The sequence below is a fragment of the Apis laboriosa genome, unplaced genomic scaffold (genome assembly GCF_014066325.1).
Source record: "Apis laboriosa isolate Shangri-la unplaced genomic scaffold, ASM1406632v1 scaffold64_cov150, whole genome shotgun sequence".
NCBI lineage: Eukaryota > Metazoa > Arthropoda > Insecta > Hymenoptera > Apidae > Apis > Apis laboriosa.
Window position 1 is genome coordinate 1,412,464 of NW_025224011.1, and position 144,179 is coordinate 1,556,642.

The following is a 144,179-nucleotide window of genomic DNA, read 5'->3' on the forward strand; positions in this document are numbered from 1 at the left end:
CGATGGTTCGATGAGATCGGCCATCTTCTTGAATGTGGACGTTGAAGTGGAGGGGAAAAAAGAGAAACTTTGATTATGGTTAATTGCGTGAAAATGTTTAAGTGTTTAAATTAAGAAAAACAATTTGTAAATGTATTAAAGAACAATGTGTATATGAAATATTTAATATATTTGAATATTTGAATTTTCAAAAGTGATCAAGTATTAGATATTGAAATAGTTGAATAATTAAATATTGCAAATTTTAACTACTTTTTTCTTGCATTTAGGAAGAATAACGTTGACTTTTGCTTCGTTAATTCTTTTTTTGTTAAAATTAAAATAATAAGGCTTAACAATAGGAAATTTTTCTATCTGTTAATTAAGATAATAATTTAAATTGAATTAAAAGCGGGATAAGGAATGTCAGAAAAGAGTTATAAAGAACTAGAAATTTCCTAATAAACGATACGATCAGCCGTTTTATTTATCAACAGTGGCAACAGGTTGCTCCTGGGTTGCTTCTGACATAAATATATTTACTATTCGTTTATTACCAGAAGTAGCTTGTTATCTATCGAATAACGAGCGAAGAATTTAATTACACGCGAAACTTTTATTTATCGAGTGCATATTTCAGTAACAAAATAGAATGGAATATTGCGAATAAATGCAAGTTATGTTGGATTAACAATTAGATGAAAAAAATTTTTTCTAATTCAATCATAATACATAATACACGTTTCAATCTATCTGTTATTTTATATAATATGTATTTAAAAGATACATTTTAACTGAATTATGAACGTATGAACAAATAACATCGTAAATTAATTTCCAATATATTATTTTTTAATTGGACTTTTGAGTTTATCCGATCAATCGCAACAATTGAGAAATAATTTCACTCGACATGTAACGATGCGTGTGATACACGTATTTAAAAATCTTAACAGCATTTACAAAAATTTGCAATATCAAACGTTTATAATAAATAAATCTCCGCGAAATATTATATAGTATTAAATATTCATATCGCAAATGGAATAAATAAATAAAATAACAACATTAAAATTTTAAAATATACGCGTTGAAAAATTATTCGATTTTAAAAATTTCCAATATATTTATACATTATTCGTGATATATAAATGTTTATTTACAGATATATTTATATATTACGCGTTATAAAATATTACACGCGTTGCAATGACGATATTTTTTTTTCTTATCTTCGAAGAAAGATAAAAAAGAAGGAATAAATGTCTTGGGAAGACTTTAAATTCACAATGGAGGGAACGATGGCGGCTTTTAAAACGTAGTAACATGCCTGAAACTAGGTTTACGGTCCAGATCGAGGCCACTCGGTATATTATATTTTCACGTGACGTACAGTTATGATATTTCTCCATTTTTTCCATTTCACTCTCTCTCTCTCTTCCTCTCTCCTTTTTTTTTAAACGTACGAGTGGTTCTAGCTTATCACACCACGGCGGTACTTCCACCATTTTCTCTGGCTTGTACCGCGTTTGTAGGAGATCTAGCTTTTATCTAACGGGTGTCCGGAAGAAACGCGATACCACGATTAAAAACTGTCTCGATAATGCAGTTATGAAACTCGGAAATGTGTGAAAGACAGTGAACGTCTGTGAAAATGAGTTTCCAAGATTTCGTTCGAGCACTTGTCTGTTCTTTCGTGTATGTAAATTAGGGTAAGTTCAATGAAATGAATATTCCAGATTGAATATTTATTTACAACGAATTATTGAGAAAGTTAATTTTCAGGTTGATAAAAAAAATTGAATTTTTCTTGTAAATAGTTTTTCCTCAATGAAATTTTATAAATAAAACATTGTAAATATCAATGATGCTTCGTTTTGAAAAATTTTCGAAATCGAAGATTTAAAGAAGATTTTAGAAGAAGAATTTGCAGAAATATTTGCAGAAATATTTCTATTTGTGAGATAAAGATAAATTGAACGATAAGAATACTTTGAAACAGAAAATTTATTTGTGAGAGATCTTTGGGGAAGATTTAATCATAAATTATGGATAAAACAACAATTTGTAAAGGAGCTATTCGGTGTCAGGAAGATAAAGCGGTTTAAACACCGGGGAGGAGAAAATCATTTTGTCCCTCCAGTTGAACAAATGAATAATAATTTCTCCTCTCAAACTTAACAAATTTAAAATAATATTATTCAGTATATCAATATATATATATATACCAATATATCTGACTATTATATAATATAAAGATATATAACATACGTGTATTATTATTCTTTCTTTTTTCATAAAATAGAAATTTTCTCGAAATATTAAAAAGTTCGACGAATTCTTATCTTTTCTTTTCGAAAAAAAAATTACTTTTCTTAGAGTGATTTAGAATCCCATCATTCTTACTCTTTCATTCGGTAGAAGATGAATAATAATTCCTCCGTGTCAGACAAATAAACGTTTCTCAAACGTTATATCATCATCGATCAATCACGATTATAAATTTTGTAAATTGTGAGAATTAAATATGAATACAATACGTATTATAATTTTATATAACTTCATAACTTAATTAATTTGTAATGTTTGACATTACATTAAAAATATTATTTTTTAAACACCCTATATCGTTCCAAAATGAACTTCTACTTCTAGAAATTCCACATTGCCCGTATTTCATCCTCTCCATCATTAATCAGTGACATCACACAGTTCCACGTTCTCGATCCCTGAAATTTATCCTTTTTTCCAAAACTCGATTATTTTTAGATATAAAAATAAGAATTCTATTTTGCACGTATCGAGAATGAATATTCGTAAAATTAATGAAAATACTGATAAATAATTATAATTATAATAACAACATAAAAAAAGAATATTTCACAATTGCTGTAATGATAAAATAATTTTTCATATCATATCAGTACCATAAAAATCTTCGTTAAATTACATATAATTTGTATTCTTATCTTACTTGATTATTTATTATTATTATTATTAATCGTAGATCGATTTATATAATATTTTGCTGGAAGTTTATTTTGTTGGACAAGCATAGGTAAAAATAATAAAAAAAGAAAAAAACAATAAAAAAAAAAAGACGATTAAAGGAAAAATCAACGATTCACCGTTTGACAACGATGATGACATTGTGTCTCGTACTTTTAACAGCTCAATTACAACGCGAATAAATTCGTTTTTGCTTCTGCTTCAGCTTTTTATAAATATTTGCACAAGCCGTTTGTTGTTTCGCGAGCTATCCACCAGACATAACGTTTTACCTCGTGGCCAAATATCGGCCCGTCAAAAAAACCAACGATTTTCGCAACAATTTTATAAATGCCATTACTGACAATCGAAACATTTTCGTTTTAGCCGAATTAAAACGCGAATGGAATCGATGCCGAGGGATAGAAATCTCTCGATCACGCGTAATCTACAATCAAAAATAAAAGTAATAAATATCGAATATATTTATTTATTATAGATTTTAATTATAAATGGTGGAAGAAAAATTCCCTCCAAAATTTCATCGAATTGAGAAACAATTATTGAAAATTCGACAATGTTATATTAATTAAATCGATAAATGTTTACTCAGAGGCTAAATATCCGATATGTTGCTTATGAAATTCAGTTACTTCGAAATGATCCTGCATCTAATCCATCAAACTGCGTATTATCGTTAATACCCTTCAATCGCGCATATTGTTATCTTCCATCAAATTTGCTCAAACCTGCATCATTAAATCGCTATTAATTACTACTCGGTCAGGAACAAATATTATATAAATGACTGTTTCACATTGACAGTTTTATCGCATTCTTACCTAAATAGAATAGAAGAAGCAAAGAGCCTTCATCAGGGCAAGTTTTGGAAAAAATCTATCTCAAAAAAATAACATAGGAACGATCACGTATTCAGTATCAGATTTTATTTTGTTCTATACTTCAAAAAACATAAAGTTAACATCAATACAGAATATGAAAAATTATACAGGTAACTATGCTTCATAAAAAAATCTCAGTAAAAATAAGAAAAAAATTAAGAAAAAACGTCAGTACAAAAATTAATAACTACACGTGAATAATAATCGCGTGAATCAGTACATGTTCACAATCGATTTCACCTCATTCCACCCTCCGTCTGCCCAGACAAAAAGTCTCAAGAGAGAGGAAGAAAGAGAGAGAGAGAGGAAAAAATAAATAAATCAGGGAAGAGGCTACAAAAATGAAGAATTACACGTAACACTCGGATAGAAAAAGGAATCTCGTTGCTCCTTACACCCCGTGACGCTGCGCGACTATTAATAATTTGCCGAGAGAGAGAGAGAGAGAGAGAGAGAGAGAGAAAGAGGGAGGAAAACTCGTGTTCCGAGGGAACATTAATTTCCCCGAGCGAATGAAAATGTACAGGTGCGGAATGAACTTGAAAAGGAAGAAGAAGAAAAAAAAAATGAAAGACTTGCCGCCAACCCTTGGAGATAAAATAATACGATAAAATAAATAACGAAGGTCGAAGAAGTGAGAAGTGAAGAAAAAGAAAAGGAAAGGGAAAAAGAAAAGGGTTATAAGAAGAAGAAAAAGGAAGGGATAAATAAATAAATAAGAGAAAAAAAGGAAGGGAGGGGGAGAGAAAGACAAGTTTTGGCGGGTGTCTAATATCGAAGATATATGAAAAGGCCAGAGCCGTATAGAAGTGGTGACGATCCGGCAAAACGAGCATCTGGAAACTGGCATTCTGGGTGTTGGCCAATTGCCTGGGCCCTGTGGCCTATCGTTTATTAATTAACCGACTTAATTAATAATTCAATAACCGCCAACGCCATCCGCAACACGGTGGAACGGGCACACCCCTTCCATGATTCTGGCGCTGCGTGTTTGTATAGGAGGAACGTACGAGTAAACGGGAGCTGGCAAAGCTCGAGGATATTCATCGACAAGCCTACATTATGTTATGACGATATAGGTGGTTCGGTTGGTACAAGCAACGTGTTATGTGATTCGAGGATGAAGGGTGAGGAGTTCGGTGACCTGGATAGCTCGTTATTCTTTTTTCTTTTCGTTTCTCTTTTTGATGGAAAACGTGGATAATGCTGACGGGGGATGGATATTATTATATAGTAATAAATAGGCGGTGGATGTTTATGCATTCGGAGGAAATGTAAAAAATGCGTGAGATGTAATGCGCAGAAATGTAGAAAAAAATGTCCGTAGTGAGATATATCATCGCGTTCAGAGGGTGAAGATAAATTTGTACAAAGTACAAGGGGATGATAGAAATCGACGTAGGAAAAATTGTTCGAAGTAAAATATTATTGAAAGTGAAATAATTTTATAGTGCATAATAGGAGGAGAATTAGTATTAAATATTGGATATAATATTCAGAGAGTAAAATAAGTTTCTATTTGTTATTATTAGATTTCAGAATTATTAGAATATTATGTTTATGAAAAGTATGAATTTGCTTAATAATTCTAAAATTTGAAAGAAATAAAATTAAACTGTTTATCAAAGGTTGCAATGAACGAAATCGAATATTTGAAATTAACGCTATTGCAGACAACACATTTCATATATCTTAAATTATTCGTTAATCGACACACGCGTGTATAATACACGCGTATTCTGTCATAGATGATCAGACTTTAATTACAACGAATCTGTTGAATTAGAAGCTTTCTCTCAATTGCACGTTGAATACATTAATTAAATCACGCTCTAGGATATCGTGCCGATCATATTATAGAACTATTGAATTAATATCGATCCTTTTAACACCGTATTAATCAAAACCTAAATACATTTCATGTCATTCGCAAAACAAATCTTCTGTACGTGATATTAATAATGGATGTATTAAAACTTCATTTAGACGGGATGAAATGATGGAGATGTATTGACTGTGGTGTTACAGTACATCGTCAAGCGTTCGGAATTCGATATAATTTTAAACGATAAACATTATCGTAATTTGAACGTTGAACGTGACATATTTTGCATAACAATTTAGAATTGATTTGAAAAACGAAAGATATATATACTTTTCTGTTTACGTGTTGCAGAGATTCGTGCAAACTTTAAAAAAAAAAAACACGTGATATTTAAAATAATAATAATCAAATCAAAGTTATTAAATAAAATTAAATTAAATTAACTTGACGAGAAGAAGTACAGAAGTACAATGACAATAACAGAAAAAAAAAAAATATTTTAAAATAATTATTCAATGATTTCTTTCGCAAAAATTCATAATTATTAATAACCGAGGAATTTCCTATTAAAAAATAAACTTTCCTTTCTAATTAAAAATAATAAGTATTCTGAAATAAATAAAGAAGAAGTTTCTAATAAATGGAACTAAGCAGAGAATTATCCCTTCCCTCGATTTGGTAGATATCTCTGCAGGATATACGCAACATTGGCCGTAATCTTTCCCGCACCAATCCTCGTCTGATCGACTGTAACCAATTCGTGTGTCTGCTGATGACGTACGAACTGGTACGTGCACATCCTCGACACTCGATACCGAATGGTTTGACACTGGTAGCCAGTGTAAATCGACAGCGGAAATCATGTGTAAAACGCACGAAGAGGGTGGAAGTGATCGTGAGATTTTTTTTTTCTTTTTTAATATTTTTTAAATTCTTTGTTGATTTTTCACTTTGAAATCGTGGAAAAGATCTCTCTATTTTTCGAGAAAAAGGATTTCGAAGTGGATTATCCGATGTTCCAATTGAATTTCCCCGAACAGCACAAAGATTTTATACGGAGTGCATCCAAGATCTTCTTTTTCTTTTTTTTTTTATAAAATTTCATTTGGGCAAAAAAGTAAAATCGTAAAATTTTGATTTGTCGATAGTTCGTAACCGTAGATTTTATAAAAATAAGCTTTCAAAATCTCCCAAATCTCTTGAATCGTTCTATAAATTTCAAGTAAAATACGTAACTTCGATACAAGGATACACTTTCGAACTTCTATTTCTTGTACTATAAAAAATCCTTTTGGTAAAGAATTTCAAGTGAAAAAAAAAAAAAAACAAATTTTCATACGATGAAACACCTTTAATATTCTATGAATAAATGCATCGTCACACGTCGTACTTCTTTTCATTCTGAAATCTATCTAAAATTCACCGAATCACGATCGAGGATAGATTAAAGGTATTAGATTGGTGAAATGGCAAGGTCATAAAAGTAATGGGCGAAATAATTTGTTCGCGTGGTTCTGGTATAATAGATTGTCCATTCATCGGATTCGAATCCACTTATCGCGGGATCGATGACTGTGTAAATTTTGCCGCTGCTCGTGTTTCGAATCGAATATTCGTAAGAATCATAACGAAGCGCGAGAATATAACCAGGCTTGCCCTCGTAATTAGAAAACAAGACCCCGTTTGTAGCTTTTATCGTTATCCGGCCGGCGATTTATGCTAATGGAAGATTGCTCGTGCACAGTCTATTGTGCTTCAGCTTTTGTTTTTGTTTTCTGGTTAAATGGATATAAATTTTGCCGGTTGGTTGTTTCGTCGATATTATTTACAAATGTTTGTTGTTTGAAATTCGATTTAACCCGATGAAAGAAGTGAATGAAAATAATTCTTTATTTAAAATTATTTCTATATATTTTGAACGATTCGATGTTTTTTTTTTTTTTATTTTGAAAAAAAGTTAATCTCGTGACGATAAAAATTGAAAAATATTAGAATTTGTATAGATCCATTTGGCGCTCTTTTTGGGGATAAAATTCGATTTTTATTTGTTGTAACATATTTTTCCTTTCATCATATATAAAATTATAGTACCATCAATTTTCGTATTCAATGAATTATACAATTTCCCAAAGAGATAATACAAATTATCTAACATTATGTCAATTATTATTACTTTTTAATAAACCAATCAAAGTCTTCATATTTTTCTACATTTTAAATTAATACAAAGTCTTCTATATTTTAAAATAATAAACTTAAAACAAAACAAACTAAAATTTCATTTTTCATCATTCGATAAATATTTATCTTTATGAATTGCTACAGATAAATGTAATTTGTTTCTTCTTTTCAAATTAATTCACGCAAAGTCGGACGATTAATGCGAGGAAGGAACACGATTATTTCGCTGTTACATTTTAATGAAACCACCTCGAAGCGCTATCGATTCAGTCTTTCACATCTGCGATAGCCACGCGAACCGGAAGCGATTCAAACCGTATCAACCCTTGCCGAGGATCCACACGCGCGGTCATTAAGTGTGAAATACGGTTAAATAAAAATCACGGGGACACGGACACTTTCCAAGTTCGAAAATGGGAAAAATCCGTATTAAATCTGGCCCCGAAACGAATCTGGCTTGTAAAGGGTAACAAAAAAATAAAATACTCGAAAACATTCGAAATCTCTCGAATCGATGGACGATTTGCAAGTGATCTAATGAGATCTAGGCGCCAATGGAAGAATGACAACCTCTTGTTCCTTTTTCCATTTAAAGATGGAAAAGGAATTTTTGATCTTTGTGATTATGGAATAGGAGGAAGTATTGGTTTTTTGGAATTATTTATTAGGCAAATTGTAAAATAGATTTAGTGTTACCGTTAGTGTATATAGTTTTGTATTTGAAGTTAGGAATATTTACACAAGAAATCGAGTTGTTTCTCGTTTTTCCAGGAGGAATTTTTATAGATAAGTTGATAGGTTAGAATGGTATATTTTCATTTTAACAATGTAGGAGAAAGATGAAATTGAGAAACATAGTGGAAAATAGACACGTTTATATTTTCATGGAGGATTGCGATATAGAATTTCTTTGATACGATTCCATACAATGAAATATACATAATGTTACAGTTAAGAGATAGTGGAACGAGAAAACGAAATAACGATAAAGAAAAGATCGTAATTAATACAAATATTGAACGTATATTATCCTAGTTTTATTATTTTATATATGACGATCTCGAATACTTTTGCCGTAAAAAGATTTTGTATTATCAAATGAGGTAATTAGAAACACGAAAATAATTAAAATTTAAATTTTTCATTCGATCATCGAACTCGAATAAATATTTACACGTGTTATTAGCAGAACGAACGTATTGATATGCATATGATATAGAAACGGCTTTTGGATGTTACTATTACTATGCATATTAAGTGCAAATTGTAGAATACATTTTAGAGTTACTAAATCTAAATGGGATTACGAACCGAGCTACTCCGGTTCTGAAAGTTCTGTAAGTCCCCGACATTGCATCAGCGAGAAGGAGTTATGGGTGATTAGTACACCGAGTTTGTGTATATGAAATGTCGTTTTCTCGAAAGAAACTTTCACGCTATAGTTTCTTCCACTTGTCAAAACAATTTCCACATCCACAGAGACTGTGTACATTTTCCATCGCCGATTAACCAATTTCATTGTTTCAAATTTCGTTGAAGAAAAAAAAAAAAAAAAAAAAAAGAAAGAAAGAAAATGAAACCATTATTACCATTTATATTTATACATCTCCTTCTTCTCCCCTTTCTCCCTTCTCATCTGTTAATTGAAACCGTGCCAACAAAAAAAAACTATCGACACCAGTCGATAATTCCTGGCCAACCTTTTTCATTTACGGAACGAAGTTAATCATCGGCCGTTTTTAACGCGAAAAACCGTTCGAATAAACGGTGTAGCGCGGATACATCTGGTCGGGCAGAAGTTAAAAACACAAGATCGTCGTTTAAAACGATTGAAACCGGAATTTTCACGGATCAATTTGCCGTTACCGTTAGGCGGTGGAAAAAAATAAGAAATTTGTTGGCGAAGGCGCGTAGTAATTCGCGCGACACGACAAGACAGAGAACAATGAAAGAGAGAGGGACGGTCGATTGCTCGGTGACGAAACGTGGAGAAAGAATTGAGAATGAAATTTTTTTTCGCGCGAACCCTCGTTTTCGAGGAAAACGGGTCCGGGAAAAATCGGTCGAGTAGCGCGCCACTTTCTGACTCTCGAGCATCAGTGGTTCTCAACCGCCGTATATTCTATGGGTCAACGAGAGCTCCATGGGTGGTGGTGGGAGGGGGGGAGGGATAATTGATCAATTAGACGCGCGTAAATAAACTCGTGAACTCGAGTTTTGTTTGTAATCGCTTTCATAATTCTCTTTGTTCGCGTTTCGTAACAAAGGGCCGCGTGATACGCGTGGAGAACCATACGCCGAGGTACCATTTTTCCGGTACGCGAGTAACCAAAGGATCTTTGAAGTCGATTTTCCGTGGGGAAGCGAGCACAAGGGAAGTGTATTTCGCAAATTTTGATGCAATTTTTTTTGCCAAGAATTATCACGGCTCTTTATTGAAACGTGAAACGTGCTCTCGTTCATTAACGAGTATGCGTGCAAAACGAACTTTTCGAGATTTTGAACTCTGGTTCTTTTTTTTTTTTTTTTTTTTATTAAAGATGGTGTTTAAAGAGAGAGAGAGAGAGAGGAATTTCTCGGTTAATATAAACGAAAAATATGTAGCTTTCCTTTCATGCTTTCTTTGTACGCTATATCAAAGAATGAATTTTTAAATAACTGTCCTCTTTAAAAAAAATTTACATATTCGCGTTCAACGAATTTCTGAAACTTTAAAGTCATATTTTTTAAAAACAAATTATATACGAAATAGTAGTAGTAGTAATTCGTACGTTTGAATTTATTTTTTCTCGTATGGTCAAGCTTTCTAGCTTTTCAATATTTACAACACGTAGGAATTTAAAGTTGGACAAAAATAAAATATCGGTTTAAGAGAAATGTAAGCAATATTTCCAAAATTTACAACGCATAATCGCACAATCGATCTTACCTCTATTTCTTGCTAGAATAACATTTAAAGTTCCAATTAAAAGAATTAAAAAAGAATTTCGACGAGTGAATTTGCAAATATGGCATAATTAACATTTCCGACGTATTTTATCACGAAGAATCATCTTCCGGAGGGGGAGAGTGCGAATTATAACGCCCATTATCAAGGGCCGAACTTCAAGAGCCGACGAACTTGAAGCCATCCCGGTTAAACTTTCCGGAGAACAAAAGATCTCGGGGCGGCAATTGATTTCGCGTTATCTTCTCGATCCTTAGCACAAAGAATACGTCTTCCGGTATCCACGGTGTTCGACCAATGTCGGTTCCCGTTCTCCGCTGGAACAATACGTTCGAATTACAGTTCGACAAACGAGGAGAAAGGATACTTATTACGGGCTTTAAAGATCCATCCAGCGTGGCATCTGGACAAACTTTTGCGCCCCCTAGCACTCGATAAATAACAATTTGCGCGAAAGATTGACGCGGGAAGATTTACGTGGCGCAGCATCCGCTTCCGTTGCGGAAAGAATATATGGTGGAACGTGTCAAACCTTGGATGGATATTTGATTAAAGGAATTAACGTGAATGTGGGCTGACAAACGACGGTGAGTAAGAATGATCGATGGTTTTCATTGGTTTTGGATCATCGCGATCCAATTTCGTTTTGAAATTCGCGCCTTCATTAATCCTCGTTTCGAAATATTCGCGGGAAATTTGAAGCTGTTGCGTTGCGGAAAAAGGTGCGTATTTTTAACGTTATTAAATTTTATCTATTTGGAGTTAATAATTGTTGATAAATATTCCTTTTGTTTTTGAACACGTGATAATACAAATATTGGTATTATATCAAAGCGCGATCTGCGAGCTTTAAAACGAAAATAGAGTAAAAGAGTAAAAGATTGTATTGATGAAATATAAGAAGCGGGATATAAATATATATGGAATGAAATTTTTATGCGAACGAAAGTGGAAAAACCCGAGAATGCATAAATTCGATTGGAAAATTGTAATATTCATTTGTGATATTGAATTATGATACAGAATCGTAATATTGTATTTGTTTTTTTTTTACTTATATAATGAAAATGTATTCCGTTCGCGTTGCAAGCAAAATAATATATAAAAGTTTAAAAATCATTGATTCCTAAATTTTTAATTCAACTTCTTAATTTTTTTTGTTCAGATTTAATTAATTCAGAATTAATTTAATAATTTTTTATTCAGATTTTATTACAATTTCATTCTTTCAAATTTTTTTTTTTTATATACAAAGATATTATGTTATTCTCTCCATTATAAAAGTGGAAGGATTAAAATAAATTATAGAATATCATTTTTATGACAATAAGGGAATAATAAATTCGTATCAATTGGAAAAATATATAAATTTAACTAGATTGTGAGGGGGATTATGAAATAACAGCAAAATGGAAATATGGTATGGTTTCATTGATATTTGCAATGATACAATGAATGTTTCCCTCTGAAAAGAATCCACATGCACGTATATTATACCAAACGAAACTTTATTAACTTTTATACAATGATGCTCTTTTCAAAACATTCGTGCCCTATATTTCGCAAAATTTCATTCTCTAGAACGTATACGAATAAATCATACGTACATATCTCTCAAAGCATCGACGTCAAGGATTGGTGAAATGAATATGAAAATATTGAACATAAAGAACACGTTTAATTTATATTCCTCAATTTAATTTAAATTAATCCAATTTTACGTTTCTTTCATCTTCGATAATTCAAGCAGTCCTTTCTTATGGTGTTTTTAATATTTCAACTAAAACTCATTGTGCAATATTACTACATATCACAAATTCAATTCGAAGCAATTTTCTCAGTATAATTTTTTTAAATATTTCATTTCCCTTCATTTTTTGACACGATAGAAATTTTTACTGCAATCACACATAATTAAATATGTAATATATCTCTTATCCAACTTTATCATATTTCCCGTCAAACTCACTTTAATTCTTTTATCTTCTTGTCAAATTTAATTCAATTTTTTTCTGAATTTTAATTTCAATCTTTCCCAAAATCTGTTTCATACTTTACTTGGCTTCGATAATTTTCCTATAAGTATCTTATCAATACTACTAATCTTCTATTAACTCCTCAAATCCTTCCTCAAACTCGATTCAACCTCGTCAAGCACGAATATACACAAATTGTATATAAATTCTTTTTTAATTAATCATCCAATAATTTTTTTAATTAATCATTCCAATTTTTTTCTTCCTCCAATTCTTTTCCTTCTAATGGCCATCGAACAAGCTCAACTTTATTCTTTTCCCCTCAAAACAACGAAATAGAGAAATCGTGGGAAAAATAATTCGCACTGGGATAACATAGATTGATCTGTCCCGCGTGGTCCATTAACTGCGACTACGACGCTCCTCTGGATTAGACAAGGTCGTTGTGTTTCTCTTGCGTGGAATGAGCTTTTATTGGACAACTGTGGGTCACAGGGATCATCTTGGAAATAGGAGAATAGGTGATTCGAGCTCGAAGACGATTCCGTCTGTAAAATGATAGCAGTTTCGTATCACTCTCTCGAACATAGTCGCATTTTCTCATCGTGATAACTATCGACTGACGATAAAAAACTGCTCGTCTGAAGAGAAATCGTTTTAGAAGGAACGTTTCTGTTCTTGCACGATAGAAAGAGAGATTACGTTTCACGGAAATGATTCGTGAATGTTATGACGATGGGAAGAGATTATGATAAAGATTTAAATATATTGAGATGTTTCTTTTTTTTTTTTAGAAGATGAAGTTGACTTATGATTGAAACTTTAAAGAATTAATAATTTTATTTGGAAGATTGGACTGTAAAAAATCTATATATTTAAAATTATGGTTAAATAAATGGTTAAATAATAAATGGTTGATTTTTTGATTTGAAAAATACGAATAATTGTAAAATAATGCAAAGTACAAGTAAAGTATTAATTATAAAAATAGAATGATAAAATTTTAAAGCAAGTTGGGAAAGTTTGCGAAATTGTTACACCAGATAACATAGTTTCGATTTGATAAGGGGTATAGAATTAATCGTTCCACTTTATGCATGCGAAACATTGGGGAAACTCGTTCAACGTCTGCTGCAGTTCTATTTGCATTTGTAAGTATTTCTTTCGCCTCATTTACTGAATTGCAAATTTGAACTCTGAACTTTCGCAATGAGCGATCAACAGACAACTTAAATGGCAACGGTACAAAGTAATTTACAAGGTAGCTTAAAAATAAAAAAAAAATAAATTAATTAATTAATTAATATAACATTATATATAATTATATTATATAAATGTAATTTATATTTATACAATATTAAAAACAACCCTTTAGTTTCAAAAGTTTTTTCCTATCTCTTTTTTTCAATCCTTTTTTTAAAAAAAAATCAATTCTACTAATGTCTGATCAAAGTGCGGCTATACTACTTACGCTCAAATTGATTTCCTCTTATACATATTTGCTATTCACAAAAATCTTTATATACAAAAAGATTACATTCGATGCAAAGTAAACTTTGTAACTATAAATTACAATTAATTAATAAATTACGATAATATAAATTAAACATGTGTAAATGAATAAAATGAAAACAAATTAATGTCGCGTAATAATTTAATAAATAAATTAATTTTGTAGAACAATATATTATGTACTGAGATATAAAATACTACAATCTTTTTCTTTTTAATATCTGTCTTCAAATAACGAGTACTTTTTCTTTGAGGACAATTTCCTTCAGAGATGTCCACGCTTTTATAAATAATATTTCGATAGAAAAACCTGTTTCTGTAAAAATATTTCTGTAAAATTATACATTATTCTGAATTTTCATGCAGCCAATTTTTCCCCCCAAATAAATTATATCATTCTAATAAATTGTCCCATATTATTCGCGATAAAATTGCTTTTCCAAAATTATCACAGATTCGAATCGATAAAAAATTAAAACGCATTTGACCAATCATTCCGTTTTCCAGCTCCGCGATTCGAATCGATCTAATCCCGCGAACGAGCGGGAACGGGAACAATTTTATTGCTCTAATTATCATCGTCATCATATTAATCAATTATTAATTTCAACCGATATTGTCCCTCAAAAGGGGATCGTAATTTACTTTCGAGTCTCGTCGCATTATAACGCAACGTTACGAATATACACTTTATTAACTCCCTTTCCCATGTAAGCCATCGAGGTAATTCAAAGAACAATATGATAATAAACGAGCGGCCGTTGCTCGATACCAGCACGAGCTCGTAAAATGTTCGTATTTAAATATTCGTTCGCTGTATTTGCCCGCATTCATTGTTCCTTCCCTCAGAAGACTCATATTCTATAACGTTTTCAACGCGATAACTTTGCTTATTGTGCAAATTCGATAAGCGTGAAATATTTTCGACCTTAATTCCGCTTCGTATTGATAAAAGGTGGTTGTTTCAATAATTATTAAAACGTGAATCGTCATGCAAATGATTAAAAAGATTTTGCAAGGTTTGGGATCGATGATCAAGAGATTGACGTTTATTGGACCTGTTATGTTCATGTTAACCTTTGAAGAGTGGAAAGGTCAATCGCTATTTTGTCCTTTAAGATGATGGACGATTTAAAATGATTTCAATGGCTTTCAACTTTATGAAACTTCATAAAGGTTGATGAAAAAAAAAAGAGTTTACATGTCGTGTAAATCTAAGACAGAAATTATTCAATTTACGATTTCATTAATTTTCTAAGGTAATAAAAATTTTGGAACTCGAAGAAATTGATAGAAAATATATTGGACAACGATGAACCATTCGATTCGAAAATTTTAATTTTATTAAGCTTAAATAAAAGCTTACCTAAATATTAACACTATTTAATTATAAAAATCATCGAGATTCAATCTCCGTTAAATTTATTCTTTTTAATTATCTTTGTTAAAAATGTAAAATATCGAATAACGATAGCTTGTGATATATATTGAAGTATTTAAACCTCAAGAATCGCGTTGGTGATAATTATGGTAGCGATTTTTAGTGTAGTATCGTTTGAAGCGGTTTCTGTTGACATTCAGAGAAACTGCTGTATGGTAGAAGCTTAATTATGCGAAATAATTAATGGTCCTTTCCACAGGTGCGTCCAAGGAAGTTTTCGGTTTGTACATGTTGATATTTGACGAGACTCTTAGGCAACGGAATAGAGATCATAAATACTAAATGAAACATACCACAGTCGAGATATAGAAGTGCTGTGATTTTGTATTCAATTATAATTAGAGCATACGATGAACGAGGTGTGAATTTCTGTTAGAAACGTTTAAATACTCATTATTTAACAGATTTTAATACAAATATAAATTGAAATTTTTACGAAAAATATTACTTCCTCTTTAATCTGATATCAGAGAGAAGAAATTTTTTTCTAATACTTTTAAAAAAAGAATCGATTTTTGAACATTTTCTGTTTGTAATAATAAATAATCATAAAGATGTTCCTTATTAAAGAAATTATTCTTCCAACAATCACAAGAATATTTTTACTACATTGTAAAATGTATATTTTTTTGAATCGTCATTTTTAGAAGAAAGATGCAATAAATCTCTCTTAACATTCTATTATAAAATTATAGTATTAAATTATACTCAAACAAAATTTTTATAAAAATTCATTACCATCGTATATATAATTAAAATCCACGGTATACAGATATATCATATCTGTATATATAATATCCTTTTTTTCCAGAACAACTTTATCATCTCAACGCTATAATAAAATTACAGTTTGGCTGCCGGAAGCATCTGGCAGTAACTGCATGATTTTATTCACGGTTTCTCTATATTTTTCCCCCGGCATTTTACATTTTTCTCGTATTTTTTAATACATTTACTTTTTTATATCATACCATCCATAATTGCAAAAACGTGATGCTCGGAATAATTCCCGACCGAAGATTACATTCCAACCCTCCGTAACTAATTTAAATACATCATAATTGCATTCGAAATAAACTTCGAATATTACCATTAATTTGCCACGTGAACAGCTCATATTTCAAACACCTGGGTAAAATCAACATCGACGAGATCCACCGATCGATCTCTCTCTCTCTCCTCCCTTCCTTCCTCCTCCTCCTTCTCCTCCTCCTCCTCCTCCTCCTCCTCCTCTTCTAAAAAAAAAAAAAAATTAAAACCGTGAAATCGAATTCCAGCAATAAGTTCTATTTGCTCGACTCGATTTTATTAAATTTCCTGTATTTCGTTTGCGCGCGATACCGATACGCCTTCAAATAAAAGGCTTTCCACGGCCGGAATCGTATCGATTTGTTGTTTTTTCTTCTTTCTCTTTTTTTTTCCCTCTTCTTTTTTTTTTTCCTCCCCCTCCCCAGAGCACGACACGATACACCAGATACCGAATCGATGGTGAAATGCGCGAGGCCGTACAAGAGTCTTCGCACAGGGAGAACGACTTAATTTATAATCGTTGATTTTAAATTCAACGCGGGCCCAAACCCCACCACCCTCTCCCTCCTACCACGCGCAATTCGCCACGCTGATGAATATTAATCGACGTTTAATCGATATTCCAAGGGGAGGTTGACTGCTTTCGTAGAGCCAGCTTATACTATTCGCCTTCTCTCTCTCTCTCGTCCGTGGAATATTGTTTTTCTATTTTACACGTTTCGCACCTTGGTGCAAACGTTTTGCGTGTGGATAATGAATAAAGGAGAGTGGCGAAATAGGAAGCGAATAAAAATTGGATACTGCGCGGTTCTTCTCAGTTCTATGTTAAAGAGTGCTTCACCATTCGTTTTCTGTCGAGTTTTGCATGGTTTGTTCTTCTTTCTTTTATCCTTTTTTTTAATATTTCAGTTTTCTTTTTCTCTTTTCGTTTTGAGAGAATAAGAAAGAGTTCGAAAGAGTTACTTTTTCTTTTCTTTTCTTTTTTTTTTTTAAATGAAGAAAGGAAAGGAATTTTATTTATAATCAAATTGAATTAAATAAATGTTAATTGAATCATGAACGAAGATATTTGTATAAAATTGTTGTTTAATTTGGAAAGAGATGATATGATGATATATTGTCATGATAAAATATTGTAAATAAAATATTATTCGATTGTCGAAAACATAAATCATTTGTTAATTGTAATATGATTGTTATGTTAAAAACAATTTTTTTGTCATATTATTATGTCGTTGTTTTTTCCGGACTTTATAATTTATAAATATTAATTATATACGTGTATTTTGAAGAGCAATTATGTCTTTACATTGTGTAGCGTCCTAGTTGAAAAATGATGCTTACGGTTAATATGATATTATATTATCATCCTACATCTTTATCATGTTCATTTTTTATCGTGAAAATGTATTCTCTTGAAAAAAAAAAGGATGATTATCAATGCAAATCTTTTTACCAGAGCTATATTTTTTTGGCGACAGATTGTTTGCATGACAATAACACGTTATTTAAATCTTCTGCACAAAAAGTTACATATCAGTATGCAGTTTAATTAATCTAAATCAGTTAATCCAATCAGAATTAATGCGATATCCACGTACTGAGAGAAAGAAAAAACAAGTATATTGATACTCATATACGGTATAAAATAAATTCATCCCTATTGATTTTCTTCTGATTCAAAAGGAAGTACTTTGATGTGAGTGAATAATTATTTAGGATAAAAGATAGTTTTTTGAAATATAAATTCACAAAGTATTATGAAATGGAACACGATACAAGGAAATTAATATTCCTGAAATATTTTAAAATGCAAAAATACATATTTAATCTCAAAATTAAATAAATAATTTCTATTATATAAATATGAAATGGATAATAAATATTTTAATATATATATATAACAATTTATCATGATTTTTCTGTAAAATTGTTCGTTTCAAAATTTTTGATTGAAAAAATATCAAATATATTTTACAAAATGAAAATCTCATTTCCAAAAATTTTTTATATATCGTAGATGATAAATTGAGTGGAATTTAAAAATTGTAATATTTGTACGAAATTTTCACAATTTTATTACAAGAATAAAAACGCGCCTTCTATAACGATCAAGTAAATCTTCTTAAAATTTACCTAAGGTAAAGTCTCTCATCCAATAACCAAACTTTCGTTTTAATCTCTTCAATATTCTTCGCAATTTGCAGCAATCTTCGAACGTTTCAAAAATATTGAAAATCCTTAAAAATTCTGAAAATGAGACTAATCATCGCGCAGATCTACGAATAGCTTACGTACACCACGATTTAACCTACTTATTCAAAACTGACCAAGATTTATCCTTCTTGTTCCATCTCATCTTTTATCCCTGGTTCTTTTTCTCTCTCTCTTTTTTTTTTTACCGAAATTTTGCCAGGGAAAAGGTTGGTTAATGCTGTTTCCTTCAAAAGACTGCAACGTGAGCGAATTTTTTTCAATTAGCTTTATACAGTGGCCGTTGGATAACTGGACAAAGTGGTGCAGGATAGTACCATGTCATCAAAGTGTGAGTAAAGGACTTTTATCTAGCCTGTGTGATTTAAATTATCGAATCTTATCGAGTTTGAGATTGTTCATCCATTTATTTGCTCGTATAAATATTATTTGTCAATTCTATTCAATCCAAATGTGAACATACATAATTGGAAACAGGTATTTCCAGAATGTTGATCAATGTTATATGATACTATAGTTTACTGTACTATGCATATGTTGAAGATGAGAGTGAGGGACAGTGAGATAGAATAATTAATTGTTTAATTTTTGTATAGGTATTATTTTGATATTTTGATATATTTAAAATTAATAAAAAAATATTGTACTATTATCTTCATGATAATAAGAATCTCGATAATATAATTGTCGAAATGCACGATGTCACCTCGATATGATCTTGCAATGATAAAATAAAATATAAAAAAAAGGAAAATTTATAAAATTATGGAATTATTGTCAATCGTGCAACTACTTTCAGACAAATGGTCGAATGAAACGAAAAAGTTAAAAGATCTATTGTTTCTCCACGATATACGATATACATAGTACGTACATAGTTTGGAGTAAAAACAGAGTCTTGGAATAACTGGAGTTTGGAACAATTTCGATTAAAAGACTGCAAAGTGCACACGGCAGGAGGAAGAGATAAATTAAAAGGAATTTGTCGTGAAACGAATAATCGTGACACCATTAAAAATTTAATTTACATAATGGCAGTTTTCCGATGCCAGTTATGAATAATCGACGATTCGACTATGTTGGCCGAATAGAGGGCGCTGTTACACGGCTATTTGATACACGTTCTATTACAGATTATCGACTTCGTACCCCCTACGTGACTTGATTAATCGTCCAGCCTGTATATTTAATTTCTTGGAGCACAATCGATAGTGATTCGCGTAGTCAGGACCGGAACAATTATCCGTGAAGCAATACTCGAGCGTACGTGCTATGAATTGCCGAGTTGACGGCCGATTTGAATAGAATAGTTCGATCTGTCCCAAGGAGATCGTTGTTATCGGAGTTCCAGCGAAACGTGAGGGAGCTCAAATGAGCTTCGTGAGCTTGAAATTGAAAACGAGCTTCTGGAACGCTTATGTTCGAATTCTTCAACTTTTACTAGGATTAGATTTGGATTTGATTTGAAAATTCGTTAGATTGCGTTCAATTTTGAATAAAAATAGTCTATTTCTATGCATGATTATAGATCATATTTAAATTTGATACGATACTTAAGATTTTAATCGAAAATGGTGTTTAAAATATTTACAATTTCAAAAAAATCTAAAAAATATTTAAACAAATATTACATAAATATAAAATTCAATTAATATCAAACAAGTCTGAATACTCACTAAAAAAACATTAACATCCCTGGGTATCATCCTCTCGAGCATTGACGTTCCAACGCAATACGGATCCGATCTCTAACTTACTTCTCACATTAATTGGTTTATGGAATAGCCGGGCGCGGCGAAGCACGTGCCATCGAATCGAAACAATAGTGGGGAGAGTCCGTGATCGACGAAGGCAATGAACAAATGTGAGAGGGAGGGTTGAAAACGGAAAGAAAACGCGTTTAAACAAAACAAGAAACGTGAGGCCGACAAGGAACGAAAAGTGAGATGCGTATACAAGAATGGGTCGAGCAAAGGGCGAGGTAAGGAGCGGAGAGAGAGAGAGGCCCAATGAAAGCATAAGCGCGATGTAGAGGGCACGAGGTTCGGAGTGGAGGAGCATGCGCGGGTGGGAGTGGCACCTTATTCGTCGTGCAGCTCCCGCCAAGGCTTTCTGTCAACTACGAACTCTCGTACCGAAAAGATACACCACCGGTCGCCTGTCAACGCGTATCGCGATGCGCACGATCGACATTGTGATTATTCTGTGGTGAAATCATTTTCGAGTTAACAATGTGACACGAGATTATTCGACATTACGTACCTTGTTTTTTACGCTTCATTTCCCTTTGTGTACACGTTGGATAATGATTCTTCAGTGACGAGTGTTTCTCTCTCTCTCTCTCTCTCTCTCCCTCTCTCTGTTTATTACCATCAATGGCAATTGGAGGGTTAATTTGTCGTGTGTAATTACGTGGTGATTGAGGGATATCGATTTGGTCATCGAGGAATAGGATAATTACACTGGTTTACGGATCAAAAGTGATTGGATATGTGCATAGTGAAGTAAGGATGCAGTGCGATGCAGTGATGTCGATCGGTAATATCGATCGAGATTTGGAGAAAGGGGGCAGCAGCGACAATTAACTTCGTAGACAGTGTCACGTGGTGTGCGGGCTAAGTGACACGTGACCGTGTCGCGTTCAAATGCGTTTTGGAGATTTTCTACAAGTTATTGGAAGTTTGTGTTTATAATATCGTTAAATAGTGCAACAGAAGATTGAAAAAAATAACATGTAATACAGTGTATCGCATGTACGTAGTGTACCAATGTATACGGATTATTATAAAATATCTCTGATTCATCTATCCTTCTATTCGGTATCTTAACCTCTAATTACTATTTTAGAAGAACAAACGAGGAACACAAAGATGCGACAGGAATGCATTGATGCTGAATAACGTGTCTTTGAGGAAAGATACTACCACTGTGGATAATTAATCTGGATACTAATTAATCGTGAGCCAAAGAGACAAATGCAGACGGCTTACTGGTTCAACGAATTTGCTGATTAAACTCGCCATCGGACGAGCGACTAGTATCCGGATGAAAGGGCAGGTTAATGAGACCGGGGAGACGCCTCGAAAGCTTCTCGTAAGAACACGATACTGGAGAAACGGACTCCGCGGTCCGAAAGTGCAGAGAAAATTGGCAATTTCCATCGAGAGAAGATAAGAAAAAGAATGTGGGTCACTTAAATATAACAAGCTTTTTTTTTTTTTTTATCTAGCTTCTGTCGAGTGATCCACGAGCGTCTTCACGAGTGCATTTGGTTGAGAAAAATATTCGTAATTCGATGATTTTCATGAATTTCGTTTTGATCAAGATTATTTGTGTGTATTAGAAATAAAAAAATTTAAAGATATATTTTAGTTTTTAATAAGCGAGCTATTTTCTTTATTTTTTGAAAATTGTAACGTTATGAGATGATAAAAGTTTTAAGTATATCTTCCTCCATTAAATTGGATTATCGAAGACATATTAATCTTTTATATACTATAAAGATTCAAGAAATGATATTGGAAAAGAATTATTGTCCAATTTTTGAAATTTTTAAGAAGTTTAATAAATTCTATTGCGTAAAGATGTAAAAAAATGATCGAAAAGACATTTCGTTCGTACCAGATCGGAAAGATATATGAATAAAATATCAATCTCGGATACTACTTTCCCAACTTTTTAATGAAAGAATCATTCGATTTAATGTTCCGCAAAACTTCATCATCGAGAAAATTTCGAGTATCTTATTCCTCGATCTTTGGACTAGAATCAAACTATCCGAAATAAAGAACGAAAGAAAGGGTTCGTTCGGGAAAGGAAGTTCCGAAACGATCTTCAGCATTTCGTCACCTTGATCCAAACGATCTCGGCGGTCCCCGCCCATCGAACGTTCGAGCCACACGGAGGAATTGATCGAGGAATCCCGAACAAAATTCTTTCGTATTTCTCTAACCACGAGAACCAGTAGGCGGGGAAATAAAAGGAACGAGCCGTAATCTACCAAGGTGGAAACTCGCCAAGTTAAGTTAAAGACGTCCTCGATCGAGGGTATCCAGGTGTCTCCCCAATTCTTTGGATTAACAGTCGCAAGGGTGCAAATTACACGGAGTGAGCGATTTCCTCGAGGGACGATCGGTCTACGCCGGAGAGACATTTCTCAGATGTCGAGCGAACGATGAAGCACTCGAGGCGAGCGAGTGGCTCGAGTGCCACTTCGATCGCGAACGATTCGTGTTCCAGGTGCGAGGGAAAGTGTCCGACGAAAATGCGGCTCGCACTACTGCTGCTCTTCTCTTTGTTCGGGACAGGTGAGAGAACATTTTACCTTTCCGCCTTTTTCGCGTTCGCTCCATGATATTAGATATCCTTCGACTTTTGGACTTGATCCAAAGTTTCTTCAACATTTTGGATTATATCTCTGGATGAAATTTAATAGGTTTGTACTACTTACATCGAAAATCCGATTTTAAGGAATAGAAATTAGATAAAAAGTGCTGCTTTTGTTAAATTCAAAAATATCGAAATGATAATGTTAATTTGGGATTCGGTTGAGTTTCTTTAACGCTTTGGATGGATGAAATTTCTTGTATTTATATTATACTCTATATCTGAAAGTAATACAAATATATGAAATTTTATAAAATTACTTTTTTTATTTTTTACAAAATATTTCTATAATATAATTAAAGAATTTAATACTGGAACAATTCTTCAATATTGTTAAGCTAAAAATCAGATAAGAATTGTTCTTTTAAACTAATAAAGAAATTAGAATTATTAATTCAAGTAGTTATTAAATCTTCCAAATTTTATCAACTTCACAATAAAGTATTACATTTACTAAATTGTAAAATTAAGAGTTACAATAAAAATCCCTCAAACCAAAGAAAAAATTTTTCATTAAGCAAAGAAGGATATTTGAAAGGAAAATTAAAGTTTTAAGAATTTATTTCAAGATTTACTTCTCTCTCACGTGTCCTTTTATTTCAAATTTTCGTTGAATTAATTTCAATTTCTTCACAGCGCAAAATTTTTTAATTAGAAACTTTCAACATGAAAAAAAATTACGTAATAGAAAATTTTCTATATTTTCAAGTAAATTAGGAAATTCCTTGATGTTTGAGAAATTATTTCAACGCCTCGCATTTCTTTCTTTCTATTAAATATATAAAAGTCAGTTAAGAAAAATTAAAGGACAAATTCATCAAGGAACGTAAATTTCCGTTTCTCCTTAACGCTTTAATCTCTGATTCTCGGCTAGGAATTTAATCTTTGCCCGGGATAATTGAAACTTTTTCACGGATTTTCACGTCCTGTTTACGCATCTGACTGGCTAGTCGAACAGCTCTGTAAATTGAATTGCGTTTTTTCTTTAGACTTTCGACTTCAAGATCATTTAATTGTTACAAATCGACTAATTTAATTTAATAAGAATATACATTTCGTGCTCGTTTATTCGTACGACTTTCTAACTTTTTTTAAATATTAAATATAATAAATATAAATATTAAATATAATACATTAAATACTTTTAGAAGGAACGAAATAATTTTTTTTTTTAACCAATTGTATTGATGACAGAAATGTATTTCTTTTGTCAATTTTTACAGAAAAAATATATAATTTATAGAAATTCGATTTAATTATTTAACGAATAACTAAAATATGTGTTGTGCATTGAGGAAGGACTAATCAAAAGTTAAATTAAAATTTTCCTCAAGAGAAATTAAATTAAAATTATTAGTCACGTCTATACTATAATTTTTAATTAATAATTCAATTAATAGTTACAACTGGAAAAATAAATAATAAATAAAATTTTTTTCTTGATCCCTTGGCTCTTTCTCTGTTAGGGTATTCGTTTTATTATAGGGTGAATAGTAAGTAAGGGATGAAAGTTATTAATGAATATAGGCACAGGGATGATTCAGGAAACAAGATTCTTCCATTTGGCGAGCCATCTGTTAGATTCTGTAGGGGATGGTTTTGAACCATTCATTGGAATATTGGAAGTAAAGGTATTAAGTTTGGAAATATGTAAAATTGGTGAATGCTGGATGTTCCTGCCTGTTCATCTGTATAACATGTGGATACTTTTATAAAGATATATTGAATTTTTAGTCTATTAGTTATGTTTGATGATGATAGGTTGATAAGATGATAGGTGGACATTTTGAAAGAAAAAGAAAAAAAATATCAAGATTCTGTTATCTGTTAATCAGATAATAATTAATACATCGTCGTTTAATCCTGTCGAGATTAATAGAAAAATTAATAAAATAATGTAAAGGAATGTAAAATTACGTTACAAATAATATTAATATTCATGGAAATTCTATAATGAAATGTAACAATCGAACAAAACGAATATCGAGAGATCGATACAAAATATAAAATAATATAAAATATTTTAACTATTCCACGATTTCTGAATGAATCATAATCGTTCATAATCATTATATTTCGCAGAAAGATAACAATATTGATCATAAAATTATAATAATTCAGTGAACGTGTACGAAATTTGTATCGGATCGCTCAATGTGAAATATTTATTGAAATATTTTGCAATTGCAACTCGTCAAAGACGTTTATTTTTCACGGATTTCAGAGACAAAGTTGGAGAAATTGATAATTATCAACGCGTTAACCATATGTTCACAACGAGTTCATTAGCGTTTGTCGACACGCATCGCTCGAATTTAATTAAATAATGCGTCAAAGCGAAATTTTGACGTGAAAATTTTGACATGGATTCCGACACTTGGAGGATCCATCGGGATAACATCGACATTAAGGGTGTTCGAGTATCAGAGCAATATTTTATCGCGTTATTTTGATGAACGACACTTGGCTTTTCGTATCTCTACATATTCATACAGCCCATTTGATTCCAATCGTATTTCTTTTTTTCCTTTTTTTTTTTTTTATTTAACTAGAACATTTTACACGTTTTTCATGAATTTTTCCGATATAAAAAAGTATCACTTGAAATGACGTTTATCGAACCTGTCAATGATTGCTGCAAAATGTTCAAAAAATTATATGTATGTTCGTGTATATTGAATAAGATAAAAAAGTAAAATATGGTGTAAAATATCAATCCAATAAAATTAACGAATTATTTTTTAAGGATTGTTAAAACTTATCATTTTACGTTTCAATTTTCATAGTGTTTTCGCGAAATCTCTTCAAATTTCGTAACTTTTTAATACTTATGATACCGATTCTTGCCTAACTTTTATAAAACTTATAACACAGTGTTTCTCAATCTTTGCGTTCCCTCGAAACACTTGAAATCACGAAGATGACGTATTATTTAGAATTTTTGCGTAATCTAAAGAAAAAAAAAATCCTCTTAAATTGTTTTATGCTATAATCGTTATAAATTCTCTGTGCCACAATATTATACAGAAATATTTTGCTCGTTCGCATTTCCATGTTTCCGCGATCGTGATAATTTTAATGTTTCACAAAAAAAAAAAAATACACAACTTTTAAAAGATCCACCGATTCCATCTCGAACAACGCATATCTGAAATAATCACAGGAAGCGGTGCGATTAAAGCGAAGAACTTTTCTAATTCGACCCAACGAGACGCGCTTGTTGTCTCCTCTCGACGCGTGAAAAGCACGAGTTGAAAATTGCGAGCGAGGCTTTTTAAAAAAAAAAAAAAGCGTGGACCAGTCGCGATACTTATACACGCATCGAGCTCGGTAATCGACGTTTTTAACCGTTTCGGTTGGTTGAACGAGGTTTCTGTAATTTTCATTCACGGTTCACGGTAAATACGAATGCAAATGCGCAAGCGAATCGACCGTTGGGAGGAGGGGAGGAAGGGAGGAAGAGGAGGAGGAGGAGGAGGAGGAAGGTGAACGGATGATTGAAATCGCGTGTAATGAATATTTCAGCGGGCCGAATTTTTTAATATATTTCAACTCGGTTATTCCCAGTGTTTTGAGGAAACGTGGTGTAAACGGGGTGAAATTTCAATATTCGAAACAACGTTTATTACACGTGGTGAAAAAAAAAAAAAAAGAAAGAAAAAGGAAAAAAAGAAGAAAGAAACGGGCAACGATGGGATTTTTATTGAAATTATAAATGAAAGTTAAAGTAAGAATTCGAGAAATTTGATTGAAGCTACGAGATTTATGACGAGAAATATAAAGTGGTTTATCGTTTCAAGATTAAATATTTATTTATTCCAAGTGAGAAATGCAAAGTTTAGAATTGATAACGTGAATTTAATAAAGAGAAAAAAAGTAGATATTTATTTGATCTAAAAATCGAAATATCTAAAGTAAATTATATCGAATATAATGAGATTTATTAAACGTTAAATAAGTATTTATAACTTTTGCGTTTGATTCATAAGGAAAATGTTAGTATTTATACTTGTAGTAGTTATTCTCGAGAAAATAAAGTATATAGTTTGAATTTGAATTAAGCTTCGAAGCTTTTCTCTTTGCAACCTTTGCATTTCCTTATCTTATGTTTTCAAGGTCAAATATTTTGTCTTACCTCTCGTAGAGTACCTCGGAAGAATCAAATATTTATTTAAGAGCTTTTATTTTGATTCTAAACTTCCAAGGCTGTTTATTCGAGCTATGAATAAAAAAAAAAAATGAGGATTTCGATTTGACTCTAATTTCTTGAGATCAAATATTTATTTAAGAACTGTGAAAAAATATAACTTTCACCTTGAATTTTTCAAGGTCAAACAATTTTCAGCTTTCATCTTCTTCCGTTTCTTTCATCTTTCGTTCAAGTTTGCGATGTTTAATATTCATATATTTGATTAAATATAAATCTTTCTCTTTTATTTTTCTCTTTTATTATTTATTACAACGACTTGTGAATAATATACATATCCATATTTCCGCGTTGTCACGCGTTTCGAAACACAAACACGTTTCATCATCTGCCGTAATTGTTTACACTTTGTTTCCTATCATTTCCACGAATATCCGTTTATCTTAACTATCATTTCCACCAAACCAGTTATCAATTGTTCGAATCAACGTGACACGTGTACACTCACACGTACATCTTTTTCATTCTATATTTTCATTAATATTTGCACGTTAGATTCATATCCCTTCGTTTATTATTATTATTTATTTTACATTCAATATTATTTCGTAATTATCTTCATACATTGTTATCCGAAATTCCAAAAATTCCTATAACCCCCCCCCCATGAAATATTAATTTTAACGCAATAAATTATACGATGTATATTTATTTTCGTTCAATTTCACGAATACCATAGTAATCATCAATCACTCTCATCAATCTTGCGAAGAGAGGAAAACAAGAGTTAATAACTCGGTAACTTTACACTCGAATCAAATTCAAATTAAACGCAACTTCTAGCGTTCGTTCGACAAAGCGAATTCGAAAACAAGGATTAATGACCTAGAAATGCAAAACTGCCCTCCCCCTTCTCGATATCGTCACGGATCATCAAAGTAAAATGCACTTCGATGCTCGAACGTTTCGCAATTATACGCGAATCGTTCGTGGCAAATTGGAGATCGTGTATCCATTGCGACCGAATATCAGAAACGTTGCAATATCGAGTCATGGAGGAGGAGAACAAAGGGCGTGTTGCGAATAAATTTGGAAAACGTGTCGCGATGTAAAAAAGAAAAAAAAACCGGATAAAGGTAAAAAAGGGAAGAAGAGAGGAGGGGGGATGGAAAAAGGGAGGAAAAAGAAAAAAATCGGGGAAACAACGAACGATGGAAATGAAGGTAACGTGTATACGAACGTTGAAACGGAAGAGCGAAATCAATTTGCAGGGGGCTTAATGTGGGAGAGGGGGGAGGGGGGGCTGTGAAGTTGACAAACAAGTTTCAAAACTCGTTATTGAACTCATTAGTAGCTTAATTAAGGAAGAAAATCCATCGTGGTTTTTTCTCTCCCCCCTTTTCATTTATAATTAAAAACAGGAAGGAAAAAACGATATCCCATGTTTTATTTTATTTATAGAGAGAATGGAAATCGTGGGGTTTAATATTGTAATAAAATATGTGATTAATATTTTTATATTTGATATTAATATACGGGAGATAAATATTTAAGATAAAATATACGTCTGCATACCTCTTTCAAGTTTGTATAGACAATTAAAATCACTACAATTTATTTGATTTTAATAATGACGATCAATTTATTCAATCTTCGTCCATCGTGTATTTGTTCGAGCCAATATTTGCAAAAGTCAACTCCTCTTATATCATATTTTTCGTATGACTTGGTTTTTTAAAATTTATTCTTACAAATATGATTAATAATGTATAAAAAATAATATCTAGAGGAGAAATCTACCTTAAAGTTTCCTCAAACATTGAGGAATAATAATAATAATTGCTTAAAATAATGCAATTCCAATTAAAAAAATAGAGATGGACGAATTTTTCATCTTTTCAATATTATCAATTCTCTTGCTTTACTTAATTCGTTTAATTTGCTTTATCAAATTGCTTTATCATTGTAGAATTTAAAATGTATCTTTATATCTCAATATTACATAAAAATTAAAAAAAAAAAAAATGTTGATATTTAATGGATTAATTTAAAGACAAGGAAAAAGTCAATACGTATATAAAAGCTAATATAAAATTAATAGTTCGTCACATATTAGAAAGATATCTTTTATACGTATCGAAGCAAAAATCGTTTTCCGGACGGAAAACTGTTGCACCGCTTGATTTTATTCGTTTATAGTCTGCCCTTTCGAGGGGAAATCGCGAGAAATTTTTGTTTGAAAATGTAGAATTGTAGAATCTCGTGGAGCAGAGCTAGGATTCATGGCCGTTTCCGCCATTTCTCTTTTCTATCGGTTGAAATGTGAACTGCTTAGCTGGCGTTCCACCCCCAGCAAAAGGAAGAGATTAAGCGGCGCTGGATCGGAAGAGCGAGGATTCTGATTTCCTATCGAAATTCGTTGCTCGGATCTATTTCGATAAAACATATGTACTCTCGTGCGTAATAAAACAGCTCGAATATTTGCACATCATTCTATTTATTACAGCATTTAAGTACTGATTGATTACATCAGAAATTTTCAGTGTGTCGGCTGTGACAAATATTAAGATCATCAACGTACTTTGTGTATTTATTAACAAGATTATATTGTCTACGAATATATCTTTTTATTCCAATTCCTCTTCCTTTCAAAATACAAGCCCGTCGATCGCGAGAAATAATCGTTTTCAAAAATCATCTAAATTAGATCAAAGTATATCTCGTATTTTTTTGAAAATATTATAAATTTAAATAAGAATTTTATATTATGAAAATTCAAAGTAGAACGTTTCTATTGAATTAATGAAAAATGTTTAAATTTAACCGAATTATGAATATGTTAATACCTGTGTTATTACCTCTTAATTTTAAGAAAAATAAATCAAATACGTAATAAATCCCAACAGAATCGCATCCTCTAAATTAGAATACTTATTCATCATCCAATATGAGCTCGATGTTACTCGAATAAGGTGTAATTAACCATCTATTATGAATAGATATAGTGAAACATTTAATTATAAAAATCTAAATTCCCTAATTTCTCTTGTAATTCCCATTCTATTATTATAAAAATGGTGTCAACGATTGTTTTCGTTTGTTTGAGATATTCTCGATAAAAAACTAAGCTCATAAATAAGCGCGATTCTAATCAAATCCGACAGTTCAATCGATTTCTCGAAAGTAAATAAAGCCACGTGATCAAAATCTAAAAATAGAGAAGAGATGATTCACGGGACTTGATATAACTTCGAAAATTAAAATTCATAAGTATGACCATGATACTTCGTTCCCTTAAAGTTTTGATCTTTGCACTTTTAAAGTTTCTGAGACGAATCACGGTTAGTTTTGCCCCGCAAACGTTCGAGGTACTCGTCGTTAGTCACCTTCAATGCAAATCTGGTGAATGTAAATCAGGCAATATATCAAGCAGATAGGTGACCAGATTGATTTATCGGTCTACTGTTATTGAGCTCCCTAAGGAGAGGAAGTAATGACGTCTTCTTAGACAAGACATCGCAATTTCTCTTACACGCTTCCTTCGACATACAAATTTGGCTATATCGTCAAATTTAACCATTTTTGCCTCGTGGAATCTTAAAAATTTCAAAATTTCGAAAAGTCGCTCGAAAAGATTCGAGATTCCAAAAAGAAATTCAACGATTTATCCCTTATTACCTCTGAAATTAAAAATCTAAACTCTTTCAAAATTAATCTTCCGAATTTCATCTTCGAGCGAAGAAATCCGAAATTTCAATGATGTATATAATCATATACATATATACATATTTCGAAAGATTCCAAGAACTCTCTCTGACAGGAAAAACAACCCCACCACTTCCGTAATTACCGTATTCGCACAAATGGCGAGGTAACGCGCGAACGATCGGCAAGGAAACGATCTTGCCACGGCAAGAGGGAATCGATGCCTCCTTAGGAGATAAGTCGAGAGCCGGTTGGGATAAATCAGGGAGAGGCATTTGCTCGTAAACATTTCTCGTGGAAGGGGGGAACCGCGAAACGTTTTCACCGGGGAGGGAGGAGGTTGCCAGAGGGAGGTTGTGTGCACGGCGGAAAAGGGAGTCGATGGGTGGAGGGAGGGAAAGGCGACGGTGAGAAACGTGAAAGAAGCTGCGCCGAATAAGGACGAATGGGCGGTTGTGCACACGTAAAGTAAGCCTGGAGATTATGCAAACGGCAGCCAATTCGATTGAAGTGCACCGCAAACAACCGCAGTTTTAACCCATTCGGCTAAACGCGGCCATAGGGTTGCCACCCATTAGAATATATCCAGCGTAGGAACAGCGTAGGGGGTGTTTCATTAAGTTTGCATTATCGGCTCCAACCTGTGATTCATGGATTACCTTCTTTGAGCATCGTCACCGGCCGGTCGTTTTAATTCGCGCGTAATCCCTCGTGCATACTCGTCGATCGAATATAACGAGTGTTTGATAAGCTTTTAAGTCGTTTCTCTTTGTTGATTTTCGGGAGTTGATTGTTGGTGTATTGATTAAGAAACGTTCGAGTGTTGGAAGTGTTAAGTAATTAGGATCGCTGAGCGATGGAAATAGTTAATGCGAGTAAACTAAGTTGAAGAGAGTTGTATCAGTGGTGGGTAATATTACAGCAGCGGAAAATCGAGAAATGTGCAATGGGATGGTTGGTAACGAACGAATGTATAATATTATACAGCAACGAAACTTGAAGAATCAAATAATACATTTCCCAGTAATCAAACGAAATCTAATTTTATCCATCCGGATAGCATGGATTCTCGATCATGAGTGATCGTGCTTCGTAACGAGTACGGGATAATTTTTCACGTCCGAATGTACCGCAAGAAAAATTACCGCGGATCCTCTCGGAAATCGATCAGAGTAAGCTGACCGGCGGATTCGCGACAGAACGCGATCAATCACCTCGAATCCGCAAGGTAAATGAGCTTTTTTTCTCCTTCTTTTCTCCTCGATGATCATGCAAGAAAATAAAAGCCGAATGATAAGCATACGATCGTTTAAATTCATCGTTAAATTTGCGCCATCCACTTTTGATTTTTTTTCTTTTTCATTTTGCGAAGAATTATTTTGTAGTTTTCATTTTGTAGATATCTTTTACTTATGGTCCTCGATATTTAAGAAATGATATATTCGATTCGTTATTTTTTATTCGTATATTATTTTTTTTTTTTCGTATATTTTTATCGTTTTAATTAATTCTCGCTGCAATTTTGTAAAGTATGAGAAAAAAATAATGAGCTTTTAATTATACATCTGAAAAACGAATAAAATTAATTCATTCCTTTCTTTTTTTCTCTCTCTCATAAATATTTCCCCTTATAAATATAATTACGCACCTCTTCGGAGAATAAAACATCCTATTTATCGCTAAATCAATTTTCCACTCGAGTGGAAGCGTCAAACGCATCGCTCTCCATTGTCTTCCCACTCTTAATATATTTTTCACGACATTTGTTCGCAACGTTTGATCCAGAAATGTAGAGAAACGTTTCACGAAGAAGAAGTGGTACTCACTTTCGCACCAATAGAGGTTGGCTGAAAAAAAAAAAAATGGCGCGACAATCGTTGGAACGACTATGTTTACCGCATCGAAATTACGTTTTCAGACGCGCTCGTGCATAGATACGACAATCACGAACGAAAACTCGGTGAAAGAGAGCGGGTATTAATAAAGACCGCAATATTTCGACCTTATGCCGCGGATAATTCTCAAGCTTTTATCGTTTTCATAAACGTGGTTCAGGTTCAACCACCCCTAATCTCGTCTCTTTCTCTCATTTCCTCCCTTTCATTGACGCTTTCGAAAAATTCTTCACAGGTGAACGATAAGCCTCTTTCTACATCCTGCTTTTATCCTGTCCTTTAGAGTGATTATTTTTTCCAAAGATTAAAGTTTCCTTCTTCTTTAAATATACATGAATACGTTTTACATATATGAATTGCCATTTTATGAATATTTTCATTCAAATAGTAGCTTTCTTTTCAATTTTGACAATGTTGTTTTATTTCTTTTTCATTAAGATTTCAATCTAGGAGACGTTTAAACAATATATTTTTATTTCATTTTGCGATTTTTCTTCTTTGCAAATGTTATACGAAAATGTATATAAAATAAATAGATATTTTAATATCCTTTATCCTTCATCTTGGATGTTTGACAAATAAAATTTTGTTTCTAAGAATTTTTATACGTTGAGTATGTAAATGCAGTTATATATTTTAATATATTAACAATATATCTTTTCAAATTCCTTCAAGATTGAAATCTTGTCATGATGATGATCCAACTTGAAAATCTTTTAGGTTCTGAAAGCTTTTTTGAAAATAAAGAAATAAATAAAGGGATATTATAATTATTAGAGATTTAAATTATTAAACTAGACACTTATCAAGTAATGTTTTAATAATTACGATTATTCCTTATTTCCATTTCATTTGGATTGTTAGCCAATAGACTTGAAAGTCGTATCCTGTTTCTTTTTTAACAAGAAAACGTTAGCTGTACATCGAGTCGGTGTACAATGTTTTATTAAAGGGTGTCAGTTCGGGTGAAAAGTTCCTCGTTCTTAGACTTTAATAAAAACATATAGGGCGAGTGCCAAGTTGTCGTCGAATAATCCGCGTTCTTATGAATTTCTCAGCTTGCCTCGAAAGAAGTTCAAAGTGCACTGTCGTTCAAAGACGTTTCGGGACGAACAGTTCTGTCTCCGCTTGCTCGAAATTCCCTTCTGATGTCTGGATACGACAGGCAAGGCTTTGAGGATCATAGATTTACTAGGAACCGTCACGCTGAATAATCCTTTGTCACTGTAGAAATTGAAGATTTCTTTCTAGAATTTCTCAGATTTTCCACACATTTTGGGAGAAATTATTTCTCGAGGAACGAAAATCTTTGATCTTTTTCCTCCGTTGAGAAAAATCTCAAGAGAGGAATTAGGAATCTCTTGGTCTATCAAAATTTTCCTTTCTTCCTAATTTTCGATTCGAAAAGTTATTGAAATTTTGAAAAGAAGGAGCAACTTTGAAGAGAAGTGGTCGATTAATCCTAGATTTTATTCACGTAAATAATGATCGTTTCTATTCCGCCATCTTGCAACAAGATACGCAGCCAGAGCTTCTTAGCATCTCAGTAAAAATGTAGATCTCTTCCAAGTCACATTTTCCAAGTACAATTGATTCTGTAACATTGCACACAGTATTTTTAATATTATGCGAAATCATCTTGAATATTATGAAATTATTCAAACGATGAGAATAATTCAAGCTTATTCAAAAACAGAGCATTAAGTTAATGTCTATATTCTTGGTAGATGGTCTTGTAGATTAACCTTAATGGTCTAGACTGGAATAGAATAATTTAAGAGTTTTTTTTTTTAGAAAATAATAATTCTATCAATATCAAGAATATGTTTTGAAATATTTTAACCATTAAAAAAAAAAAGATAAATTTAAATAAATTCATTCTTCTCCTCGTATTATCTTTTTCATCAAGTGTCAAAGTAATATTACTACGATTAAACGGTCATAAAAGCTTCTTCTGCTTCTTATGAAAGATTGCTAATGAACTTTTTCTCTAAAGTACTTCATCTTTCTCTTTATTATCAGGTAGTATCGAAGTCCATTATCCGATGAATTAGTAATTATTTTTTTACATCACTCACTGCTTTGGGAAAATTATCACGGAATTTTAAACTTTTTTTTTTTAATAAAGGGATAGCAATTTGCTCAAAATTATATCAGTAGTTATGATAAGAAAAGATATATAAATTATCTTTTCTGTCTTGTTTTGACAATTCATTCGCGTCGTGAGAATTTCTTCCAAGAAACGTAAAAAGTTCAAAAGAATTTGTACGAAATTAATCGGATATCGATGAAAAAATATTTTCGATCATTTTCTCTTTTCTCTCCCAATAATTCCTGTGTTAAACAAGGAATGTCGTTTACTTTAATCAGGAAATTTCTTATTTTTCTTTCTATTATCCAAATTCCTTGCTCGAATCATCTTGTTTTTGCTCGATCCATGAGCGAAACGTCATACTATTCTGCAGTTCCTGTTCGTGCAGGATTAAGTTCTGCCTAGCGGAAATCCTCTCGTCCAGGTCACGATTCAAAATCCTGTGCACTTTAATCGCGTCTAACGGAAAATAAACGGAAAAAAATAAAAAAAAAAAAAAAGAAAAAAGAGTAAAAAAGTAAAATGGAAAAACTGTCACTTCACGTATAATATCAGAATTATTATTGTAAATTATTAAATTTTAAGTGTTCCTACATTTCCCCTCTAATCGTCAATTAAACAATTTTAACTCGAAGAATATTATATAAAACATTTCTAAAATTGCAACAGATACAGATCTTTCTGATTAAAATCCTAAACAAAAATAATAAATTTTAACTCCAACGAAAAAAAAGTTTTTAATACGTCGAATTATTTGAAACGCGACACAGAAGAAAGCAGAGTACGCTTGCATAAAAAAAAAAAAAAAAAAAATTGCTATTTTAATCTTTCCAACATAAATTTCCAACCGAATATATTATTCGCTCTTATTTCTTAATCCATCGCCCAATCATATGGATTAAAATAATATAAAATTTTCATCCCCCCTAATTGCAACGTTTCGACAATATAAAGGGAGGGATTCGATTCAATTACAATAAATAAACACGGCCATTAAAACCGTATGATACGATCCAAATATCGAATCGATCGACCGTGGAAAAGCCATCGAGCGCGGAAACAATCAGTCCTCTTGTAAAATTTTATTTTTTGTCAGGAGGGCAGAGAGAGTAGTATCGATATATCGGGAGGGGATTACGCGCAGAGAATTAATCGCGATTCGATATCGATTGATCTTTTGTCGAGGGCGTCGCTTCGACGCTCGTCAAACAGGGAGGATTTTCAGGAAGAATCTGTCCCGGCCATTAAACGGGGAGCCGGGGGAGGAATCTCGATTCGATGCGCGGATTACAGCCGAGGCGAGTAACGCGCCCCAACCAACCGACGTGAAAACGCCACTCGACCATCTTATTGGCCGTGTGTCACCGCTTTGCACACGTGTAAAGGATCGGACACGTTACGACGAATTCTCTCTCTCTCTCTCTCTCTCTCTTTTCGTTCGAATGGACGAGTATCGAAAGCACCGATTTGAAGAAGCGTATGAAAGATCGGAGAGGACTGTGTTCACGTGGAGATTTAACGTGCGTGGGTAAAAAATATGCTGCGGATAGAGATGGAATTTGGAGAAATGGGGGAGGGAGATTTACGAGAGAAGTTATTGACGTTTGGAAATTTCGATAAAAGGAAAGGAAAGGAAGTTTGGACGGGGAAGCTTTGAGAATTCTGAAAATATTGTACTTATAAATTTAAAATATCTGATAATCTATAAGTATAGAAATATGTTTCGATAAAGAGGGTGGATTTGGAGATAAAGGTGGAGAGAGAGAAAGAGAGTGAATGTTTGAGAATTCTGAGAATATTTTATTCATAAATTTAAAATATCTAATAATTTATAAATATTGAAATATGTTTCGATAAAGGGGAGGTGGATTTAGTAGGAGTAGGGAAAGAAAGAGAGTATTTATTTATAGATTTGTTAAAATCTGTTATGTTGTAATGTTATTTCTGTATTATTTAGTAGATATATGCATAGAATTTAACTAAAAGGATTAAGTTTTAGAAAATGCATAACTAAATGCATAATTATTTATAAATATATTTTATACAAGGTGTTGTTCGAAGAATTTTTTGGAAAGAAATTTGGAAATATTTTGAATTCAAATAACAACGAATGATATTTATAAACGATATTGATTTAATTAATCTGAATCGAATCTCTTTTTTTCTTTTCATTGCTAAAAATATTTCGCGATAAAAATTTCTCTACTATATTATCTTTCGTTTAAATTTAAAATTTTCCTCGATGAAAAATGAAAATTTGGAGAAAAAAAATTTCAGGGGAAAAATTTTGCTTGTTTAACTACAAAGGGTTAAATAATATGAATTCTCTTCGTTAAATAATTCCCTGTTAGAAAAAAAAAAACAGAAAGAGAAACGAATAAACTCTCATCCAACTGAAAATTTTTTTGCTTTCTCTTTATAGTAGACCAGTCTGTTGTCAACGACACCAGCTATTCCCACAAATTGTGTAATTTTCGATCCATTACATTTCCATGAAGTCCTTTCGTTCCATTAAATGGGATAAAAAAAAAAAATCCATTCCACGTCGAGAATGGTTTTCAACGCGAATCACTTTTTCAACGTGATTTTTCTTCAAATGAAATCTCTCATGAAATACATTAATCACGTTCATCAGAACGTTTGATGCCATTTAAAGCAATGACTGGAAAATCGAAAAAGATTGATTCCACATTTTTTTTTTTTTTCGAATTTCAAACAAAGAAAATTTCAGTGGTGTAATTCCAAATGTTTCGAGTTTCCAAAGAATATAAATAGAGTTTGTTTTATATATATATTATGTAATCTTTAATATTTAATTAATTTGGAGAATTTGGCGAATTCGATCATCGAAATTGGAACGTAGGAGAAAATTCACCGATGCGTTATAATAGGCTCCATCATTGGGATATTAAAGGGAAACGATTCTTTAACTCTTTTGCCCCGGCGAAATCCAGCGCAGAGCGCACATCGTGAATAACAGAAATTCAACTGTGCAATCAATGAATGTCGAATGAATGTTTTAAGGTGTCATAGGAACGAGAAAGATAACGAGGATCTTGAATTGATTTGAAAAAAGAGATTCTCGCGATTTATCATTTTTCTACATCGATTGCAAAGATGATACATTTGATGATGAAAAGTTTCATATTTCGAAAATTATGAAATGTATTCTAAAAAATCAGAATCGTTGCCAATCTCTTATTCATATCACGCGATAATCCTCGAATATTGAGCAGTGATTTACGAATTTCAATGCGCGTATAGAAGAAATAAAAAGTAAATAATCATAGCTTTCAAATATTCGACATTTTATCAGCCGTTTCATATTTTTGTTGTTGTTTTTCCTTCACTTCACAATTGTTTTTACGTTTAGAAAAATTAATATCCATTCCTTTCAATTTTTTGGTCGGTCGCTTTGAATTTTGTTAACGAAACAAGGTGGAGGCAAGATGAGAGATACCGGCCATCAAAACTCGAGGCTTCAAGCCATGAAATTTGAAAAAACGGACGATGAAGCTCGCCTGTCTCGCGCATTATGTAGAATTGCTGGTCTTCCATGAAAAGCTTGTAAAAATACATGCGCGCGTACACGTGTATAAGGTTCAGAGGCGAATAAAAGTGAATTTTTTCGCTCGCGGCGTTGCGAAAATAAAGGAGAATTCTCGTGAATTGTCCAATTCGGGAAATAGTGACATTCTTGCTCGAAGCGATGCTTGTTTTAATCCAAGAGAGGATCGTGGCAATTCTTTGAAGACGAGGCTCCACGAGGTTTTTAAGGTCGTGCTCATTTGTTTTTTTTTTTTTTCCTCTTTGAAATATTAAATCTTCCTTACGAGATCTTTTCTTTTTTTTTTTTTTTTTTGGATTCTTGGATAGTTCAAGACGTATCTGCGAATGCAGTCCACGAAACGGGCCAAGAGTATTTTTGCCCGGAATTAATTATGATGTCGCGTCGTTTTCTTCTCTCTCTCTCTCTCTCTCTCTTTCTTCAATCTTTCCGCTTCTTTTTTAGACGAACATAAATATTTCACGTTCGCGAAGATCAAATTAACGTAGCTCTTCGATGTAATCGAGTTTTATCGCGTTATAATTATTTATTATTATTCAATATAATTATGAGATTACGAATATTAATATTAATTACCTCGCTGCTTAGTTCTCTGAGACGAAACGAACCATATATAATAAATTGAATGTATTAAAATTAAAGCATTAACATTATAATTATCCAACGTGACCACCACTTAATTAGAGTCCAACGATTCACATTCAACGTGTTTGACACGCGTACGATCCTAGCCATCAACTCTTTCAAAGAATTTACTTTCGAAATTTTCTCTCGTATTATCACGAATCTTAAAAAAAATCAATTTTTCCCGACACCATTCCCCCCTTTTCTTTCTTCGAAAATAATTCTTCCCCCGAATACCTCTACCAATAACCTTCTGTTCCGACAAACTTGCTCGACACGCCATCCTCCCTCCCCTCCAAATTCCTCTAAATCCGATTAACCTTTCCATACACGATTATCACAAATACCCCCCCTCCTACTATTCCTCCTCCCAGTTGTTCGAAAACGTTCGCGAATTGTATCGACAACACGGGCATTTAACGTTTAACACGCGGAGGTGTTAACGGACTTTATAAATCAGTTAGGAAACCGTCGTCCACCGCGACAATCTCCCCGAAAGTTTTCGAGCACGGTTAGCCGTTTTCAACCACGTCTTGGCTCGTGATCGTGGCCAGAAATAAGAGAAGCGAGGGAAAAACGAATCCCTTCGTTGCTGGGTTAATGGATTAAGTTGGAAGTTATTCTTTCTGCTCGTTCCACAATCTCTGTGTGTATGTATGTGTATATGTATATATATATATATAATCTAGTTTGGACAAGGAGAGAGTGAGGAGGGAGGTGGAGAGAGGAGCAAAGAGTCATGGTTTACGACCGGTGAAAAATTGCAGGGCGAATTTGAATGGGTGCTTGAGGGGGAGGGGGTGGTTGGGTCTGGTCTTAATTACACGGAACGGGGGGGAGGACAAGGGATGCGTTGGATTTTCTCGAGATGTTAATGCGTTACGTTAACTAAGGGGTTGGAGAGATGTTGAAATTTTCGAGAGGGCGGGGGTTTTGAATTTTTCCTCCCTCGCGTTAAGGAGGAGGGGAGTGTTGTCGGTTCTAATTTTAAATTTAATTTTCACATACGTGTACAAGATGATTTTCTTGTTCGTGTTTCTTGTTTTCAATTCATCGTGTGCTGTTTCGTGTAAATGCAGGTGGCTTTTAGGGAAAAGATATATAGTGTGTCTCTTTCGTATTGCAGTCTTTAATGTAGAGTTTGTTTGCCAGTTATATAGTAACTGTAATACTTTGTTGGAAATTATGGAAAATTAGAAACCAGATGGTGTAAATTCAAGTAGGAGGGAAAATTGGGAGTAGAATTGGGAAATAAGGAGTGCGTAGGACAGGTTTGGAAGAGTGATTTTGATGTATCTGCATTAGAATAATAAAGTAGGATGATCGAAGAGGGAGAAGGCACAGTTGGTAGAAATTGAAAAGGCTGCAAGCCTTTTGAAACAATTTTTAATACCTAAAATTTCTCACAACGATGTACCAAATATTAATAACAAATAATTCAACGATTCGTTTCAATGATCAAAAGTGTCGGTATGGGAAAATTTGGGGTCAAAATCTTTAACGAACGAAAATTCTAAATCGATCTAAAATTTCGATAACGAATTTTCTTTCACGCTAGAACATCGATTTTAACAACGGATATACCTGGCTACATTCTCAACGCTATCACGAAAACTTCAAATAACCACCACCTTCATTGATATCCCACCGTCTAATCTCGTTACCTCAATAAATCTCGCCACCGGTCCAGGTGTTTCCAACAGAAAAAGGGAAGAAAGCGGCCAAAAGCAATCAGTGTAGGGTACACGTAGTCGGTCTGGTAATCCTCGAGTCGTCAAACTCTAATCCGACGAAAGAAGTTTCGCCAAATCCGCCCTTTTCCTCCTTTTTTCAGGGGGGTGAACGATACGTGCCTCGCTACGAATCGTTCCTCCCGCTTCGAGATTCCATCTTGTTTCGGTGTAAAATGCTTCCGTTTTAAAATAATAGTATAATAGATTCTACATGGCAAAGGTTGAAGGAAATCTCGGAATAAATCTCTTTTGTCGTATATATTTTTGAATATTTCTTATATAAAAAGTTTCTTGATTTTTTTTTCAGCATGAATCGTTTAATTAATATTTCCATACATCTACAAAAATTTTATATCGTAAAAATAAAATCTAGAATTTGATAAACATTTTTCGTCGCAGTGAGTGTGTATGCCAATAACGTTGTAATTCATAATATAGCGTTATATCATAAATTTCAAATATTTATTTTTACGATTTTTAATAAACAATGCGGTATAAAAATATGGACAAAAATCTTTTTTCGAGAGATTTTATCATTTACCTTTTATCAGACATCCAACATAAACCGGCAATGAGATGAGAGGACGAAATATTCATTTCCTTGCCTACGTAGATCAACACGAAATAACATTTCGTGTCACGAAACATAAGAACAATCATAATAACCAGGCTCCCGTAACGTGTGACAATCGAGCCAGCGCAATTCCATTAAATTCCTGTACCGAGCTGAATTAAACGAAAACTTCCGCCGCCGGTGTCCGCATTACTCATCCCTCAAACAAACAAACGAACCTACCGAAATTTCAATCTCGCCCGTCTCTCCAATCCCCCATCCTCTCCTCCCCATTTTCTTCTTCGCTCAAGGATCGCCCTCAAACCTGCCTAATCGTTGTCAATCCATTCTCCACCCCTCCCCCTAAAAATAAACGCAACATCGAGACGGGTGGGGTTGAGGGTGGGAAACTGGGTCACGAGGAACGAGGGCTTAATTACGCGAGTCCCATGAAATCTGATTAGCGGGAAGCAATTTGCTCTCCCGGTTATTCCGCAAAGGCTCACGGTCCGAATGATTTCCGGATGTAATAATACCGTGGTAACGAACGTATGCGCGCGTGGAATACCGTTGTCGCGGCCAAAAATAGAGATACAGTGGGGGACGAGACAAAGGGAAACGGAGATAGGGATCGAAAGAGAGGGGAGGGATGGAAATTCTCCGAGACCGGAAACACGAGTAAAACTGGAGGAGGAGGAGGAGGAGGAGGAGGAGGAACGGTAGAGAGTCGAGAGCGTGCGTCTACCTGGGGCGCATCATTTTCATACGTAAACATGTTGGAATAAAGAGGAAAGGGGGCGGAACTGGTGGATACGGCAATAAGACGAATGGCCGCCGCTGTTATCCCGAGGGCTGTTTCGCCAACCTTCAGGATTTCTACTCTGTTTGCATTGCCTCAAAGATAATCCCGCTTGTCGAAAATTCAATTTCGCGCGGGCTATTAATTTGAACCGGTCGAAAGGTGGCGCCTCCTCGCGTCGAATTTTATTACTACTGATTCACGCTCTGTGACTTTTGTGGATTATTTGTAGAATCTGTTAGAGATATGCGTGTTCCTCGATTTTTTCATCGTTCACGAAAAATTAACTGGGTGTATTGTTTCCTCAGTCGCGTTATGTGTCCATTCTTCAAAAATTTTTCGAAGGATATTAATATTTAAGGATTCGTATTAATTTCGTAACTCTCTGTTATATGAATTTCTCATTTTTTAGTATTTGTCAGTTCGGGTAATGACATGATTGGTTAATTCAATCGTTAAAATCGTTTGTTCCACATCTTATTCCCAAAAAAAAAAAAAACCATGCTTTCAACACCATCACATTGGTTATTATACAATTCTTGTATTCCTCAATCTTTTGAAATTATTTTAATTATATCATTCCCATTTACATACTAACATCCTCGTCGCGATAATAAACTCTTCGAAATTTCAACAATAATTACACGAAATCCTTTCTAGTTCTAATAACCGGAAGCGTTGGCGTACGGGAAACTTCTCGAGGAGCCGCCATTACGGTTCTCATTGAAGTCAGCGCGATTAAAACGCGGCCATCGTACCGGAAACAGTCCTGCAATTTCACTTATCCGTAAACTCGAAATGCTGTTTCTTCTCTACCTCGAAGCGTCTTCTTGCGAAATTCTCCAGAAGATCAAAGGAGTTCTCTTGACTTGTTCGAGGAAATGGGGGCGTTTCGCAGGATAAATGGAACTTTTATGATAATTATTCGCTCGCTTGGGGATCCAGTGTTGAATCCAGATACTTCGGCAAATCGATGAACGCCGATGTTTTTAATTAGTAAACCTTCCTCTCTAATGCGGTTCTCCGGAGGGATTCCTGATAAGAAGGAAACACAAATTCCTTAGGGTGAATTCATTGTGGAAACTGGCTCTAGCTTCGTTATCTTTTTTTTGTGAGTTTTTAAAGGAAGGATAAAGGAGAGGGATTGAAATTATTTCCCCTTTTTAATCCAATTATAGGATTATTAAAAAAAATAAGATAAATATTTTATCTTGTTCCTTTAATCTTGTTTTAATCGGGATTTAAGGATTATTTTGTTTCGTTATTTTGATTAAAAAAAAAAAAAAATGTTCAGAGTTTAAGAATTATTAGGCATTTGAAATGGAGCCATTTAATATTAAGATTATTTATATTTTATTATTTTAATTACGAATTTTTAAATAATAAGATATTTTTAAGATGATTTCTTGTTTTTTCAAATTTCTTTGAGCGAGGAATTATGATATAATTTAAATGCAAAATTATTAATGTCTTAATTTTTAATGATAATTAAAATTTATTAAACATTATCGAAATTATTATTTTATTTTATAGAGTGAATTTTAATCATGAATTTTAATGACTTTTCTCCTTTAATGGAACACATCTCATCAACATTAATATTTTTGAATATTAATTATACTTCGATTATGGAGGGGCTTCAAATTCGTACAGCGAAAATAAATCAATACATTCTTCATTATTTCAAAAATGAGTATATAAACTGTATACATACTCGTGATATAAACTCTTTACGATAAATACATTTAAAGTTTAATGAAGAATTTAATGATTCTCGTTAAAACCATATTATGAAGGAAATTACATCACTACCGATATTAAATCTCATTATAATAATACAGAACTTTCGTTCTTAATTATTTCAATGAAACTGTACGTACCCCTATGAATGTGACACATAAACGAGTTGCATACAAAAAAAATTAAATTATTCTCTATTTTCAAAACAACAAATCTACCAACACATTCCAATTCTAATCAAATCTTCAAAAAGCGTTTTATTCCAAAAATCATAGTATCATACAACTTCGTGTCGAAGGGGACATCGTTTGAAACTTATTCAACAACGTCATAATTCCCGCCTTTGAATCACCATCTAATTATTTCACGGATCGAACGCGATTCAGAACGAGAATTAGTTGCCCGAACTCGATTCCTTTTATCTCGATCCGACTCGTTAGCCCGAGGTAAGTCGATTATCTATTATACTTCCAACTTCGTAAGTTGATTATCCACAATTACCAAATTGTCAAGTGGATTAGCCAATGGTACTCAATGGCAAATCTCGATGAACCAGTCCCGATAATGCCACGTCGAGCAAATTTTCGTATATATCGTACGAAAACACCTTTGGACACCTTACACGTGTTAAAGTTAATCAGAGTTGCAATTTCGGGATCCACTTTCCGAACTTTGTGCTTGATTGTTGGCCAACTATTGGAAATGCCTCGCTTTTCTTTGTTCGAGATAATAAAGTCGAACGGAAATCGATGTGATAAGAAGTTAGTAGTGACAATTAGGGAAGAGATAAGAAACTCGGTAAGAGGAATTTATTTTTGTTCCACGTGGAAAGAAAGAAATGCGTAAATCAACTGTGATCGTTTAAATTAGGCGCGTCATGGTGGTAATGGGCGGGTTGCTTGTAATCAGGCGCCTAACTTTTGCATCTTTCAAGACTTATTTCTTATTTGATTATTGATACGTATTGAATGTATATAATAATATTCTCACCAATATTTTCTTCGAACTCAATTTAAAAGGTTAATATGGAATACTAAAAAAAATATAAAATGTACATCTGTTACGATACACCTGAAACTTATCACAATTTAAACTTCTTAAAGTTATTAACACTTAGAGCACGTATGAAATTTCGTTTGACAATTAACTTGTTCCATCCGAAGAGTTAACATTTATGCCATTGATAATTTATAATAATAAGCAATTCATTATATATATACATAAATACGGGATTACCATTACCTCATTACTAAATAAATAAATAAAACATCATTATCCGTGATGTTTACGGATTAAACGAATTTATACGGGTATCATAATCACCTTTGTACATCGCCAAATTGAACAGGTACAGGAGTTAATTAATATTCAAATTTGATTCACGCAGTAATTTACGCATTTTCAAAATGTTACTACGTATTCACGATGATAAATATTTCACGATCATTTCGAGAACAGAAAATCCCCGATGATTTAATGAACGAGGATGAACACGATCATAGGTCTACACTAGTCACGATCCTTCGTGATTCGATTGGATACGCGCGCACAATGCGTGTTTCCATCCTGTCTCTTTCGCGTAATCAGCGCAAAATATGGGGCATTAACTTGGCCGGACGGTAGAATGACCTCTTGGACAATTAACAATGAAACTCGCATAATAGAGGCGCATAAGCCGATTGCAAAATTATCGTCGCGCTGTCGCACGCGCGTAGAAATCGCTCACCGTGTCTCGCTCGTTCCACGCGCCACTAATCGCGCACGATTCTGTGTGAATATGGGGAAACGGTTGGCCGACAATAGATTGGAAGAATTGTTAATCTCTGATTTCACACAATCGAACCGGATCCTACGTTGTGCAATAATTTCTTTTTCGTTATTTTTTTTAAAAACTTTCACACAGGGAAGACATAATAGTGGAAATAATATACGTTTTATCCACTGAAACTCTTGGCAAACGTCTTCAAACATCTTCAAATTACTTTCAACTTACAAAATTTCTTATCCGGATATCTGAATGTAGTTCAATTTCAAAATTTCCCAAATATCTATTCCGATAATTTATTTTAAAATCTTTCTACATCTTCAAACATTTTCAAATTATCCCATCACTCATAAAATACCTCACATAAACACCGATCCGAGTTCTAATAATATTCACAAACGAGAATTAAGGATCTATCTATTATCGAATCAAAATAATATCGATTATAGAAACTTTCTATTTCAAACATCTCCAAACAACTTTCATATTAATCCATATTCCCCGCCTCAGACTTTGAAAATCCGTCTATTCCGATAATATTCAATTCTGAACCGAGATTTGATTCGGATAGAATCGACCTGCCACTCTGAGAACCGCTCTTTGATCATATAAAGCGTTCCTCCGAGCGTCTTAAGGACTAGAAGGAAACATAGGAGCAGTTTCAAGGGGATTCGAGGTGGTTTTGCTCGTATTCAGGCACGAGGAAATATGTAATTATGGTTAGGCACGATATTCGCGTGCATTTGCGATTGTTGTCCGTAGAAAGGGGGTGAGAAGGGGTTGGCTTTTGAGGATTGCCATTCAACCGCTTTCTGTCGGTTGTTACGCTCCTAAATAACTATTTACTTTGCAGACATGCCAGAATAAATAATACCCATAACTGGCTATTATCCGTCAACGAGATTTACGTCAGTCTTGTGTCACACTGGCCTTTCTCTGTCATCGTTAATATTCCTACTTTTTTCTTTCTTTCTTTTTTTTTTTTTTTTGTTTATTTCGTACATTTGCAATGATTCATTGTTGAAGTAGAAAGTCAGTCTATGGTGAATCCGAGTTTTCGATTTATCTACATTCGTGATTTTTTTTATATGCACTTCCATGTCACACTTCTTGTGTTTCATTTTTTCCGTTTTTCTTTTTTTTTTTTTTAGGAAGTGGTTTTAGTTGTTCGATTTGAGTTTGTATTTTGAGGAGGATTTTGATTTTTTGTTTTTTTTTAAATTTTGTTTTTCTGTTTTTCTATTTTTCTTTCTTTTTTTTTTTGAATTTGTTTTCTGGGGATTTTGATGTTTTATTTTTTTGAATTTCGATTGGATGTTATGCTCGTGCCTGTATTTTTTGATTATTGGATCTACAGATAAAAGTATTTAGGAAAAAAGTTTGAAATGATTAAAGGATGGTGAGGTAATAGCTTTCGTTTATCTCTTTTATATTATCTTGGTCGTCGTAAAAAGACTTATTTTAGTTGTGACTTGATGATTAAATGGAAAGTGTAGTTGAAGCGTTTTTTTTTATGATGAAAAGGTGGATCTTTTCATGTTCAAGAAGTGAAATATTATGCTAATATTAATGAATTTGATATGTTTTTAATATTTAATTTAAAGTCAATTCTTAAAGATAAATTATTCAAGAAATTTTATCACACTCAATCAATTTTTTTCTTTCTCATTGATATTCCCAAATTTGCAGAATGATAAATATGATAAAATTGAAAATGAACGATCCAAAAATTTCCAATTCCATTTTATGATTTCCTAAATTTTAGAATTATTACACACTTCTACGATATTCAAAATCCATAGAAGTTTTTTCTTAAAACCCACATTCAATTTACCTAATCTGAATAACAATTTCCATATCAAAACATCCTGAATCAAAACAATGGATATTCTTATAATACCAAAAGACAACGTCCAAGATATGAAATCGTGATAGTACATCATTATTCATCAAAGGTCAACGTCTGACCCATAAGAAACACAGGGATGAAATATTCCCACTGTCGCAAAAACGAAACAGCGAATTGCCTCTGATATCTCCTCGTTCCAGTCGTCCGCAAAAAGGAGAATTTGCGAACCTTGTCCTTTTCGGATTCACTTGAATATTTCAACGGCCTCGGATCAAACGGTACACGAATTTCCGTAATTTTTGCATCAACCCACACTCTTTTCCTCCTTGCCTCGAATTTCAAATCACGAAGTGAGAATTCGAAGGATTTTTACCTTTTTTCCATCTTCTTCTTCTTCTTTTTCTTCTTCTTCTTCTTCTTCTTTTTTTTCTTTATGACTCTAGAGTCGAGCGTTAAATTAAAATTATCTGAGAGAGGTTTCTTCTTTGGGAATTAAACCGGAAATCGATAATTATCTTCAACGAGAGTTTCATTTATCGAAGTTTCTGACTTCTAATTGGTTCGATGAGACGGGCTGGTTGAGCTCCAGCCAGAGAGAGGTGGATATTGAATTTGCAAGGTATTGTAGAAATTATATACTTCGATGGTTATTGTAACTAATTCTCGTCTCTGCTATCGATATTCCAATTCTCTCGATGATTCGAAACTGTGAGGAAATATCGATGATCGGTATATTTCAACATTATGTAATCGGTGGTGAGCGATACAATATAAAATTTAATATATTTTTTTTATTTTAAATAAGGAATCATCTTTTCTATTCGAATTTTAAAATAATTCTCGATAAGAGAGGACTCGTTTAGAAAATTGATTTCTTTTCGAAAATTTAAAAATTCTATTTTTTATTTTATTATTGTAATTATTTTGCTGCTCGAATGCATAATGATTCTATCAATGAAATTTCGAGCAGATTATCTGAATCTCATTCAAACTAATAAAAAAATTAGTATCGAAGATAAAAAATTAACCAAAAAAAGAACAATATTAAATAATTCTCTTGCGAATCCAAATTCAAAGCCAAATCAAAGAAACTAAAATAGTAGAATTACAACGAAACGTTCCCTCAAAATTTCAAACCGCATTCAACATCTTAGAATATCTCTCTTTGACACTCTCGGATCAAAGAACAAGTAGACCCGCATTATTGAATTTCTATTTTCTCAAATTACGAACTCAATATGCCAACGTTCAATCTCATCTTTTTGAGAGTTTCTTTATACATAATTTCTCGGACACATCCATCGTCAAAAATTCCAATTTTTATCCTTGCGAGAACGATGACTCGTCGAAGAATTAAATTCAAAATTGCAAATGTTTATTTGGATCAAGTGAACGGATAGGAAATGCCGAGACGCGCTAATTCTTCAAACTGTGAGAACCGGAAGTCGGAATGTAATCGAAGTTGATTAGAGAACTTTCTCGTTGTTTGTTTAAAAAGTTTGATTTATTCTTGGTAAATATTTGGGATATCCAAAGTGTTAACCGTGGGAAATTGGCGTGAAAAATCGAGCTTTCTTAATTTATTCGCGTTCACGCGCGTTATAAAGATTATCACTACTGCCATCTCTCGAATCTTAAATTCGAATTAATTTTTTATATCTATGGAGTAGAAAGAGTAATCCAAAAAAATTAAGCAAATACATTTGTACTTCGAGGTGCAGGTGATCCAATATTCGAGGAAAAAATTGTAAAAAATATTTTAAATTGTTATAACCTCGTAAAAAGGCTACTTTCACGCGAAGCTGATTTTCAAATAATGGAAATAATTCCTTTTTCGAAAATTTGAAAAATTCAATCGAGGGACAGTGGAAAATTTTCTTCGTGATCCAATCCAGACTCGAAGATTGAAGCCTTCCCTTTACAACGATCAAAAATTTGCTACGACTTCTTTTTTCAACTTGTCGAACTTATTGTGATATTTATTTTCAACAAATGATAATATATCACGATTCGTGAATATTATTGGGTACAATTCGGAGAAATATCGATTAGCTGTTCCAATAAAAAAAAAAAAAAAGAAAAAAAAATGATGAGGAATAAAAGTCGATAGACATCCTTTCGCAAGAATGAAATTAGTTCGAAGCTGTTCCAGTTATCACGTCGACTTTGAATCACTGAAACTCGACTATTATTAATTAACAACTCGATACCTAAGGGAAAGAAGTTGAAAGAGGGAAACTTTTCTTCTCGTTCTATTTCCAATACGGCTGACTTTATCTTTTTTTCTTTCCTTTTATTTTTTTTATTTATCTCCGTGGATCGTGCAATTTACTTTGAATAAAGAGGGCAATGTAAAAAAGAATCGAAAGTGCGAGAATTTCTCTTCGTTTTAACATATATATGTATAATATGCACAAGCTAATTAAACTGGAAATTAACTTTTTCTTCTTTCTTCGTCCGTTTTCATGGAATTCGGTGAAAGAATTATCACGTTATAAATTTACATAGGAAAAATTACATAGGAATCTTGTTATATTACATTAACGTGTAAAAATTCAAAGTTCAAAGCTTTGTGTTGAAAAAATACGAAATCAAATTGTATTAAATATTCAATGCTTCAACAAACTCGTGAAATCGAGTGGACACGATGCTCTTCGATAAAAAAATATTTCGTTTGATAACATAAAACACTATAATCTATAAAAATAAATCTGTCCACAAAAATCTAATCAAAATTTTTCTAATATTCGAAGCGTACTTTTACATTAAGTTTCTTATTTCGCGTAATAAAATCACTTCAAACATTGGATGATCGAAATCTTTTAAAATATTCTTCCAGTTTTTTGGGAAAATTTTTTTAATCCCACTCTCGTCTTCAAACATTGATGAGAAACGGGCGAAATTTTTCACGATTATTTTTCAACTCTTCGATCATTTAATAATTCAGCACGTCAGACAGGTCGCTGCGTTTCGATTTCGAGTCGATTTCAAAGGGATGGTGCTCCACTTCGATTTCTCATTTCTCACTTTTCACACCTTCCCGATTTTTCCTCCCCCCTAAAATTTTTTGCTTTATCCTCGCTTTCGGATCGGTTGATTTTGATGAATCGACTGAAACTTCCGTTATAAACTTCTTTCCACCGATGTCGCTGTCGTTTCCCCGTTGACAGGCGCGCGAATTATTTTTGAAGCGTGATTTCTTCGCACATCGATGGATGGAAACGCGAGCAAATTATTGATGAGGGACGCGTATCTTGCGCAGTGCACGTATGCAGGGCACGACTTCCGCCCAACGATTTCAACTTCCTGCGCTTGCTTGTTCGAGGGGGGAGTAAGCGGTTTCATAACGCTCTTCGATATGGATTCGTGCAATTGTTTAAATTATCGAAGTACTCTACGATTCTTCTCTCTCTCTCTCTCTCTTTTTCATCGTTGTTTTGTTTCATAATCGTCGAGGAAAGTTATGAATTGAATTCAAGTTTCAAGTTTTTAATTTGTAAAATTCAAAATTGTTGCTATGTTGCAGTTCAATGAAAATATTTGATGAATGATTTATTCGTAAAGTTTAAAATATTAGAAGAGATTGTGATCTTTGTGCAAGCATCTTTTCTTCTCTCGACAAAAGTGAAGAATCTGCATAAATTTATTCCTTTAATCCAATCCCTGAAATTCGATTTATTAAACAATTTATTGAATTCGTCCAACGATACAGATTCCTTTCTCGAATCATATTTTCCTTCGTCGATTTAATTCTTTAAACTTTCAACTTCTAAAATTCCGTACGAACAATCGATACAGATTTCGAAAGATTCGAAATGTAAGACGTTCTCCGATTGTTCAATCGTCTCAAAAATATCGAAACCCAATTTCCATCCTGCGATATTTACGTAGCAGTCTCGATGATTCGACGAGGTTCAATGGCGCGTGAAAATGATGGTTAAATCCATGGGAGGAGGGTGCGGGGGCGTGCACCACCTGCTCGGATGATTTCGACGAAACCCTTGTCGCCGATCCTCGATCCACCGTGACGTCAATTTATCGTGCTTGTTGTGTTCGCCAATCGGCTTGAAATGCCCCGCGATTGTCGAATAATCGGCCTCGGCGCCGGAGTGCTCGCCACGAGACGTGATCGAGTTGAACCCGTCCACCCGATTATCCGTCGATTGCCGCTTATAATTTATAATTTATCACGGTTTAATGTTTCGCCGATGTTCTGATCGATATTCGCTATTCGATTGACTCGATTCGTTTTATGGATAAATAGAGTGGGAAAATATATATATATATATATACGGGCAAACCGATGTAATTTGAAAGGTGTTTGATATTTGAACGGGAGAGAAACAGTGTTGCTTTTTATGTTTAATTAGTTTCGACGCTCGAGGAAAACGAGAAAGTTTCTCGTGTTTATTAAATTATTGCTCGACGTTGTGCGAGGTATTTTGAATTTTCCCTGTTTGATTCGGGATGGGAAGGGGGGTGAGGTTTTTCGTGGAATGGTAATTATTGCGCGGTGATATTTAAAAGAGCGTTTCAAATATTGAAAAAGAGGAAAGAGAAAGGTGTTGCGAGTGAATTTATAAATATGAAAATTTATTTTAATTGTCGATTTAATTATCGAGTGTGGGATGTCTCTTGTATTATCCATTCTTTCTGATGTTACGATATATAGTTTGGATAACTGATCCACTTTTTCTAGAGATTGAAAATTTTTAATTATCGCAAAAGGATTCATAATTAATTATATCTTGAATTTTATCTAGTTTTATTCAAATTTAGCCTGTCAGCTTCTTTCCTCTGATTCCATTTTTTGAAATTAAACAAGGGAATAAAACGATTCGAAACGATTTTCAAAAACGACATCGCGCATTTAGAAAAAAAAAAAGGAGATTAAACAATGCCTTCGGTCAAAGAAGAAAATTTTCATTTCGTCGCACCTTCAATGGCACCCGAAATATCCCTATAATAAATCCTTTGTTCTTCGAGTTATAAAAATGATTTATATCGCGGAATAAACTCGATTCTTTCGACTGCCAAAAACGCGACAGTTTGTTAACTGTCGTACAAAGTTCACGGCCATATAAAACGCCACCGGTATTCAGACGCGATCCAATGCGAGAATCGATGAACTCTCGCCGCGTGTTTATGCGTTGAAACGAGGCTCGAAACAATGGCGATAAATCGGGAAATCAGAGATTCGATTAGTATTCGCGCTCAGTCAACCGTGCGTCAATCGGCAAATGTACACTATTCTTCATAAACGCGTGGACATATTTTTAATTGTAAACCATCTAAAAATGAGTTGTGAAATTATCGAAATTGAATTTCGTTACATTCGATTAGAAAAGAATGTTTTACAGTGTATTAAATATAAAATATTGTGTCTTCTATCATTCACTTTAATGTGAGTAATATTATGAATATGAATTTCACAAACGTTATAAAAATCATTAATAATAAGGAATAATTAAATTTCCTTTTTCATTAATATATTCATATTGCATGCTCTTATAATTATCTCTGCTAATCTTGATATTATATCATTTTGATTATTAATTTTTAATTCACAATAAACTGGTGTTTATTAATTTTTAAAAAATTCCTATGAAATACTTCTTTGATTTTCAGTATTTTTATTATTTTATTATTTAAAGGAATTGAAAATTAAATTACTCGATTCAAACATCGTGTTATGATAATTTATATTTCAAAAAAGAAGTATTCATTTATGAAGAAAAGTGTACAACGTCAGAGATAAATAATTATTCCACGTTTCTCTATTCTTTTGTTTTCTCGAAACATCGAATCTCTGGCCTGTAATTTATGTTCACGTATCAATTTCGGGAAATCATGCGAGCGAATCATTATCAAGGGATAACGATAATAAAATGGATAAGATATTTTATACTACCTCCTCTCGAGTTTTGCGCAATTTTATTTTAATATCGGGATTCCACAGAGGCTATCGAGAAATGGAAATTGTCTTGGGGGATTTTTTTAATTTATTGTCACGATAAAACGTTTTACGATTTATTCTGATTTGTGGGATTGTGGAAAGGTAAGCGGATGTGAGCGATAGTTCAAGATGGGAAGGATTGCAGCCGAGGTAATGTTATTATTCGGATAGGAAACGGATTCGAAAAGGAATCTTCTTAGAAGTCGGGAAGCAGGATCGCATCTTCTTGAATAATTTTTAGAATATTTTCGCAAGAAGCTCTCGTGTCTTCCGGAAACACTGTCCATTGAATGCATCATAGATCAGAAATAAAGATAAACTTTATCACGGAAATGACTTTAAATTATTATTTAAATTAAATACATTCAAATAAATTGATCAAATACGCGTAGCATCTATTATTATTCTAACAATATCTGTCACGAAATCATTAGAAACATTATTTCCTACGTTTAAAAATTAATATCTATAAAGAACAATTATTTCAATTCTATTCTATTCATATTGTACTATTATTTCCAATAATATTTTTAATATTTTATATAAAACGATCAAGCATTTCGAACTTGACCCCCCTCCCCCATACAGGAAACAATAATTCGAAATCATCAGGCGTAAAAAATCCCTAAACTAAACAGCACTAAACAGCACGAAAGTATGTATTCGCCTCAAACTATTCCCAACCTCCTCCCCAACGTTACGCCCCAACAAACCTCGACAAACCTCGACAAATCTCGAGCTCCATCCTCTCGAGCGTTTTCGAGGAAATCCCCGATACCTTGGCGCACACGTACGAGTAGCGTGAACGCAATAAAACACGTCGTTGATCGTTTATCGCGCCCTCTCCAAGATCGATCGATATGAAACCAGACACGCGGCGACGTTGTTCGACGTCGATGGATCTGTGAACAAGAAAAGAAAAAAAAGCACAGAGAGAAAGAGAGAGAGAGAGAGAATAACCGGATGAAACGAATGACGATGCACGAGGATCGAACCTCGTGGGAAGAGAAAAGAGTGAAAACAAAAAAAAAAAAAAAAAACAAAAAAAGAAAAAAGAAAAGGAAAAAAAGAAGAAAGGGAAGGGAAGATCCGTTTATTGGGGGTGGCGAGTAACAATGGCAGCGGGCCGAGTAATTGACAATGGGGTGGAGAGGGAAGGGGAGAGGGAGAGGGAAAAAGGTAATGGAGGCGTCCCAGGTTGTCGTTCGCCAGGTTCCTCGCTCGATCTGCACGGTTGCGGATGATCGTCATTGTCCCCCGGATCTGTACCGGACTCGCGAGTGCCCCCTCCCCCTATCCCTCTCCCTCCTCCTCCCCCTCCCCCGAGTGGGGACTCGAATTTATTATTCGGCCGCGTGCTTCACGTCGGGCGCAGAAACAATGGGAAAACGAGGGGTGGAAACGGGCCGGTCCGCGAACGTTCGAGGACCACTCCTGCTTGTCGATCTTCCCCCTCGCGAGTTTCCTCTCGTCGACCCCCCGCGAAGCTTGGAAGGAGGCGTCGATACACGCGTCCCGATGATATTCGTGGCCTATGAAATGGAAATAGATAGCGATTAGTAAGTTTTTGAGGTTTTTTTGAGAAGGGGGAAGATTGGATCGGGCAATTATTGATTCGTAGTGATCGACACGAGTCTGATATACGATATTTTTGTGGAAGGAAAGAGACTTGCTGCGTGTGAATATTTGGAATAGGTTTGATTTGGGTTCGTTGCGAGATTTGACAGAAGAGACGCGGTGGAGTCTGGAATTTTTTAGTGGATTGGAGAAGGGGAGAGGAGATTCTGTTGAGGACGATCGATCATCTCTTAGGGTAATCGATGCGGGTACGTGAATCTGGAATTCTTTGGAAGGGAAGGAAGGAGACTTGTGCATGTATTGTATGATCCAATCGATTGGAGCCTTATGGTATAATATAATGCATGTAGATCTGAAATATCTTTGATGGCTTCGAAGGGGGAGAGGAGGCGTTGCAGACGATTCGAACTCTATGGTTAATCGATGCGTGCGTATAAATCTATTTGGTAGAAAGAGGGTTGGGGAAAAGTTGGACAATCGATCGAAATATTAATCACAATGCGAGACTGGAATATATTTGGTGAATTTGTTGCAAAAGAAATCGATTAAAATCCAAAGTAAGAAATACTTTGAAGTACGTAAAATGATAAAAACGAGGAATTTATTAAAAAGAGTTCTGGCAAAAGGCGTCGCATTTAAATAAAAAAAAAAAAGTAGAATAGAAAAAAACTGATTACTCGAATCTACAGCTCTCAACATAATTACCATTCCCTGGATTAAATAATTTTTTTTAGATTCTACCGAGAAATCCTCATTTGGCAGATATCCTAAAAACACGCCCGCGGTAACCACGTAATTACCCGAGTACTGGAAACCACCATCTACATTTACTACGACATTTTTTCCCCTGACAACTTCTCAAAGCTTTTTACGCGTTCTATACGAACATCTCGAATATATGTACAAAAAAATGTGGAAAATAGAAAACGAACGAGACCCGCGCGCCGTATATTCGTATACGCGTTGCGACATCGATGTCAGCCTCGATGATCTCGAAGAACGCGAAAGAGAGGTTGGAATTTCACGTCGTTCTCTAACGTCATCTCCTTCTTGCTTTCTTTTTTCCTATTCCTTTTTTCTTTTTACTTGGACGATAGAAGGTTGTGATCGACGAAGCGAGGGCGACTATCGCTTCGATAATCGAGATCCACCACGCCCTTTGCGACCTCCTGCTTTTACTTTTATTTTATTTTAACGACGGATTTTATGGTAACGATTTATGTATCGAGAGAAAGCGAGAGATAATATAGAGTATCGAACTGGAAAGTGTTCGTACGCGTCTTCTTTTTTTTTCTTTTTTTTTTTATCTTCCACGGTGTGATACAATTGTTTGGGATGGGATGAGATATTCCTCGAATGCGTCGATATATCTTGCTTTCATTTACCAATGAAATTTCGTAAATGTAAGAGAATCCTATTAGCGAAGATCTGGAATTTACTATTCTCGATTTTGAATATTAGGAATATTTTGGATATTTCGTAGTTTAGATATCGAGTAATTTCAACTATCTTCTATTCTCGGATAATTTTTGATATTTTTATCAAAAAAAAACATCGATATAATGTATCATACACTTGAACATTTAATCGACTTTATTATCCGACTTTATTATTATATATTTTAGATATTCATCCATTTTTAATACTCTTCGATACTCTTAATTCGTTAGTTTTGATCCTAAGTATTTATTAAAATCCTAAGTATCTATTAATTTAAATCCTTTGGAACTCGGTTAAATACCTTAACCCATTCGTTTCATTCGTTATTCCAGTCACAGGCCACAATCTCCCATCTAAAATCCTCAAACGTTTCTCACAATTCTTCCAACCGATCACTGAAACTCTTCCTCGTTCAACCAAGGAACGATCGGCCAATTCCAACTTCCACACCGATCTCCCCCTCCATTACAACGCGTAACATCAGTTCTCATCCAACAAGACCGATAATCCTACCGGAACGAACCAGAACTTGAAATCACCTGGGGTCCCCTGGATCGTGAGCCGGATGTATCTCGACCAATCGACCGGTTTCGAGCGCTTGGACATTGATATTCATTTATTTTCACAACCTTTTGCCGCGGAAAATGGCCAGCCAAATATAAATGGTGGACGAGGTTGGTAGGTGGCGTTGTAGTCATTTCGAGAAACGTGAGGTTATACGTCGAATTACTTTTACACAATTCTCAGTTCGATTGTGCAATTTCCATTTTTCCTTTATTTCTGATTCCTCTTGCTTCTCCCTCCCCCCCGCTCTCTTTTTATTTTTTTTTGGAATTTTTTCGATTCGATTCGTTCGAACAAGAACGATTCGTCGAAATGTGAAACGGATATGACCAAAAGCTTGGAGCCAAATGGCGCTGTATCGTGAATTTTGCGAATTTCTTCGTCGAGCACGTAGTTAACGTTATCGCGTGTCTTTCCATTTTTGAAGCTCAAAATGATAGAATCGTGTAATTGTCTCTCTATTGTTCGTTTCGAGTACTGTGCGTAGAAACTGGACCAGTTTTATTTTTTTTTTTTTTTAGAGGAAGTAAGGATATTTGAATGATATAATAGTACAATATAGGTAATGGTCATTTAAGATTAATTAAATGTTTCATTTTTCTTTCGTTCAATTTGTAGAAAGAAAGATTTAATAAATTTCGATATAAAATATATAATTTCTTCTAACAAATATATTTTAAATTTTAAAGTGTAATTAAACTTTTCATGAAATTCAATACGATATAAAATTCTTGTAACTTGTAACAAAAATTAAAGGAATTCAAATTATTAATCTTTTACATATATTATATTCATATTGACGAGGAAATTTTCTACAATTACACGATTCTATATACTTTATTAACCCTTAAAATCCTAATTCGATTTAACTAACTAAACTTTAAAAAAACTTATCACTTTACATAAATCCAAAACGCACAAAGAATCAATATCGAATAATTTTCCCAATACCCATTAAAAAAACCCATTTCCACCACCATTTCGAATAATTATATAAACTTATTTCAACTTACCCCTCTGTAAATACTCGAAAAACGAATAAAATCAAAGAATAAAATCTGCGACGAAATTTCTATATTCCTTCCGCACGTGTCGAATTCTCGAACGCGAATGACTCATATCAACGACGAATCTTACAACCGCGTATATATAAACATATATATATATAAACATATATAAAGCCATTGGTCGCGACTCGGTCACGAGCCAAATCAAAATACGAAATATCGAAGCCTTCGATATTTATTTATCGCGTACTTTTACAATGACGGTCGACGCGCGCTTGTTGTTAAATTAATGATTAAACGAGTTTCACGAGCGGCGATATCGGCGTGCGCGCGCGTTACACGCCTACATGCGCACAATAATCGACGACCGCGTTTTACGTGTGTGGGTGATTCGTAGGGGTTGTTGCCGCGTTGTTTCGCACAACACCCTCTGTTCGAATACACATTATGGGGATGGATTGGAAAAACATTTATCCGAATTATGTTCTCGCATTCATTTTTGTTACTTTTTGGTTTTCTTTCTTTTTTTCTCTCTCTCTCTCTCTCTTGAATTTATCCCTTGTAACGTGATTTTTGGTTTCGATGATCGGATACGAAGTAAGAATTGTTAACTTTTTGTTGTTTTTTTCTTTTTCTTTTTCTTTTTTTTAAATTTTTGTATTTATTTCTTGGAAGAAGTAATGATAAAAAGTTGATAATTGTTTATATTTTTGGATGCATAGCTCAATTATACGAAAGAAGAATTATATTTTTGAAGAATTATATTTTTATATGTACGATTTAAATGGACGGTTTATTCTTTATAGAAATATAATGATTTTCTATAGATTTTTTTTTGTAGAATTTTCCTTTTCGTCTTTTTTCTTTTTAAATTTTTCAGTAGTTAATTATTTAAAATTATATAAATTGAAAATGTTATTAATTATAAGTTATAATATAATATAGATATATTATAAATTTATATTTTTATACTTGTAAAAGAATAATATATGTGGAATTTTTTATTATGAAATTTTTTACTGTGAAAATAATAAAACGAGTCAAAGGAATTCTTGTCTTTAAAAACTTTGACTTTTGTTTTTTTTTTCTGGCTACATTGTTCGACTAGTGATGAATTTAAAGTTAGTTTCATTCGTGATACGAAAGTTTTATACTGTTTACTTCGAATAACATTTTATTGTGTATTTTTTACATTCTTTCTTTTATGAAATATTTTCCCTTTTCCATGAAACAATAGTCGAATGAATTTCAGTAGAACTTGAGAACAAATTTTGATATTTCGATATACTTTTCATCATACTTTCAGCATCGAAAAATTGAAAAATATTTTATTCTCTCTGATAAAAGTTTCATCTTCGATTTTTATTTCTTTCCACTTTTTCAAATGTGAAAAGAATCCTAAAGTGAATTTTGACGTTTCAGAATATTTTGTCGTAAAAGGATTTCCCTGTTTCAATGATTTTTTTTTTTTTTTTATAACTATGACGATCGAAAACAATGAATTTCTTCTTAAAAGTTCCAAACTTCTTTCAACAATAAAAAAACATTACGATGAATTTTTCATGCATCTAAAAATGTTAATTGCGAAAAGTTTCATTTCTCTTTTAAACTTCTTCTTTTAATACCACACTTTTTAAACGATAAACACAAATTCTAGCACTTGAGAATTTTAATAAGAAAAATACACCGATGACAACTTCGCTCTCTTCTCAATTTATCTCTGTATTACTTTTCGTCCTCTTTATTCAAATAGTTTTTTTTTCTCCCACAATGAAACGAATCAATTAATATGTATGCTCTCTGCCTTCGAGTTAATGGATGGTTTTAGCAGAATTTTAGAATAAAATTGAGAAAGTAGAGCGGATAATTGTAAAAAAATATTGATACTTTGAGTTTCATCAACGTTATTCGAGAATTGTGTTAAAAGAATATTTTCGTTCAGTTCTTGAAGATATCTTTGATCTATTGTCTTTATCTTTTTATTTTCAATCAAGAATTGAATTAAGAAGATGATAGCTTTTATATATATTTCACAAACATATATAAATTGCATCAATGGCGATACGTAATTTCGTAATTTTCCAATTAAAATAACTTATGCTTAAATTGAACAACAAGATTTAAGAAATTGAGATTTTGCGAAAATTCAAAATTAATTTGAAGCAAAGGGAGAAGTTTGGACTGAAAGTTTGGAATTCTTACTTGAAACGAACAGTTTAGACAAAAAACAAGTTTCAAAAGCTTGGCAGAATTCATTCACAAATTAAAACTTTCTGATCCACTTCTATTATACGAATGTCGGTCAAAATTCAAGCAAAAATCTTTATTTCGATTAAAGGCGGTTCGATTTCAGCTCAAATTAATCCTTTTTTAATTAATCGAGGATCAGTGAAACGTAAAAACAAAATTCTTTTGCGAAAAAGATCAAAAGATTCTAAAAATTCGTTGCTCTTTGAACTCATTGTCGATTCTTTATATTTTGAAAATAATAAATTATTAAAGATATTTCAAAAAGATTGTTAATTTTTATTTTTATTTATTTTATATTATATATATATTATATTATATATTATTTATTTATTTTATATTATAATTTATATTTATTTCCAATTATTTATTATACGTACAAATAATTTTGAGAAAGAAATATAAATCTTTCGCAATAGAGAAAAGAAATTTTTAGGAAATTAAATTTCAAATTCAGAATCAGGAACAATTGCTACAGAATAAAGTCAAACAAGTAGCAATAATTCCAATTTACGAATTTAATTATCTCTAAATAAAGACAAAAGTTACCATAAATTTCTTTCCAAAATATACCTTAAACATCTAATATTAATACAATCAATATAAAACAAATATTTTTATTAAATACTTTTCAATATTAAAACAATATTGAAACAAATGTTTGACATGAAAAAAATTATCACAAAGAGAACTTATCTGATATTAAAAAAGGACCAAGAGATGTGAAAGATTTTTAAGAACAATAACACAAAAAAAATAATACAATCAAAATCAAAATTTCCATTTTATCAAAACAAATCCAACGATTTTATTAAATGCATTGTATCAAATTATTCCTATCTCATCAAAAGCAATAAATAAACCTTACGATCGAGATTGTTAATATTTGAAGGATGATCATCTGATTTAATTCAACCATATATAAATCTCTCTTCTTTCAAACGTTCTCCACACTTTATTACCGATAAAATCGGCGAATTAATTTAACGATGGCGACGATAGAACGTATTTGTGATAAATTAAAAGCTGTGGACAGTCGGCGAATGCAAATTAAGAACCGTAAATAAATCAGGGTGCTCGTTTTATGTTCTAACTAGCGCTAATTATAACTATCCTTTGGAGGCGGTCACACGATGTAATTAGATACGATCGCGTGAAGAGAAAGTATGCGTGTGTGTGTATGTATATGAGAAACAGAGAGAGAGAGAAAGGGAGAACGATAGAAAAAAAGAAAGGGGTGAGAAGCAGGAGAAAAAAAATTAACGCCCACAGAACAGACGTTCAGGGGTGCACTTTAGTTCGTTGAAAATGGGGATAAAGTGAAAACACAGTTGCAACGAGTGAAATCGATGAATCGTATCCGATGTTTATTGTATTCCATTTTTGATATTATATACGATCCTGTGAATTGGAATTGTCAACTCTTTTGTGTCAGTTATATATACATATAGTTCGGCTCGCCCTTAAGCGTTTTTTAAAGCGTGTCGTAGGGAAATATTTGCTTTTCGAAGGTTCGAATGTTTTAAAGTTTTTTTTCTTCTTTTTTTATGTTTTCTTTCTTGTTTATGTTTTATCGTTTAAATCATTTTTAATAGTTTTAAAAACTATAATTTAAGAGGAGAAATATTTCTTATTTTGGAAGCTTTGAATATTTTATCGGGTAATTAAAAATATTTCATTTGGGATTCTTTTTATGTGATCTTTTAAGGTTTTCTTTTCTTAGGAAAATATTTAAGTTTTTATTATTTAAAAAGTTTCCTTTTTATAGCAAACGCGAGAAAAGTAGAAAATTTTTTCCAAGGAAAAAAATTATGAGTATTGATTCCATATTAAAAGTGAAAATTTAAGAAAGTGAGTACAGAATTAAAAGGAAATTATCTTTTCATATTTTTACCATATTTTGTCGTTTTCTTTACAGGATTTTCATAACTTTTAGAAAATTATAAAGAATATAAATTCTTTTCGATTTTTATGATTTTCTTAATTTGAATTCTTCACGAGTTTTCGGACAATAATTATCATTCGTAAATATAGCACAGACATTCCTAAGGATGTTTCCAGGTTTAATGGCCATTCTAGCAACTTTCTGAGCATTACAAAAGCTCCTTTCAACATAAATGTTAATTACCCATTAACGCGTACTCAGGTCTTCTCCTTAAATATCCTCTCTCGTTAATACCATTTTCTTTTTTCTTCAAAGAAAGTGTTCTAGATTTTTAAAAATCGTCTGTTAACTTCGAAATCCGTTACATCATTCTCTTACGATTATTGAAAACTCGCGAAAATTAAAACGAATTTTCAAAAAATTTCATTGCACGATTCCAAAAAAAAACGAGATAAATCTTCGAAGAAAAATTACAAATTACAAATACAAAAGAACTCTGCAAATTTTCTCTTTCCACAATTTAAAAAAAATACAGAAACTTTCAGAGATTCATCTAATTTTCGAGAATTTCGTTATGAGTATCTTTCAATTGAATCTGGAAAAGGAAAAACACGCCATCCAAAAATCTTTGCAAAGTTTTCGGATACGAGTAACTCTATGGATGTATTTAATGTTGGCTTCAAGGGACGACGAACGAAAACGTTGAAAACGAGATCGGCCAGGTGGAAAGAGTTCGTCGAAAGTTCACTCGACCGATAAGAACGATGCGACTGCGAATTTCGCGGTCGACAGGAGAGAACAAGTCGACGATTATTCGATTATCGTTTTAACTTTCATGCCGACTTGATAAGCCTTCACCGTCAGCTTGTCATTCAGACTTTTTGGATCCTCGAGTTCTCGCGCAGAGCACTTCCGATGGAGGCTACGTCTTCTTTCTAATCGAGAAGAGATAAGAATTTCGAAGAGAAGATTGGATTTGATTGCTATTTGCCTTACGTGCTTTCTTCTTTCTCTTCGACTCGAGGAGATAAAGAGAGAACATGCATTCCTGATTAGTTGGAAATAGAAAAATCAATGAGGGAATGGAATTTGTTCGTTTCTTCTATGTAAGAATTAAAAGTGGAAAAATAAAATTTTGTAGAAAAAAATTTAATTTTGCGTACAATTCAAAATTAGTTTGGAATTAATTGGTTATGGATCAGATTAGTTTTATGAGTTGATATAAATTGGTATTAAAATAATTGAAATTTTGTCTATAATTTAAATTATAAAAAACACGTTTGATGCTATTAATACGATTATTAGGAATATTTGAAAAATGTGAACAATCATTCTAATTTATTCAATTTCCTTCTTTCGTTTTGAACTTTGTTCTGTATTCTATAAAAAATTTGTTTAAAGTAATCAAGAAGAATAATTTATATCCCATTTTTCTAGTCATTACATCTCATTAATCAAGGAATGACATTAACCACAAAAACCACGAACGAACTATAAAAATTAGGATGTTAAATCACGACTTCCATTTGTCCATTTTCGAGACAACGAAACTTGCAATAAAAAATTCTAGAATTACAAAAAAAAAAAAATATACATTTACATCCCCTCGGTCCACAATCATAATATCCAACCCCTTAGAAATTCCTCCTCGAGCTCGCTTCTCTCAAGAAAAGAATTACCCCTTACCGTTCCAAACAAAACCCCCCGTGTGCGATTAACTCCCCTCGTCTTCTAATTCCTCCAACCTGTCCCAGCCGATGAAATTAATCGAGGCCGATAACCTAGCCGGTGGAATAATCGCGAAAATTCAACCCTTCCTCCCTCTCAGAAGAAAAACCTCCCTCGCAAATATTAATTCCCTCCCTCCCCCGACTTCCTCTCGACTCGTATCATTCGTTCCCTCCTTTCCCCCCTCTCCATGTGCTCCACGATGCAAAACGATCCGGGAAACGCTCTGCGGAGAGCGTGTACAACTTGTACTCTCTCTCTCTCTCTCTCTTTTTTTTTTTCTCTCTCTCTCTCTCTCCCACCACCATCGAACAAACTGAACGGAAACGCGAAACGAAATTTCGAGGAAAAAGCCGCGACCTCGTCGCCCGCGTTCATATACCACCGTGCATGGATCGAAGGTAAAAATAACCGGGCACCGATTCCCCCTTCCCACCTCCCCCCTCCTCTCCCCCCGTCGGCAGGAAAATCGTGTCGTATCGGTGGCGGTACGGAAAAGAAATCGGTGCCGATACCGGTGAAAATTCGCTCGAATAACCACGGCGAAACAGATGCGGGAAACGACACGGGATCGAACGAATACGAGACCATGCACCCTCCTCTCCCCCGCCGAAAAAAGCTAGCGTACGGATGGAGAGAAGAGAGGAAGGGAGAGAGGGGAGAGTACGCGGTGAAAACGCGGCATTGTGCCGGTTACCTGGAACGACGTGTACTCACAATCGTTCATAATTACGAGCGCGGCGCGGTTCCTAACAAGAAGCATTATATTCGTCGGAAGTATAATACAATGGGAGGGGGGAGGAGGGATGGTATGGTGCGCGGATGGTATGGATGATACCAAGGATATACCACGCGTGCTCTTTTTTTTTTATTCCTGCTTTGTAGTTTATTCGTCACTGCTCGTTTTTTTGCGCGATAACTGTTTTGATATTCGTGGCCGAAAATATATTCGTGGTCGTTCGATTGCGATAAGAAATTGTTGTTCGTGGAAAGTGGGGAAGTGATTTGGAAGTTTTTCAAGGAGGAAGAAATTGTTTTTTCTCCCTTTTTTCTTTTCTCGAATTATCGGATTATTATTGTTTTTGAATATTGAGAGTATTCGTGATTGTAGTTGTAGTTGAATATTAAAGGTGTTCAGTAGTGGAATTTTGAAGGGAGGGGAATTGTTTTTTCTTGAATTATTGTGGTACAATAAGAAGTGATGGGAATAGGAAGTATTTATGATTATGAAATGGGAAATAATTTGTGATTAATCGTGGTAGAAAATGTTTTTAGTTAAAATAGAAAGTAATTCGTGATTCTGAAAGGAAATGAATTGTTCTTTTTTTTTCTTTTTTTTAATTTTTGGAGTGTATTATAATAAAATAGGGAACGTAGATCTTGGATAATCATATGTTGTTCATTTCTGCATTCATATATTTAGTTTATTTATGCTATGACTTGAATAAAGATCACCAATATTCTTATTCCATTTTAGCTTTAATTGTGTAATATTTTTTTCAATTTAATTATTTAATATTTTTTTTCCAATTCTACGTACGCGTAAAAGGCATGTTCACTTCTAACGAGATACAAGTTGAATTTTCAAAGTACAAGTTATAATCACAACATCAGAGTACACAGAATACATACTAGATTCGTGATTCTGCGATTTCTCGGTACGCTGCGCGTCAAATTAATGAAGAGCAGTTGATTATTTAAGTAGGTCGTGGTTATTAATGAGCGAAGGCACCGCAAATTGTTCAGATTTGGAAATGGTCACGAGTTCACGAATTGATTTGAGAAATTAATTATTAATATCAACCACAACAAATTTAACAATAAGTTGGATAATTTGAATTGATAAAAATATTAATATAAGCCAGATTGTATCGTATTAATTTAAAAGAATATAATTTGAAAAATATTAAACATCCCAATAAATATTCTAAACTTTAAGACTTCAAACACAATAATAAAAATAAAAAATAGCCAAAGAGAAAAAGAATAAATAAACTTCATTATAATCTAAATATCTTACAAAAAAAGAAAATTCCATATAATTATTACACACGTTACAAAGATCTAAACTAAATTCAAGAATATCGTGTTTCACGAACGAGCGCACTGCGTCAAATAACTTAATAAAAACCAAACCAAAACTGTATGAAAATACTAAAGCCTTTCTCGACACACGGAAAGAAGAATTGGAACGGGGAAAAAACTCAAAACGAAATATAAAGAGCGTGTGTATGTGAGAGAGATTGCTATCCGACACCGATTTCGAGAACGACTTCCGCTACCATCGATGACGACATCCGCTTTTAACCGGAACCCATTGCTTCAATTATTCGGCTCGTTGCAAAGGACAATGACTTCGTTATATCCGGATATAAAAAGGCCGCGAAGGGAGTGGCGTAATTAAAAATTACGCGCGAAAATCATCGTGAATATCGCCATCCGGTCTGTGCGGTTAAGGGCGAGGGAATTGAAGGTGGTAGATAAGGGAACGATGCCTGGAGCGATGGCGTGTGTACACACCAGAGCTCGTCCCCTCGTAAAATCGTCGCGAAACGTGAGATAAGAGTTAACTGCCCCCCTGTCCCCTCGGTGACGTTTTGCTAATCCGTTGGAAGGGACGGTGGCCGAGGAGGACTCGTAAGGAAGAATTCTTTGGGACTTTTGGGACGAATGACAAGACAGAAGATGCTGTAAAAGTTAAACGAAATGGCTGCCATGCGCTTTTATTCGCGATCTTTCGGGAGAGATTTTCGGGGGAGGAATTAAGTTAACTTTTGGGGATTTTTTGGTAGGAGGGTTGGATCGAAATCGAGTCAAATTTCGTACTATCCTGTGGATTGTAATGGTTTCTTTTTTTCCCAAACAGTTTTTTGGAAATGGACTGTAATTTAATTTTTGTAATCTGAGGAGTTTCTGACTTGTGACATTAATATAATAAGGTAACAAGATGGATGTTATTAAGGATAATATCTTAAGATTTTTATATTTTTTTTTCTGAATATATGTATAATGAATTTTGCTTATGCAATTTTACGTATGTAAATTAGTAATTAGATGAATTTCGATATATTCGTTTTGTCCATATATTTTAATATTTATTAATTCTTGCAATACTAAGAAATGTTTACTGTAACTGCTAGTTATTCTTTGACACATTGGATCGTTGTTGGAATTGCAAGACTAGAAACACAGTTTAGTTTGGAACAGGAGAAAACATTTCTGCTCTGAAAGTAAATTGGGGACCGGAAGCTTGGTGTACAAACAGTAGCTTGTTTACTTACCTACTAGAGATGTGTTCTAAAGCAAAAGGAGCTTTTTAAAGAGCCTTAAAATTAGAAATGTGCTCGGGTCAAGCATGATCTATATATATATATATTATATATCAGACTACAAAAATCGTAAATTATTAACTAAATTTGAATAAAAGATTTGTATAATTATTATAATATTAATTTTTTTAACACAGTATATATTCAGATAAAAATCATCATCCGTGTAAATTAATTTAGAAATAAATCATTATCTTACATTTTTTAAATAATATTTTTTATTATAAAATTAATAAAATCTTTCGAAAACAGTGATATCTTTCAAATAACGAAATCTGAAATAAATCCGTTTATTTCAACAGTATAGGAAATATAACCTCGTATCATCACCTATACTACAAACTCTCACACAATAAGTAATACATAATACATGATGCACAACCAATATTTCATAAACCATGTTCGAACGTAACAAACGAAACGATTCCACCTTCGAAAACGTTCGTTATTTGCTCGACAAAATCTCAATCTCCCTTTGGTGCAAAAACGATGCACACGTGCAACTTTTTGCTGCGATCGTATATATATCTATCTTTGTTCTTCCAATTAACGAAACGAAGACGGACACACATATAACAGAAGAAAAGCATGCTCTCGAGTCTTAAATCTTCCAATTTTCCGGAAACACAAAGATGCACCGTCACAATTGGATCACAATTCTGCGAAACAATTCGTCCAAAGGTGGTGGCACGTCTTTGTTCGTGGAAATGCGAAATTTATCCGATGCGTAACGGGGCAAAATTAATCAATCGCCGATATTGCGAAGCAACCGTGCCGGGAATCGAGATCCTTTGTGAATTATGGTCCCTTGTGAATGGGTGTGACAACGTACGGATGCATGCATTACAAATTCTCGAATAGCCTCGATAGACTGATAGTCGTTAGCATGGAGCTAGCCAATCGAGAACATCGAATTCGTCCCGATTTTTTCGACGTTCGATTTCTGTTGTTTGAGATTCGTCGAGAAAATTGAAAATTGTCGAAAAAATATTTATGTGATTTCAATGATTTTGAAATGTGTTTCATTTCTGATTTTGCTCATTTATAACATTCTATTTTCGCGTTAAATCGTCGTTGTTATCAAAATTTAACTAAATTAAATAATAATTTATTAATAAATAATAATATGCATTTATATTTAAAGCATTCAAATTATGAGAGAAGAAATTAAATGTACGACACTAACTTGTACGTGAAAATTTCATAGCTGTTTTTAGTTAGGATCATTGAAATTTAGGCGAGGATATACTTTTTCAATTTTACTTAAAAATCTTATTATTTTCTCTCTGGTTTTATTATTGTCTCTTTTCTTTTTTTCTCTCTCTTTTTATTTCTTATTACGCTTTAAAAAAAAACGCATTGTCGAGGTAAACGAGCAGTGTTCTTATAACGCGAAGCCCCAGATTCTTTTCTCCTGCGAAAAAGAATCTGGATTTTCCTTACTTTTTTTTCCTTTTCTTTTCTCTTCTTACGACGTAATGAAAAATCAATTGAGCGTACTAGACTCAATTATCTTATTAATGTTATCGTTATTTTTAAGAGAAAGATATTGGGAATTGTGAATTTGCAGCTGCTTCTGTATAAGAATTGATATATTATACTAATATTTCAAATTTGTACATTTATTTTTTAATATTGTATATTTGTTTCATTTATACTTTATTTTTATTTTATCGTATTTTTTATATTGTTGTACATTAACTCTCGACAATATTTACCATATTTTTTTTTTATCACAGATAACATCTGTAAATCCATTTCGTTCACTTTAAATTTGTTTCAAAAATGTAGAGAAAATTAAAAAATTTTTATTGACATCTCTGTTTCATTCTAATAATAATTTTCAAATTTATATCTCAAAAATTTTCTTCAATAACAATCAAAATAAAATAATCAAGATAAAAATTTAATTTTCACTTCCATCCAAATATATGTTAGAGAAAATTATGAAAATATTAATTGTCACTTCAAAATTTGATTAAAATTCCTCGTAATAATTCGATAGAAAATCAATTATAAATTCTCAAACTTTAAACACACGATTTGATCATGAGTTCAAATAATGAAATAAACGACTAGCATCACGGAATAAAATTAATTTCAATTTTCTCCATTCTCTTTTATTTGCACCCTCATCCGTAAACATTGTATTTCGCAAAAATTGAATTGACGCTCATGAATATCTGACATGAGAATAAATCGTGTACAATATCGAACGATACCTATCCTATCTGAAGTAGGCCTGTTTTATTTATCTTGGATACTTTGATTGATGAATGAGAAATGATTATTAAAAAACATGGAATTTTTTTTTTAGAATAAAAATAAGAAAAAAAGATATGGAATTTTTCAACAATTTTTAAAAAAATTAATTTTTTTCAGTGCACGTTTACTTTTTTTTTTTTTTAACTTTATAAAATGTTACGAAATAGAAAATTGCGAATGTGCAATTATAAATATTATTAAATAAAATAAAAATTAATAATAATTTACATTGTTGCATTTGTGTGACAAATAATTATATAAATTTCGTATCGTAATACTTTGAATAAAGACACGAAAATCGGATATCCTATTTGGAAATTATCCTCAACAAAATATGGTAGAAAAAATATAAAAACCCGTATGATACGTTCACGGAAAAATCTCATTACTTTGAACGCATCTGTGATGTTTCGAGATGAAAGGGGGAACCCGACATCGTCCAAAAATTGCAATTTTTCAAACGGAAGATCGCGACGCCAGAAAATCGAGTCATGTCTCGAGAGTGTCCCATGTAATTATGATATTTTTCTCATTTCGAAACCGCGCAGAATGTTTTACCATCGTTGCCAACAGACGTAACCACGTGCGTACTCCAACTTCGTTTCAACGAGAAGTTTATTTCTCGCATGACGTGAGAGTCGAGCGTTCATGTTTTTTAAGTATAACGAGAAATACCGAAAAAGAAGTTTTTAAATTGCCAGAGAGAAATTTCTGATAATTTTATGAATTCTAATTTGATTCCTCGCCTCCATCTCCCTTTCCCAATTGCTTAATAAATATCTACAAATCTCTGTATTATTTTGAAACTTGGAACTCTGTATTATTTTGCTCTAAAAAATAAATAAATAAATAAACCGAGATAATCCAACATCGAGGAATCCCTTTTAAAATTTTCAGAATTCAAAAAAATAGTCCAAAGACAATTTCAATTACATTAATTCAAACACAAACAAACAAGAGATATTTTCAGACTTATACCACACTTGTAGTCTAAAAGAACGTTAAAAAGGAAAGAAAAAGAGATGGAAAAAAACTGAAACAATTCCAACGCATCAAACTCACTTATTATTCAGACTTATTACAGCCCCTCGTTCCTTCGTTAATTAATAGGCAGTCGGGAGGTAGGGTGGTACCCCAGAGAGTGGTGATCATTGTGATCAGCAATCTCGTTACACGAGCGCGGTTATTCCTTCATTGTCGTGATTACTGGTCCTCCCACATTGTCATTCCGCAGTGGCGTTACAATCATGCACTCCCCTCCGTTGGCACGGAATGCACGAGAGTGGTAATTTTAAGCAGAGGCGAACGGATATAATGGATATCCTTTCAGAACCGTCCCTCCCTCTCTTTATTTTCAACCGTTCGTCCTCCCTGTGGAGGACCAGACGACGATGCCTCGTCTCCGCGCCTAGGGAGGACGGATGGCTGCACCTTGACCGTAATTAGCTTTAATTTTTTAATCGACGTGGGACACTGTCACTCGTACCCCTCTTTGAGTCGAGTAAACGCATGCCACGATGATGGATGGCGCTCGAGTCGTTAGTTAAGTTGACGAAGATCGGTGTTTGTGTTTTTCTTGCCTTTCATACGGATTGAAATTCGTAACTCGACTGTGAAATTATAGAATAGTGTAGAAAATAGAAATTTGACGCGTTGTTTTTATCCTTTGATATCGTTGATGAGTTGTTATTAAAAAAGAATAGGTTATTAAAAGGAGGGTTAGATATTAATTTTATTTGTTTAATGAATTTAAAAAAAAATTATGAATTTCTTTTTTTATCTTTGATATATGTATTCATACGTACAGTTTATTATACTTTAAGCGGTTTGATATGATTAATGATCTGTATTTATCGCATAGAATTGGTTTTTTATCAGAGGATAAGAATGGTTGAATAATTCTAGTTTAGAAAATAGCTAATTGATTTTCTGTTTTGAAAATCATTGTTCATTTTTATTCCATTATGTTATTTAATTTATTTTTATTGAAAAGTGTAAAAATTAATTTATTTTTTTAAAAATTCCAAAATTCGATAAAGAAATGATTAAAAATTTCTGCAATATAAAATTTTATAATATTTCTTTAATGAATTTTTCTTCTTTATTTTCTTTTATGAGCTTTATATCGTATCATATATACAATTCTTTTTATTCTTTATATTGTTACAGTCTCTTTCTAAAATCTTTTGTTTTTTTCTTCTTTTTTTTATGTCACCCGGTAATCAATTAAGAGAGGTTACGAGGTTCTATCTATCTAAATTGACGTAATAACTACAAGGAAGGGATAGTTCCCCAGAAAGTAAAAGAGAAACCATCAAAATAAAAAAGCTCTTTAATAAAATCAACTATATACGGGATACGGGTTACAGAAATATAACATTCCTTTTTTTTTCTCATTTAATCCAACAGACGATCAATCAATGAAATACTTTAAGGGGAAAATTTCTATAAATATACTTTAAGAAAGAATATTATTTTAAATAATAAAACAGTTTTATCAAACACTCGTAATAAATGTTTACTTTAATAATATATCCAATCACGTTTCATTTATTGTATCCAATTTAAATTATTGAAATTATATTTTATTATTGTAAAGAGCTTATTGTAAAGAGTAAAATGATTAAACTTCCTTTAATGAGTTTCTTTTTCAATCAGAATTTCATTTTATCTCATTGCACAACAATATTCGAGAACGAAACACGAAGAGTAATAAATCTCATCATACGAATCATCACGCGTGATGAATCTTCGGAAAAGGAGAATTTTTTTTTTCTTTTGCATAATTTTGATTATTCCACGAGTATATGGATATAATATTTAACGTAGAAAAATTAATAATAATGGAAATTCATGCGGTTAAGGCACCGTGAAACTGCGCGGTCGCATGTAACACGCGTCTCCATGAATTAGTAAATTTAAACATTTTTCTAGCAGAATGTGCGTTATGCTAAACGCGACCATGGATGTTCAAGCATTTCTTTTTTTTTTCTCTATAGAATAAAACGAAAAAATTCTACCGTGTCTGTGTATTTTTCTAATTGCGATACAAACGCGAATATTCCATGAAATAATACACATATGCACGATTATTTAACGCGAAAAGATAAGAAGGAAGAATTTTCTTTTTTTTTAAAGATTTTTATTTTTGATATCAGATCATTGTTTGAAAGTTTGGAATAATTTTTTCTATTATAATATTTCGTAATATTGGTCGAATAATTTTATACGTTTTCTATATTTATGTTTCAGAGCTATTGTTAAGATCGCATTAATAATTGCATTATATTTTTTTCCCCTGTTTTTTTAAAGATTCGTTAAAGGCTTCTGTTAGAAAATTTAACACAATTTCTCTGTATCGTATTTAGAATTGTTATCGGGAAAAATATTTCACACGATACGATATATTGAATATTAATATTCACTGATTTAAAAACTGGACTGTGTTAAATTTATCTGGATCATATTTTAAATAACGCAATTGTTAATTTGAATATAGATTAAACTCGTGAGAGATTAAGTGGAATAATTCAATCTCGATGTTGAATTATTTGAAAGAATTTGAGAGCTTATCGAGCAATTTTTTGGGGAAATTTTGTTGTTGGAATCCAAATAATGAATTTTCTCACATTTCCATGTTCGTTCGTTCGTGTTTTATAAATTTGCAAAATGTTTTGTGAATTATTGATTCGAATATAAATCAACACTTTCATTTTTTCCAATTCAACTAAAAAAAATAATCATTTTTATTAAAATGATTTCTTAACTTTATAATACATTTTTTTTTTTTTTTAATTATTAACACGTTACTCTTATATAGTAAAATGGTAAAGAAACGAATTTTTAAAACTATAATAATAATTTTTTCAGATATTAATGATAATATTAATTCTGAAAAAAAGCATCCAATTATGACCAATTAGATATTAACAAATTTCTAATTTCAATTCCCCATACAATTGAATTGAACGAAACAACGTTTTTAAAAAACGTTTGAAAAAATAGAAAGAATTAATTGTTAAACAAATTTTCAATTTCAAACTGTAAATTACGTTACAAATTATTTTACCCCTATCGACTAACAATGTTGAAAGTGGTGAAGCAGGATCAAACGAAATTAAACAAGCAAATTCAACATCGTTTGAAAACAGCGATTTAATTTCAATTTCGAAGGACACGCTCCTTAACAAAATTACTCTTCCTTCCCTATTGTACGTCCCGCATTGCAACACATATATATCTCTCAAGTTGGTTGGTTGGTTTCGCTATACAGCACCGCTTTGGCTCAGTCTACCAAAACTTAATCACGCGTCTCCATTGTATTATCCGCGTGGAATTAGGGTACAGGTTCGAAAACAAAATGGAATCAAGGCCCCTCGATGGGCCTTTAATGGTGACCATGCTCGTCCGTGGAATCTTGCTTGCATTTCCGGGATTCCTTTGCTCTCGTTGCTTGAAATTCGATTTCCATCGAATTATGCTAATAAATGAAGCAGAACCGGAAAGAATGTTGCACCATTGTTGGCCGGAAGGAAACGAAACAGGGAATGGACGAAGGAATTGAATTTCTTTCGCGAGCTTTGTTGCAACAAAGGAAGAAACGATGGAAGAATAATTGGCCGGGCTCGAAATAATTATTCTCACATTCTTACAATCTTTGAATAATCGGGATTTCTATTTTGTAATTGGTGAATATACTTTGTTCTGTTTCTTTATGCATTACGTTGGCGAGGATAAAAGTTTCTCTTAGTTCTTGTTATCGGTTGGCTTTGTCAAGGATTTAGATTTGGAAAATTGTTTTTTTTTTTTTTATTATCAAAGATAGAATTAATTTCATTGTTTCATTCAAATAAATTTCATTCAAATATTTTGAAATTTTTGAAAAAAAATCTATACGTTTATTCTTAATTTATTAAAATATTAATTTCTAATTTTTTTAAATAATACAGATGTTGAAAATTATTTTAAAGATATAGATCTCGAAAAGATTTGACAATCATTTACGAAAGCTATTATTTTGAAGAAATTATATTTATATCGTGCTATTTTCTTCGCGGACCTCTATCTTTCTCTAGGACATATAAAGTTCTGTTTTCTCCAGTTCCACTTTGTATTTCTCTTCGTGTTATACGACTGTTTAATCTCGTTTGTTTGTTATTCGCTATATCCCCTCTGCGGGGATAGCGTTTCTTGCAGCTTACGAATATTACGTTCCCAAAATACAGCGTATTTTCGAAACTACAAGTGGAAACTTCACTTGTTAGTAGAAATGATCTTGCCAAATACGGGATCAAAAACTATTGTATGAGTAACAAGACTATTATCGTTTCCTTCAAATTTCTTCCTTCCTTCGTCATAGTTCTTCGATAAATCTCTCTAGAAACTTTATTATGATCGAGTTATTATCTTAGCATGATAGAGTTTGCTGCCAATCTTCCAAAATTAGAATTTCAAACTGATTGATATTATATGTAAAAAAAAAAAAATGTAATTAATTTTAAATTTAAATCAAGCAAAAGGCTTTGCGTTGAGAGGACAATCCCTCGAAAATTTCTCAAATATATTCCCATCCCAAAAATCTATAAATTCTCTTCTTTGCTGCAATACAAATTTTCTCATTTACTTTTCTTTCACGATCACTCTTCCTCTTCTCAATCGTATCTTAAAACCATTCTCCATTTTATTGTATTAAAACACTTCTTATTTTCACATTATTCACTTTACCAAGAATACTTTTTCCATATCGATTCTGCTCCCTCGATTCTAAAAAATTAAAATTCTAAAAATTAGAATTCTAAAAAATATCTTCTAAAAAACCTAAATCAATTTTTCCCTCAAATCCTTTATTAATTACATTAACGACAAACTTTCCATCTTTCAAAAGCTAATTACACAACAACGTCTAATTCGAATTTTCACTTTCCCTTCCCCTCCTTGTGATTTATCACAAAGTTGAACGCCTCGATCGAACGAGTGGAGGCCGCTTCGATCGACACTTCCGGTGTCGGATGTGAATTCGAGACGGCCGCAACCGGTAATCGAGCTGTGGACCAGAAGAGGGAGGAGGGAGGCGGCTGCTAATCCAGTTTTAACGGCGGATCGAATCGATATCGGGGGCCGATTAACTAATTCTATAATTGGGGAGGGGAACAATGGGCGCGAGAACAGCGTTGGCGGTAAAATAAATTTCACAATTAAAATTATGGGGGACGCGCGCGGATCGTGTACACGTTAATTGCGTCGAGTCGAGTAATAACGCGAAATTAATTACCCGTTAACCCGGCTTGGCCGATCCGATCAAATTATACCCGGGTTACATGGTGAACACGTACCGTTTATGAAACTTGTTAATTACACGTTTGTGAGGGGATGGAGGGATAAGGGCTTGTTCCATCGTTTTATGTTTACATGTGCTCGTAGATGCTCGTTGGATAGGAATATTCAATATTTTCGAGGAGATCGGATAATTTTAAGTTATTCATATAGTCTTAACTGTTTTAATTTATGAGCACGTTTTTTAATATTCGTTTCTTTTCTTATTAAAACACGATATGTGTATTTTATGTGTTTATATGTTTATATTTATGAAATAATTCAATATTCGTAAAGATATATTCAAATATTCTATTTAGAAAGAAATCTAGAAAAAATTCAATTCTCTGATTAAATTCATTTATCTAAAGCAATGGAATTTGAATAAAGATTAATTTACGAATTATTGGTTCGAAGAAAAATCTGGAAGAAAAATTGGCATATTATTTGCAATAAACGACATCGAAATCAATTCGTACAAATCTACAATCACAATAATTCCCCTCCCTTCGAAGTATCAAAGAGATACGTCAAATGAAAATTCATTCGAACTGAAACGATGCGTTAATTCGCCGATTCTATCCTCATCTCTGGATGAAAAATATCTCTGGAATATATCCCCAATCAACCGTATTCGCGAGAATCCATCGTTCGAGTCGGAAATCCTGGAACGATCACGAAGCAAAGGGTTGCTCGTATCATTTCCGCTCTCTCCTCGTAAGTAATTATCCGAGGGTTGATGCAGCAACCAAGAGATAGTTAGCACGAAAGGCATTCCTTATTCCTCCCGCGTGATCGTTTTCCGAATTAATGCATAGCTCGTGGCTGGAATGGTAGCCACGGTTTGCTCGGTCCAGTCCGCGAGAATGAATTACCTGGAAAAGTGGGGGTTGCGCGGGGGTGGCGGGCGGGCAGCCAGAGGACGCTCGACTTTTCAGAACCAATTATCGACTCCTATCTCTCCTCCTCTTTCATTAAATTCGAATTAAGGAGGAACCTATGATTTTCCACTCTGTGCACCATCTTTGATTTCATCGTATTTTTCACGAGAGGAGAAGGAATTAAGTATGAAATAACGGTGGTGTGATATGATATTTTTTTCTCGTGATTTTTAAAAAGAAATTGCAGTGCAGAGCACCAGTTATTCGAATTATCGAATTGTTCATGGAATCGAAGCATGCATGTATTTATCCAGTTTACAATTATTTGTTGAATACGAGAATATTACTTGTTATAATTTGAAATGTAATGTATGTTATGAAAAATATATAATTTATAATTTATTAAATAATCGATGCATCGATCGTTTTTTTCGTTGACTTTATTTATATATGAATAAAAGAATTATTCAAAGATTCGAAACTTGATATTAACTTGACAATTAATAATTGATAAGTAATTGAATAATAAATATAATATTATTTAATAATGTTTATTATTTAATCAACGAATTAATTTAAACAACAAATGAATAATATTGTTGTTATTTATTAAACAATATTAATTATTGTTGAAGTAAATTCGTATTATAATGAAAAATTTATTATTATTTGGGTTGCTCTACTTCATTTGTTTCCATAAAGAGTTTTATTCACGCCCAAGAATATCCTCATTTTTAATTATTAATAATCAAAGAACGCAATTTTAATTTTTGTCGCATTTACTCTTCCAGCTTTCAATTTTCTTCGAATTTTTATTATTAAGAAAATTCATTCCCTAAATTTTCCAATCGCTCATATCTTGAAATGAAAAGATCTAAAGTTTTGAATTTTTTTTTTTTTTCATTCGAACATTGTCGCATTCTATCGTTTCGCAACTTTCTTTTTTATTTTGGTATCGCTATACACCGAGAAAACACACGTGAAAACATACGCTTGTAAATCGGCTCTGTCGATTCACGGATGAAAAATATTTTTCGTCGCATCCCCACTTTTTTATCCCTTCGCAACACGGATGGAAGAACGAGGTAGAAAAAAAAAGTTGCCCGCTTTGAGCGAGCCTCGCCGGTTGTTCCGAGAGAAAACGCTTCACGAATCTGTTATTTCATCGAGGATAAAAACGAAGAAGAAATTAGAAGGATTAGGGAGGGGAGCCGCTTTCCTCCCCGGCTCGTCGTTTGCAAGCAGTCGCAAGCTTGCAAAATAACTCGAACGAGAATATCCTCGTTAGAGGCTTCCACAGGTTTCTTCTTACATAACGTGTACTTGTTACTGTGGATGGCTCGTTAAACGGAGACTTGGTACAATATTGATGTTCCACAATAAATGTTACGAGATTTATGACGTATTGGAGAAATTTATTTTCAGATAAAAATTTTTTTTTTTTTTTTCTTTCTAAAGAATCCAGATCATCGGTGTTTCTTTAGAAAAACTTATTCTTTACGCGAGATATACAGAACCGAGGGTAGAGACATTAAACCGTTTATGTCTTGACCGAGCTGTTAGCGAGATCGTTTCTATAAAGCGAATCGATTCGATATTATATGTGATTTTGATAGCAATCGTTAAATCTTTTAGTACTGTTACACGTATCAACTATTATTTTCTTATGCCGTTATACCTATTTTAGAATTTATTTTTTCTTTTTATTTTAAGCGTGTAAATTATTTAAACAATTGATCTTTTAAATATTTTCACTCTTTCTCCTCTTTTTATTATTGATTGTTTACTATTTAATATTTAGTATACATCAATAGTAACATCAACGAATTCTTTTTCTTTCTGTTTCATTAATAATTTTTCATTTTTTATCTCACAGTATAATCAAAATCAACTTTTCTCTCTCATACGCATTTAAAATTTTCAAATTTTCCAATAAAAATTCGTAATTTCAACGACGTTTCTTTCATTTTATCTCTTCTTACTTTTTTTATTTTTTTATTTATTTCTTTTTTCTTCACTTTTCTTATCTTTTATTAAGTTAAGGACGATAGTTAGACGCATATTAATCGTACTCGGATACTCTCGCGTGTCGGTTTTCAACGAAACAAAACGACACGGAGAATATAAACCCATGGAAATGAAATGAAATAGTTATCTCCGATCGGCCATGCGTATGTTACTGGCGTTCTATCAAACTTTATCTGGGCGGGAGATATAAACGCGAACTCGCGTAAATATGCCAGTAAGTGGTGAATATCCGATGGGATGGCGTGTACAACGATCAGATTCATGGCTAAATTTCTACCCTAAAATTATATTATCGTGGAAAGAACAAACGGAAATTAACCACCTCCGGCAAAATCGTGCTGTTTACAACCATCCATGTATCCAGAATTGATTTTATATAAGGTTTATCAAACTTTGTCTTTTACCCTTCCATTTTTTGTTAAATTTTAATTCATAAAATTTTAATCTATCGTTTGATAAAAGAGAGATATATTTTATTTTATTTGACAGAATAGATTTAAAATGGTTGATGGTTTTAACTTAAAGGGTATATAAAGTATTTGTTGTAGAAGAAATTTTAAACATTGATCGATTTGAAACAAAATTTACTGAAATATACATATAATATAATAATCCATATTTAAAGATTATTTTGTCACTTTGTTCGTACAATTTGGGGATGAAAAACGAAGATTCGTAAGATCCACGTTGATAGAAGAGAAGAACACGCATTTCAATCGTTTTTCTATTTTCGTTTTAGCCCTTTCTATCCCTCCGACATCTTTACTATATACGATCGATAATACATTGGAATATATTTACGATGTAACGAGAATGCATCGGGGAGAACAGGGTTGAAACGAGACCGGAATTTTTGCATAAATGGCCTCGCGAGATATTCCTTTTGCAAAATGACGCGAAAAATCGAACGATTTATTTTTATTTCGTGAGAGTGTAAAAATGATTTTTCTATTGTCTCTATGAGAAGATTTCAATTTTCATTTAATTGTGTATAATAAATATATCTTCAATTTACATTTATTTTAATTATTTGTGTTGCTTTGAAGTTATATGTAAAATTACATATATATAATTTATTTCAGGTAAAATTCAATCTAATTGTTTTGCATATTTTCTATTATTCCAATCGAATCGATTTATTTGCAATCAATTAAAATAATTTCTCGTCCAACTATAAACCAACGTCAAATTCAAAAAAAAAAAAAAAATCAACAAAAATAAACTTAACGTGTTTTTCCTCTGTGGTCAACGTATGTACGTCTCTTTCAGTGATTTACACAACGAGTTATAAACGGTTAGTTCCGGATAAATTTTTTTTTTTTTTTTCACTGACTGTTTATGTCCCATTGTTCTTTTTTCTGTCATATCCTCTGTTTCGCGCTCTTCCATGAACCCGAGCGTTCAAGCGAGGTGATAACAGCTGGCCCAGTAAATCAATTCTTTCTTTTTTTCTCTCACCACTACTCACAGCTGTCACGTTGACAATCTATGTTGGAAAAAGGATGAAAGATCATTTTCAAACATCAAAATATGTCTGTTAACGAGATTGAAAAATTTGAGCATCGATAAATCCTTCCATCCATATTTTTCCTTTTGATGTAAATTCATCCAAAAATTAATTCGCTTTGTAAAAGAAAATTTAATATTCCATATCTGAGAGATTTTTTTAATTCATATCATCAATCAAATGTGTACAATCGTTGTCAAATTCAAAGATTGGAACGAAAGATGAAAACTCCTAACGAATTAAAACATACACATACTTGCTCCAAGATACTAATAATTCGATTTCTAATAAAACTAAAGTATTCGATACAAATCATTTCTTGTAAGTGCAAGTAAATTTTTAATCAAAATCGTTATCGTGCAACGTATCAAAACAACCCCTATCTAACCCCCTTCGATCATAACCATAACGTCTTCCACTTTCACATGATTTCCACGATTAGTGCAGATCGCACTTAACCCAGGAGAATTTAAATATACCAAATAAAGATCAAAGATATTCAAATACACGTTTCCTTCTTTCGAAACTTTAATCTCAATAATGCACACACGAAACATTCTCCCCCGCAATTCTTATAACAAAGAGATATCACAAAGATTATTATTATATTAATAATCGTAAATACCACTTACGCGAATCCCATAATTGCGAATGAGAGATATTTTATCCTCCCGGCGATAAAATAATGGTTTTACGAACGTATGCGCGAAACGCATCGCGAAAAGCACGTGGTCACGTGGTTGAAAGCCACGAAGGATTAATAAATCGTTGGAGAGGAAGCGGAGATTTCGAAATCTGGCCTCTCGAGCCCACCCCCTCGCGCGCGTTCCATCCCACCCCTCGCCCAACTTATGAAATTCAAACGCGCGCACCCCCTCCCCCCCCCTCCGTGCCGAGCATTATTTTCATACATCACAGTTTGCCCTCCCGTTATAACGTCATGTACATAACATACTATGTAATATGTATTAACTTACGTTAAGGGTATACGTACTATTACTCGGAGCCTCCTATTATCATTTATAGTGACACAGTCATGCCACCCGCGGGAGTACGATATAATGTACAAAGTATATTAACAGGAGGCAGGTATATATATGTATATATATGTATATATATGTATATATATACATATATATATATATATACATATATATATCGACCCAACACCGTATAAAGTAGTATATTGGGACATCGATAACGCATGCTGATATCTATCGAATATTCATATCGCGTCGTGCGTTTATTCCTGGCGGCCACCGCCGATAATTCCACCGTTACAAAGTATCACGAGGTTTGTTCCCGGATACGCGTTATAGGGAGGACGTTTTTGTTTCTCGCGATCGTTTTCAATTTGAATAATTGTTATTCACGGGAAATTCGAGTATCGAGTTGGACGGTGGAATTATATGAAAAAGGGGAGGGTAATTTTAGGGGTCTCGTTTGTTGGATTTCGAACGAAGGGAATTTTTAATGGTTAGAATTTGGGGGAAGGGGGAATGCTGTAATTTTGAATTGTTGGAATTTGGATATTTGGAATTGTGGAAAAGAAAAATGGCTTTTCGAGGATTTTTAAAAGAGGATTGGATTTTGAATAGGAATATTGAAATTTTTAATTGATTTAATTTGAATTGAATTAATTTTTTTAGATTTAAATTAATCAGAGGATTTGGATATAGTTGAATCATGAAAACAAGATGTTTCTTGAAAAATTTTCAGAGGATAATGATAATAAACTGTTAATATTGAATTTGATATATTGAAAATATAACTTAATTTGAATTAAATTATTCTATTTCAGAGAGGAATTTCTTTGAATAATTTTGGTCCAATCGAAATTTTATTTTCCCTTCTTCAATTCGTGAAATATATTCTCTACGTTCAAATCGATACTAACAAATTATAAATTAAAAAATATCTGTTTAAAATATTTCTTTGAAATATTTAATAGATTCAAATTTTGTATGATAGAATCGAAACGAAGTGAATAATAATACGATGGAAATAAGTGTAAAAAATTACGTTGAAATGAATGCTAAAACAACTTGCAACATGATCGTTTCAGAGCATTTATGACTTGGTGTTTCATTATTCAAATCTCCTCGACAGAGATTCTTGCTTTATCATTGGCATCTACGTATAATCGTACATTTACATATTTATATCCATTCGATTGTACGTATATTTCATTGAGAATTTCAAGTAGATCCTCTTTAATTATTAAAATCGACGTGTAATGAAATTCTTTTTATTAAATTCATAAAATTTATTACAATATACATACAACAAAATATTATCAATTTTGAAATTTCATTATGTGCAAGTGTGAGGAAAATTAACACGTTTTTAAATATATAAATTCGTACATATTGTATTAATAAATTTCAATTTAATTTAATTAAAACATAAATATTTAATTTCCTTCTTCAATTTAAAACTTTTCTGTGAAATTCATAATAGAATTATAGCTAGAATTATCGAATGTTAACTTTATTATAACAACAATTAATCTTTTTAATTTTAATCCTATTTATTGACAATATTATTTCAATATTTCCCAATCTTGTTCAGAATTTAATAAAAATTAATTTCCTTTCAAAACTGAAACTCAATATTCATTTCATAATTTCGTTTTATATAGTTACACTTTTTTTTCGAAGAAAGAAAGAGTCATACGCGCAATTGACGCCAATAACGAGCTGAAACGATGTCAAACTCGTTCCAACGGAATCATTCCTCGTCGTACAATGCCGCGTTTGCCTTTACGACCACGCACTTCCGTCCGAGCTGTATATCTTGTTACAACCCATTCTGGCTTAAGACAGACCAATCAACTTGCTCGTGCACGCGGTCGCAATTGGTTAAAATTAATGTTGCCAGTTTACCCTCATGATTACGACTGATATTCTACGCTCTTCGAGCCAACCGTCGTTTGAAAACTAATCGTTTTTAATCGGTCTTAATCAACGGGGCCAACTGAAGGTTCCTAAGGGTAAAGACCTGTCGAGGAATTATTATTTATTTACCCCGTTTATCGAGGTTATTGTCCTCTTAATCTGTCGATTTTAATTTTTAAACACTTGCTTTTATTCTCTTCGAAATATGAAATTTTCTAACTTGCTTGGAATTTTTTCCTCAATCATTTAAATAATAATTATAATTTATCAAATTTGAGAAATAAGAGAAAGAGATTTTTTTATCGAATTTTATTAATCAACTTACGATTTTATTAGAATTTTATTAATCTTATTTATTGAAAAAATAAATGTCCAGGTTTAATTTAAAATTCCAAGACTTCCAGATCATAAAATCGGAATCATAAAAGTGAAAAGTAAAATTTCCAAGATCTTTCGTTCGCATTATCCACCGTTGTGTCCCTCTGTAACATTCCCCTCGCATAATTTATAATAGTTCTCGATATCTCAACCGATCTATTCTATTTCCGGCTCGTGACAGTTAGTCAAAGAATTTTCGTTCGACGATTTTCAGAAAAGGGAGGATATAACCGTTGGAAATTTGAAGGCGCGACGTATAATACGGTCATGACGGATTTTCCGGTGGCAAGCGGCCGAGAAAGACTCAATTTCCTCTTTCGAGCTGCCTTCCTTTGCCTCCGTTAAAACTAGTTTCAAATGCAATCAGAATAGACAGCGAGTTGCTGTTGCTCATTAAGCGAGTTAGCGAAATTGTGGATTCTTCGGGGTTACAAGGAAACTTCCTCGCCAACCCGTAATAGCAGCCCAACAAAGCGACTGAATCTCCCTTCATATTTACATTTTTATCTCGTTATAACGTCGTTAATCCATTCGTGTAAATATTTAATTTCGGGAACACGAATTAAACGAACGTTTTCACCGAGGTATCTTTCGAAAAATGAAATATCGATCAGCGTAAAAGGTGTAGCATGTTTTGCGAAATGGTGTTTACGTTTTAAAAGGATACAAGATATCATTTATTTTCATAAATGAACGTATTACGCACACACGTGTGTGATACGTATCGGTGAAACGTTATCGATAATATTGGGATAAATAATGTTTATGGAATGAAAACTTTGTTTTTTCGTTTCACTTCAGCCTTTCTCGACTATTTCGTTCGTATTTGATCGAAATGGCGCGAAATCAATAATTTATTTCGTAGTTAAAACACGTAATAAATTTGCCTAAAATTCTTCCAAGATTCTTACCTTCTTGCTTTTAAATCTCTCCATCGAACAAAATCTACTTCCAACTTCATCATGCAATTCTATCTTGATTTCTTCAAGAGCATCTATCATCAACCCCCGAAAACGACACCGAAAAGACTCGAAATTTCTCCCTCTCTCGCGAGGAATCTCTTTCATCCGCTCAGAAAAACAGGGAAACTAAAAGTTACGAAGCAACAATGGAACGAAGTCGTCTCGAAACGTTGGAATGTCCACGTTCAATTAGCGTCGCCACGAACGAGAGCGTTGACGTTGGATGGAGCGAGTGGCATCGCTTGAGAAAGGCTCGCGAAACTCGTTAGGCCGAAAAACCGGAAAGGGCTGGGTTTAAAACGGCGTCGTATATAGACGTCGTAAACGAAGATGACGAGGGACGGGGCAGCTTCGTCTTCGAGGCGACGAAGCCGCGACTCATCACGGTTGCCCACTTGACATCCCGCCCCCACACGTCTGGCTACTCCCTACAGACTCCCTGCTGCTAGTGCGTAATACTTGGTAAATGCTTGGTAATTAATGACGAATGAAGTTTCTTTGAAACAGATGCTTTGCTTTCTTAAAAAAATTTTTCGAAGGTTTGGAAGTTTGGCGAGGAATAAATGTGGATATTTGGAGACGTTTGAGAGGTATATTTAAGAAAATATCGAGAGTGGATGCTTCTATCGTGTTATTCAATGAATAATTTATGACTTTTTTTTTAGGAGAGGTAAATGTGAATATTTGAAGATATTTGAAAGTTATATTTGAGAAAATAAAATTTTTTTTAGAATAGTCAGGAAGCTCTTAATTCTCACGATCTTTAAAATCTCAGATTCGAAAGAAATTGGAATATCTTTTTAAAATTCTCCAAGAAATCAAGCTAGAGCGAAATTCGAAATATATCCTATAATTTTCAAAAATTCGAAATATATCCTATAATTTTTTTCCATCGTAATCTAACGGAAACCAGGATTCACAATAAATCGTCTAATCTTTCTAAAACCAACCGAAATTCACCCGCAACCCCTTAGCAGCGTACCACGATTTTACTTCTCACGGAAATCCCTTCCGTAGTAGTCCATAAATCGTTGTTCGCGTATCGCTCGATTTAACCAGGAATTTATCCTCCCGTTTCTGAAACGATCGTGTAAAAAAGGAACGGAGAGGATCGGATCCGAGCGAAGAAGAAAAACTCAAATACATACATAGAGAGAGAAAAAAGAAAAAGAAAAAGAAAAAGAAAGAAACGGGAAAAAATCGAAAGAGATAAATTGAAAAAGCAAGAAGAAAAGGAAGGAAGGACGTTGAATCTAGTGGCAATATGGCGCGAATCGACGAGCACACGAAACATGCGAAATGAACGGGGCGCGAGTCCGTTTTCAATAAAGTCTAGCGGCTGCCTGTCGAATTTATTACACGTTTAATTAGTGAACAAATAACACGATTAACGAGGAACGGCCTGCACGCGATAGTTTGCGACGGGGTGGAAAAACTTCGCCACTGGTGTGTTGGAAAACTGTTGCGCGAGAAAAATGGCTGCCGTATTTTTGTCGAGGCATCAAGAAGGGGGAAAAAAAAAAATGGCAAACAGCTAATTGCTTGGTGGATTTTTAACGATATTTTTGAACCCGTTGCTATAGATCTTTGGGAAAAGAAACGCAATTTTTTGTCCTCTATTTCTCGATTTAATAATTTTCCATTTTAAAGAATATTCGAATTTTTGTCTGATAGAAGATTATTTCTAGATAGAGTTTCTTAGAGGAAAAAGTAATAAGAATTTAGATAAGCCTGATCGTTTAAATTCGAATTATATATTTAAAAAAACAATAAAAAAAATATTAAAAGTTACAACATTGTCCAAAAATTGATCGACGAATCACTTTAATTTTTGGATTCGAAGAAACAATTTTTGAGACAACTGTTCATAGAACAATCCAAATAAATTCTGCATATAAATTTCACGTATTGGAAACTAAGTAGGTTTCCCAAATCCATCCCTTGCGCATATAAACACGCACGCAAAGCCTTAGGGGTCCTTAATCAAGCAAGCAACGAACGGTGGTCGTTCAGTGACAGACACTAGCTGGGAACATGGCTTTCAGCTGCTCCGTCCATTGTCCTCCCGTCTCGTTCCGCCTCGTCGCGTGGCATGTTAATTAATCCGCTAATTATTAAACTAATTGCCGGCTTAATTGGCTCGCGAGAAACCCACTCCTCATCGAGCCTGATCTTGGTCTTAAGAACGAAGGAGGCGAAACAAGAAGGGGCTCCACTACGTGGAGAGACAAAAGGGATGAAATGGGGGAAAAAAATTAGCCATTAGCTGATATTAGCCAGTACAACGTCATCGTCATTTGACTAAACATGTAAAACATGTAAAACACGATTGTTGCACAGTGTTATTTGTAATATATGTAAATAAGATATTTTTCTTTCATCGAGGATTATTTGTATTGTATTGATTTTATTTGAGATTATTATCAAATTGGATGTGTTGTTCAGAAATGAATATTTTTATTTTTTAATATAAAAGAAAAAGAAAGGAAAATTAAACGAGTAACTTTCGTAACGAGATTAATTTATAATGGGATCTATAATTATTTCTATCTTTTTTCCTAAGTGATATTATTGAACTGTGTAATTCTCAACTGTTAGAGATTGGTCAACGCGTGTGTTTGTTGTTATATATCTTGGGGCAGTAACAGACTGGTCATGTATGGGGTTAATAGGCAGTGGTATATACAATTTACTCTCTCTCTGGCCAATCTCTTACAAGTTAGAATTGTCTACAAATTGTAAGGTTAAGAGGTTTTTGATTCTGATGCAATATTTTTCTCTCCTTCGAGACTCTGAATCTGTCTCCATCGAATAAATGTGCTTAGAAAAGAGTTCAAATGGAAATTAAAAAATGAGAACTTGAAAAGATAACTACTAAGATCGTGCCATTCACGTCTCATTATTGCGGAATTGGAATTTACTTTGATTAATTGCATTACTCGTTATAACTTGGAAACTATCTATATTCTCTCCTCTAATTTCTCATCCTTATAGATAAGGTTCATTCCATATTTCATTCTATATCATTAAATTATAATCACATTGTTCATATTACTATGTTATGAAGAATCTATTTATTAGATTATTTAGATTATTTTATTTTATTTTAATTTATTAACCTATATATAATTGAACGTGACTGATGATTTTTTCAAGAATCGTTAAATCGAATATCGAATATAATAATATATTTAATGTATATAGACCAATGTCAAAGAGCTTATAGAAATTTTAGGTCTAGCACAATTTTAAGTATCTAACTAACTGCTCTTTAAGATCGGCCACGAGACTCGTTGTGCCAGGCGTCGCCATTGTGTAACGAGCATTAGCTGCTCCATCTAGGGTACTCGATCTCGATAGCAACTTACGTTTCGATTCAAGAAGGGAGATCTTGCGAACGAGTTAACGTTGCCTTTGTTCAGCCTCTGTGGCCGGTTTTCTATAGGCTTTTGCTATAAGATTCTTAAGTTTCTAAGGGCAGAAAGAGCTTCGTTCAAATATTATATATTTGTTATACTTAATAAAGGATATATTATAGATACTTGATACGATGATTTCTTAAGGGTATATACGAGGTCTCGTTGAATTAACAATACCTTCTTACGATAAGCCACATGAATAGTCTATCGTGGTATTTGATATATGACTGTTCTCAATTGTTAACGATCGTTTTCATCCTAACAACAATGTACTTAGACTTAACTCTCCATAAACTTTCATTGTGCGATTGAACTATCGATGGAATCGTATAATTCAAAAAATAATTCACAATACTTGATGAAAGAAATTTCGAAAAATTATTGTAAAATATCGTTGCTTCTTTATCACGTATATGTACCAATAGTTGATATACTTAGACTTAACTCTCCACGAACTCTCATTGTGCGATTGGACTATCGATGGAATCGTATAATTCAAAAAATAATTCACAATACTTGATAAAAGAAATTTCGAAAAATTATTGTAAAATATCGTTGCTTCTTTATCACGTGTTATATGTACCATCTTCAAATGGTATATATATGAATCATAAATAGTCGATTTAACGCTTTATGAGCGTTGTTCAATTCAATCGACGGCGACAATTTTGTAAATGATACTGTCCATGACTTCGATTAATGGCGCGTGTATAAGATATTCGAGAACAACACAGCGTGGATTTAACAATTGAATTTTCACGATTGAGTATGATAGAAATGTCGATATTAAATTTTTTATCGATGGAAAAGATGAAGAGCGATCAGAGCGGGAAAGGTAATTTTAAACAGATTCGCGCGATTATCGCGAATGGCCCCGTTTGAACCGTCCTATACACCGATTCAACACGTGCTACGCGATCGAGATATTGTTTCAATCGTGCACGCAGAGGATCGATGGAAAAAATCAATGGATTAACAAGTTCCATCAATAAACTCTCGCACGCAATCCCGTATCAAATATTGCTCTGTAAAAGCGGATAATATCTGACAGAATTCGAAACTTCGTTTGACGAAGTTCAAATGAACTTGATAAATTCGTCAGGCGTAAAAAAAAAAATGTCCCATGTTCGCTTTTCTCTCCTCGTTTTCGAAAGAATAAAAGTAATTCTCATAGCGAATAAATTTATAACTCGTCAAAGATAGAAGAAACTTTAATTTTACAAAGAAATTTTAATTCTTGACAATATATTTTATCAAGATTGATAATTTATATAACTCGTGCTAGTAACAACAACAACAAGCGAACAACAACAACGATATTTTTCAACGGCGCAAGTAAGGCTCGAGTAAGGCAGGTAGAAATTCGTCCAAAATTCACTCACGCACATTTTCATCAACGCCACGTATTCGCTCTCGCCAATTCGAGAAGCGTTCCATAGAAGCGTGGTTGACGAGCTTCGAGCCATGGTCGAAACATCGTCAAAACATAGAGAACAAAACGAAAGCGGAAAAAAGGGTAGAAAAAAGAGAGAGAGAGAGGGAGAAAGAAACAAAAGAGGATCGAAACGTATCAAAATTTCAGATACGCCCTAGATCCCGGACCTCTTCACAGAGGAAAAAGAGAGGCGGCATTGTGCCTGGCATTCGCCACGAGGAAGCTCACGATTCACCTTGCATAATGCAATAACTTGTCTCGACGAGCGGCGAGCGGACAAATGAAACAAAAGAATCGGTCGCTGGTATTTTTCTGTTTGCGTTCGGACGAAAAAAAGAGAAGAAGAAAAAGAAATAGAAAAGAAAAACGAGAAAATGAGCGGGGAGGGGGAGAGACAGGTGGTGGAGGAAGAGGAGGAACACTCGAAAAACCCCTGAAAAGGGGGAATCCACCCCTGTGCGCGTATCGCGGCCTAACCAAAGGGGGGTTCTGTTGCACACGCCCTATTGTATCGTGGTTAACTGCTGCTTGCCACGGCATAAAGCGATTCAAAAGACAACGAATTATTTAAAATGGCTCGTTAAATTGTTCCCCGAAGCCGTCGAACCGAAGCGTTTTGTCGTTTATTAAGTGGGAGAAAGATTGTCGCAAGCTTGAGGATCGAGGGTTGTTGTTGGAGCTCGTTGAAAAGTTGTTGGGGACTTTTTGGAAACCTTTTGTATGCTTTTTCTTCTTCTTCTTTTTTTTTTTTTTTGTTTTAATTCTGTTCTTTATTTGAGAGGAAAGCAAAGGGTTTTTTGCATTGGTCTTTTTTATTCGGATTGAATAAAATTTTGCATAATTATTTGGGATATTTGTGCGACTGAATTGAAGATAAAAGATATTTTTTCCTTTATTTATTATTCTAGATTTATTTGATTTAATAAACTAAGTCGTGGCAAATTTGTATTTTTATATATTTGTATTTATTTTTGTTTCGATAAAAAGTTTTTTAGATATTTTATACGAATGTTGTTTTTATTTATATCTTTATTTAACTGTTCTGATATTCTGTTTATTTTTGCATCTTTTTTTAAACTAATTAAAAATAAATTAAGTAGAAAATCTTATTAAGTTTATCGACACGATTGAGTTTATTTGATTTTTAACAAAATTTGAGTCGTACAAAAGAAAGATGACACGATATCGAATCTTTCAATGAAAATCAAAAAACGCGTAGATATTTCATCAATTTTCACATAGAACTGTCGTTGCAAATAGAACATATCGATGAGATGGAACAAATCGGTCGCTCTGGACCTCTCGATCATGATGCTTCGCGGAAAGCAATCTAACTTGTCACGTTATTAATTTTTAAACACTAACCTCTACACTGTATTTCCGTATATACGTTCAACACGTTTATTGATTCAACAGCTTGTGATCAATTATTCGTTGTGGCGAAACAAAATGGATGCACCTGTCACTTCGAATCAACCGATATTTTGCGAACGCGATTTTCTTGGATTATGTCAATCATAATGTGCGTTATGAATCTTTTATTATTTTTACGAGATACAAAAGCGAATTGACATGTGAAATCATTCGTGATATTTAATTATGCAAGAAAAATGTTTTGATATTTATTCTTAAAATAAATGGGAGAATGACGAAATAAAAGAGCTATAAATCGAGTTATGATTTCTTGAAAATTTCAATACTTATTTCGAAAATTAAGAAAATTAAAAAAATTTGATTCTCAATAAAATTCCATATAAAAAAGAAATCGATTAATGAGTGATTCTTATAATACTATTTAATTCATTTGCTTACAACGTTTAAAATAAGAAAGAATAGATTTTTTAAGAAAATTCAAATCAACAAAATCGTTATCTGATTCACACTTTTATAAAAAAAAAAATTTTAATTATCATCTAGGAGGAGATATTTTAATTTATAATCACGAAAAAGATTTCTTTCTTTTATTAAGCTCTACGAAATTAATTTCATATTTGAGAAACTGGTCAGTTCGATTTATTTTTCAACAGATGTCTGATTTCCTCGTCAATAAATATTTAATACGTTCGGCTTTATTTCGTGCGCGCTGCTTCCAATCAGTAAAAGAGGAGGAAGCTCGTTTGTGAATGCAAAGTACCTTCTCAAACTTTTATCACGTTGGATTAAAAAACTACCTCGAATTTACAATTCGTAAGAGGAATTTTCTTCAAAAAATATATCGTGAAAACAATTGAGAGAAGCGAAGCCAAAAAACGAAATATATCTATATTTTTAAATTTTTAACACTTTTATTACATTAGAGAAAGACATTGTACAAATAAAAATAAAATTTTAAACTAGCAAATAAATAGATACTTGATTATTTTTTATACAATAATTACGATACTTGGAATAATAATTTTAATTTATAATTTCCTTAATCCACGATATAGATAATTTATATCTATGATATTCGAGAGGCTGATCATATTGCAGAAAATTTCATTAAATTATTCATAACAAATGTTATTTTACTTTCATCGAGGCGATGAATAATTAAAAGATATTCTCTAAACGAACGTTATCAATATTTAAGACGAGAGATATAATAAAAAGAACAAGGAATGCAAAGTTACGATACCGTTGGACGAGCCTCGATTTTCAAGAAAAATCAACGTTGAGTGGCCGCGGTTTTAGATTGGTGCACTTGACTGAAAACGTTTCGTAAAGCTTTGCCGTGGACGTGAAAAGTTTTCGAAGTCGAAAGTTACCGCAACTCGTAGAAAATACATCTTTGTGTTTAACTTTTCTTCTGAACCTTGCAATAATCTACGTGTCAGACTGATTTGATCCCGGCCAACTTTTAGATGCATAATATAAACCGCGAATTAAATTTCTTTCCTCCAAGTCCCTCTTCAACATTTTTATCCTTTGAGTAGATTTTGAAAAATTAGAAACTTTGATTAATTGAAATATTCTGTGAAATCTAGAACTTTTGCAAACTTCTGATGCAAACTTAAATTACAATTTTAAGTAAACAATCAAACATTCTTTTATTCGTTTGTTTTCTATCTTTCAAACGTGTCTCATCACGAATATATTATTTATCTCTTAGAGTTTTCTTCCCTTAATATCGAACTTTTATTCTCTATCGTATTACATTTTCTTCTTAAAATTAATATTGACTTTTCTAATCTTTGAAAAATTCCCGTTTCAAAATAAATAAAACCTATTCGCGTCGACTCGTAAACAGGGAGCAAAGATCTCTCGCGATTCACGCTATAAGAGATTCAACAGTTCCGTGGAAATGTTCGAAAGATCGCAGTCGTGTGGAACAATCACGGATTTACGATCGTTTTATTCCCTCCAAATAACTATTTTATTTTCCTCCTTATTGATGGATTGTTGAAAGATTTGCCAAACGGGAAAACGAAACTCGTAATGGAAAAAGAAAAAAATCTGTCCAAATATATCACGTTTGAAATGAAAAATAATTTTCAAAACTTCATACGACATAATTTAAATTATATTTTTATAGCAAGAAACATCTAAATTCTTTCGTTCAAAATATATTTCGCAATTTCATTTCATAACGAAATATAAAAAAGGAAAATTTTAAATATACAAAAGAACGAAAATCCCTCCTTTTCCCCCTCCACAATCCTATTCAAAATTTCGTTTTCAAAATCCTTATTATCAGTATAATAATCATTTATCATTCGAAAATACTTCGCTCATTGCCAACTAATTCTTCTCGCCGATCCCAAACAACCCATTCTCATTTTCACAACTTTCGCGCAATCTCAAAAATGAATATTCGCTGGCAGAAACAATAAATCGGCCATTCCCCCGTTTAATGGCTCGAACGCCGCCTACCTTCGACGCCTTTCACGCAATCGTTTCGTCCCGATTCCACCCCACCAACCCCCTGGAAAGGGGATAATTCCGCTTGTTCACGGTTTTATCGTGTCCGTTCGCGGTTCGACTCGTGTGCCAAGCGCATGACAAATTCGCACGATCTGGAAATCATTCACGAATTCTACTACTTCGCCGCTTTTGCTCGTGTCTCGAATACCGGATGCCATCTCCATTCCCTATTCCCCATCGCCATCTTCCACTCCCTTCCTCTTCACGCGCTGCTACGTGTATCTCTCTCTCTCTCTCTTTCTCTGTCTTTTTTTTCTCTCTTTTTATCTCTCTCTCGTTTCGACTGCGTTGACGCGAACGACGGATCCGGTTATTGTTTTAAGTGGCACGTAGTTGGCTCGCGATTTGACGTGGAACGAGTATTACGATCTCGAGGAATATCGTTTTTTGGCCACTGAATTCTTTCTTCGATGGAAAAGGGGAGGGGGGAGGGGTGATGGGAACGATCCGAGTTGAGATTGATGAGGGCTATTCGGTTGGTTTGGAATTTTAGCAGAATTTTATCAGTTTCGAATTTTTGGTTTCCTTTCATTGCGCATTTTTTTTTTTATATGTTGCGAAAAATTGGTAAAAACTTTTTTAACAAGATGATTATTTCGTTTATTCGAAATCACAAAAGCAGAAATTGTACAATATACAACAATGGCAAAAATTTTTCAATGTGTTTCTGAAGAAAAATCGATCGGGATTGATTTTTATTCAAAAAAAAAAAAATTGAATTTTCTAGATGGAACGATAAGAAACATTTTGACGTTTTGCAAATTAACGTTTTCCTTTTTTGCAGATGTTCGTACTAAAAATCGAATACGATAATAACAATAATTAGAACCTCACCCCAATCGGCAATTTTCAACGGTGCTTGAAAAATTAACGCAAAATCAACGCCCTCTAATTAAGCAATCAAATATTCTCTCGAATACGGCGAAAACTTATCAAACGGCGCGACAAAGGAATACAAATTTCACAATCGATTCCATGCGAAAATATTGCCGTTTTACGGCGTACAACCACTCGAAAAATGTTCGATTGCATTTTCGAGGACGATAATTATACAAACGCATGGCCGGATCGGATATTTTTAATTAGCCAGCTATTTGCCACGCTTGCTCGACGAAGCGGCGATAAACAAATTAATGCGACCGTGTTAAAAACATTCGTTTGGTAGAGAGAGAATGAAAAGGGGCGGGAGGGAGAGGAAATTACTCCCTTGTAGGGATTCGAGGTTTCTCTCTTTTTTTTTTTTTTTTTTTTTCAACACCTACCCATTACACCAATAATTGCTATTTTTTTTTCCACACCCAGTCGACCGGCAAATGGAGTTCGACTAGCTTTCTCTGTAAACTTTTTCGACGCTTGTTTACGCGACAGGCCAACTGGACAAATTCTGTCGTATTTTTCACGCTGTCGTTCGTTAAATGAACGAGAAGACTTTTCGCTTGCTTTGAATATTCTTCGTTGATTTGTGTGATAATCTCTTTTTTTCCTTTTTTTTTTCTTTTTTTTTCGTATATATCTGAAAACAGTGTGTATCCAAGTGTATCCAATCTAATACTCTTGCAGAAATTCTCTTTCATATAATTTGAGCAATTTTGAATCATTTAAAGTTGTGTAGGAAGAACGTGAAAGAATTAAGGGTTCAATTTAATCCAAATATAATAGATCGAATGAAGAAATAAGTAATTGGTATTCAGTGTATTAAGTAATATAAGTTTGGACAAAATTGATAGTTAGGTTTAAAAGTAAAATAATGGTTTAAACTTGTGGTGGACTAAATTTTTGTTTTTTGAATAATATTCCTGACATCGATGTCAAAAGAAAATGATCGATGCGACGATATATCAACCATATATACTGGAGTCATAAAATTCTGGATTCTAAGATTTATCTTCCATCACTAATATCCCACTTTTACTTCCAAAAGAATCCTCTTTTTCCTTCCATTTCTCTCCATTACTAATTCCAAGAAAAAACTCCACGATTCCATTTCTTCCTATTTCCAAATATCTCTCTCTCTCTCTCTCTCTCTCTCTCTCTCTCTCTCTCTCTCTCTCTGTCTGTCTCTACTTTTGTCCATGATTTCAAAAAGATATTGCCTCTCCGCCACTAATTCCAACTTTTAACTTTCCCCATTTCAAAAATTTTGCCTCTACTAATTCCAAAAACAAATGTACAAATCTTCTTTTTTTCAGGCTCGTCCATCCATCTCCGCAGGATAGACGTGCCGAGTATAGCCGACCCGAGGTGGGAAAAAGTGGCGCTGAGATGCGAGTACGATCTGGACGGCGAGGAATTGTACTCCGTGAAGTGGTACAAGGATGGCGCGGAGTTCTTCAGGTTTATGCCCGGCTCGAGGCCGCCCGGTCGTGATTTCCAGCTGGAAGGGGTGTACGTGGACGTGAACAAGAGCGATAGCAAACAAGTGACGCTGTTGGGACAGGCGAACAATCGGAGAGGTTTGTATAGATTCCTCGATTCCCTCTCTTTACACAATTTAAGCGATAGTTGGTCGTGCGTGCACGACGTGGATGGTGTTTTGCCTGCGATATCGCGAGGTCTTCGAGAAGGATTCACGCGGGTTCGAGGTCGACAGAGAGAGAGTCGTGCGCGAGGATCGAATCGTAAATCGTGTGAATCGAGAGTGTTTTTTCAGAGTAAAGCTTTCGGGAGTTGAGAGTATTTTTTTCTTTGCAAATGGACATTATTTTGAGAGTGATTGTCCGATTGTCCATAGAGAAACGAGAGAAAGAAAGAGAGAGAGAGAGAGAGAAAGAGAGAGTTTTATTTTAATTTTAAGATGGATTTGTGAACTGAGAGGAGGTTAGTTAAGTGGAAATGTTGAGAAAAATGTGAAAGATGTGCAATTTGCAGACGAATTATGCGGTTTAATCTGCTTGATAAATTATTAATGAGTGACGAAGTCTGGAGATGTGTGTTTTTGAGATGTATTAGTATTAGTTTTGCACTTTTGAGCAGGATTTTTAATTATTTTTGTAATCAGTACTGAAAATAATTCATTCATTTTCCGTTTTTAAGATTATTTGAAGTTATCTGATTATTGTGAAGTATATTGTGATTTTTTTAACAAGAAATTTTTATGAAGATTTAATTTTTTATAAAGATTTGTTTTGAATGTTAGAATTTTCAGAATAATATTCCTTTAGTAGTAACTTCTTCTCTTCATGATACATCTTTTCTTTCAAAATACCATCCCCTTAAATATATCACAGTTTCTAAAGAAGTCTCTACATCCAACTACACTATATAAATTTACACATTTTAAGTTAAAATTCAATCATTGTCAAACTTATCTTCTTCGTTCTATCTTCACCTTAATCTAACTAATTTTAACTTTCTCCCAAGACAAGAAAATACCAAAGATAAAAAACAAAGATAAAAAGATAAGAATTTTTTTCAAATTTGTAAAAAAAAAAATTCCTGAAGATTCTCTCCCAATTTCAAATTAAAATCGAAACAACAACTCCGCGAGATTTTCCCAACTTGTACCGAGAGAATGATGAAAGTTAACGGGCTGGTAGAAATTTCGCTTAAATAATCAATGAACTTTCCTTCTTGTGAACGAGGTTGGCCCCTATTAAATTTCTATTTTCGCCCATTTTTCACTGTTCCATGGGGATCCACGCTATTTCACATCTTTCGTAAAATTTCTAATCTTCGAGGCTTCTAAAAATAACCGATCTAACTTTGTTAATTCATTAACGATGATCTTTGAAATAAGTTTTCAGGGGAGAGAATAAGTCTTATTGTTTTTGATTTCAACTCTGTTCATCCATGATGATTCTTTACATAATTTTAGAAATATTATCAATTTTGGGAGGCAAGGGGGGGAAGGCAAGTTTGCATCGAAGAATATTTTTTTAAGTTTCTATAAATGGAAGTTTTTCGTTTGGTTAAAAAAAAAAGATTTTTGATTAATTATAATGTTTTAAAGATTATTGTATCGTGAGTAGATCACATTGTTGATTATTCATTAAAATTCATACGATTCTTGAAAATCAATTTACTCTAAGATAGTTAAGAATTACTAATTGCAAATAATTGAAATAAATACATGTTTAATATATAGAACTTCAATGCTTTTCAATTTTTAAATAATAAATTATCCCAAACGATATTTTTTCATTTATCAAGAATCATTAAAACACTAATACTTCATTAAAATAGTAATAATTAGAAATAATTAATCTTTTGAAGTGACTTCCTTTGAAATGGTAAACCTACAAATTGAAAAACCATTTATACGCTTTTTAAATCAAAATCTCGCGAGAAGAATCGCGAAATTCGTGTTTAAATTCTTCATTAGAATCGTCTTCGTTGCGACGATTCTGAACATTTTTTTCTGGAAGGAATTAGAGCATATTACAAGCGGTGAAAGAGCAGACTTTGTTTTGCAGCGTGGTAACTTTATTTGAACAAAAAGTTTTTTTTTGGAGATTCGTGCTGAATGAAGAATGGCTGAAGAGCGATTCATTTCGCCCAGATATTGTTTGTGCGAATTTGAGGGTTGGTAAGAGTGAGTAAATTTTTGTTTGAAACGGGGAAAAATTGGAAGGGCGTGTAAAAGAGAGAAAATATGAAGAGTGAAATGCGTTAAAAATTAATTCTTTAAAGATCAATATTATTGCACGATTCTTTTTTCAATATATTAAAAATATATATTTCAAATGTTATCATAAAATATTAAACATTTTTTAGAATAACCTTCCAAAGAGGGTTGTGGATTGAAATTAATTTATAATTATAATTGCTTAATGAATTATTAATTTTTTTTCTTTTTAGTGAAAATTCTAAAGAAAATATTCTACTTAAAGGTTAATAAAAATGTAAACTGAAAATATTATAATATGGAAAAAGAATTTAATTTTGATGATAGCGAAATTATTATTAATCAGATATAATAACAGTTTCATTCAATTTACTTATACTTTACTTACTTTAAATACCTTCTCTAATTATTATTCAGTGGATTAAGATTTTATTAACAGGGATAAAAAAGAATGAGAATATATTCTTTTTTCCAATTTAAACGTTTTATTAAACGTACACTTTAATCTAGTCGACATCAGTGATGAAAATTTATTTCAATTTTTTTACTCATTAAATAATAAATCATATCATACTATTCAAATTTCTTATCTCTTTTCTTTTTTTCTTTAAATATATCCAACAAAAACTATACTTATAAATAAATTAATTTGTATTACAAATTACAAACTAATACTTAAACGAATATGCAATTATTCAAATTCATTACTTGTATCCGTATAATAATAATATCAATACTATTTCTCATAATAGCTCGACCAAAGATGATTACCGTCCAAATCTAAGGATTAATTCGAAAAAAAAAAGAGAGAAAAATAATAAAAATCGAAGCATTTCTTGCAAAAATAATTGGAAACAATTTACACGCGACAGTGAAGGTGAACCTTGTGGGGTTGTACGGGTGCGAGGTGTCCTCGGAGGGGCCGAATTTCCTCACGATCTTCGGCGAGGCGAACATGAGCTTGGCGATCCCCCCCAAGGAACGACCCACCCTCCGTGGCCTTCAACCCTCTTACGAGGCGGGCGAGACGCTCGAAGTGGAATGCAGCTCGGCGGCCAGCTACCCTCCGGCCCGGCTCGTCTTCATCCTCAACGGGAAAGAGGTGAGGGAGGAAAGAAACAGTTTTATGAGAACGTACGGCTATTAGAGCCTGGAGAGACATTCGCCAACTTTAGAATTCCTGATTGTACCCGACGTTGCAAAAAAAAAAAAAAAAAACGAACCAGGCTCCGGGCGAAACTTAGTTTTTCTACCGGGCTCTGGCGATACTCGTTTCCCTCGCGTGTCTTTTCAACCCCCTCCCACCTCCTCCACCCTGGTATTCGTTCAACGTTTGGTTCAACGTCTCGAGAATTTTATGAAAAATCGCGTTGTCGATTTAAATTGAATGAAAATTTTCAAATTATAAATCTAGTGATTTATTTGTTCGTCTGGAATTTTTGTTTTTTAATTTCTAGAGGGTGAATTAAGTTTCTTCGTAAATTCTAGGGGTTGGATTTTTTAGTTTAATTGTGATGTAGAATTGTACAAATCAATTGTCATTTTATATCTGTTTTGATTGTAAATTCATCTAAGTAATTCAATTGAGAGTTGGTCGAATATCATAAATTAAGGAATTGAATATTTTTTAACGATGATAATTGTTATAATTGTTATAAAATTATTTATAAATCGTTTCTCTTTGAAAAATCATTGAATTGAAAATAATTTTTTTTCCCTCATACGTCTTTTGATTGCGTGAATTCGTTTAAAAATAAAAAATGGAATGATTAAATTTATTCCAATTCTGTATCCTCTTTTCATTAAAATATTTTTTTATTTTTGTCCGAGGAAAATTTCCATAATATATGTGTTAAGTCTTCTATATATCTGGATTAAAGATTTATTGTTTCATAAAATTGTAGAATTTTTTATCGTTGTAATGAAAACTGTGTTTATTCAAATGGAATTATTTTAAATCGAAAACGATAATGAATATTAAATTGTATCGAATGAAAAACAGTGGAGAATGTGTGTTTGTGTGTTATTTCTGAACTGAGAATTGAATGTTGCCTTGTTTCGATAAAAAATAATACATTAAATCTTTTTTTATGAAGATGAAAAGTTATTCGTTCTTCTGAAATTGTTTTTCGTGGGAAAATAATCGAATATTGGGTTGCTTTAAATATTACCTTACAGTTTTATTATTATTAAATTATTTTGCAAAGATAATTATACGATAGAAAAATAATTTTCAATTCTTGAGAAGATAATTAAAAGAATAAATTTTCTTCAAAACATATCCATTTTCGAGAAACAATATATATAATTCTTGATCAATTTAATGATATACAAAAAATAAAGAAACTTGATCGAAATCTTGAAAAAAAGAAATTTTAATTTCAATCAAGACTCTTGAAAATTTCATCGTTTCGTGATTTTGAAAATTGGCCGAGTCGTGAGCGGAGGCAAAATGAAACAACGAGAGTTTGGAAAGTTCTTGGAAAATGACTAGATGCTTTTGAATTGCAAATTCAACGCCGGCTAAGGATATAAAATTATGGGAATCGTTTAAAAGATGCTCGTTTAGTGTTCTCGCCACTACTCGCTCGTTTTATTCAGACTCTTCAAAAACTTATTCGGGGGTGAAAGGTAGAAGAAATTAAAACCGTCAGTTTATACTCGAGAAATACTTTTTTCAAAGTTGCTTACTGTGCACTCAGCTCCTGTTTTCGTCTTAAAAATAACAGACGAAAATGCCACCCTATTAAATTCACCCCAACCACTCGAGTCGAGAAAGTTATTTTAGATGCTCGGATAGGATCTTGGGTATCTTGATGGCGTTTCAAGCAGTATAATAAGCTCTAACTTTTTTCTCTTCTCTTCGGTGCACTACCATTACTGTGCTTACTTAAAGTAACTATGATTTTTTTCATACGTTTCTGTATTTCTTCTAAATTATAAATAGAAATTAAATTATAAATAGAAATTCTGAATTCTTGAATTGAATTCGTCCAGGATAGATAAAAGTGATACATTCGTAGAAATATTGAGATATTGTTATCCCCTTTCTATCAATTTAATACTTAAAATATTTATTCATTAATCTATTCTTCTATTTCGAACAATCTCTATTCGATCCACGAGATCCATAATTTGATCAAATATAATTAACAGACGACACAATTCACAACGATTATTTATAACAATATACAACTAATATCGAAGAATATCTTTCCCTCCAGGAAGAAAATCGTATCATCGAAAACATATCACTTCATCAACGTATCACTTTTGTCACAAGATATCCAGAACAAATCCATCGAGCCAATTCATCCCCCAAATTATCCCTTCATTCACCCAAGACATTATCGCCAACACTCGAAACGCTATAGGACCATTATCCACGATCTCGATCCCCCATTCATCCCCCTAATCTAGCATGAAATTTCACTCACTGGAGGGGGAGGGGGATCGGCTAACTCTCGCCTTCTATCGTCAACAGGTGAACAAAGGGTTGATCAGAGAATTGCCAAGCACGAGCCCTACGGAGGACAGCCTCGTGTCCTCGACTCATCTCGGCCTTACTCTTCGATTGGAACGGCACCATTTCCCCGGAGGGACATTAACTCTCATCTGTCAGTCCACGTTGCCGAGGATCAGGGGCGACAAGGCGCTCGAGAGGGTGGAAACCGCGACACTGGCCGCGAGCAATCAACGACTGGCGCAGGAACCGCCCAGATCCGGTTCAACGATCGATGCCCAACCCGTGTCGATCTCGATCTGCTGTTTGTTAGCGATCTTACCATCGTTCAATCACGGTATTTTGCCACTTTTGTATTTTGTTTAACCGGAAACGAATCGCAGATGAAAGCTTCGCGTTGGGATCATTTCGCCACGTGTCGAATTCATGCCAGGATGAAAGGGGGACTTGGTGAAAAGGGATAAAGGAAAGACGAATTTCAGGGGGAATTATTTTCGTATATGAATTGTAATTATTTTAAGAATGATATTTGTGATATTAATGCGCGTGTTCTTGCCTCTTCGCCTTAGTGATAAAATTAAATATACATATATATATAAATTGCGTATAATTAATGAAAATCTGAAAATCTAGAAGTATTCATTTTGCATGAAAACAATTCATTACGATATTGTTATTCTGAGAGGATAGAGAGGCAAGAATATTTATCGGGTATATATATATATATGATTTTAATATTTTTAAATAATAAAATATCGAATGTAATTAATATAAAAAGATAATGTTCCCTCTCCACTAAGCCTTTCAATTATCGAATACAGCGAACCGTTCGATTTAATCTTAAGTCCGGATTAAACTCGGGATAAATTTTTTTTTTTAATTTTCCATTGCCGCTGTAAATTGCTCATATCAGATATTCTCGTATTAATATTTTATATATAATTTGCATCTCGCATCGTCTTCTATATATATATATATATAATCAATCCGAAAAAACAAAGCGTTTCATTTCCTACTTTACTACTTTAACATTCCATTTTATATATCCATCAAAGAAAACTTTCGTCAATTCGTATTTCGTAGCTATTTTAAACGAATATGCTGGCATGTGATCAGTCTCAAAAAAAAAAAAAAAAAGGAATTTCTTTTTTTTTTTAAATTCTTCACTGCCATTGTGGAAATTCCGTTGCTCACACAGAAGACACGTTCATTGAACTGTCGATGATGCACGCGTGGACGTGTATATATTCGAAAAAATAAAAGTACGTAATTTATATAAAAATATAAATTATAAGGTGTATCGATGGTCGCTCGATAAAGAGAAGAGAGACGCTAATAGCAATATAATTTAAAAATCGATAAAAAAAAAAAAAAAAANTCGTTGAAGCGAGACGCGACACTTGTACATAGTGTATGATTGTGAATTTAGATTTACGATGTGTAATTAAGAGGAGAGATTAAAATAAAGGGGATGGGGTAGGGGATAAACACGGTGAAAGTAAGGGGTGGGGAAAAAATTCGTTGTTGGAAAGTTGTTTGGGATTGGGTGGTGAGATCGCAATCACTATGATTATGCGATCGCGATAGTTTTACGAATATACGTGTGTATTAAAAAAAGAAAAAAAGAAAAAAAATGATCGAGAGGATTGATTGGAATTTTGAAGAGACGAAAGGCATAAATTTGAATCGATGGGGGCGAGGAAGTGATTCATATTTATGAATTCGTTCGGGATAATTTAACTTTTTTTTTTTTTTGTTTTTTTTTTCCCCTTGTGGTCTCACGACATCTTTTTTGATGGCGTACAAGAATTTATACATATATACATATATAAATATATGTATATAAAAAATATATATATATATATACACGTATATGTATACACGAATGATTCGTTATATTTACGTTTTATTGTAATTTTACATGATCCATATCTGATCGTTATGATACATTTCAAACAATAAAGAGAAACGTCAGGCATAATGATTCTGTCTTCTTTCATCTCGCAATCCCTCTTTTTTTTTATTCGATGCAGGTAAGACTTTCGTTTAATGTATAAAATGATAATTTTTTTCTTCTTCTTCTTTCATCAAGTAAAAAAACTAATGAGTAATTGAAAATATAGAATTTGATATACATATATATGTATTGTATTACATTATTATTTATGTTTGTTAACTGGGTTAAGTGAAATTGAGAAACGTGTAATGAACAGACTATGAAATATTACTTTATTGTAATGCACAATGTAAATAATCGGTTACTAGCTTCAGTTATTTCTGTAAACCCCTATCTATTCCTCCAATCATAATCATCACAGGCTTTAAATCTTTTACATAACATTAATGCATTCAATGTTTAATTTAACTGCTTAAATACACTTACACGGGGAACATGGTTATCTACATCTTATACCAAGGATTGTGGAAACATAAAATAAAGTTCTTAGTAAGCTTTGCAATCTTATCGTTTCCCATAAGCATAAAGTCACGCTAAACTTTGTTGTTAATGTTTAAAATATTTAATTCTAGAATATGATAATTATTTATGCTTCGTTAAAATTAATAAACAGTATTATAATCTTTCCTTATTACTCTCTTAATATTTTAATTAATATTTAAATAATTTTTACTTGACTCTTTTAAAACTACTCTTTTATTCCTTTCTTTATCAACTAATTTCTACTTACAATTCTCATCTGATTTCTTAAAAAGTTATTCTTCTGTTTCACCAATAAAATTCTTTTCCTCCTTTCCTTACCTCTTTCTTTCTCCATTATTTTTCAAGATCTCAAATATACCAGAGCAAAAGCTACCCTATCAGTTTCCTTAAAAAATTAATTTCCACTTCCACAATTCTCTTTTCCGATTCTTTCTTTCTTCCTTCGCGTTAAAGATATTGCTTCACTTATATTTTTCTACATAAAGAATTACTAATTAATTCCTAAAAAATAAAAATTAATTTCCTCCCCTATAACCTTCTTCTCCTACCATCCTCTTCCAAATACCACACCCCTTAAATTCTCCCTTCTAAATACCTATTCTCGACCCGTGCTTCTTCCTTCCTTCCACATATTCCACTCTCCACCATCCTCATTTCCGCCACCACCGAGTCGAAAGTGATTCACGCGAAGATAGGGGAAGAATTGTGATAACAGGTTGGCCGGAATAAAAGCGATTAGAGATCGGTGAAAGGAAAGGAGAACAATTTAGCGGCCGGTAAACAGTGGAAAACGGGAAATCTAAATCCCAGCCAAAGGATTTCCTGCACCCTCTTCCTCCAACCTGGTTAATCCATCCTCCAGTATTTCGACTTATCGGCTCGAGAATTCACTCGCCTCCTCTTCTTCCAGATTCGATTTCCAGATTAATTAAGGATCGTTGGCCTGAAAGAACACACCCAGAGAGATCCTCTCCACTCCCTCCCTCTTACAGGAAAACGCGTAACGAGGAGTTCGCTTCCGTTTCGTGAGACATCGAAATCGATAATGATATCTCTTTTCAATGATTTGGAAAAAAGGCTCTTTTTAATGAGAAAACTGCAATTCGCAGAGACGTTCGAATTCGCGTCTTGGCCACTTGATCGTTAACAGAGAGAATTGGACTCCTCTGTTAGGAGAAACTGAGGGGGTTCGTTTACGATACACGGAGGAATGGTTTCGATTGATCGATTGGGTTCACGGTTGATAATGTCCTCAGAGTTGTTGCACGGGATTGCACGTGTTTGAAGATCGGGAGAGTGGATAATGAGACGAGTTTAAAGATCGTTTTTAAGGTATTTTTGATTGATGAAATATATTGCTTAACAAGATAATTTTGCAGTTGTCGAGAATCGTAAGATTGGATAATAGAACGAGATTTTATACGTGTATTTTTGATTGCAAGAGATATTGAGATCTTGCTAATAAATTTAAATTTTCTATTTCCTTATTTCGTTTTGTTATAAGAGTTGCGATTGTGCTTGAAAGTGTCGCGTGATCGGATTGTGGAGGGCCTCTTTCAAGTATTACATTGCACAGAGTTTGAAGTTCGTACATATGATTGACAGATATTGAAACATTGATAATAAGGTCTTTTGTGATTGAAAAAGTGCTTCAGTTATTCTAATTTTCTTCATCTATTATATCTTATATTGGTATTTCCGTCGTTATTATATCAATCGCGATGAATGACGGAGCAATTTAAATTTCTATGAAAAGATTATTTTGTGGTACACGTGGTACATAATTTATAAGCATAGCTTATAAAAGAACGAATGTAATTATTGCGTTATATAGTTTATATATACCATTTTTTCAAAATAATTAACGATATTCAATAATTACTTAAATAATCCCCAATATTTAATCCAATTGGAATTTTTTAAATCTCGTGATGAATTATTACAGTTCGAATGAATTGACAAGTGACGCGCCGCACAATAGATTTTCTAGTTTCATCCCAAATTTAATATCTTTCATTTCCTGATTCCAGTAAAACTTTCGTTTCAAAATCCCCTTCTTCGCATCTGCTATTCTCAATAACCCACCGGGGTTAAATCTACCCCGAACGAAACCAGTTTATCTTCAAAATCAAACGCCTAAACCGTTTAAACCATTTTTCGAACCAACAAAATTAGCTACCGAAATATCGATCACACTCTTCAATCAGCTCAATAAATAAATCTCTCCGTATTACGTATCTCGTTCCACAAAGAAAGAAAGAAAGAAAAAAAAAAAAAAGAAATAGCTCTAGAAATAGCGTTCGAACATCAGTTTCAATGATCGGTTTCTTCAGTGCGCCAATGAGTTCGATGAGTTCGCTCGTTTCACCTGGAATGACCTATATACTCCTTCCACCCTTTCCAGATAACCCTTTCGAGATGATATGCTGCAAGGTTGGTTATGAAAGAGGGAGAGAGAGAGAGAGAGTGAGAGAGAAATAGGCAAAAAAGAGAGAAGAGGAGGGGAAAAAGAAAAGAAAGAAATGAGATCAACTCGGATTCAAAAATGGCCGCGAGGTTGTTAGCTTCAAGACGCTCGAAGGCACACGGGTAAACCCGCTATTATCTCGGCATTGTTTTATGGCTGTGACAACGCTGGAGCCAAAAGCTAGAACGCCACTATTCTCCGTGTAAAGGTAGGATGTGTGCTCGTGCTCGTTTGCAACCGTGCCGATTCCTCTTACGGCCGTGCATCCGTTTTCGTTTCTGTACGAGAGACAATGTTCGTAATTGTTCGTCAGAACGCTCTTCTTTTTTCTTTTTTTTTTTTTTTCAATACTGGATGAAGATGACCATATTGGAGGTATCATAAACTCATTCGAGTATTAAATATATTTCATACAATTTTCGATGAAATTGTCGACGGTTGTTTTCTTATAAGAAAATTATCATATTTTCTAGTGTATTTATCTACACATATTGAATGAGAACGAATAAGATCGTGCAACTCTTTTTAAGCGTTATATACATTTGAATGTAATCTGATGATTGTAATAGAAATATATTTTATTTTTATACATATGGCGGGAAGTTTAAATAGATGCAACAAATGTTATAAGTACTATATTATAAGCTACTTGTGCTCGTGTTAAGAACGATTGAATGGCACAAGCATTTCTACAGAATATAAATTATAGATATAATATAATTATAAATATAATACAGAATATAAAATATAGCAATTATATGCGATTGATGGAGTACGTCAGATCATAGATTGATTAACTCGATTGAAGACACGATTTAATTGAAATTGAGAATGCTCGAGCCTAATTGCACGTCTTAATTTCACAATGGATCAAAGATTTCATCGAATGGATCAAAGCGACGAGAAAAGAGTTAAATGAAACAAATGTTATACGTGGGATTTTGCTGATAAATTTGGAGAGAAGAAGGGAAGAGACGCGGAAGCACAGGAAGCGAATCAAGGGTGATATTTGAAATGCAAATGGGTTTACTTAGTCGAAGACAGATAAATCCTTCGAAAATAAATTTCAGGCCGAGCAAGATTAGAAAGGGGGACGTGCAAAAACATACGTGCATATATATATATATATATATATATATATATACACGATTCGCCCGAAATGCAAAGGATTACTTGTTTGAACAGAGGAAACCGGAATTCCCGTGGCGTGGAAAATTCAACTACCGTTCCTAACTATTGCATTCAAACCATCAATTTTAAATATTTTATTTTTTTTTTTGTTCTACTTCCCCCTCCCTTCCCTCCTCCCAATATTGAAACACCTCTGGTAACAATTCCAGAGGGGAGAAAAAAAAAAAAAATTTCGAATTCAATATTGCATTTTGTTCTTCTTGCAAAGTTAATCCTTTGCGCAACGCAATTTCTTCTCTTCCTCGACGCTTTATAGAATACAAAATACAATTTCTGATTGTTTCATTCGTACTGTCAATTTCAGATATTTTATTTTTCTTTTCAATATTGAAACGCTCTAATAAAAATTCTCCGTGGAAATTTTTTATATCCGATGTTATAGATTGCTCTTTTCAGAAGTTGAACGGGATTGAATCTTCGAATTAATAGTTTCTTTTTTTCCTGCATATTTCCACCAAATTCCTATTCCGTACAAATTATCATACGTTTCCCTCTGTTCATGAATTTTTAAATCCTTCCTTGATTAAATCTTCCTTCCTTATATTTTATAAATATACAATCATGTCTTAGAAACAAATTATAAAATCATTCACTTTCTAAAAAATTAATCAAAACTTGATAACCATTTCATTTTTTATAATAACGTTATTCAATATTATTACACTTTTTATATATTTATATTATTCCAGTCTCCCTCTTTGTGATAATAAAACTTAAAGAAAAGATAATAACAATAGATAAGGAGAAAGACCTTTATGGCCAGATTTGCAAAGTTTGAAAATCAAGAAAAATTCGGAATTGATCAGTTCGAAGGCAGGAAGAGAAGGCTGGTGTCTATCGTTCAAGCATCGAACGCGTGTATAATTAAAAAAGAAAAAAAGAAAAAAGAAAAAAATCGTGTACACGTCCATTCAACCTGCCGCGATTTCCCTTAGTTTCCGGGTAGACAGCCTCGTCGAGTGTTCTTTTGTATCACGAGAGAAAAGAAAGAAGACTCGATGCAGGCTCGAGCGAGCAACCCGCTCGTGCATGATGCACGAGTAATATACGCACTTACTTGGAAAACAATCGAGACCGGATTTCCATTGGTCACGAAACAGAAGGAGCAATCGTTTGGAATTAACGCCGTCGCCGTTTATACGCAATGTGTGCGTGCGCGTGTGTACATATATTATATTTACACCACCGACATCCGATGGTAATTACGAACGGGACGTCACGTTTTCTTTCTTCGTTCGTGACGTGCCCCCGTTATTTCAATGGAAGAAGAAAAGGAGCATCGTGTGTTTAATGATATGCGAAGGGATGTTTTCATCGATGAAAAAAAAAAAAAGAGAGAGAGAGAGAAAAGAAAAAGGAAAGTAGTTTCAGGGTGGAGCAATCTCTGAATTCAATCTGGATCCGATGAATAATCTGAATAATGGCGGTGGGGTTCTTAGGAAGTTCTTGGCTTTGTAAATGGACTTTTTACAAGTACGTAATTTGGTATAAAGGAGAAATCGACGGGGTGGAAAAGTGATTACAAGAGGGGAATTGGAAATTTTTAACTGTCGTTCATCTTTGAAACACTTGTAATCTTATAATTCCTCAAATTATTATTCTTAGAAAAGATATTCAATAAAAGAGTACAACAAAATTATCTGTTATTTCCCTGTTATTTTAAATAAACCCACGAAATATTAAATTACCTTCCTTGTATCCTTACAACATAAAAATCGATAAAATCACACTAATTAAAATAATTCGTAAATTTCACGTTTTAATATCATCTTTTATCCTCGCTTCAAAAGTAAAACGAGTGATCTTTGCACGTTCATCAAAATCGCATTGTTTGTTCACAAAGCCAATAATACTTCGAGCCTCGTCTTCGTCGAGCAAAAGAACAAAGCAAATTATCCTTGCCGCGGTTTTTCGCGTGGATAAAGAAAATCGAAAATTTCCGATGATGAAGGCGTGGATACGAAGGCGAAAATACGAATTACTTTCGAAGGGCGTGCGCAATTTGCAAGGCCGCTAATTTCAACTTGCAAAACGGGAAGCGGTTTTGTCCCGGCGGGGCCGTTTGATTTATTCGCCCACGGCCACCTTCTTCCCCTCTTGCAACTGCATAAAAGACTTTCCGCCACGTTGGAAGGAGGAGGGAGAGAGAAGATCTCTCTGGCCTCTGGTTGAATGGATACACGCGAGATAACGGGGACATCTTGATTCCCATTAAGTTGAGGATGTACAGCGGTTCGGACTCGAAAGTAAATAAGTGGTAGATAACGCGAGGAGGGAGGGAGGGGGAGCTGTAATTTATTAACGTCACGCGGAAAAATTGCCACGGTACCGGTTGAAGGAAAATGAGATCAGGAGGGAGATTCTGAGGCATTACGAGATGAAAGTTTCGAATATTTTTTTTATTGTAAGTGAAATTTGATGGGATATTAATATTGACGTTGATATTACGAATTATTTCTGATGAAGGATGATATAAATTTGGTTAATTTTATTCTCACGTTTCTCACAGATAATTAATTTTTGTCAATTTTGGATAAAATTATCCGAATATATGAAAAGTTTATCCAGATTTTTCAATTTAAGATGGCGATTCTTTTTCATTTTAAATATAATTAACATTTTTGTATTTCTATTTTGGATAGAAGTCAATGTGAATTTTATTATCTAAGTGAAGTATTTAATTTTTAAAGATTTTTAATTTTCATGATTTGAACGAGTTTCAAATCGATCCGTTATTTCAACGGATACATTTGATAAAATTGACTTCAGAAATTGAAGTCGTGGATCTCTCTGCAGATCCCCTGTCTCTGTACAAAGTGAACGGGATCAGAGGTCAGTGGAGCCAAAGAAACTGTAACTCAATCCTTGACTTCTTTATTTCGTTCATCGATGATTTACTGGAAATGGTAGCCAGTAAAGAACCAAAGAACCAAATTCTCAATCTATTTGACATTACATAATCTTGAAAAGAACCTGTTTTTTTTTTTTTTTTTTGAAGAATTTTTAAAACATTTCTAAGAGCAATAGCAAAAGAAAATATAAAATTGGATCGATAAGTTTTTATCCTATGGATGAAAATTAAAAATTTATAGAAGATTTTAAAACAAAGCAGAAATATTTTTCAACCAAAAATGCTCGATTTTTATGATGTTTAATTAATTTTTAACCGATGATTCACGGATAGAATTCTTTCAACGTGTACGAATAATTCTTCAAATAAATAAAAATGGGTAAAAATTGTGTACTGATAATAAATGAAACACAGAAGTGTGCAGAAAAAAAATTATTTCGAATAAAAATTCAAAATTTAAAAAGAATTTTAAAACAAAATCGAAAAATATGTGTTGGAATATTTTTCTATCAATTGAAATATATTTATAAAATTTAATTTTCGCAATTTCTTACGATCTTTATTTTTATTTTTAAAAAAAATTCAAGATAAATTAATTCTTGACAATTTTACTGTACTACAATCTGTAATTTATTAATTATAATAATTATATAACGATTCATTTCAAATAATCAATTTCAAATAATTTATATTCTTTATCCCTCTATCCCTTTTTATTCTTTCCTCTGAAATTTCGTGCATATTTCCGCTTGATTAAATCGCATTTTACACCAAACTCTAATCACGCTTTAATCCCATAAAATTTGTTTCCCATGTAAATCGAGGATCGACGGTAATTACCATCTTGTATCGACGTCGTCTGTATTTAATCAGCACTAAGACCAATCCTCTTCCTCTAAACGAGCGAACTTAGGCTGTAAGAGAAATGTTTGTTGCATACTCGAACGATCTCTTTTTTTTTTTTTTTTTTTTTTTTAAGGTACTTTACCCAGAAGCGTCAAAGAGGAACGTAATGTAATGATGACGAAACGTTAATGCATTCGACACCGAATTTAAATTTGCTCAATTGAAATTCATAATTCATGGAGATCCGCCATTTATTACGTATTCCTTTTCACAGCACGTTGCATTTACCGATTTCATCTGGGACTACTTCGAAACGAAGTTGATTAATTTTTCACTCGTATCGCGGATATGTTGGGATTTCGTAGTTTTCAAATTTCGCGCCACTTTCGAGTGGATATTTTATAGGTTATGTTACATATACGTACATATAATTTTTTTTTCTGGACTTTCTTGTGAAAAATTAATTTCAATCCATTCCTTAAAATTATAATTTCTCAATTTATTTCTTATTAGATACGAAATATCGCTATTTGACGTATCCATAAACGATTAAAAATTCTTTTGAATGGTCAATTCTTTGAAAGAAAAAAATGTGAAAAAGTTTAAAGAAGAAAATTAAATTCATGAAAGAATAATATCCAATGATTCCGATCTTTCATCTCTCGATGCATACACACCTTTGAAACTTTTAAAACTGTCGATTGATGAATCGATATTAAATGAGAATATTCGATAGAATCCGGGATAAACGTGATAAAACGATCCTTTTTGATTGAATTTTTACCATCTAATTTTTCCTATTGATATTTATTCCGAGATAAACTCTCGGAAATATCGAACAACATGAAAGAACATGGATCGGATGTTCTTTTTAACCTATTTATAAAGAACCTAAATAATTCAATCGATGCGATTCCTTCAAATGTTTCTTCGCGATTCAAAGAAGACACGTATTGACGCAAAAATCGATCGATTATTGGCCGATAAAAGGAAATTGAATCGTTTGATATTCATTTGTAAAAAGACGAGTATTGGACGCTAAAACGACGTAAATAAATATAGCCGACAAATGGAGCAGTAATTAAAGCAATATATGCTCATAAAACATTCTCGATTGCCTTTCTGAAAGACCATTTGCATTCATCTCGTTATCGGGGTCCATGCCGTCGTGAATTCTCATTAAAGCATTTATATAAGCATATATATATTCGTATTTCTCGGTGATATATTTATATAAATAAATACAGAGTCAATTACGAAAGTATTTAAGTAGTATTTTATCCATTTAATCTCGATAATTCTTTGATGAAAGTTTGTATCGTTGTGTAGAATATGAGAGAATAATTGTTTCAGAAAAGACAGAAAATCTATTTCAGAGAAATGAAATTCTAAAGTTTCATTTTGTATATATACAATACAATTTAAACCTTGGAACTTTTACATTAAGATAAATTTTACAACCACTAAATTTGAATATTTTGTAATTTAAAATATTGTTTCATCAAATACAAAGTTATATTTTAAAAAATGAAACTGCATTGAAAATTTTGATAATTCCATCTTCTTAAAATAATGATTGGGTAAGAAAAATTGCTTTATACATTGTCACTCCATAATTAAACATTAATGAAATATAACTTTCAAATTCAAAACTATGATAAATATATTAGATTAGAAATATACACAAAGCAAAGAGAGAGAGAGAAAGGAAGTAAATAGAAGTAAAGTAAATAGAAGGAAGTAAATAGAAGGACAATAAGAGAGAAAAAATAGGAGAAAAAAGATTAGATTAAGTGACTCAATGTTATTGAATTTATAACAAGAGTGAAAACGAGATCATCGAGCAAACGAGACACGAGGAAAGAGAGAAAAATAAAAAAGGTGAAGAAAATTCGAGGAGATTAAAGCGAGGGAAGTGAAGATACGAATTTTCAAAGCGATTGAAAAGTTTTCATGATAAATCGTTATTTCAAAGAAAAAAAGATCGCTTTGGAGAGAAAAAAGGGTTCAAACGCGTTTCTTCCTCGATTACCCCCCCGGTTTCTTGCTGTTATTAACCTTATCCGATGCACTGCTCTTTTTATTTTTCTTTCCTTAATTACTACACAATTTTCAAATCGTCAAAAAGTATAAATGAAATTATATTTGAGATCCTTTAATTTTTACAAATACACTTTTTTATTATGGCAAATTCGAAGAATTAAAAGTAAAAGAAAATTATATAACTCTCTTCAACTATCAAATATTACTTCAACTATCAAAAACGTGATTGTTTCATTCGAATGTCGCAAAAGAAGAGGAATAAATGAATTTTCTCAAATTACAAATTAACATAGGAGAAAAAAAAAAAGTTAGCCTCGCGATGTTTCACTTTACGAAATTATTATACCATATACCTCGGTATACTCGGCAGATTAAACATTTAAGAATAGTTACGGTTATGCCTTATGATTTTCCACGGTATTAAGCAACGTGCCAAAACAAAGATATAATCCGCCTAATCACCGCAACCGATATTACCACCCCCTCCTCCCCCCCCCGGCCAGATGTTGAACACACAGGCAAGAAACGGCTCGAGCGGGATCCTAATGAAGAAAGGTATCACTGTTTCGCGATGAAACTAACTAACGGGATGAAACTCGTTCGACGTGGTGGTAAAAACTTTCCCTTCGAACTCTTAATCGCCTGTCATAACTACGTAATCCACCGGGATTATTTCACACCGAGGCCGAGGAAAAATGACTTTATCGAGCAAACAGCGACAACGAAGGATCCAAGTTGGCAAAAGGGATTTCAAAAACTTGCTCGAATCGATCAGTTCTGTATGAAATATTAATGGAATATTAATGGAGTACGAATTCGTTTATTTTTAAAAAAAAAGCGCGGGAGGGGATGATAAATTGTAAGTAAATAAACTCATCGAGGCGAAAGATTCGAGATTAAAAGGATTAAATTTTTACAACGATTGTATATTATTTATTTCGAATATTTGTAATTAGAATGAAACAACTTTTTTTTGGTGAAAATAATAAACACTTTTTTAAATGATTACACGTCGATTGAATCGTATTACTTTCCTTTAAAATTTCCTTTTCATTTCGTTCGTCTTCGATTTTTTTTTTTTTATAAATCACTGCGTATAAATGAAATTCTAAGAAAATTGATGATTTCCATTCTTCTTAGAGATTTTCCAATGATTCCATCATCTTTTAATTTCTTTCCATAAGACTAAATCTTCAATTTCTAGCGTTAAAATTTCAATTTGAAACGGCGTGCACGTTGTCGACCAACAGCTTACGAAGCTTCTATTTTAATATCCTGACAAGCAGCTCGTTTTTACAACGGAACGGTTCCGGTTTCTTGCTTGTTGTTGTGTGTGTGTAAATAAATTTCATAAAGTATCACGCAAGAAGGGGAAGGAAGAAGGAAAAGGGGGAGGCGAAAAAAAACTGAAAAAAAGTGGGAAACCAGACACGCCTTCTACCGTTACGTAGTCACTAAGTTATCATCGATTTCCTTGTCCTTGCACGGATTTAAACCCCGTTACAAATTACTACGAGGGCAGCTTGATGCTTTAACTTCTTTCCAACCCTGATTGATAGTGGATCCCGTTGCTTAATCGCAAAGATAACGTTGTTTACAACTATCGATGGTGCTTTAAATTTTGCTTAAAAAGGCAGCTAGTCGATAGATGTCCCTTGATTGCTGACTTGCCTCGATCGTTCTCGAGTTGATAATTTACCATTCGTGTGATTAAAGTGAAGTGTTATTTAAGTGAGAAAAAAGAAATAGATTTCTTGGAACATAGATAATTTTTTAAAATAATTATTAAGTATTCTCTTTGAAAAATATTAATCGTTTTTCTCATATCTTTCTTAATAATTAATTTATTGCGGCTCGATAGATTTATGTAAAAAAATTTAAAAAATTTTTTATACTACCACTTTCGAATTATCGATTTCTATTTCGAATTCGAATATTTTATTTTTTAAATCGATCATTTGTCATTGATGATTACAAATTATGATACCATAATTAACTTACCTTAATTAACTTATATATTACTGTCTTCGATAATAATAATTAAACTTCAATAATAATGCTGAAGGTAATGGGGCAGTTAATATTGAAATATTTTATAGAATGGCGTGACACGATAGTCTCGTGCTATCTGTTTTCCCCAGCGAAACGAAAGACGCATTATTCCTAATGGATTTGTTCGTGTGGCTAATGTACGTTGCCAATAGAGACGAGAAAAAAGGAAAAATAACGTTTCGATATATGGATGCATTGGCTTTGCTCTGATACATATATCTGAGAGTTTTAAGAGCAACGACACGTTTCACGGTGCATTTACTTTACTAACAAATAAACGAATAAATGAGATATGTATAATGTATTAAAATTACATGGTAATTGAATCAGTTATTATAAATAATCGATCACAAAAATATTCAAATAATTGAAAATAAGCATTAATCTTAATTTTTAACAAACAAAATTGCTCGATATGAATCATTGATTTGATCTTCAAAATATTAAACAAGAATGGAATTTTGAATCTTTTATAACTCTTTTATATATTTCTATTACCGAATACATATAAACAGAAATAGATTAATAATTTCTCGAAAATTTTCTAAAATCAAAGAAGAATAAATCTGGAAGGAAATTTTTCTTAAATGAAAAGAAGGAAGTTAATTGAGACGCGTATATACAAGATACGTGCGATCAGAATGAAATCATTAATTACAATTAATCGAGTTACAATTATCTAAATATTTTAATTACCATAAATATAATTGCGTATCGAATCGCTTTTCATCTGATGAATTATTGTTTAAACGGTTGTAATTACGTATTGAAATCAAGATACGGGGAATGTTTGATAATTATGGCTTCGAGTTTTCAACCAATACTTTCAAGTGGCTCGTTTGACCGAGAAAATCGAAAAATATATATATATATATATTATTCACGTCGTGTAATGCAATTGATAAAATCAAAAATGTATAGAACGTCGATTTTAAGGGGATATGGTTAAATAAATTTCAATGCTTATGGAAGCATGAATTCCATGGGAAGAGGTTTCATCGCTCGCTTTTTTCACAATGAAGTTTTGCAAAATTTTCAAATTTGATTAATTACCGAAACGTACGAGAGATATTCTCGATGGTCGTTACGTGTTGAACGGAATTACCTTCTGGCGAATCTCTCCTTTTTTTTTTCTTTTTTTCTTTCCACGAAATATTCAAAGTACGATAATTATTCAAACGCGGTTAAGTTTTATTGGATTCGTGAAAACTGATAATAATTTCACTACCTATTAGCATAAACAAAACTTAACAAAAAATGTAGAGAGTCATCTATCTTTATTATAAAATAAAATTTGATATTTAGCCATTCGATAGATAGTAATACATTTTATATTTGATAATTTAAAATCGTAAAAAAAATATCGAATTTAATAATAACGCTTTATTTAAACTATTTAAACTAAAAATATTTCGTACATCCGTCAAATGATACAGAACAGATTATAGAAATTTGCGTAGAACAAAAGAAAATTAATGGAATTTCATTAGTGGGAAGAAAAGTTGTTTTTGTAATTAAATATGCATCGATGCGAAAGAAAGTTTCCACGAGATTATAAGATATTCATTTGAAAATGATCGAAGGAACCGGGGGGAGGGGAAAAGAAGTAAAGGGAGACATGTAAAAAGTATGGCGGCCGCAAGACGCTAAATACCCAGTTTTTATCTTTCCTTTCTTTCTTTTTTAACCAGGTAATGCATTTTGTCGCGCGGACAGCATGAACCGCATACCGGAATGCCGGCTTTAACGACTTTTATTTATGCCGCGTTAATTAAAAATTTTCACTGGCGCGTCGCATTCTGGTGGACAGGTAACACGAGCTTCGTGTCTAAATATGCAAAATGCATTTGTCGTTCGAATAAACCGATGTAAAACAAAGCCTCCCTACTTGTTTCGTTCTGACGTTTTTCTTCCTCCCCTTTTTGAATTTAATTTATTCCACGGCTGAAATTCCTCCTTGCCCTCCCCGTTGTAAATAAATTTTTTTCTTAAATATTTTGTTGCAGAAGAGAATCTTGATTAAAATAAACAATGGTCGGGAGGTGTGGTGCGAGTGAGGCATCGCTAAATTTTATCCGCCGTGATAAATTTTAGTCGAGAGTGACCGAGCCGAGGTGCAGCTTAATTTTCCAACGTTTTGTCAAGGAGAGGATAAAGAGACTCTTAAATAGATTTTTGAAATAATTCATTAATTTATAAAATGTTTAATTCTTTTCTCGAACCACTTTTTTATCAAAATCAAAATTAAAAACACCAAACTAATCGAGTCAAAATTAAGAAAATATAAGGAAAGGATAAAATCTACGATAGCCTCTATAATGAAAGAAAAATCAATCAGGAAGGATGAGGGTTGCAATCGCATCGAAAATATGGCGCTAATGAATATTCTCGAAGTAACGCTTCTCCCACCGATACTCCTCTCCCTCGTAGAAAAGAACTCGTCCAACGAACCCCATCCTCCAAACGGAGGTCCAAAAGATTCGAGGGGTTGCACAACCTCTTACTACTTACATAACCTCTTCATAACAAACGAGATCCACGGTAAGAGAGACGAGTGGATAAAATGGAGAAGTCTGACTTAATACACGCTTCGTCACTGTCGATGAAGAGGGTAGACGATATTTCCTCCACCTCTACCCCTCCCCAACCTCCTTAAATCCAATTTTTCTCCCCTTCGCGCCTCCCCTTTCGATTCGATAACACATTTTCGGTCTCTCTCTCTCTCTCTCTCTCTCTCTCTCTCTCTCTCTCTCTCTCTCTCTCCGCTTCGATTCTCATTTACAAATGGACATCTCACGCCAGATTTCGCTAATACAACAGTGGCGGCCACCGTTTAACCATCGTAGCATATTCTGTGTGTCGAGTGGAGGAACGATCGATTACGCGACAATTCGCTTTGGACCGGAATCGGAAATGCGTCGTTACAACAATTTCAACTGGTGGAAATTCGAGCCTCGAAATCTCGTTCGAGTAAGAATGGAATCACGAAGGAGTTTCGGCTTTTTGGAGTCCATGGATAATTGGGTTAGGTTGTTTCTTCCCTTTTTTTGGGCAGAATTCTGCGGCGTACGGACTTACCAAGTGAATCTTTTTTCGTTTAAGATAATTGGTTTTTATTAGAGCTTTGATATATTGTAATATTAGCGTTGCAATATCCTTTGCTTTTATGGAATTTCCATTACAGGTTTAATATAAGTAATTCTTTCGAAACATTTATAATATATATAGGAACATATTTCTTGGAGGAATTAAAGAATTAAATTAGAATAGTTCCATATAAAATTTGAAATTCAAAAATTAAATTAAAAGTTTTATCTATAAATTTCACAAATTACAATTCCCATTCCAAAAAAATAACTGCGCGCTTTTCACTCATTATTTCGATATCATTCATATTTCAAAATTAAAAGAATTCTTTAAATTTGCCTCTTCGTGTAGACAAAAGTATAATTGTTAAATTACATCCCCTAAAGTGATTATCATACATAAAATGCCTGGATAATGTCACGATCCTCCGAACCTTAAAAATATTTCACATCGAAAAAAAAAAAAAAGAAGAAGAAGAAAAAGAAATAAAAATCACGCATAGAACATTTTGTTTCATCGATCGAACGTTACACGAATTAGAAGCGGATGTGGGATGGTTTTGCACAGCGCTTATCATAAACCGATACAGAACGGCCGGTTGCGCGCGAAATAATAATTTCCTCCATTTTCTTCGGTGGTCCCGGATCGTACGGGAGCCGAGCTCCATCGGCGATCGTAATTATTGAATTACAACGTCGTAAAATTTTACGACGGCCCGTTAAAACGGCGAGCCGTTTGTAACAGAACCGCCGCGCTGACTTCCAATTACGTGATTGACACTGATAGGAAGGCCAATTTCCGTCAGCGGCCGAAATTCCGGTCTGGTTACCAGGCATCGATACTAATTCGTCCGAATTGCGCGCCAATCGACACGTTAATACGATTAAATCGACGATGTCACCTTCATCGGAACTTGTGAGCTCACGTTCTGTAAATGTTCGCATTTCTGAGAGTGAAACAGGAAGATTTTTATTTTTATTTTTTTTTCCTTTTTTATTGGACGTTGATCGTTGAACATTGTCTCTTGATATTAATAATTGTAAATTTTCTCGAGAGATTTTCTCGAGGGGAAAAAAGTTGGGAAAAAGATTCTTACGTTATACGTGTATTGAGAAATTGGCGAAACAAACTTCTTGGCTAATTTCATTTAATATACGTATGATCAATTGCTAATGGAGTAGTAGTTAAGTGTAGAAATAATATCGTGAAATGCTAGGTGTTGAAAATTTCATAAGGTTAGGTAGAGATGTTGCGGCGATGAAACTGAGGTCTGGAAGATGAGGTTGCGTTACGTCAATCTCTATTGAGCGAGAGGATCCAAGTCTCTCAGAAACGTTTGACCAAAGTTCGGCTTTAACCCTGGAACTAATAACTTCTTCAACAAAGGGAGAGTGCGAAGCTGGACACCGTAGTTGATAAATAGTTGGATAATAGATAAATTTAATTCGATCTTTGTGTTTACGAAATAATAATTTATTCGATTAAATTTTATATTTTTATACGACGAAATACAATGTATGATATATTATGGTACATTTTCGTCTTCTGATATTTTTTTGGTGAAAATTAAGATTTAATTAATTTTCTTTTTTTTAAAGAATTCCGTTTTGAAAGATTGATAGCTTTAAAAAAAAAAAAGGGGGAGAAACTACTTATAATTTTAACTTCATTTTATCAACAAATTTTCTAAGCAAAGAGTATAACCAGATTCGTCTTCTGAAATTTTTTTGGTGAAAATTAAGATTTAATTAATTTTCTTTTTTTTAAAGAATTCCGTTTTGAAAGATTGATAGCTTTAAAAAAAAAAGAGGAGGAGAAACTACTTATAATTTTAACTTCATTTTATCAACAAATTTTCTAAGCAAAGAATATAACCAGATAAGAGATGCTCATGACCGAATTTATATGATAATGAACTACACGATCTATCACGAGTTTATCAAAGCAAAATATCTCACATTGAGCTTCATTTTCAAAGGTAATCTTCCTTTCCTTGATATTACACAGAATTTATTAATAATTCTGAAACAATTACAAATCCTATTTACAATTTTTCTACTATTATACATTTCTTTTTTTTCTTCTTCTCTTCTAAAAGTTCGCACAAACTACTCCAAAAATTATATTTAAACAAAAATTTGAATAGAAAAATTCTTTAGAAAATTACAAAATTATTTTTGCACTTTCAATTTCTCTCCTTTTAATCTTCTTTTCCGAAAATGCGTGCATAAACTATGCACCAAAACTTACGGAAAAAAAAATTCTAGGAACGTTACATCCCCTTTCTATTTCCTTGTACTTTTCTCTTTCTTTCTCTTTCTTTCTCTTTTCAATAAATCATCCCAAACGTTGGAAAAAAAAATCTCAGAAAAGCAGCAAAGCACCATTCTCAAAAGCTCCTCCACCCCTCCAAAAAAAAATATCATCCCCATTCCAAAATGCAAATCCCCAACGATTCCAACGACCGCTAATTCCTTCTTCGCGAAGTCGCGTTTAAATCCCATTCACGAGCCACGATTTCCACGTAAAATGTATCGAGAGACACCGCTGTGCACCCCCGCGTACACAGACACCTCATCTCACGAGGATGGGGTAAGGAGAGATCCCGTTGGAATTGCGATTGGAGGCAACGTCTGGGACGAGGAGCATTAAGGCTGCTCGCGGTCGAGCTCAGCCGGAAGCGGCACCTGCAAATGTAGATACGGGGAAGCCATCCACCCTCGAGATGCGTGGAGACAAAGGTCGACGGTGAGCAAAGGTGGGGCGAACATTTAATCCGTGTACGAAAGTTAAGCCGCTAGTATTTGATCCGGATTCGATTGCTTTCGATATGTCCACGTGCATCGATAAAGGGGAGGGGGAGAGGGGACACGTGTTTAAACGAGGCATACCACCATATATTGGGATAAGTGTACCATCGACAGAGAGTTTCTGGTACTTCTGTGTGTTTTCAGTCGTGGGTTGGTCGCTCCTCTGGCGGCGAATTCGTGAGAAATTGAGACTTGGGTCAACGGTTTGGGGATACTATTGGGCGGTTCGAGCGGGTTGTAGAAAGTTTTAAGTCGAGGGGGGAGGGAGGGAGCGTGAATTGATACTTTGGAATTCTAGGGGATGCGTTCCTGTATCGGGGAATCGCGGCGAGGGTGGGAAGGTTTGAAGAAAGTTTGAGATTCTGAGGTCAATTCGTATTAATATTGCTCAATCGTTGCTTCGTTATTTCATTACATTGTTATTTTTTAAGATATATTTATTGATTGAGAAAATCAAAGTTAAAGGATGTGTTATAGAAAAAATGAAAATTCGTATGTGCAAATATGTGGAAGAATTTAGAGGAATTTAAGGTGATTCGTAATTTAGACTCATTCAAAATGGTTCGTATGCGGTAGCTCGATAGAAGACCACTTCTCTCGTCGAAATCGATGCGTGACACTTGGTGAAATATTCGACGTCCCTGTTGGATGGTCTGCTGATATGGCAATTTACAACTAGATGTGACTGTGTTATTACCTAAGCGGCACCGAAGTTCGACTTAAGGGTTCAATTCAATCGCCATTCATAATTTAATCGGCAATTTTAACGTCGAGCAATCTTTCTTCAATTTAAATATTTGTGTTGAAAATGATTTCTTGGATCTTTCTTCGAAATAAAAATTTCTTCTTAAATTCTATAGAATTTGCAATCATTTAATCAGACCGAATCAACGAATCAAATAAAACTCTTTCAAAAATAACTAGAAAAAAGAAAAGAAGAAGACTAATGATCGTGTACAAAATATTTTTTTACTTCAAATTCGATCGTTAGCATAAATAACGAAGAAGAATAACGAAGAGAAATAACATCCTCTCGTATAAATTCTTCCCGAGCAAAAAAAAAAAAACTTATCCAAACGGAAAGAAAAACGAAACACGAAAAAAAAAAAAGAGAAAGTTTCAAAAGAGCTAACGATCACGATTCAAACAACAAGATACGAAAGAAAATGGCTAATACTTTGTTAAAAAAAAAAAAAAAAAAAAAGAAAAGATCAAACGAAAACCAGTGCCACCATTAAGAAGTTTCATTCTCCTCCTCTCAACAAGAGGACTTCCCCATTCTCCACGCCACTTACCCCAATACTCCTTCTACTTTTTAACCTGTGTTCATCCCCCATTACATTCCGCAGCAAAAGTGCGGATATAAAACGAGGCGTTTGGTCGGTTCAGGCAAAAGAGAGAGGAAACAGGTACAAATCTGTGTTCCAAGGATATTCGATGTAACCAACGACGAAGTGAAACCAGCACGGATTTAATTCGTCAGATTGGGGACACCGATTACAGAGAATTACTCGCGATACCTTCTTGGTACAGTTCGGTAAGTCTTCCAGTTCAGAATTGCTGGAGGAAGTCAGAGAGGATCGAGGCTTTCTGACTTCGAGTTTTCTTCGATTCTGTTTGCCCTACCCGGTGTAATTAACCTACTGTCTTTCTCTCTCTCTCTCTCTCTCTCTCTCTCTCTCTCTCTCCCTCTCTCTCTCTCTTTCTTCTTTCTTAATAATCGCTTCGAGCTGCTAATCTTCCAAGTTCTATGGGGGACGGGGGAATCATTTAAAAGTTTTGTTTCCATGGAATGGATATCTCGTTTTTAGATCGTTCGAGCTCGTTTCCTTCCTATCGAATATTTTGATCTCGTTTTGTTTATGTCAGAGGCGATTGTGTTCTTGGTCGAGAGAATTTTGTTTTGTTTTGCTCTTCTTGTTGGATTTCGAGAGGTGTATTTCTCTAGTGAAAAATTAAATTATGTATACTTGTGGATTAAGAGTAATCTAACATACGGTAAAATTCTAAAAGTAAATCATGAATACGTTGCAAGAAATCTACGAGGATGATATTCGAATGATCTTGTATTTTTTATTTTACTGCGAACAATTATGCACACAAATGTATATTTTGATAGATGAGATTGTCACAATATCGATTGAAATTAAATTTGTAATTATATGTAATTGAATTAGGAACAAATAAGTGTTTCAACAATTTCTATTGATGAACAGTTATTTTTATAGATTCGATCAAGCTTGACAATTTTTATTCCATTACAAGAATTTCAAGTTAAGTAAACGACGACACTCTAAAACAGAAGCTTTCCTCGAATCTTCTTCAAATTGATTTCGAACGCGCGATATTCGTCGAGTGGGTGGAGCAAAAAACGAGAAAACCTTGCAAAATCTTATAACGACATTATCCATATTTTTTAATCACGATGTGATAATTATTCAATCATTATAATTAATATTTCTTCTAATATTCTTTAAATATTAATTCCATCAGCAATTTAAATTTGTCATATTTTCAAATTTCAATTACATCTTCTATCTTTACATAAATATCAAAAATTTTAGAGATTATTAATTTTTTTCTGATTTCAGTAATTTAATAAAATAACGATACGAGCAAATGATATATTTGGATTTGAAAAAATAAAAAATTTTGTGTTTAACTTTAAATGAAAGGATATCTTTAAAAAAAAATGTATTCTCAATTTAAAAATTATAATTTTAAGAAATGGATATTTAAACAAGAGTTAAAAATTTTCTAAAATATAAAATAAAAAATATTCTAAAAAATTAAAAATTGTTTCTCGTATCCAATATTAATCTCTTCTTTTTTTATTGCACAATTATCGTTCTTACTTCTCTTTCCTTTGGGATTCCTTATTCCCTTACTCTCAGAAACTTGATTTTTTCCTTTTTCCTGAAGTTTCTGTCTTGGTGCACTCATACTGCTTCTACTGAATTGTCACTATTCATTTATCCTGATTTCATTTTATTTTCATTCGTTCGTTTCTCATTTGTTTTCACTCGCTCTTGCAATTACTATTTTTGGTGTTCTCACGCTTTCTCTTTATTATTGGAATTCTCTCCTCTTCTTTATACCTCTGTTATTGCTACAATTCATTTTCCCATGCCTTTGTTACGATTTATTTTCTCTTATTGCTAAAATCTTTTTTCATGCCGTGTTACTTTCGTTATAGAAACTTAATACTTTAATGTTTCAGTGCTCTCGTAACATATAAATAATGAAAATTCCTCTAAAGATTCACCATGGATAAAAACTGTTAACCTTTATTTTTATTTTCCTCCAATTACATTTAATAATATATATAGATTCGTGAGGAAAAAAGAAAATCGAGAATAAACTTTTTCACATTTAACCAATTTTTAAACTTGATTCACATATAAAAAATGTTTCTATATATTTCGTCATTCTATATTTTTAGAATATAAGACTCGTCTACTATCTTCAGATTACAATTCCATTGATAACTCATATATAATTGATAAATTTTAGCGGATTTCAATATTATCACCAATATCACGCGTTAAATCACAGAAGAAAAAAAAAAAGAAAGAAATGATCGAGTAACAGCAATACGCAAGGGACAATAAAATTGGCACGAGAAAGTGCCAACCGCGCGACTAATTAAGAGCCCAACCATCCACACCTTTCGACAGCCTTTATTTCCTCCAGTAATAAACGTTTCGTTTCGTATCGTATTTGTGGCGCACCGATAGAGTCACAAGTTAATTAGCTCTTTACCCTCGTTCCCACTTTTTCTCTCTCCTTCTTTTACGAGAGTCATCGCACACCCACTCTTTTGCCTCTTTATGCGTTTAACACCGTTAACCGCTTCTATAAAATTGCGAACCCTGTACGGATTTATGGTGTAATAACCCCCTTTTCGGTAATCTAGCCGTCTAACAGCCGGAGAGGGGGGATCGCCGGCTAGAATCCAGCAAGAATTTATAAATGCTCGGATGCAGGAAGAGGAGGGGAGAGGTGAAATTTGTTGGAAGAGTTTAGTCGATCAATGGATTCGGAAATTCGACAGAAAGAGAAAGGAATAATAAATTACAATAAAAAATAATAGAAAAGATTCAAACACTAATTGAACTTTAAATCTTCTTAATATGTGAAATAAAATAATTGAAATCGTATCCTTTAAAAATTATCGTGAATTATTCTTTTCTTTTAAAACATTCTTGATTTTAATAATTCTTTCACTTTCATAAAATCTTGCTTGGGAAATTAGAAGTGGATTGAACGTTTTGAGTTCTTCAATTACAGTACATGAGGATAAATAAAATTAAAGAAGAAAAAACAACAAAAAAATAATACAAAACAACGTAATTGAACTTTAAATCTTCTTAATATGTGGAACAAAATAATTGAAATCCTTTAAAAATTATTAGTAATTGTTCTTTTCTTTCAAACATTAAAATATCCTAATTTTAAAATTTTGCTCACGATTCACTACAATTCGAATCCTATATGATTAATTTTTTTTTACGTTCCTGCAACAATATTACACGCGCAAATAGACTATAGTCCAAACGATCTCTTTTTCCCCTCCAGACTAAAAATTTCCTACTGGAACATCTCCATAAACGTCGCGAAGAAAATGTAACGATAAAGACCTGTGTAGTTGTAGTTGTAGAAGCATGGCCGCAAACACGAGAGGCAAAGGGGAGGGGGCGAATCTCTTGCATGGCGTAATATTTCTCGCCGACGCGTACGAGAAATAATCTCTCGATCTCGAGAAACATAACAATCCCCCCGCAGGGTGAACAGCGTGAAATGAAATTCCGACTATCTCGGCACGTGGTCAAAAATAAAGCGAGCCTTCTTACCACCGGCCACGTGTAATAGGGTGGAAGGGGGTTGGTGAACTTTCACGGAATACAGATCAGGGCCACGACCTATATCTCTCTCTCTCTTTCTCTCTTTCTTCGCACCTGTACACGCTATATTGGCCAAAAGTTTGGAATCACTACGTGTTCCGTGGTAGTTGAGAATTTGAAAGAGAAAGAGAGAGAGAGAGAAAGAGAAAGAGTTGGCTTAGAACCTCGTTACTATCCGTGGAAAATTCTTGTGACGAGAGAATATGAATTTGGAACGAAGGAAATTGGATCTTTTAGTTTTTTAATTTAGTGAGAAAAGAGAAAGAGAAAGAGAGAGAGAGGTTGACTATTTCCGAATTTTTGAAAAGTGAAATAAAATCACGAATTTCAGGAAGGATATTAAAATTGTAAATTAGAAGCTAGGACTCCTTGGAGATTTTTTAAGTGATTTTACGTTAAAGTTCCAAAGCTTTGGAAGCTTGAGCTTTTTCGATTGTATTAAAATTTTAAAAGTTAGATTTTCTCGAAGCCTCTTTCTTTAAACTACAATATATATATTTGTCTTAAAAAATGTTGTAAAAACGGGAAATAATCCATCGTTTCGAGATCGTAACTGGGAAGAAAAATTAATCGAACCATCGTTATTCTTCTTTTTCTTACATCGAATCTTTCCCTCGAGATGAAATTCTCGTTACAACGAATAATTCTCCAATCAATTCTCATTAACCGAAGCGGACAATACGGCGAATAATTACACGGGAGAAAGATCATCATCATCGAACCGTACCCTCGAGACGTGCTCGAGATTTCGAGCACACGTGTCGCCACTCCACTCCCGTCCGCCAGACGTTCAAGAGGCCGAAATGAAAAAAGTTTCCCCGGGTTCGCTGTCCGACAAACGAAGAACAGGCCTTTTAATCGTGGACGCGTCCACCGATACTTCCCTCTCGTTCCTCGTCTCGTTCCACAGGATCGAAAACGTAAGGAGAGAAGCGATACGTTACCTGATGATAAATTTTGTTCCATGTAAACAGTATCGGCCGATTCGCGTGTTATATCGGCTGGCTAAGCCGTGCTGGATTTTCTGCTCGATTTCGGATCGTAAACTGATACAGCGAACTGATGTCCCTGCTCTATTACTTGCTGTCACGTCAGTACGTATATTAACACGGATAAAGTGGAATTATCTGTTGTAATCAAACCTGTTCACCTTATCTTCTTCTAAGCTATTCAAGCTATCTATCTATCTATCTGCTTTCCTTTATTTGTTTCTCGAAAATGCATAAATTAAACAAATTCGGAAATAGTCTACTTACACCCCTCTCTCTCTCTCTCTTTCTCTTTTCTCACTAAATTAAAAAACTAAAAGATCCAATTTCCTTTATTCCAAATTCATATTTTCTCGTCACAAGAATTTTCCACGGATTAAGAGATCGCGTTGATACACGTTGATAATCTGTTCGGTTTCATCATTTTAGAATTCTGCGTTGTCACCTGTCACTTATCGCTCCCACGACTACGTCCGACAAAGCATCCGATTTTTCACGTTTTCGAGAATTTTCTCGACAGTGTCGAGAACGGTCGATGTTGTTTAGAGACTGTGCACGATATCCCGGAATATTCGATTTCGATTCAATCGTGTAAGACCTGCATGTCAGCAAACATGTGTCTCGTTATACGTGTCGAGGCAAACTTCATCGTGTGGCCCAATCCTTAACAGAGATGGATATAGATAGATAGACAGATAGAGAATGGACAGGTACAGGATCGAGGCGGTTTGTAGGTGCAAAATGGATGGTCGCCTGCCTTAGCATTAATGTCGGGATTAAGTCGAGGCCGTTAGTCCTTCCGTGCCGTCGAAATTGCGCCTCTATTTCACCAACCTCCGTACACCCTGGAAACCATCCGATCTCCTTCATCCTCGCCTCGAACGTCTTCCCTCGTCGTTTCCATATTAGCTTTAAACGCCCACTCTTTAAACAATCTAACAGGAAGCATTTCGATCCCGGGACCAAATCTTCGGAATAGAAATTCCTTCTTTAATGAGATATCGATGTATTCGTGGAGCTTCATTTTCAATATTTTTTTTTCTCTATCTCGAAGTGAGTGAATCGTTTTTACACTCTCTTTTTGGCTTCTCGCGATATTTTTGGAAGGATCTTTCTCCTCGTCTTCTTTTATCACGATTTGGATGAGAGTAAGAGTGAAAATATATTCTGTAATATAATTTTGACGAGTTTTAATTAATTCTGGTTCTGATTCAAGAACTAGGTAACGTTTGAATTGATTTCGATTAAATTAGGCTCAAGTTTAATAAATTTGCAATTATCGATAGAACAATTTTTCCATTAATTTCGACGTCAAAATCCTTTTCTTTTTAATTTCTTTTCAGACCGAACCTCCATTTTGAAAATTCGTCACGCGGAAGAGGAAGAAGGCAGTCGATGTCTGACTAAAGGATGATCGGTCGTTGAACTCTTCCTCTTTAGTTTGCAATGCAATAAGAGAAGAGCCCTCTGCAGACCCTCGCAATTAACGTCCCCGTAGAAAACCTCGATTGTTTGCGAAGGTTGCATATAGTTCGATGTATTACGCGGTTTCTTTCCACTCTTTCTTCTTCTTCTTCTTCTTCTTCTTCCTCCTCCTCCTTCTCCTTCTCTTTCTTCTCCTTTTTATTCTCTCTTCCATTGCTTCCGGTTTCCTCGACCATTCAACGAGAGAGGTATTGTATACAACTCGCACGACGGTGAAAACGGCCGGCCAGTGTTTTCAACCGGATCTCTTACAATTCTGCGCAAATATTGAACGAGTCGAACTTGCAACCCCGGGTAAAATGTTCCGCTTGAATGCGGTGGATTTTGTTTGCATCGAGGATATTCGTCTTGGGCGAGGAAGAGGCGTCTTAAGAAGCGTTTTCTCAATGGATGTTTTCATCTGCTTCTGGTTACGTTTCGTGAGTCGCAAGCATGTTTCATATAGCACGGCGGTTTATGCGCCGTTGAAATCGGTACGCTTTGCTGTGGTTCTGACTTTTAGGTCGTACGACAATGAAGAAATATTTCGTTCGATCTCCGATTGTCCTGCGAATTTTTCGTATTTATTTATTTAAAAATCTTCCGTTAAACGTTCGTTGATTTGTTTAAAAATAATTTAAGAAAAGATCAAATATCTTTTTCTTTAGGAATGGATAAAGATTTCTTGTATAAATGAAATATTAAAAAAAGGAATGGATCATATTATATTGTTCTTTGAGTTTTTAAAACGTGCTTAGATTTTTGTGTCTCCATTTTTAAACATTCTTTCCTACCCAATTTTTAATTTAATTCTTCAATTAATATATATTCGATATAAAAATACAAATTAAACGATCTCTCTTACATTTCAAATAATTACAATCCACTTCTTTTTAATCGATTTACATATACACATATATTCAACTTTCTTCAGCTCTCGTCCTCCGTCGAAAAGGAGCAATACCAATTCTATTAAAACTTTAACAATTTTCGGCGGACACATCCATCTTCCGAGTTTCCATAACAATCGAAAAGTGATTCATTTCTAACGTTTCTCACGAAAGCCCAACCGTAAAGTATACTCGTGTTCAATCCTGTTGAACTTGTAGTTGCAGATGAACAGTTTAGGAGGCGGGAAGAGACTGGACTGCCGCCAGCCCAGTGTGTGTGCACGTAACGCCTATGCGCGAAAGCGTGCATAGATATAGTGTACAACGTGGAAACACGTATATCAAAGTGAAGACGCGAAATGCATTATTTTCCAACCAGACCAACGTCCGAAATTCCTGTGCCGCGGCGGAGGAAGTGCATGTGCATTGCGCGAATAAATCTGGTTGACGAAGGACGGAAGCTGGATGTGTGGTTCGATGGTGAATTCAGCGAAGCGTGATTATTAGATTAAATTTTCGTTGGAATTAAAAAGAAAAAATTTTTTCATCTCAAAATTCGTTTTGAGAAATGTTCGAGACGATAAATTATTATTATTATTATTATTGTTTCGGATATCTGATTTTTATTCTTCTCTTTTGATATTTTTTTTTTGTTTATAAAAGATTATTAAAAAAATATTTAAATGGATATTTAAAGGAAAAGTGGGAGAGGAAATTTGTATTTCTTGATACATTGTACACTGCTTCGATATAAAAGTATTAACGATATGAAACGTTTCTTCTTTTTACCATTTCTTTACTCTCAGAAGCGAATGTAAATTATCATACATTTTTGATGATTGCCACGAAAATTTTATGATAATACACTTTATTGCGGTAAGATAAGTGCGCAATATCGTGTCATTTATTTTTGAAAGAATATAATGTGTATATTTTCCCCATCGTGGCACAAGATGAGTTATCTCACATTGAAATTTAAAGTGGTTTCGCTGCATTTAGTCTGATGCATTTTGAAAAAAAATAATTTAGAGAGAAATTTAGTGTAAAAAGTAGTTTCGATATATTCTTTTAATTATCGATTATAACAAAATTATTGTAAAATTTTTATTATCAATTTTTTTCTTAAAAATCTATAAATTTCATTTATATCCAAACCATTCAAACTTAATAAATAATTTCTTCAAGATCTTTGAATTGCAAATGATCGAATTGAAGAATCGAGAATCAAAAAAATTGTTTAAAAATCTTAATGGAAGAAACAAAGAGGATTGATCGAAATTAGATATAACCGACCTATATTATTTATTCATCCATCCAGTATTTCACTGTTTTGACTATCTAACTGATTGTGTTAATTTATTTGCCTAACAATAATTGGCATACGCTATTTGTTTGAATCCGCTTGCATCATTCTACTTGTCTAATATTATATTCGTCTATTTAACTGCCACTATTCCACTAGTATTCCACAATTCCTGTCACCTATTACTTATAATACATTAAAAAATTATAAACATCCAATAAAGATGCCAATAAAATATCATCATATCAACATATAGACAGAGTTAAACCCATTGAAAAATAATAACTAAAAATTTCGAATAAAATTAGAAATTAATTATTTATTAAAATGCTCGAAATAACATTTAATCGCAACTATTATAATCGAATTGAATAATAAATCACTGGAATAATTTTATGCTTATTCTTCGATTATTAAAATTTTCCCCATCCCTGACAAGACAGATCAATCGAATCTTAGCCCGAGTTCGATCGTAGCCAATTAGCCGGTACACAGTCAGAATCATTAGTCTAGCACAGTGTACACAGGGTGGTGAATTATCCTTGAACGGGAGCGCCGAAAAGAGCTCCAAGGCCTGCACGCAGTGAAGGCAGTTAACAGCCAGAGGATTGCTAGCCCCTGGCTGTTTAACTCGCTCGCCCCTCTATAGAATTCTGTGGATACAACCACCATTACCATCGCCATTACCAGCACCAGCCTATTCTTGATATATATTCTTGATATATATATATATATTTAACTACGTCAACTCGTGCCATCCCGCGCGCCATCCTCGGCCCAGGAAAACGCGTTTGCCTAGAATTTATGGGACTTTTGAACGGCTCCACTCTATTATTCCCCCCCTTCCCACGAAATTGTGCCACGGATAGGTTGAATCCACGCGACATTGGTCGGTTGGGAATGGGGAGAAGGAAAAATACGGGGTGGTTGAGGGCGCTCTACGATTCTCTACGTCGTCAGATTTCGACGGAATTCCGTTCGACTTAACGCTCGTTTAGATCGATTTTCACGAGAGGGAACGATTCGTCTCCTTTCTGAAAATATATTCTTCGAGGTGGGTCAAATTTCGTTGTTTCATCGTTCTTTTTTCTGGATAGATAAATTAATGGATAGATCTTCAATAAATTTTATTTGAAAATTAGGGTGGAACTTCAAATATTTCATTATATCTTGAAGAATATATTCGTGAATATATTTTCTATTTTTGATTTTTTTCTGTGTTTGATCTTTGAATGTACAATTTTTCATAATTATGAAAAATAATCTTCAGTCTGAATATAATATTTTGTTACCAAGAGATGAGTAAAGATTTCGCGAATTTATATATTTTCCATCCAATCCAGAAGAAATCATTTAAAAGTAATCGGGAAAAATTACCGAAACTTTATTCTCCCCTTTAACAGCCCCTCGGGTCAATTTCGCCCCAAGTCGTTCAACATCCTCGACAAAACTTTTCGTTACATCGATAAGGAGGGGATATTTGCGTATCGAGACTCCTGTGTAGAAACTTTTCCACGAGAATGAAAACGACGCGGTATCTGTTCCGTTCGAGCAAGGGTAGTATTTCCTCCACCCTCGCGATAAAGAACGACCTCCGTCCTGCGCCGCCGCTTTCATCGACAGCTTTCATCTATCGCGTTCGTTGGATCTCCCCCCTCCCCCAACAGTCATCCACCACGAACTTATCGGATCGCTCGTAAAAAGTTATTCACTGAAAATGAACCAGCAATCTTCCGCAATGCGTGCGATGGGGTTTAAATACGATGTTTCGAGACCTGTTTCTTCGAGCGCCGGGACGTGGAAATTTGTCGAGGAAGATGGATATCGAGAGAAAGGAAATGAATTGATCGACAGGGTTGATTCATTTCGTATGCTTCTATTTTATATGGAATATATAAATTTCTGGTAATGCAAAAATAGAAAAAGTGAAGTGCAAGTAAAATTGAATTTTAGAATTATATAATTTTTATATATATTGAACCAAAGTTGAAAAATTAATTAATTAAATTTCGAAAAATTGCTTCGAGTGATCACTTTCATTTGTCACTGTATAATTATTTGCAGATTATTATTATATCTTGAACAATAAATTATTGAAGTAACTTTATTCGTAACTTCAATTATTAAATTTTGCCCGTCGCTGGAAATTATCAATAATTTATTTAAATAAAGGAATTAACGGATTATATAAATTAATTAAAAAATATCTAAATTCTACTAAATGTAACATCATTGTTCAATTTCATCTAATACGAAGCAAACGAAACCATTAAATTCTATCCATCCATCCAACTATCCATCAACAATTTATCGTACATATAAGATCAATAATTCAAAATATGAAATCGACCAATAATACGACACGATATATCAAATGAGGCACAAGAGAAAACACCAAATATCCCTTAGCCAAAAAATCATTCTACACGAGAAACGATAAACCCTTTTCTCGGTTAACGGAAAAGAAATAAGAAATCACTTTCATCCAATTTTTTTTTACGAGATCCTCAACGACCAAGGGTCAAAGGTCGGTAGAAAATTTGGCCAGGCCGATGTGCGAAAGGCAGGGCCAATGATAAAATAAGAACGAAATTACGAGGAAGGGTTGGCCTAAGCTTATTGGCCGGGCGTTTTCGACCATCGTAGATTCGCTATTCCTTTTATTCTTACCCTCGATTCACATTGCGCGGGACATATATGGCGCGAGTCGTTCGTTCTCGCGAAATATTTCAAAGGCAATGACCAGAGGCTATCTATTTTTCTCTTCTCTCGTGGAACGTCCATGACGAGAACGAAGAATCGCTTTATTTTTCTATTTTATTTTCTTTTTGCAAGGAGAAACATCCCTCTTTTTTCGAGGGAGAGATTTCTCACGTTCCACGGTAGCGCAATTTTCGAAAATTAGAAGAGATTCTCTTTTGCCCGGGATGCGAGCCATCCTTCGATATCGCGTGATTACCCGAGCTCGAGCTTCGACCTTTGCTCGGGAAAAGAGGTGTACTCTTTCTTTCTTTGGTGGATTTTTGTTGGATCGAAGATGGAATTTCGAAATTGAGATTTGTATCGTTTTATATTAAATATAAAAGAGTTATTTAACACAGTAATTTGATGAAACGAATATAATATTGTAAAAGAGATATCATTTACTTTTAAATACGGTATTTCTGGAGGAGGTTATAATAAAATTTAAAGAGATATTCTCAAAGTTGAGAAAACCGTGTATAAATAATATGTATGGGAAATAGAAAAATTTTACAAATTCACTCTATAAACACGAAGCTATTACAACACCGCCGTATTTTCTCATTCGTCCCTCAAAGAATACACAAAATACACAAAACTTGGATATGCAAAATTTATTTTGCTTGACACTCGGGTATCTAAACCTATATACCGAAGAATGAGAAGAGTAAGAAATTCAACCTCGATAAATGGCTACTATAACAATATCATTCTGTCTCTCTTAGAATTCTAGCTCTTGAAAAAACATTTCAAAAACCTAACAAAATATTTCATTTTATCTTCATGAAATTGTTATTGCAACATCATTCGTTCATTTTTTTTCTTCTTCTTCTTCTTCTTCTTCTTCAACAAAATTCACGTCTCGAAATACGAGAACGTATATATAAAAAAGAAAAAAAAAAAGAAAAAACATAAAAGGTTATTTTACATGGAAAACTTTTACCTACAAAAGGATGAAGAGACCGTATAAGAAATATCACGGCCATAAATACCTATTATAACGGTTATACCATTCTTTCCCTCGCTCTGAATTCTCGGAATCTGAAGACACGTTGCAAAATATAAAAGGGCACTCGACACTCGCTCGAAACTTGGAAAACAGTTTCCAGTAAATATGGACGAATCATTTGTTCGCGTATATAGCACAATTCCCTCTCCAAAAAAAAAAAAAAGAAAACGGTAAATCATGACCCTCCCCCGACATTCGAAATGGCGTTGCATGTTTCAACACCCTTCCGCTCAACCCCCTCTGACGATATTACACGCCATTTTCTCGCACCTCCTTATAAATTCTCTCGTGTCAAACGTAAGAATCTTATTATTAATCGTTATTTATCGAGAGGGGATTTTTTTCAAAAAAATATTTTTTCCAAAAAAAAGAGGGGAAAAGTGAAGAGAAACTAGGAGGAAAGGGGATAAATAAAGAGATAAATAAAGAGTTGGTCTCTTTGATTCCAAGTAAGACTAGTTTCGATCGTGCGTATTTACATTCCCTTTGACGACTTTAAATTTATCTTGTATTCAGATCGACGACGTGAATCTGTTCAGGGGCGAGAGGGGAATTCCTGGGAAGAAGAGAGAAACGTCGAAAGCGGCGTCGTTTCGAGAATAAGAACATAGGGAAAGAGCGAAGGAAAACGGTGAATGGGGGCTGTGATTGTGCGCGTGTGTGCCCGAGGTAAGTTCTCTTAAGGGCAAACGGAAAGTTCTTGGGGTTGCGAGTTTTCTGCACGGCAGTTCTGAGACAGCGTTTAAAGTGAAAGTTGCCTAAACAGCGACGTGTGCTCCGCGTGCAGATAAATTTTTCGAGTTTTGCGAATCATCGTAAGGAAAAAACAGATTAATCTCAATTCAGATCGCGTATTTCTGTGAATGTTGTCTGATGGCTGATACGTTAACAAATATTTAAACCGATCCGACAACAAACTCGAAGGTTTCCATTTTAATCTATGATCGTATTCTATTCTACTTCTATATATCAGGCTTCTATCTTTCTACTCGACTATAAATTGTCCACTTATATCTGGTTAAAATTGGAGATTCGTGTGAACATTATAACACGTTGAAAACCACATCTGTGTAATTTATTCGTCGTTACAGGGATTAACGTGATCGATCGAGTCGAGATATTCGAGAGAGAATCGGATTAATTACACCGCCATAAAGCGGTGAAGAAGAACGAACGTATCATTAAAATTTAAGAAGCTCGAGCACTTGGCGAAACTCAATCGCTTTTATTATCCTCCATTCCATCCTCCACCCTCCTTCGACAATAATTCTAATCCGCTCATTATTTACTCAACGAACTTCAGGAAGCGGGCAACTTATGATAATAGCCGCAATTATTCCAATCGCTTTTTGGGTTAACTGTCCCAAACAATGTTCGTTAAAAGGGAATTCAAAGAGGAACTTTTCGATATTTCTTCCCATATAAACATCCATTTTTATTTTGAGAATATACTATATATATATCTTTCCAAGAGAATGACATTCTCAAAAGAAGAAGAAAGAAAAAAAAATCACTCACAACTTGGACCATTCACAGCCACAACCCTCTTTCGATTCTCAATCAAATTTAAACTTCTCCCCGAAATTCTCCTGTACATCTCTCCTCTCCCTCTCGCACACAGATCACACCCAAGTTTTTCGAAATTTCACCGCCAAGGTCCGTTCCCAGATCGTTAACCCGTGGCCACAGTTACATCTCGCACATCGCGAGTGGTTGGAAAATGCGAACTCCTTTCCTTTCAAAACGACGAGGAGGGGGGGGAACGATGCGATTCCTTTTCCAAGGGATCGTTGGATCGTTTTATATACGGGTTTCTTAAAGGATTTGGACCTACTAAACTTCGCCGGCGTTGTGGGGATGACACGTGGAAACGAGGTCCCCCCTCGAGGACGAGGGGGGAATTATTCCAACCGAGTCTTATATAATTCTTCGAGCCACTTGAACGCCCTCGGCGAGGGGGTGGTTTAAGGGGGAGGGGGAGTGATGGGATTGGCGCGGGTAAATAGAGCGAGCGCGAGGGAAGCGCTCGTCGCGGAAACACTCCTCGGCCATTGTTTCTAACGATCCCGACGGCTCCATTTTCCATTGGATTTGTAACGCGTTTTAATGGAATTGTGACTCCGTGATTTCAATTTGGAATTTTATTCGTATAATGTATAATGTTCCCGGATGCGATGGATTCGTGTTTCGTTTTCTTTCTCTTTTGTAAAAAAAGTTAATTGAAAATGTATCTCTCTCGGTTGAGGACTCTGCTTTAGAACGATGAAAATATATATTGTTCGTTCTATATTAATTTAAATTTGGTATATTATAGATATTAAGTTATTGAAAAATTCATTTCATTCATTTTTCCATTTTCCAGTTTCTATTCCTAATATATATAACTTATGATTTTTCTGAAGTGTAACAAAACACGAAAGAAGAGTTTTTATTTCAGGACACAATGGTGTACAGTAAGTGCACACTACACATGGGAAATCATTAAAAATTCACCGTGCTATCATTCGTGTCTATTGTATTGTATATTAAACACGTGCGACACAGGGGAAATCTTTATGAATTCGAATCCTTGAACCTCTTTTTTTTTTTTCTTTTTTGAATTTCAATCTCAATTAAATGAATTCTGAATTACAAAACACATTCGTGTATATCCTCTTAAAATCAAAAAGACAAAAGAAATACGCCTCAAAAAGAACCTTCAACTTATTAAGAAAATCCCTAAATATTTGAATTTATGAAATTATTTCGCCAAATTATTTACCAATATATCAAAATTATTTACCAATATATCTTCTTTTCTTTTTCATCTACTTACTACTTTCACGCAAGATCGCCTCCAAATTTTCTCCACTTCGAATCACGTACGTATCCAATATCAAAAGCAACCCCCTTCGTCTCATCCTCGATATTTAATCAACTCCATCCTCCGTCCTCCGAGGAGTCCCTGAAAACATTCCCCTTTGACGGGGATGACCAAAGCCACGGAGACCGTGTCACAATGCCGTGGGACAAATTTTAGAAATTACCGCGACGCGCGTAATTTGGTCGGTGGGCACGTAAACAGGAAGGTAGGAGCCGTCACTGGTGTCAAGGGGGTTGGAAAACGCGCGGCCGTCTGAGGGGTAAGCAAGCCTGCTTAATTAACATAGTATGAGCTCCGGGCGACTGGCGTCTAGAATACACGCGGGCAAATAGACAAGTCGACGAGATATCTCGTCGTAGTTGACTGAAACGTTTCGCGGGAGCACCTTTCCAACCCCTTCGCTCATCCACTTCGACCTCCTAATCGTAATTATGCCGTTGGATCGATCTTTGTCTCTCTCTCTCCTCCTCCTCCTCTTCCTCCTCTTCCAACGAGTGTTGAGATTCGTTTTTTGGCATGAAAATAAAAATAAAAGTAATGGACTTATAAAACACTAGTGAAAAATCTCGTCTATTTTATTGGAACGAAAGATTCAATAGTATGTAGATATATCATATACTTATAGTTTCTGGAAGTGATTTGCGTTCAAAAATTTTCTGACACGTGAAGTTATAAAATAAAGAGATTTTTTTTAATTTTGAATGATAAATAGATCATTTCTAAATTCCCAATATGTATCTTTGAACTTAACAATTTTATCAATTCAAAATTAATAGATATTTTTAATCTTATCTTATGTTAGCAAAGTCTCAAGTCTATTCTACCAAATTGTACAAATTTCATAAAATGTTATAAATATCCATTCTCTCGATCTCGAGGAAAATTAAGTCGAAGCTCGTTTAAATTCGACAACTTCTTTCCTTTTTTTTTTTTTCTTTCCTCTCCCTGCCAGTCTTTCCTTTCTTGTCGTTAAGGGAATCTATTTAGTCACGGTCGATTTGTCGTCGGCTCCGATCTCCATTTCAATTCCACGTTGCGCCGATCTTGAATCGTGGAAGTAACTATTGACCGCGCGCGATCTTAATGTCGAAATTAGCTCTTAATCGAGTGTGAAAAAACTCTCTCTGCAAGGAGGGAAGAAGCGTTCATCTTGGAGAGGTGGTTTTCAACGATCTTTGCAGCTTGAGTCCTCGAGAGGAACCGATGGATACTTTTTCTTTTACGTCTGATACTTGATTGGCTGAGAATTTTAAGGGATCATTCAATGTTTGTTGGAGGGATGTTTGTTAAAGTTTACGTGTTGTGAGTGATTGTGATGTGTTTAATGTAATGAATAATGGAAAATTCTTCTGTTGTGCTGTGTAAAGCAACCTCGTAAATAAAATGAGAGTTTCATTAATAATATTATAAATTATTCGATAATGTAATAATGTTCATTGCTACTGAATATTCACACCACCATCATTTGATGTATCGATTAAATGAGGCTTGTCTCATTAAACCGATATGAAATCGATATTCGAGAATACGTGAAAATTGCAAGCTTGCTAAATTCTAGAAGCGGAAAGTGCGAAACGCGATTATTTATATAAATTTGCTATAAATGAATTCTGTTTAATATTTGTTAATGAAACAACATGCGTGATTTAATGATTAAAATATATAATTAATACATAAAGACAAAAATGTAAATTAAAATTTTATTAATAGCCTTCTCTACCATGATCTTTAATATTTTAATAATTTAAAAGTGATTTGTTAAAACAATAAGAGATTGAAAAAAACAAAATCAATATTTTTTCCTGGCATCGTTCAATGAGTGCACGATTCGAATGAAGACAAAGAAAATGGCTGATCTTCTCACCTACTCGTGTTTCGCGTTTGAGAAAATCGAGAAATCGACGATAAACAGGAAAATAAACAGGATACGAAAGAACGTAAGAGGATTTAATATTTCAAAGATTGGATATATAAAATTTTGAAGAAAAGTATAAGGATCCAATATTAAAATTTGCTTTCTACCATAATTTCAATCCAATGATACATTTTTCTAAAATAATACCCTTATATATCTTCCATCTATTTCCAAAGCAAGATAAAGTATCTGTCCCGAGTCTTGTAAACCAATGAATGATATGCTCGCAGACAACAGAAGATTCTTCATCCCTTTGTTCAAGTGCTTTCACACGACGTGAAAAGACACGTCTTTATAATATATCAAAGATTAGCTAAGCTTTGTTAAAATTTTACGAAAAATATCATTTTAATAATTTCAATCCAATCATCCTTTCCTCCAAATCAACATTGCCACATACTTTCCACCAGTGATGGAGAAAATTTAATGATTGAAATTATAAAATTGCTCCAATAATCTATCGTTCAAAATAACGTAATAATAATCTCGAGTAATTATAACACGAGATTATATGAAAAATTGATCCATAATAGTGCTATAAAAGTAAAGTAAGTTATTCGACCATTTTAACGAGCGATTACTCAAAACAATTTTATTCGAAATTTTTTTTCAACTTAGTTAACTCTTTCAATTCTTCTTCCCCGCTTATTTCTTAGACCGAAAGCAAGATAAAATATCGTGTCGTGAAACTTTTAAACCGAGAGGTATGCTCACAGATAAAAGTGGAAGGTTCTCGCCTAAATGGCAGCGAGATTTCCTGGACCGATATAAATAAATAAGTCTAGGATCTCGACTTTCATCTCTTTTCTCATGGCAGTATTCATGTGCCAACGCGGACGGGGAGGCGAACAAGCAAAGCTGGAAGAAGTAGATAGTAGAGGGAAGAGGCGTCTCGAGTCAGTTGGAATCGAGTTTCCGGAACACCGATCCCCTTTTGCCTCTCGTCACGATTCCTCTCTCTCTCTCTCTCTCTCTCTCTCTTTGTATTAACATCCACACTCTGTATTAACAGGAATCAACCTTACTCGAGACACAATAAACCGTCTGCAGCAGCTTTCTTCTTGCTCGTTAATTAAAAGAGAGAGGAGAAGAGGAGAAATTGGCGGTTGGCGAGAACTTCCGGTTCAAATGGATGGTTTAAGTTTTTCCTTTTTTTGTTTTCTTTCCATTTCGTATTATTAATTAAATGATGCGATGTTATTGCTTAATTGTGAGAATATTTGTATGTTAATCAACAGATGTTACGTTGCAATGATTGTCTAATATATTTTAATTCGATTATGGCAAAGATTCCTCTTTCTTAGAGGATTATTGAAGAATATGTAATGTGTAGACACATGAAAAACAAATGAAGACATTATCGTAAAATAGATGATATAAGGTTTGCAGTCACCTAGTACACCTCTGGCTGCTCATGTTCGATGGTAAGTAGAACAGGCAGTGAGGAGTGGATTGGAGGATTCAAATATGAATATTCATTTGACTTTGACAAGAGGAATATATATGTAAAGGGTTACGTGTGAAGTGTTGTGAAGCGGTTATGAAATTGTTTACAGCGGAAGAATAAATTTTGGAGAAATTTGACTGCGAATATACATCATGTAAATATTTGAAAAATTGATTGAACGAATACGTACGGAAAAAATTGTACGAATATATCAGTAAATAAAAGATATATACATATGTACATATATTTGCAAATTATTGTATTTATTATAATATTTATATGTTGATTAATATTAATTATATCGAATTTATCAATATTTTCATAAAATTTTCATGAAAATTAATAAAATACGAAAATGAGCAAGAATAGATTGAAAATAAAATAATAAAATAAGAGAAGAGAACAATAAATTTAAATTTCTTAAATTCTTATTCATAAAAAAAAATATGAAAGAATAAAATAAAAATTAAAATAAAATTAAATTAAAAGTTTATTCAATAATTATCTTTATTCAAAAAGAAATTTCAAATGTTATTTCTGGAAGAAAATAATTAACTTTCTATCAGTTTTTAATGAGAAAATTATAACTTAGAAATTAAAAACCAAAGCGATTGTTGATTTAATATTTCCTGAATAACACGTGATCTATTGATTCGGCGAACCTAGAGAATCACACTGATTGAACTACATCTCCCGAAATTCTCTAACGATCGATGAATTAGATTAAGTATTAACTTGTAAATGGCCTGTTTGCTTTCGATTGGAAACTCGGCATACAATTTGAGATGGAATAGTTCTATTCAATCTCATCTAATCAGCAAATTAATCAATCAAAAATCACTTTAATCAAAAATCAAAGATCGAATCAATACTATCCTTTCCCTTTCCTTCTTTTTTCCATTTGTAGAATTATTATATACAATTATACGTAGTAGATATAAAAAATTTAGCGAAATTAATACATAATACTGATTATAAAAATGGATAAGAATTTGAAATTTTTTTCTAAATTTTTGAAAAGAAAAAAAGAATTATATCGATTCCCTTCCATCTAAATTCTCAACAAAGAAATCCTTTTCGATCATTTTCGTTATTTTCCTTCGTCTATCGATTTCAATTTTCAAAGCAAAGAGATCATGGAAATCTTTCGATCGTGCACCGAAATCCTCTATTAAGCTAACAGACAGGATCATCTGGACGACTGATTAGAGGAAGTTACCCGTCGAATAGAGCAGACACCTCGAAGGTTTAACTTGCCAGGGAGCAAAGGGACCAGTTTCGAGCGCGAAGGAAATTGATTAGGGTCGCATCACGCTTAAGCAAACCCGCTCGAGGGTCATTCGGTTGGTTGTGCCGGTGGTTATGGCGATGATGCTGGAGTAGCGCCAATAAATGGCGCATCGAGCCCAAACTTGCATCGTCCAACTGAATTTCTGGTCCATTTCGAGGAACGGCCCGATAAATTTCGATGGAATTTAAAATTGTTCACGAGGAGGGGGGAAAAAATAGAGTTACGTACACGTATTTTCCATTAATTTGCCAAATTGAACGAATGAAATTTTAATCAAGAAAGGGATCGGAGAAAAGAATCGTAAAATTAAAAAAAAGTGATGATAATCTGATTACTTCTGACAAGAAAAATTTTAATATACGATAATTGAAAATAATTGAAACTACGATGATATATCCGTTTAAATATTAATTATCACGTTTATAATTATTAATTGTAATTCAGAGTTGTCCAAATTTGTTTTACGTAAATTTTTATCATTGGTTAGGACAAGGAGTTACCTTGAAAAAGATTATTCATTAACATCAGCTACGGTAAATAAAATAAAAGATGTAATGTGAAATGTGGAACCCAACTGTCTACGCAGGACTAAAACAAGCTTCTGTGTCCTAACACAGAGCCTACACGAGAACTAGTTTCCCATTACTTGAGTGTAAACATGACACAAACCTAATCCAAACCTAACCCAAAGCTAAACTATACAGCAATCCTAGTCTGCGTTTTGGTCCTCTAAGCCTAAACAAATATAATCTTTCCCTCTTTCCCTCCCGTTATAAAAGTATTCTATTTTTATACATAATAGTTACTTATTGTGGCACAAAAGTTTAATTAAAATCAACATGAACATTTAGACATTAGATTCAATCATACAGAAATTCTCCTAAACACAAGCATTATTCAGTATTTTTTCAACATCTTTCAAACATTGCTTAAGTTCCGATATTTTGTATAACACGTTTGAAGAAGTTTGATTGCAGAATTGACCGATCAACAAGTCAAAGATATCTCGAAAAAGCCTCTCAAGCGTCTCTTTCGACTTATCTTAACTCCTTTCACAAGTTTCATCTTCATCCTCCAGATCTATATCCTTCCACCTATATCCATTTCACAAACAATACCTCCCCTTCCTTATCTCTCAGCATCATGTCCCACTCATCTTCTCGTCCAATCTATAACCTCTCTCTCTCTCTCTTCGACAGGATTGGAACTGAAAGAGAAATAGCCGTTCCTACAGATCGAACAGAAGGAATATCTTACCGGTGGAAGAATAAATTATCGCTAAAAGAGAGATCCTCGAACGATCTCCGAGAGCAGGGAATTTTAATGGTGGAGTGTCCAGTGTCCACTTTCATCCTGTGTTTCTCTCTAATTAAACGTTGCGAAAAAGAGAAAGAGAGAGAAAGATATCTTGGCATTAAATTTCCAGACGACCAATTATCAAATATACGAGGAATGTGGAGAGGACAATTTAGCCTAAGTTGGATAAATAGGTCGACGTTTTTTTCTTTTTTTTTTTTTTTTTTGGAGCGAAATCATAACCAAGATTTGTTCTGTTTGTTGTTGAATCGAATTTAAGACGGGAGAGAGAAAGAGAGAGAGAGAGAGAGAATCGAGAAGGATAAATCGAGGATGGATGTGGACGTTGAGAAAGAATCGTTATTCTAGGTAAAGGGACAGGAAGTGCTTTTCAAAGGGCGAGAATGGGGGGTTGAAACGTGGCTTTTGACTTTAAGCACGTGCTTTTAGGGAGAAAAGGTTAAATTTTCGACTGATTGACAAGAATTCGAGAATGGAAAGAGAAAGCAATGTTTTTCTTTTTTTTTCTTCTTTTTCTTATCATTTTAGAGGAAATAAGAACGTGATTTTAAAAGTTGAACTAATATTTATGTATATATTTCGTATTTATTGCTTGCTTCATTATATTAATGCTAATGTAGTTTGACGATCGTAATCATTATTGTGCCAAGCTTGGTCAAA

General features: G+C 33.5%; 1 protein-coding gene across 1 annotated transcript; it reads left to right on the forward strand.

Moving 5' to 3' along the window:
* Window positions 1-21,139: 21,139 nt before the first annotated feature.
* On the forward strand, window positions 21,140-103,025 carry LOC122718504. Its single transcript, XM_043943593.1, has 5 exons — window positions 21,140-21,747; window positions 21,842-23,301; window positions 95,761-96,024; window positions 99,008-99,237; window positions 101,620-103,025. Exons 2-5 carry the CDS (start codon window positions 23,169-23,171, stop codon window positions 101,962-101,964), a joined length of 972 nt encoding a protein of 323 aa, XP_043799528.1. The 5' UTR covers window positions 21,140-21,747; window positions 21,842-23,168; the 3' UTR covers window positions 101,965-103,025.
* The last annotated feature ends 41,154 nt before the right edge of the window (window positions 103,026-144,179 follow it).

Excerpts from the sequence above, each read along its gene's own strand:
- LOC122718504 (XM_043943593.1), top strand. The coding sequence starts at position 23,169 with ATGAAGCACTCGAGGCGAGCGAGTGGCTCGAGTGCCACTTCGATCGCG. Across the intron at positions 23,302-95,760 it reads CTTCTCTTTGTTCGGGACAG|GCTCGTCCATCCATCTCCGC; the intron begins GTGAGAGAACAT and ends TCTTTTTTTCAG. Across the intron at positions 96,025-99,007 it reads ACAGGCGAACAATCGGAGAG|TGAAGGTGAACCTTGTGGGG; the intron begins GTTTGTATAGAT and ends TACACGCGACAG.